Source organism: Bufo bufo, chromosome 3, assembly GCF_905171765.1.
Source record: "Bufo bufo chromosome 3, aBufBuf1.1, whole genome shotgun sequence".
NCBI lineage: Eukaryota > Metazoa > Chordata > Amphibia > Anura > Bufonidae > Bufo > Bufo bufo.
Genome location: NC_053391.1, coordinates 20,077,972 through 20,222,150, shown reverse-complemented (window position 1 = coordinate 20,222,150; position 144,179 = coordinate 20,077,972). Strand labels below are relative to the sequence as shown.

At 43.5% G+C, this 144,179-nt stretch overlaps 1 protein-coding gene and 1 pseudogene across 1 annotated transcript; both read right to left on the bottom strand.

Moving 5' to 3' along the window:
• Positions 1-28,826: 28,826 nt before the first annotated feature.
• Positions 28,827-52,859, bottom strand: LOC120993570 (zinc finger protein 605-like; the record flags this gene model as incomplete). Its single annotated transcript, XM_040422045.1, has 4 exons — positions 52,749-52,859; positions 44,182-44,322; positions 43,689-43,993; positions 28,827-29,559 (listed from the first exon to the last, which is right to left on the bottom strand). Coding segments are annotated over exons 1-4 (1,290 nt in total), but the record flags the coding sequence as incomplete, so codon positions are not given.
• Positions 52,860-55,302: 2,443 nt separating this feature from the next.
• On the bottom strand, positions 55,303-128,762 carry LOC120993569 (annotated as a pseudogene).
• Between the last annotated feature and the right edge of the window lie 15,417 nt (positions 128,763-144,179).

The following is a 144,179-nucleotide window of genomic DNA, read 5'->3' as shown; positions in this document are numbered from 1 at the left end:
AGACTGATTCTGTGCTGACATGAAGCCAGATTCTCTGTTACGGGACCTCTCTCCTCTGTCTGGGTGCCAGGGCCTAAATGTGTGACAGTGGCCTGTTCCAGTGGTGGGTGACGTGAAGCCTGATTCTCTGCTATGACATGAAGACTGATTCTCTGCTGACATGAAGCCTGAATCTCTGTTATGGGACCTCTCTCCTCTGCCTGGGTGCCTGGGCCTAAATATGTGACAGTGGCCTGTTCCAGTGGTGAGTGACGTGAAGCCTGATTCTCTGCTATGACATGAAGACTGATTCTGTGCTGACATGAAGCCAGATTCTCTGCTACGGGACCTCTCTCCTCTGTCTGGGTGCCGGGGCCTAAATATGTCACAGTGGCCTGTTCCAGTGGTGGGTGACGTGAAGCCTGATTCTCTGCTATGACATGAAGACTGATTCTCTGCTGACATGAAGCCTGAATCTCTGTTATGGGACCTCTCTCCTCTGCCTGGGTGCCTCGGCCTAAATATGTGACAGTGGCCTGTTCCAGTGGTGGGTGACGTGAAGCCTGATTCTCTGCTATGACATGAAGACTGATTCTGTGCTGACATGAAGCCAGATTCTCTGTTACGGGACCTCTCTCCTCTGTCTGGGTGCCTGGGCCTAAATATGTGACAGTGGCCTTTTCCAGTGGTGGGTGACGTGAAGCCTGATTCTCTGCTATGACATGAAGACTGATTCTCTGCTGACATGAAGCCTGAATCTCTGTTATGGGACCTCTCTCCTCTGCCTGGGTGCCTGGGCCTAAATATGTGACAGTGGCCTGTTCCAGTGGTGGGTGACGTGAAGCCTGATTCTCTGCTATGACATGAAGACTGATTCTCTGCTGACATGAAGCCTGAATCTCTATTATGGGACCTCTCTCCTCTGCCTGGGTGCCTGGGCCTAAATATGTGACAATGGACTGCTCCAGTGTTGGGTGACGTAAAGCCTGATTCTCTGCTATGACATGCAGACTGATTCTCTGTTGACATGAAGCCAGATTCTCTGTTACGGGACCTCTCTCCTCTGCCTGGGTGCCGGGGCCTAAATATATTACAATGGACTGTTACAGTGGTGGGTGACGTGAAGCCAGATTCTCTGCTATGGCATGAAGACTGATTCTCTGCTGACGTGAAGCCAGATTCTCTGCTATGGGACCTCTGTCCAATTGATATTGGTTAATTTTTATTTTTTTTATTTTAATTCATTTCCTTATCCACATTTGTTTGCAGGGGATTTACCTACATGTTGCTGCCTTTTGCAGCCCTCTAATTCTTTCCTGTGCTGTTTTACAGCCTTTTTAGTGCCGAAAAGTTTGGGTCCCTATTGACTTCAATGGGGTTCGGGTTCGGGACGAAGTTCGGGTCGGGTTCGGATCCTGAACACGAACATTTCCGGGAAGTTCGGCCGAACTTCTCGAACCCGAACATCCAGGTGTTCGCTCAACTCTACCTGTGGATCTTCAATGTGGGGTGGCAGGGTTCTGTCCAAGTATGCCACGACCTGCTGGTTTAGGTTCTGCTCCAGGTCTAGCTGCTGCTACTAGTGAGTAGTAGTGATGAGCGGGAGGTGCCATATTCGATTTTGCGATATTTCGCGAATATTCGATTGAATATTCGTCCTATATTCGTCGAAATCGAATATTCGTCATTATTCCATTTATCGCGAATAATATGCGATTTAATTAATCGCGTATTACGATTGTTCTTTTGACAGTACAAGGCAACATTCGACTAATTGACTATGGCTAGGCTAATGTGTATTTTACGAAAATTCTTAATTTTGCTCTAACTTTGTCTTTTAGAATATTCGTAATATTCTAAAAGACGAAGTTAGAGCAATATTACGAATATTCGTAAAATACACATATAGATTGTAATTTAGCTAATAGTGCTATAATCCTTTTTTTTTTGTCTAATTTTTTTTTCCTCTTCTGAACAGTTTTAGAAAATATTTACACTATTAAAAAAATTACTATAGCAGTATATTAGCTAAATTACAATCTATATGTGTATTTTACGAATATTCTTAATATTGCTCTAACTTCGTCTTTTAGAATATTTGTAATATTCTAAAAGACGAAGTTAGAGTAATATTACGAATATTCTAAAAGACAAAGTTAGAGCAATAATATTCCACTTTGGCATACTGCTCCCCGACAAGCGTCCCCATAACCATGGGAACGCCTGTGGGTTAGAATATACCATCGGATCTGAGTTTTCACGATCTCAGGGAAAACTCAGATCCGATGGTATTTTCTAACCCAGAGGCAATCCCATGGTGACGGGGATGTTTGTCGGGGAGGTGTATCCCGAGGTTGATTAAATAACGAATATATATTCACTATATTGCTATGTATACTTACAACATGATGCTGTCAGAGGTGTCTTGGTTTATTTCCTGGTCTGGTAGGGGCCCATCCCTGGGAATAAATTCCCGCTGCACACTTCGAACCTGCTGCTGGCTGTCGTGCTGAGTTAGGCGGAGCTATGTGTAGGCCTTATACTGGACCCTTAACATCTACCTGCTGCTGATGCTGAAGTCTGTCCTGACCCTGATTACCTATGTGTGGGCCTTATACTCCACCATTACCGATAATTGCTGTTGTAGGTCCTGACACTGCTGAGTTATGTGTGGGGCGTATACTACAGTGTTACCATGTACCTAACGCTGTCTGTTCTGCTGTCTGTCCTGACCCTGGAATAAAGGGGCCTTACAACAATTGTCTAAAATTACACCGTAACATTACATTAAAAAAACAACAACAACACACATTATCAAACTGTAAAAAAATGTATTTATTATAACAAAAATAATAAAACAAGCCTCTATGGCAACTTTTTCAGCTCCAATAATATTTTGTTAAGTTTTCGGAGCTGGTGAAGGTTTTTTTCCTCCATTTGCCGCATCCTCTTATTAAAGCGATGCTGCATTTTCTTAAGCTCCGCAACATCTTTACTGAATTCCTTTTTGGTAGCCTCCAATTCCCTTATAGCCATGTTCACTACTGAAAAAAAAAATATTATAATTAAAATTAGGGTTACTTATAAGACAAATAGTGTATTTTATTTTAATTTTAATACAGTACATAGGTTTAATGTACAGCACCTCAACCAACCTATGTTCATATTTAAAATGTGATAGATTATTTATTATACTTGAATGTATTTGTACGGTTGGCCCCCAAAAATAAATTTTACTGGTGGGCCCTAAGTACCCCAGTCCGACACTGCTCAGATGCCCATAGCCCATCCATTTTCCTGCCACAAAATACCACACACTAAATACCACACACTAAATACCGCACACTATATACCATACCATACCATACACACACAACATATATATATATTATATATTTTTTTCTGTCCATGAGCTTTCTTTGTCTCACTGTAAGTATCTGCTTGTTCATTTAACGTTACCCAGGGTGCACCACAGGGAGGTGAATCTGCTGTACACCCAATACCGTCCCGTCACTTCATTAGTTCAAATAGAGAAAAGGAATATCCTACGGCGCAAAAAACACCCAGTGGTTGGATTAGAATGAGGGTTCTTTTTATTGAGCAAGCGGTACCAATAAATAAAAAGAACCCTCATTCTAATCCAACCACTGGGTGGTTTTTGCGCCGTGGGATATTCCTTTTCTCTATTTGAACTACTGGCTTTCTGAGGGTTTCCAGGCATCCCTGAACAGAAGTATTCATCCCGGGCTGCATACCATCCGTTGTGAGGGGCTTGTGCCAACCTGATACATGTCTACATTAGAGTTGTGCCTAATATAGCACAACTCTACCAGGTGAGCCTCCATTTATTGGAGATACTACTTTTTACCTATTTAAGACGTTATTACCCCATGGTGCGCCATTTTTTTGTTCTACAGTGGAACGAAGCCTGCTTTTATTACCGTCACTTCATTAGACAGGTACAGCACAGCTCAGCTGGGCAATATCTGATAGCTCAGACCCCACACACGTATAATCTCAATAGAATCTGATCTTAAATTATCAATGTAACATTAAATATAATATTTCCCCTTCAAAAACGTATCTACTATTTGCTGTTTTGTTGAGGACCTTTTTGGTGAAAACTTGTATTTGAAATAATTGGGATTATATGCTTGCATCTTTATTCTTCAGCGCATGTTGGAAAAGGGCTACCATCGGACTAGGAAACATGCGACGAAGGACGCCATTATCACGGAGCTGATAGAGGAGATGGCAGAAACATTTCTTTTTAAAATCTGTTTATTGATTTTAAAAAATTGATTGCAAAAACTTGTTGTAAAAAATCCCCTGTATCTTTGATATATGATTTTCCAGCTGTCAAAAAATCCCTAAGCATCTTGTCAAGGAAAATAGCTATCCTGCTGAATACAGAGCTGGAAAATCATATATCAAAGATACAGGGGATTTTTTACAACAATTGATAGCAGTTGATATTGGTGGTGTACGGTCTCTGACTCTTGTATCTTTTGATGTGGTATCTCTATACACATCAATAGGACATGAGAAAGGTATTGCTGCAGTCAACAAATATCTGGATAGCTCACATATAACTCTGGACACAAAACATTTTATTAATTCTCTTTTGAAACTGATACTTGAGGACAATAATTTTTTGTTCCAGGACACTTTCTTTAATCAAAAACACGGTGTTGCGATGGGGTCAAATGTGGCCCCAACGTACGCAAATATATATATGCGCCACATGGAGGAGGACTTTATGTATCCCACCACTTTCAACATGTTTTGAGGTGGTGGAGATACATAGATGACGTCTTCCTCCTGTGGACGGGTACTGAGACACAATTAAGTGAATTTCATGAATACCTCAATAGTGTGGATCCGGATCTTCAGTACACATTGTCTCATTGTAAAACAAACCTGTCATTTTTAGACACTAATGTTAAACTGGTGGATGGTTCAATCTGTATGGGTCTGTTTGACAGATAGAAATACGATTTTACGGTTTGAAAGCAACCATCCACGCAGTTTGATTAAACATCTCCCTCACTCACAATTTTTAAGGGCAAAGCGCATTGTATCCAATAGGGCTGAGTTGTCCGCAACATTGGATATGATGGAAGGCAAATTTAAAGAATGTGGTCACCCTTGTAAATTGTTAAATGAACAAAAGAGTAAAATCCTTTATACAAACACAGAAAGGGTAGAACCTATTCCTAAAAAAATTCAAAGGATACCGTTCATGTCAACATACTCTGATTGCAGTTTAGATATAGGACAGATTCTGAAAAGCAATTGGAGTATACTCAGTAGATGCATTAAAGATGTTCCTGAATTTAAAATCCCTCCCCTCGTATCATATCGAAAGAATAAAAACATCAGAGACCATTTGGTCAGAGCAGATGTGGGTCCCAAAAGAAGTAGTGTACAGCGAACATTGATGCAGTCGGGGCTAGGATGCTTCCCGTGCCTCAACTGCGTCAACTGTCGCTATATCTGTAAATCTAAATCCTTTACACACCCATCCACAGGAAAGGAATACCCTATTAAATTCCATCTTACTTGTTCTTCATCATATGTGATTTATGTGTTGGCATGTCCCTGCAATCTAATATACGTTGGAGAAACGTCAACAGAATTGAAACTAAGGTTAAACAATCATAGAAATTCAATAAGGAAAAAGCGCACTGATTTACCAGTATCTAGACATTTTGGATCCCTTCAGCATACTGAACGGGATCTAAGATGCTGGATTATCGATCATATTGCGCTACCCAGAAGAGGAGGCGATCGTTTAGCAATATAACAAAAAAAGAGAATTACGATGGATATATGCCCTGGACAGTCTGTATCCTAGAGGGCTTAATGCTGAATGTAGGTGAGGGACCATTGATTTGGGGTTGATCCTGATTTTCCTTGTATTTGCGGTTTCCCTGTCTCAACTATGTATGATAGTGCAAAGGAATGGTGAAAGTACAATTTGTAATTGACATGATACATATTACCCAATTTGAAACTAATGTGTAAATTTCTTTTTGCCTTTTAGAAATTTTAACCTCACATGATCGGATGTGGATCCCTGAACCAAACCTCTTTGAAAGTGGTGTCGCCCAGCAATAGTACCGGTGTTCTCCTTCTTTTGCGCAATTCCAGACATGTAATTTTTGTGTAGTGCTCTCCTAAGAAGTTTTTGAGGGAGAATCCCCCTTATGGCCTCGTTATTGCCAGCAACTGGGTTGACATTGCCAGCGGGGTTCATTGAGGTGTCCCCTTCTGGCATAGGCGACCCATTGGGTTGGGGTCCATCTCGGTGGAGTTGGAGCTCTCCCCATATGCTGGACATCGTAGGAGTTACCTACCGCGGCCGGATACTTTGTTGAGGAGGCATTTTTCACTATCAATATATCTGTAATAAACACTAATGGAACCGTAGGGCAGTCTGCCTTCAAGTAAAATGGCGGTTTCAGTATAACTGTGAAGAGCGCATGCGTCACATTGAAGCGCTATGACACACATGATGACGGTCGTCTGGATATGCGCAATGTATTGCTGGAGACGCTCAATGGAACGCAATGGTCTCTGCGGGCGCCATGACTTTTAGAGGTGGAATTTCTATGATCCTCATCCGTCACATTAAGTCACTTTTCTTATAATTGCACTCAAGATGTAATTTATATGTATTTGATGTTTTGTAATATCTTATGGTTACTTGATCCACATACAGGGATATAGCTCTCGCATTGTGGATCTCATGGCACATGTCACTTCATGCACATGCACTTTGTTTTTAACACGTGATGTATTTATCAGATGTACTTAATTTAACTATGATTGTAATCACATTGTGATTGGTTGGTCACTCTCGATATGTCTTTATATGCCCTCACTTTCACTGTCTTTATGCTTGAGGAAGGCTCTTGTGAGCCGAAACGTCGCAGGTTTGCCATACAATGGGTGAATAAAAGTCTTTTATTTCACTACAACTCAGGAGTGCAGTCCCACTTTTTCGCTTTATATATATATATATATATATATATATATATATATATATATATATAGATCCAGAAAATGGACGGCACTCCGACTGGATGTGAGTGAATGTTCCTTTATTCAACCATACGGTGCAACGTTTCGGCTCCAAAAATGAGCCTTATGGTTGAATAAAGGAACATTCACTCACATCCAGTCGGAGTGCCGTCCATTTTCTGTATCCATTGGTTGTACATGAACCCCTATGAGCATGCGCACTGGAGAGTGGATAGACTAGATCGATCTTGCTGCGTCCGATTGGTGGGGTAAGAAGTCGATTCCCCTGGAAGTCGATTCCCCTGGAACGTGCACCCATTTTTCTGATAGTAGTCAGTGCCGCCATTTTTCTTCTATATATATATATATAGATCCAGAAAAATGGGCGGCACTCCAAAAGATAAAAGTAAGTGAACCTTTATTCACCCAGGTGGTGCAACGTTTCGGCTCTACACTTGAGCCTTTTTCAAGCAAAGATACAACTCAAATCACAGCATTATATACAGGTGAAATAATTAGCATATTAACATGTGATCACACTCCACCCAGTGGGTGTGTTACAAATCATAACAATCATGTATGAAAACAAATGTGAACATCGCAAAAAGACAGTAAATAAAGTGCAGATCAGGTCGAAACTACATGTAACATACATGTCATATATAAAGTGACTAGAGGCATATGCCACAAATCTCTGGAAAGATTGATCTGACCGATCAGTGCATTGTAGTGTGATATACTATTATACAGGAGGGAAAAAACAGAGAGGAGGGGCGATCGAGCAGACATACCAGGAAGGCGAGGTGATTCCTGTCATGCCGCTGTTCGGTGTTGTTTACCATTCAGTGCGCAGACGTAGCGCAGCACCAATCAGGGATGTAGATGCCGAAAACGTCCAATGTCATCAGACCAGGCTGCAGCATCATCTTCCTGAGTCAGGTCGTCTAACCCCAGGCGCATGCTCAGTGGAGAGAAACCTGCTGACGGCGCCATCTTGCTTTAGGGAAAAAGACCACTATATCAAAGCACTCAGTGTAGCGCATCAAACCCACATAGTAACGGGTATAGGCAACTCAGAAAGACAGGGGTCATCTGGTTACCAGGGTGTCCATCTGTATTGTCCAAGTGAGGCCATGTCATGACCACGGGACCCGCGGTCCATGTAAGGACATCACCAGCCATCCTACCCTTAGAGGGATCTCCTCTTGTGGGCACCCAGATGCCACAGAATGCATATAGCATAAATATATCTCTTGTCGCCCAGGCTTCCTATCTAGATCGGCCAATCCCATGGTGCTGGTGAAATCAAAAAACGTACAGTGTAGACAGAAATATAATACAACCATCAAAGATCAATAAGGGGACAAAGCGTCCAAAATAACTCTCTCCTAGACGGTATGCTGCGATCACCCCAACCGAATCTGTCACTCCTCCTGTAGTGATGTGTAAGTGATCTGTGTAAAAAACAGAAAAAAACATTATTATCTTATTAAAACAAGAGAAAAATGATAATGAAGCAAGAAAAACATATTCTTTGAGTTATATAACTCTCTTAGTGTATACATGTAACACCTAATGGCATCCGTCATGACACAGGAGGCAAGCCATCCCTACAAAACATCCCCAAAATTATACTCTACATTTAAACCATAGGGTTTCAAACTGCCCAACCTGTGAATACAGTTTAGCTCCCTACGTCTCAATGCCCTCGATCTGTCCCTACCTCGTCTGGGTTGGAGAATATGGTCCACTATCCAGCATCTCAGGTCGCTTTCCCTATGCTTGAATTCCGTAAAGTGCTTGGATACTGGTAGATCCAGACGTTTTTTCCGGATGCTCAAGCGATGGTTATTTAGGCGAGTCTTAAGTTCAGTAGTCGTCTCGCCCACATATATTAGGTTGCATGGACAGGATAGTACATAGACAACATGACTGGAGTCACAGGTTAGGTGAAATAAAATTTGAAAAGATACCCCAGTACCAGGATATATAAAATTCTTCCCTTTGCGAATGTATTTGCAGTTAACGCAATTGAGGCAGGGATAACAGCCCAAACCCGATTGCGTTAACGTGGTCTGTCTCAAGGATCCTTTTGAGCCAATATCCGCCTTGACTAACTGATCTTTTAAATTTCTGGATCGACGGTATGAGAGAAGAGGTGGACGCTGAAATTCTGGGATATCACTGAAGCATGAGCCTAATAGGCCCCAATGCTTCTTCAGGATCCTGTTGACCGAGGGGCTATGCTCACCATATACAGAGATGAACGGAATCCTGTCTGCGTTGCGGACAGTTTTTCGTTTTGTCAGTAGATCCGCTCTTTCCAAATTATGCACTCTGTTGATATGTTCTTTTAGCAACCGTTTGGGATAACCCCTATCCTGAAATTTCTGGGCCATAGAGCCCAAGGTCTCATCTAATTTGGTCTCATCCGACACTACTCGCTTGACCCTGAGGAACTGGGAGAAAGGCAATGATTGAATCATTTTCCTTGGATGGGAACTGTTGAAGCAAAGCAAGGTGTTAGTATCGGTGGGTTTCGTATACAATTCAGTATATAGCACTCCTTCCTTGAGCACCACTTTGGTGTCCAAAAACTGGATCTCAGTCGTGAAGTGCATAAGGGTGAACTGCAGATCCGGATCATGGCTGTTAAGAAAGCCATGGAAATCGACCAATTCAGCCTCAGAGCCTGTCCATATGAGGAAGATGTCGTCGATGTATCGCCACCACCTCAGCACATGTCTGAAGTGGTGGGATAAATAGACGACATCCTCCTCATAACAACTCATAAAGATATTTGCGTAGGTGGGGGCCACGTGAGACCCCATTGCCACACCACGCTGCTGCAAATAAAATGTATCTCTGAACAGAAAGTAATTGTATTGCAATACAATCTTGAGCAAATCAATGATAAAATCAGAGGCCTGTGGGGTATATGTGGACCCCGTTAGCATTTTCTCTACTGCCTGGATCCCCCTCTCATGCACTATCGAGGTGTATAGTGACGTAACATCGAATGATGCAAGTAGTACTGAAGGTACCTGTGTTAGATCAACGCCCTGAAGCTTGACAAGAAAATCGGATGTGTCTTGTATGTAAGAAGACAATTCACAGTATTGGTTTAAGATAAATATGTTGTAGGAACAATTAAACTGTATCACTGATTTGTTATCCTACGTGGTTCCAAGTGATGTTAGATTGCTAAGTTGCTTGAGGCAGTAGGTCAGACAGGTAGGAGAATGTCCCTGATGAGCTATTATTCTCCTGCCTAAAAGCGGAGAGGCCTCCCGCCTATATGCGGGAGAATCACCCCCTGCGGAGCGACCCCACTTCTCGGTGGCTGTCCCTGTTATTCTGGCCCTGTTGTTGTCTCCTAGTGCTGGCCTGTTGAGGTGTTTCTTTCAAAAGTCGTTCCCGACGCGTTTCCTCTGACAGGTGATGCTGTCAGATTCATCAGGGGTAGAGTGGATGATGTAGATACGGTATAATAACCGTCAGCTCAATCGCTTTTTTGGTGGTGTCCCAGCTAGATTGCAGTCCAGACTGATGTCTGAAACTGCCCCCTTATATATACCGTCATATAGGGTGTAATTAGTATGTTAATTGCTCACTTACTCTTTTTTCGCGGCGTGCGTTCCATTGGATTGGGAACGGATCCGGAACTACGTCACTCTGCACATGCGCATTGATTAACAAAGAGCCCCGTGGAACGCATCGCGTCAGCATCGTGCGTCTAGTCACCTGGTCCTTTTACCTAGGACGCCGCGCGTTAGTGTGGAACGCATCGGCGTCATTAGCCGCACTTAGTGATGACCCGTGCTGCTGTGGAACGCTTAGACATCATATTCATGCGTCAAGGTGATCGGAATGGAATGCTATGTATATTCCTTCTTTTATCAAGTATACAGAGAGGCAGGCAAAACGTATTTATTTATTCATGTACATTAGTACAGTATTATAGGAAGTCCAGATACAGATGGTCTGGTCTATTATGATATTGGTTATATATCACACAGTTGTCCTGCATCTCAATCCAATTGCATTCCTTAGTATCGTCTTTTTTCTATATATATATATATATATATGACCTCAGGTATATTATTTTAGGGGTATACTGGTGCATAATTGGGGGACTATTTTGGAGTGGGAGGGAAGTTAGTCCTAGAATTTATACATTATATAAAAATTCATGATATACCCAGGACCTTTGTTGACTCCCAACCCCTCCTGCCTTTTTGATAATTATGACTATAACCTATCTCGGTAGATGTAGTATGATCCTATTCCGTCCATATATTTTTGTTATTATCTTTACACTTGTCAAGTGGGTTCGAGTATTCTGGACGCATCGGGCCTAAATGAAACACCCAAAAGATAGTATCTCATTTAGGCCGAGTGGGCTCACTGTCTTTAACCTATGGGTCCACTCTGCCTCTTTCTGTAGTATTTTTCTATTGAGGTCACCGCCTCTGGGGGATGGACGTATCACTTCGATAACGCAGAATTTCAGTAACCTAAAGTCTCCATCGTGACAGATCTGTATGTGTCTTGCAATTGGGGTTGGTGTCTGATGTCTCCCAAATGATCTCCAATCCTCCTCCTGAGTTCTCTTTTGGTCTTGCCCACGTATTGAAGATTACAGGTACATGTGCATAGGTATACAACCCCTGTGGTTTTGCAGTTTGCAAAATCCCTAATGGTATATATTTTATTGGTGACGTTACTAGTAAAGGTTTTTGTCTTGATGATATGTGGACAGGCTATGCATGTACCACATTTGTACATACCTAGGGGTTTCCTATCCAGCCAAGTTCCAGGTTTTTTAATCGGTAGATAATGGCTGTGTACGAATCTATCCCCCAGTGATCTTCCTCTACGGTATGTAATTGCCGGATAAGGGGGAAGGGTGTCCTGTATATCAGGGTCAGTGAGCAGCAGATCCCAGTACTTTTGAAGGATATCCCTGACTTGTCTATTATAGTTATCATAAGTACCTATATAAAGGAAGGTGTGATCTACTGTGGATTTTGTCAGTTGTTTAGGAGACAGTAGTTCTGTTCTTTTTACATTTAATGCTGATTTAAAGGCTTTTTGTAATGGTCGATCCGGATATCCCCTCTGACTGAACCTGATTCTCAGGTCACTGGCTTCATTATAGAAATCTACCTTCCGGGTACTTCTGTGGAACACATAGGGATATCCTTTAAAAGTACTGGGATCTGCTGCTCACTGACCCTGATATACAGGACACCCTTCCCCCATATCCGGCAATTACATACCGTAGAGGAAGATCACTGGGGGATAGATTCGTACACAGCCATTATCTACCGATTAAAAAACCTGGAACTTGGCTGGATAGGAAACCCCTAGGTATGTACAAATGTGGTACATGCATAGCCTGTCCACACATCATCAAGACAAAAACCTTTACTAGTAACGTCACCAATAAAATATATACCATTAGGGATTTTGCAAACTGCAAAACCACAGGGGTTGTATACCTATGCACATGTACCTGTAATCTTCAATACGTGGGAAAGACCAAAAGAGAACTCAGGAGGAGGATTGGAGATCATTTGGGAGACATCAGACACCAACGAGATACCCCAATTGCAAGACACATACAGATCTGTCACGATGGAGACTTTAGGTTACTGAAATTCTGCGTTATCGAAGTGATACGTCCATCCCCCAGAGGCGGTGACCTCAATAGAAAAATACTACAGAAAGAGGCAGAGTGGACCCATAGGTTAAAGACAGTGAGCCCACTCGGCCTAAATGAGATACTATCTTTTGGGTGTTTCATTTAGGCCCGATGCGTCCAGAATACTCGAACCCACTTGACAAGTGTAAAGATAATAACAAAAATATATGGACGGAATAGGATCATACTACATCTACCGAGATAGGTTATAGTCATAATTATCAAAAAGGCAGGAGGGGTTGGGAGTCAACAAAGGTCCTAGGTATATCATGAATTTTTATATAATGTATAAATTCTAGGACTAACTTCCCTCCCACTCCAAAATAGTCCCCCATTTATGCACCAGTATACCCCTAAAATAATATACCTGAGGTCATATATATATAGAAAAAAGACGATACTAAGGAATGCAATTGGATTGAGATGCAGGACAACTGTGTGATATATAACCAATATCATAATAGACCAGACCATCTGTATCTGGACTTCCTATAATACTGTACTAATGTACATGAATAAATAAATACGTTTTGCCTGCCTCTCTGTATACTTGATAAAAGAAGGAATATAAATAGCATTCCATTCCGATCACCTTGACGCATGAATATGACGTCTATGCGTTCCACAGCAGCACGGGTCATCACTAAGTGCGGCTAATGACGCCGATGCGTTCCACACTAACGCGCAGCGTCCTAGGTAAAAGGACCAGGTGACTAGACGCACGATGCTGACGCGATGCGTTCCACGGGGCTCTTTGTTAATCAATGCGCATGCGCAGAGTGACGTAGTTCCGGATCCGTTCCCAATCCAATGGAACGCACGCCGCGAAAAAAGGAGAAAAAAGGAGTAAGTGAGCAATTAACATACTAATTACACCCTATATGACGGTATATATAAGGGGGCAGTTTCAGACATCAGTCTGGACTGCAATCTAGCTGGGACACCACCAAAAAAGCGATTGAGCTGACGGTTATTATACCGTATCTACATCATCCACTCTACCCCTGATGAATCTGACAGCATCACCTGTCAGAGGAAACGCGTCGGGAACGACTTTTGAAAGAAACACCTCAACAGGCCAGCACTAGGAGACAACAACAGGGCCAGAATAACAGGGACAGCCACCGAGAAGTGGGGTGGCTCCGCAGGGGGTGATTCTCCCGCATATAGGCGGGAGACCTCTCCGCTTTTAGGCAGGAGAATAATAGCTCATCAGGGACATTCTCCTACCTGTCTGACCTACTGCCTCAAGCAACTTAGCAATCTAACATCACTTGGAACCACATCTGTTTCAGCAGACCAAGGGGACCACTACGGATCCAATTGATCACCCAAGCTGCCTGAATACCGTGATCACGTATCTTCCATGCAACAAACCGTGAGTGGTGATCATAATAAGTGGTCCAACCATAGTGTTATTATCTATGCTACAGGACTACGTATGTGTATGTGTAATTTGATGTGGTATATACATATACGTAGTGCCTAGTAATTTTTGCCTATCTATATGCCTGAGCAAGGTTTGTGTTTTTTTTCTCCATGCAGTCATCACTACTATTATTGTGGGACATATTTTTTATATATATTATCTGATAAAAGTTAAGTTTTAAGTAGGATAACAAATCAGTGATACACTATGTAAGAAGACCCACCTGTTGAGAAATCTCGCAGGACTTTGTCCAAAAAGATAGCAATGCCGCTGAAGATGGAGTCGCTGCCCGAGACAATCGGACGTCCCGGTGGATCGATGAGGATCTTGTGTATCTTGGGCAGCACATATATCACCGGAGTGACGGATGTGCTACCTAAAGATAATCACAAAGACCCCCATCAATAATGCCAGCGGCCATGGCTTCCCTCAGACATCTGCGTATGATGTCAATGATCTTAAATTTGGGATCCGAATCAAGGGCCCTATACACATGCGGGTCCCCCAGTTGTCGCATAATCTCACATACATACTTCTCAGTGTCCATCAATACGACCGCACCCCCCTTGTCCGCAGGTTTCAAGGTAAGGGTGCGATCGGATCTGAGGGACTTGAGAGCCTCAATCTCAGAAGTGGTCAGATTGAGGTATCTGAAGTCCAGGTCACTGTTAGAAGATAACCGGAGCTCAGAAATCCCCCGTCGGACAACACTGATGTAGGCATCCACTGCTGGTTCATTGATAACTGGTACAAAATTGCTCTTTTGGAATAAGTTGAGAGACCCCATGGTGACCCCCTACCAGTATCCAAGCACTTTACGGAATTCAAGCATAGGGAAAGCGACCTGAGATGCTGTATAGTGGACCATATTCCCCAACCCAGACGAGGTGGGGACAGATCGAGGGCATTGAGACGTAGGGAGCTCAACTGTATTCACAGGTTGGGCAGTTTGAAACCCTATGGTTTAAATGTAGAGTATAATTTTGGGGATGTTTTGTAGGGATGGCTTGCCTCCTGTGTCATGACGGATGCCATTAGGTGTTACATGTATACACTAAGAGAGTTATATAACTCAAAGAATATGTTTTTCTTGCTTCATTATCATTTTTCTCTTGTTTTAATAAGATAATAATGTTTTTTTCTGTTTTTTACACAGATCACTTACACATCACTACAGGAGGAGTGACAGATTCGGTTGGGGTGATCGCAGCATACCGTCTAGGAGAGAGTTATTTTGGACGCTTTGTCCCCTTATTGATCTTTGATGGTTGTATTATATTTCTGTCTACACTGTACGTTTTTTGATTTCACCAGCACCATGGGATTGGCCGATCTAGATAGGAAGCCTGGGCGACAAGAGATATATATATGCTATCTGCATTCTGTGGCATCTGGGTGCCCACAAGAGGAGATCCCTCTCGGGTAGGATGGCTCTCAGTAATCCTGGTGATGTCCTTACATGGACCGCGGGTCCCGTGGTCATGACATGGCCTCACTTGGACAATACAGATCGACACCCTGGTAACCAGGTGACCCCTGTCTTTCTGAGTTACCTATACCCGTTACTATGTGGGTTTGATGCGCTACACTGAGTGCTTTGATATAGTGGTCTTTTTCCCTAAAGCAAGATGGCGCCGTCAGCAGGTTTCTCTCCACTGAGCATGCGCCTGGGGTTAGACGACCTGACTCAGGAAGATGATGCTGCAGCCTGGTCTGATGACATCGGACGTTTTCGGCATCTACATCCCTGATTGGTGCTGCGCTACGTCTGCGCACTGAATGGTAAACAACGCCGAACAGCGGCATGACAGGAATCACCTCGCCTTCCTGGTATGTCTGCTCGATCGCCCCTCCTCTATGTTTTTTCCCTCCGGTATAATAATATATCACACTACAATGCACTGATCGGTCAGATCAATCTTTTTTCAGAGATTTGTTGCATATGCCTCTAGTCACTTTATATATGACATGTATGTTACATGTAGTTTCGACCTGAACTGCACTTTATTTACTGTCTTTTTGCGATGTTCACATTTGTTTTCATACATGATTGTTATGATTTGTAACACACCCACTGGGTGGAGTGTGATCACATGTTGATATGCTAATTATTTCACCTGTATATAATGCTGTGATTTGAGTTGTATCTTTGCTTGAAAGAGGCTCAAGTGTAGAGCCGAAACGTTGCACCACCTGGGTGAATAAAGGTTCACTTACTTTTATCTTTTGGAGTGCCGCCCGTTTTTCTGGATCTATACATTGGGGTAAGAAGCCTATTCCCCCTGGGACGTGCACCCTAACTTCAACTGATTCTGGACCAGTGCCGCCTTTTTTCCTTGATATATATATATATATATATAGATGGAAACGGACAGCACATCCAGTAGAAAAAATAATAATAATTTATTGGACCACAGTGGCACAGTGAGGCGACGTTTCGGCTCAAAACACAGAGCCTTTCTCAAGCAACAAACACAAGTGAAATACATAGTATAAATAGATGTGCAAAATTAGGGGGTGGAGAAATCAATGAATACAAGCAATTAAGTAAAAATGAATATAACAATCAATATACAGTGATTATTAAGTGAAAACAATACAGGAAATTCTTATAATAAAGATTGTGATACATGATTGTGTATATCAATTACAAAAATACAATATAATATAACATAATCAGAATACAGGTACAAATGGCGCCAATGTGAATCAGCTGCTTTACATAAATTTAATTACATTAATTGAAAAAACAGGAGGAGCCAGAGATACAGTTGGTGACATACCATATAAAGGCAGCGTACTCCCACATGTCGGCAATGGCCAAAGTTGCGCAGGCGTCAGGGTACGTCTCAGCAAAATCGCGTCATGCTACGTCTAAGGTAGGCGTCTCACGTCACACCCCACCAATCAGACGCAGCAAGATCGATCTAGTCTATCCACTCTCCACTCTCCAGTGCGCATGCTCATAGGGGTTCATGTACAGACGCGCCATCTTAGATGCTGGAAAGGTTACCCATAGTTGCTTAATTCATATATATATACATGGCTCACGGGAGGCAACAAGAGGAAACCAAACATCCCTGTCAAGGGAGCATAGCATCCACATACTGGGCATGCAATATGAGCTCCTCCTGTTTTTTTAATTAATGTAATGAAATTTATGTAAAGCAGCTGATTGCCAAATATGTGATGTGTGGTCGCATGATTACTCATCATGCCAGTACACTGTTCTATCTGTCACCTTTTACATAGCCCCCTATTCAAGCAGCACTACCATCTTGTACTGCTTTAGGGGGATTTATACAATTTAAGGAACACCACTTTGGGAGGATGCTTATATGCCATTCATTTGCATTAGGTGTGTATACACGTTCCAACACACAATGCAATTGTCCCTGTGTATATTTGTGCTAAATATACAGGGGGCCTGGACTGGCGATCTATGTGCTAATGGGACGATGGGATCTGTTTTCCTCATTGGACCAATGTAGACATCTTCCTGTCATTATAGCTTTAAAGATGATCCCCTCCGGCGGGTCCCTAGTGTTGGACCACATCGGTGCCAGGCTGATGATTCTCGCCACGGATTGGATTCCCTCTTACATGGAGCATGCGCTAACTCCCGGGAGTTCTACAGCTCATCTGTGCGCTCGCCAAGTCAGACGGTGTGATCATAGACACGCCTCCAATTCTGATTGGTGTTTGAATCGGCGCACACCCCCGGGAGATGGGGCCTCTGTGATATCTACTCGACGTGTTTTCAGCCGCGTTAGGCCATTACAGCGCTGGAGCCTGTGCACGCAACAGTGCAGGGCATTTTCTCCTTACAGGTTATCATAATAAGCTCCTGGCGACACGAGGCACATCCATGTCACATAGAAACGTGCTGAGCCATTGTTAATTATTGTAGGACACGGTTCTTTAGACAGGGTGTGAGTGTGAATGGGCAGCTTACCTTTGCAAGGGATATTACTGGCAACGAGTGTATATGTGGTTTAAACGCCTCAGGACCGCCGTACGCAGGATTGCGTCCTGGCGGCGGCCCTGTTATTCTGGGTGGACGCGCCGGCGCATCTTCTTGCGAGACGCAAGATTTCCTGTGAACGCGTGCACACTGGAGCGCGCGTTCACAGGAACCAGAGGTAAACTAGCTGATCTACAGCGTGCCAACGGCAATCGTTTGCTGGCAGGCTGTAGATGCGATTTTTTTAACCCCTAAAAGGTATATTAGTCTATATGGGGTGATCACCCTCCTGTCATTGATCACCCCCTGTAAGGCTCCATTCAGACGTCCGTATGTGTTTTGCAGATCCGATCCATGGATCTGAATGGAGCCAGCCTTACAAGGGGGTGATCAGGGTGTCTATATGGGGTGATCACCCCCCTGTAAGGCTTCATTCAGATGTCCGCCCCCTTCATTCAGATGTCTTAACTGTACAGAGGAGTTATTTGCTACCCCTCTCTGTATAGGTTGGAGACTGGTTGCCTGATGGTCACAGACTGTGACATATAGGCCTTTTGCCCCCTTTTAAACAGACTTTTAATAAAGGTTTTTATTTTTTTATTTTAACGTTCATCAGGCTGTGATAGTATTAGTATTTAGAAACGTCTACCCACTTATCTCTTTACAGTGTGAATTAAGTTTTTATTTTTTGTCACAAGTTAGTGGAATATGAGACTTTGTAAGAAAAATAAAATAAAAAATCATCATTTTCCGCTAACTTGTGACAAAAAATAAAAGGTTCTATGAAATCACTATGCCCATCAGCGAATACCTTAGGGTGTCTACTTTCCAAAATGCGGTAATTTGTGGGGTGTTTGTACTGTCTGGCCATTGTAGAACCTCAGGAAACATGACAGGTGCTCAGAAAGTCAGAGCTGCTTCAAAAAGCGGAAATTCACATTTTTGTACCATAGTTTGTAAACACTATAACTTTTACCCAAACCATTTTTTTTTTACCCCAATTTTTTTTTTATCAAAGACATGTAGAACAATAAATTTATAGAAAAATTTATATAGAAATGTAGTTTTTTTTAGAAAAATTTTACAACTGAAAGTGAAAAATGTCATTTAAAAAAAAAAAATTCGTTAAATTTCGATTAATAACAAAAAAAGTAAAAATGTCAGCAGCAATGAAATACCACCAAATGAAAGCTCTATTAGTGAGAAGAAAAGGAGGTAAAATTATTTGGGTGGTAAGTTGTATGACCGAGCAATAAACTGTGAAAGTAGTGTAGTGCAGAATTGTAAAAAGTGGTCTGGTCATGAAGGGTGTTTAAGCTAGGGGGGCTGAGGTGGTTAAAGCAGAAGCCCCACAGTGCTAATGCGGGAGTGTGGATGTTGATTAGGCTGGCTTACTGAAAACGTAGTACGCAACAACTGCTGACGCCGTATGCTGTATGGATGATTGGTTACAAATTACAGATCAGACCCATATACTGCTTACTACAGGCAGTGCTGTTATATACAGAGTACTATAGATAGGCGAGGTGCCACCACTATGCTCGTAGTTGCCAGGCTGTAGTGACAGACAGAGGATTGCTGCTGTTATACCCTAGCCAATACAAAATTAAGGACTGTGCCCTCATCCCTGACCTTGCATACAAGTAGCACTACATTGCTAGCAAGATTTAGGGTTTTCTCCAGACTTCATCAGGTGTAGTTGGTTATACGCTATCCCTCTCTACACCAGATAAGTTTGGTTGTCTGATATTTACAGAAAGTAATAAACAGAATTTTCCTCTTTTTTAAACAATTTGTAATAAAACTTTATTATTTTCTTTTAATACGTTCTTCAGGCTGTGTGATGATATAACATCATTGGACGTACACCACCATATTTATTTATTGTGAAATAGTTGGATGAGTGCACGCTTCGGTGTTCAATTGCTCACAGAATGACTGACGAGAAGTAGGAGGGCGAGGAGCAGGAGCATCAGGACCAGTAGATGATGGGAAGGACAGACGGCTCCCTTCGGCTGAGGTGGTGGAGCCTTCACTGCCTGAAATTGAGTGCAAGCCACAGGGTGATGCAGATGAAGGGGAGCTATACAAATGTGATATCTTTGTAATCATGCTGACCAGTAGAATAAGGAGAACAGTTCAGTTTTACCATATAGACAAACTTATGGCATATTTTTTTTCCAGTTTCCCACTTTGGAGGCAATAATAAATGGTGCCATTAGAAAGTAGAACTTGTCCTGAAAAAATCAAGCCCCCATACGGCTTTGTGATTTAAGAATAAGCATGGTATGGCTTCAGAAAAGCAGGAAGGAAAAAACTAGAATGGAACATCACCCAGTCCTAAAGGGGTTAAACTTGCTATAAAAGTTATGAGCATAATAATATATTACATTGTATTGTACAAACCCAACTGGTTTTGGTACAAATGAATGAGTTAAAGGGTGTTTCCCACAATGCTCTTTTGAAATTCAATCTTGTAGTTTATATTTCTCCCTGGGAACATTACAAGAAAGAACACATCATGAGCGCTCCACAGCTGCCAAATGTCATACCATCTAAACGTTATAATTAGAGTTGAGCGAACACCTGGATGTTCGGGTTCGAGAAGTTCGGCCGAACTTCCCGGAAATGTTCGGGTTCAGGATCCGAACCCGACCCGAACTTCGTCCCGAACCCCATTGGAGTCAATGAGGACCCGAACTTTTCGGCACTAAAAAGGCTGTAAAACAGCCCAGGAAAGAGCTAGAGGGCTGCAAAAGGCAGCAACATGTAGGTAAATCCCCTGCAAACAAATGTGGATAGGGAAATGAATTAAAATAAAAATAAAATAAATAAAAATTAACCAATATCAATTGGAGAGAGGTCCCATAGCAGAGAATCTGGCTTCACGTCAGCAGAGAATCAGTCTTCATTTCATAGCAGAGAATCTGGCTTCACGTCACCCACCACTGTAACAGTCCATTGTCATATATTTAGGCCCCGGCACCCAGGCAGAGGAGAGAGGTCCCGTAACAGAGAATCTGGCTTCATGTCAGCAGAGAATCAGTCTGCATGTCATAGCAGAGAATCATGCTTTACGTCACCCAACACTGGAACAGGCCACTGTCACATATTTAGGCCCTGGCAACCAGGCAGAGGAGAGAGGTCCCGTAACAGAGATTCAGGCTTCAAGTCAGCAGAGAATCAGTCTTCATGTCATAGCAGAGAATCAGGCTTTACGTCACCCAACACTGGAACAGTCCATTGTCAGATATTTAGGCCCAGGCACCCAGGCAGAGGAGAGAGGTCCCGTAACCGAGAATGTGGCTTCATGTCAGCAGAGAATCAGTCTTCATGTCATAGCAGAGAATCAGGCTTCACGTCACCCACCACTGGAACAGGCCACTGTCACATATTTAGGCCCAGGCACCCAGGCAGAGGAGAGAGGTCCCATAACAGAGATTCAGGCTTCATGTCAGCAGAGAATCAGTCTTCATGTCATAGCAGAGAATCAGGCTTCACGTCACCCACCACTGGAACAGGCCAATGTCCCATATTTAGGCCCAGGCACCCAGGCAGAGGAGAGAGGTCCCATAACAGAGATTCAGGCTTCATGTCAGCAGAGAATCAGTCTTCATGTCATAGCAGAGAATCAGGCTTCACGTCACCCACCACTGGAACAGGCCAATGTCACATATTTAGGCCCAGGCACCCAGGCAGAGGAGAGAGGTCCCGTAACAGAGATTCAGGCTTCATGTCAGCAGAGAATCAGTCTTCATGTTATAGCAGAGAATCAGGCTTCACGTCATCCACCACTGGAACAGGCTACTGTCATATATTTAGGCCCAGGTACCCAGGCAGAGGAGAGAGGTCCCGTAACAGAGATTCAGGCTTCATGTCAGCAGAGAATCAGTCTTCATGTCATAGCAGAGAATCAGGCTTCACGTCACCCACCACGGTAACAGTCCATTGTCATATATTTAGGCCCCGGCACCCAGGCAGAGGAGAGAGGTCCCGTAACAGAGATTCAGGCTTCATGTCAGCAGAGAATCAGTCTTCATGTCATAGCAGAGAATCAGGCTTCACGTCACCCACCACGGTAACAGTCCATTGTCATATATTTAGGCCCCGGCACCCAGGCAGAGGAGAGAGGTCCCGTAACAGAGAATCTGGCTTCATGTCAGCAGAGAATCAGTCTGCATGTCCTAGCAGAGAATCATGCTTTACGTCACCCAACACTGGAACAGTCCATTGTCAGATATTCAGGCCCAGGCACCCAGGCAGAGGAGAGAGGTCCCGTAACAGAGAATCTGGCTTCATGTCATAGCAGAGAATCAGTCTGCATGTCCTAGCAGAGAATCATGCTTTACGTCACCCAACACTGGAACAGTCCATTGTCAGATATTTAGGCCCAGGCACCCAGGCAGAGGAGAGAGGTCCCGTAACAGAGAATGTGGCTTCATGTCAGCAGAGAATCAGTCTTCATGTCATAGCAGAGAATCAGGCTTTTACGTCACCCAACACTGGAACAGGCCACTGTCACATATTTAGGCCCTGGCAACCAGGCAGAGGAGAGAGGTCCCGTAACAGAGATTCAGGCTTCATGTCAGCAGAGAATCAGTCTTTATGTCATAGCAGAGAATCAGGCTTTACGTCACCCAACACTGGAACAGTCCATTGTCAGATATTTAGGCCCAGGCAGAGGAGAGAGGTCCCGTAACAGAGAATGTGGCTTCATGTCAGCAGAGAATCAGTCTTCATGTCATAGCAGAGAATCAGGCTTTACGTCACCCAACACTGGAACAGGCCACTGTCACATATTTAGGCCCTGGCAACCAGGCAGAGGAGAGAGGTCCCGTAACAGAGATTCAGGCTTCATGTCAGCAGAGAATCAGTCTTCATGTCATAGCAGAGAATCAGGCTTCACGTCACCCACCACTGGAACAGGCCAATGTCACATATTTAGGCCCACGCACCCAGGCAGTGGAGAGAGGTCCCATAACAGAGATTCAGGCTTCATGTCAGCAGAGAATCAGTCTACATGTCATAGCAGAAAATCAGGCTTCGCGTCACCCACCACTGGAACAGGCCAATGTCACATATTTAGGCCCAGGCACCCAGGCAGAGGAGAGAGGTCCCATAACAGAGATTCAGGCTTCATGTCAGCAGAGAATCAGTCTTCATGTTATAGCAGAGAATCAGGCTTCACGTCACCCACCACTGGAACAGGCCAATGTCACATATTTAGGCCCAGGCACACAGGCAGAGGAGAGAGGTCCCATAACAGAGATTCAGGCTACATGTCAGCAGAGAATCAGTCTTCATGTCATAGCAGAGAATCAGGCTTCACGTCACCCACCACTGGAACAGGCCACTGTCAGAAATTTTTAGGCCCCGGCACCCAGACAGAGGAGAGGTTCATTCAACTTTGGGTTGCCTCGCAATATAATGGTAAAATGAAAATAAAAATAGGATTGAATGAGGAAGTGCCCTGGAGTAAAATAATATATTGTAAAGGGGAGGTAGTTAATGTCTAATCTGCACAAGGGATGGACAGGTCCTGTGGGATCCATGCCTGGTTCATTTTTATGAACGTCAGCTTGTCCACATTGGCTGCAGACAGGCGGCTGCGTTTGTCTGTAATGACGCCCCCTGCCGTGCTGAATACACGTTCAGACAAAACGCTGGCCGCCGGGCAGGCCAGCACCTCCAAGGCTTAAAAGGCTAGCTCTGGCCACGTGGACAATTTGGAGACCCAGAAGTTAAATGGGGCCGAACCACCAGTCAGTACGTGGAGGGGTGTGCACAGGTACTGTTCCACCATGTTATTGAAATGTTGCCTCCTGCTAACACGTTCCGTATCAGGTGGTGGTACAGTTAGCTGTGGCGTGGTGACAAAACTTTTCCACATCTCTGCCATGCTAACCCTGCCCTCAGAGGAGCTGGCCGTGACACAGCTGCGTTGGCGACCTCTTGCTCCTGCTCTGCCTTCGCCTTGGGCTTCCACTTGTTCCCTTGTGACATTTGGGAATGCTCTCAGTAGCGCGTCTACCAACGTGCGCTTGTACTCGCGCATCTTCCTATCACGCTCCAGTGTAGGAAGTAAGGTGGGCACATTGTCTTTGTACCGGGGATCCAGCAGGGTGGCAACCCAGTAGTCTGCACACGTTAAAATGTGGGCAACTCTGCTGTCGTTGCGCAGGCACTGCAGCATGTAGCCGCTCATGTGTGCCAGGCTGCCCAGAGGTAAGGACAAGCTGTCCTCTGTGGGAGGCGTATCGTCATCGTCCTGTGTTTCCCCCCAGCCACGCACCAGTGATGGGCCCGAGCTGCGTTGGGTGCCAGCCCGCTGTGAACCTGCTTCATCCTCATCCTCCTCCACCTCCTCCTCATCCTCGTCCTCCTCGTCCTCCAGTAGTGGGCCCTGTCTGGCCACATTTGTACCTGGCCTCTGCTGTTGAAAAAAACCTCTGAGTCACTTCGAAGAGACTGGCCTGAAAGTGCTAAAAATGACCCCTCTTCCTCCTCTTCCTCCTGGGCCACCTCCTCTTCCATCATCGCCCTAAGTGTTTTCTCAAGGAGACATAGAAGTGGCATTGTAACGCTGATAATGGCGTCATCGCCACTGGACATGTTGGTGGAGTACTTGAAACAGCTCAACAGGGCACACAGGTCTCGCATGGAGGCCCAGTCATTGGTGGTGAAGTGGGGCTGATCCGAAGTGCGACTGACCCGTGCGTGCTGCAGCTGAAACTCCACTATGGCCTGCTGCTGCTCGCACAGTCTGTCCAGCATATGCAAGGTGGAGTTCCACCTGGTGGGTACGTCGCATATGAGGCGGTGAGCGGGAAGGCCGAAGTTACTCTGTAGCGCAGACAGGCGAGCAGCAGCAGGGTGTGAACGCCGGAAGCGCGAACAGACGGCCGCACTTTATGCAGCAGCTCTGACATGTCGGGGTAGTTGTAAATGAACTTCTGCACCACCAAATTCAGCACATGCGCCAGGCAAGGGATGTGCGTCAAACCGGCTAGTCCCAGAGCTGCAATGAGATTCGCCCATTATCGCACACCACCAGGCCAGGCTTGAGGCTCACCAGCAGCAACCACTCGTCGGTCTGTTGTTCTATACCCCGCCACAACTCCTGTGCTGTGTGAGGCCTGTCCCCCAAACATATGAGTTTCAGAACGGCCTGCTGACGTTTACCCCGGGCTGTGCTGAAGTTGGTGGTGAAGGTGTGTGGCTGACTGGATGAGCAGGTGGAAGAAGAGGAGGAGGAAGCTGAGTAGGAGGAGGAGGAGACAGGAGGCAAAGAATGTTGCCCTGCGATCCTTGGCGGCGGAAGGACGTGCGCCAAACAGCTCTCCGCCTGGGGCCCAGCCGCCACTACATTTACCCAGTGTGCAGTTAGGGAGATATAGCGTCCCTGGCCGTGCTTACTGGTCCACGTATCTGTGGTTAGGTGGACCTTGCCACAGATGGCGTTGCGCAGTGCACACTTGATTTTATCGGATACTTGGTTGTGCAGGGAAGGCACGGCTCTCTTGGAGAAGTAGTGCCGGCTCGGAACAACATACTGTGGGATAGCAAGCGACATGAGCTGTTTGAAGCTGTCTGTGTCCACCAGCCTAAATGACAGCATTTCATAGGCCAGTAGTTTAGAAATGCTGGCATTCAGGGCCAGGGATCGAGGGTGGCTAAGTGGGAATTTACGCTTTCTCTCAAATGTTTGTGAGATGGAGAGCTGAACGCTGCCGTGTGACATGGTTGAGATGCTTGGTGACGCAGGTGGTGGTGTTGGTGGTACATCCCATGTTTGCTGGGCGGCAAGTGCCAACGTTCCTCCAAAGGCGGAGGAAGAGGCCGAGGCGGCGGCAGCAGCAGAAGAGGCCGAGGCGGCAGCAGCAGAAGAGGTAGCAGGGGGAGCCTGAGTGACTTACTTGTTTTTAAGGTGTTTACTCCACTGCAGTTCATGCTTTGCATGCAGGTGCCTGGTCATGCAGGTTGTGCTAAGGTTCAGAACGTTAATGCCTCGCTTCAGGCTCTGATGGCACAGCGTGCAAACCACTCGGGTCTTGTCGTCAGCACATTGTTTGAAGAAGTGCCATGCCAGGGAACTCCTTGAAGCTGCCTTTGGGGTGCTCGGTCCCAGATGGCGGCGGTCAGTAGCAGGCGGAGTCTCTTGGCGGCGGGTGTTCTGATTTTGCCCACTGCTCCCTCTTTTGCTACGCTGTTGGCTCGGTCTCACCACTGCCTCTTGCTCTGAACTGTGAAAGTCAGTGGCACGACCTTATTCCATGTGGGGTCTAGGACCTCATCGTCCCCTGCATCGTCTTCCACCCAGTCTTGATCCCTGACCTCCTGTTCAGTCTGCACACTGCAGAAAGACGCAGCAGTTGGCAACTGTGTTTCGTCATCATCAGAGACGTGCTGAGGTGGTATTCCCATGTCCTCATCATCAGGAAACATAAGTGGTTGTGCGTTAGTGCATTCTATCTCTTCCATCCCTGGGGAAGGGCTAGGTGGATGCCCTTGGGAAACCCTGGCAGCAGAGTCTTCAAACAGCATAAGAGACTGCTGCATAACTTGAGGCTCAGACAGTTTCCCTGATATGCATGGGGGTGATGTGACAGACTGATGGGCTTGGTTTTCATGCGCCATCTGTGCGCTTTCTGCAGAATACTGGGTGGGAGATAATGTGAACGTGCTGGATGCACTGTCGGCCACCCAATTGACTAATGCCTGTACCTGCTCAGGCCTTACCATCCTTAGAACGGCATTGGGCCCCACCAAATATGGCTGTAAATTCTGGCGGCTACCGGGACCTGAGGTAGTTGGTTCACTAGGACGTGTGGCTGTGGCAGAACGGCCACGTCCTCTCCCAGCAACAGAGGGTCCACTAACACCACCACGACCATGTCCGCGTCTGCGTCCGCGTCCCTTACTAGATGTTTTCCTCATTGTTACCGTTCACCACAATAAGAAAAATATTATTCGGGCCAATGTTTTGAATTCAAATTTAAGCCTTTTTTTACAGACACCTAACACTAAGTCTATCTGGCTATCTATTTAGGTACCGTATTACACTAATACACGCACACCAGTAATGACAGATTTAGCTGAATATAAATGTCAGGCCTATTTATTAGGCGCTGGGTGATAGGTATACGTTTAATGACAGAATTAGACTTGGATATGCACAGTAGCGTGTGTGTTAAGTTTTTGAGAATGACCCTATCAGCACCTTGAATCTAATATACCCTTTTAGGGATAGATTTAAAGTAGGCCTGATACAGCAGAAACCACTAATTTTGAGAATTGCAAATATGGGAATTGTTTTTCAACCCAGAACAACAACTGTGCTTTGACGGTCACAAAAAATAACTTGACCAGCTAAAACAGTACAGATTTGGATGAATATAAATGTGAGGCCTATTTTTTAGGCGCTGGGTGACAGGTATACGTTTAGTCACAGAATTAGACTTGGATTTGCACTGTAGCGTGTGTGTTAAGTTTTTGAGAATTACCCTATCAGCACCTTGAATCTAATATACCCTTTTAGGGATAGATTTAAAGTAGGCCTGATACAGCAGAAACCACTAATTTTGAGAATTGCAAATTTGGGAATTGTTTTTCAACCCAGAACAACAACTGTGCTTTGACGGTCACTAAAAATAACTTGACCAGCTAAAACAGTACAGATTTGGATGAATATAAATGTGAGGCCTATTTTTTAGGCGCTGGGTGACAGGCTCAACTTGCCCCTGATGTAGTATATGGCCAAAAAATAACCACACTATTGATGCTTAAATGCACTTGATGAAAGCTTGACCCTGATGTAGTATATGGCCAAAAAATAACCACACTATTGATGGTTAAATGCACTTGGGTGACACAAGCTCAGCTTGCCCCTGATGTAGTATATGGCCAAAAAATAACCACACTATTGATGGTTAAATGCACTTGATGAAAGCTTGACCCTGATGTAGGATATAGCAAAAAATAACCACACTATTGATGGTTAAATGTACTTGGTGGTAGCTTGTGCTGGCGCACCACAAGCCACAAAATGGCCGCCGATCACCCCAGAAAAAAGTGACTGAAAAACGCTCTGGGCAGCCTAAAAACAGTGAGCAATTGAATATCAGCAGTTCAATGATCAACAGCTGTAGATCGATCACTGAATGAAGTCTTTTGGAGGAGTTAATCTGCCTAATCTCGCCCTAACGTCGCAGCTGCAACCTCTCCCTACGCTTGTATCAGCAGAGTGACGTGCAGCGCTACGTGACCCAAGCTTATATAGAGGCTAGGTCACATGCTGCACTGGCCAATCACAGCCATGCCAATAGTAGGCAAGGCTGTGATGGCCTCTTGCTGCAAGTAGTATGACGCTTGTTGATTGGCTGCTTTGCAGCCTTTCAAAAAGCGCCAAGAAAGCGCCGAACACCGAACCCGAACCCGGACTTTTACGAAAATGTTCGGGTTTGGGTCCGTGTCACGGACACCCCAAAATTCGGTACGAACCCGAACTATACAGTTCGGGTTCGCTCATCCCTAGTTATAATGACTTCTGACTTGTCAGCTCTTTGATATGCCAGAAGAACCAATTTTATGCTACTGCTTCCTCATACTATACATTCACATGGCTACTTCCTCGTGTGAATGTTTAAATGTTGCAAAAGACTTGATTTACAAGTAAAACATTTCCCACATTCTGTACATGTAAAAGGCTTCTCTCCAGTGTGAGTTCTCTCATGTTGAACAAGATTTGATTTCTTACTAAAACACTTTTCACATTCCTGACATGAATATGGCTTTTCTCCTGTGTGAGTTCTCTGATGTCGAACAAGATTTGGTTTCCAACTAAAGCATTTCTTACATTCAACACATGAAAATGGCTTCTCTCCTGTGTGAAATCTCTGATGTTTAACAAGACTTGATTTATCACTAAAAGAATTCTCACATTCAGGACATATATATGGCTTCTCTCCTGTGTGAGTTCTCTGATGTCGAACAAGATGTGATTTCTGATTAAAACACTTATCACATTCTGAGCATGAAAATGGCTTCTCTCCTGTGTGAGTTCTATGATGATCTACAAGATTTGTTTTCAGAGTAAAACTCTTCTCACATTCAGGACAAATAAACGGCCTTTCCCCTGTGTGAGTTCTCTGATGAATAACAAGATCTGATTTTCGACTAAAACTCTTCTTACATTCCGAGCATGAATATAGCCGCTCTCCTGTGTGAATTCTTAGATGATCAAGAAGATATGATTTCTTAATAAAACACTTTTCACATTCAGGACATGAATATGGCTTCTCTCCTGTGTGAGTTCTCAGATGTTGAACAAGACTTGATTTCTCACTAAAACACTTTTCACATTCAGAACATGAATAAGGCTTCTCTCCTGTGTGAGTTCTTTGATGTGCATCAAGGTGTCCTTTTCTGACAAAAGATTTCTCACATTCTGAACATGTAAATGATTTTTCCCCTTGGTAATTTTTCTTAGATTTCTTTTCAAAAGGTTTACTACATTCAGATCTTGTCGACATTTCATCCAGTCTATGTTCAGTTCAATTATTGACAAGTCGTACTTGATTATGTTCTACTTCATAAGAGGAAGAGAAAATATATGTCTAGTAGCCTCTTATTCTGTCCTCACTTGGAGAAAGAAGAACATATAAGATAAAAGGTACTTATATTTTTTCCTACCAATTAATTAATGCTATAAACATATGTAACCTGCTCCCCCACACTTATCACTGCTGACATCCCCCAACAAGGCTACACATTTTATCAGTCATACATATGGATAAGAGCTCCATGCTACACCGGGTCAATACACACCTCTTCTTGATTGGTCTTGTATGGAGATTTTTTTCTCCTTGGATGTCACAATTAAGGGCTTATGTTTCTTTATTTATTTGTTGCACTTTACTTCTTTAGCACTTTGCTTTATTATTAACCCAGCAGACCAGTCAATACCATGATGATCACATAAAGTTTTTTTGGACTGTATAATTTCTTTATGAACTTTACACTTGAGCCCATGTGCTATGTAGCATGATTCAGGAATAGTACCATGATACAGACCTTGATTAGATTTTATCATTCCCTTGTGAGTTTATTTTTGAATGTTTTTTAATGAGATTACTTCTTAAATATAAAACATTACAATATTGTTTTATCTATACTCATGAAATTTTTCTTGAAATATCTCCTGCCAAGAGTCTAAATGCCCCTGTAATATTATATTACCCAGCACTGTATTAATTTGCTTATAGAGAACAGTGTCATCTGCAAATGTTAAAATTCTGCTTAATAAGCTCCCTACAAAATCATTACTTAATATAAAAAAATTAAAAAAAACTTAAACCTGACCTCTATAGCCTCCTATATGTATCTAAGACACAATCAGTCACAATGTGCTGTCAAGGGTATGATGATGTGCTGTGGTGTGGTTTGAATACACATGATGTAGACAATGAAAAAATTCTGGAAAAAACTGACATGTGGACTCCCAATCCCATTAAAGTTTTGAATAATCCTTAACTGGTGCAAACACCGCAATAACCCACTGGGGACTGAAACATGGACCACATCATGACTTAAGGACTGGAATCTCCCTAATTCCATTAATAGAAGCTGATTCCTGTGTGTATTTAGATCAGTACAGAATTTTATACACATTTTATAATTCATATTGTACAAGTCCCAAGGGATCTGATGGAAACTAATTGAAATCTTAAAAATCAGTCAACATATGGACGTCAACTGATCAAATTGACTAGAAAACAAAATCAGCAAAAAATAGCATTCATGTAATATACATAAGTAACAGCCTTTTTTTATGTTTATTTATACTGTATACGCTTCTAGTGATGGACGAACATCCGCCGGGACGGTTCGCGAACGCTATCAAATGTTCGCGATCCGCAAGTTCGCGGCAGGCTCCATTCAATTTAATGGCAGGAGAACCTGAAAAACCTTCAGCTCATATATTTGCAGCCACCAAATACTTAGTAGAAGTGCACAAATAGTTCCACAACATGGACAGTGACATATTAGAGGGGGATCAATGACAAAAATTTCAACAAAAAATATGTGTCTTAATCAGGGAACATTTTTATGCATCTTAACTTAACCCCTTAAGGACTTAGGACGCATCGGTACGGCATGGGTCCCGAGTCCTTAAGGACCCATGACGTACCGGTACGTCATGTGTTGTTCTGATCACTGCCGCCCGGCCGGCTGTGATCGGAACAAGGTGCCTGCTCAAATCATTGAGCAGGCACCTCGGCTAAATGCACGGGGGGGTCCCGTGACCCCCCCATGTCTGCAATCGCAACAAACCGCAGGTCAATTCAGACCTGTGGTTTGTTGCGATTTCTGCAGTTTCTGATCCCCGCGGTCCCTGACCGCGGCGATCAGAAACTTTAGTGTGGCAAAAATATATATTTATCACCCCCCTGCACCTCTGAATGATTTTAGCCCGGTGGGAGGTGCAGGGGGGGTTGCGGGCGGTGTGGGCGGTGCGGGAGGCGGGCGGCAGGCGGGATCGTGATCCCCCGCCCGCCTCCCATTGAATAATCGTTGGTGTACAGTGGGTATACCAGGGTGCCAGCACATTGCTGGCACCCTGGTATAAACGGCTGACATCGGTGATGCGATGTCAGCCGTTTAACCCTTTCCATACCGCGGTCCGTACGGACCGCTGTATGGAAAAAGTTAACAGTAAGAGGGAGCTCCCTCCCTCTCCGATCGGGGGGCTGCTGTGCTGAGAGAGCCCCCAGACAGCCCTCCGCAGCCCCCTGCTCACTCTTCCCCGTCTGCGAAGTTCTAAGCAGACAGGGAAGGTTCCCATGGCAACAGGACGCCTGCTCAGGCGTCCTGCTGTCCATGGTGCTGAACAGATCTGTGCTAAAAGCATAGATCTGTTCAGTGTAAGTAAAATACAGTGCAGTACCCTATTTTAGAGTACTGTACTGTATTATACAGACATCAGACCCACTGGATCTTCAAGAACCAAGTGGGTCTGGGTAAAAAAAAAGTAAAAAAAAGTGAAAAAAAAGTAAAAATCAAAAAACATATTTATCACTGATTAGAAATGAAAAAAATAAAATTCCCTACACATGTTTGGTATCGCCGCGTCCGTAACGACCTGATCTATAAAATGGTCATGTTACTTTACCCGAACGGTGAACGCCATAAAAATAAAAAATAAAAAACAATGATGAAATTGAAATTTTGCCCACCTTACTTCCAAAAAAAGGTAATAAAAGTGATCAAAAAAGTCGCATGTACGTCAAAATTGTAACAATCCAACCATCATCTCATCCCGCAAAAAATGAGACGCTACTTAAGATAATCGCCCAAAAACTGAAAAAACTATGGCTCTTAGACTATGGAAACACTAAAACATCATTTTTTTTGTTTCAAAAATGAAATCATTGTGTAGAACTTACATAAATTTAAAAAAGTATACATATTAGGTATCGCCGCGTCCGTATCGACCGACTCTATAAAAATATCACATGACCTAACCCCTCAGGTGACCACCGTAAAAAAATAAAAATAAAAACGGTGTAAAAAAAGCCATTTTTTGTCATCTTACGTCTCAAAAAGAGTAATAGAAAGCGATCAAAAAGTCATATGCACCCCAAAATAGCTTAAATCAAACCATCATCTCATCCCACAAAAAATGAGACCCTACTTAAGATTATCGCCCAAAAACTGAAAAAAATTATGGCTCTTAGACTATGGAGACACTAAAACTTTTTTTTGTTTTAAAAATGAAATCATTGGGTAAAACTTACATAAATTAAAAGAATTGTATACATATTAGGTATCGCCGCGTCCGTGACAACCTGCTCTATGAAATTACCACATGATCTAACCTGTCAGATGAATGTTATAAATAACAAAAAAAAAAAACTGTGCCAAAAAAGCTATTTCTTGTTACCTTGCCGCACAAAAAGTGTAATATAGAGCAACCAAAAATCATATGTACCCTAAACTAGTACCAACAAAACTGCCACCCTATCCCGTAGTTTCTAAAATGGGGTCACTTTTTGGAGTTTCTACTCTAGGGGTGCATCAGGGGGGCTTCAAATGGGACATGGTGTAAAAAAAACAGTCCAGCAAAACCTGCCTTCCAAAAACCGTATGGCATTCCTTTCCTTCTGCGCCCTGCCGTGTGCCCGTACAGCAGTTTATGACCACATATGGGGTGTTTCTGTAAACTACAGAATCAGGGCCATAAATAATGAGTTTTGTTTGGCTGTTAACCCTTGCTTTGTAACTGGAAAAAAAATATTAAAATGGAAAATCTGCCAAAAAAGTGAAATTTTGAAATTGTATCTCTATTTTCCATTAAATCTTGTGCAACACCTAAAGGGTTAACAAAGTTTCTAAAATCAGTTTTGAATACCTTGAGGGGTGTAGTTTCTTAGATGGGGTCATTTTTATGGAGTTTCTACTCTAGGGGTACATCGAGGGGCTTCAAATGGGACATGGTGTCAAAAAAACAGTCCAGCAAAATCTGTCTTCAAAAAACCAAACGGCGCACCTTTCACTCTACGCCCTGCTGTGTGCACATATGGGGTGTTTCTGTGAACGGCAGAGTCAGGGCAATAAAGATACAGTCTTGTTTGGCTGTTAACCCTTGCTTTGTTAGTGGAAAAAATGGGTTAAAATGGAAAATTAGGCAAAAGAATGAAATTCTCAAATTTCATCCCCATTTGCCAATAACTCTTGTGCAACACCTAAAGGGTTAACAAAGTTTGTAAAATCAGTTTTGAATACCTTGAGGGGTGTAGTTTATAGAATGGGGTCATTTTTGGGCGGTTTCTATTATGTAAGCCTCGCAAAGTGACTTCAGACTTGTAGTGGTCCCTAAAAATTGGGTTTTTGTAAATTTCTGAAAAATTTCAAGATTTGCTTCTAAACTTCTAAGCCTTGTAACATCCCCCAAAAAAAATATATCATTCCCAAAATGCTACAAACATGAAGTAGACATATGGGGAATGTAAAGTCATCACAATTTTTTGGGGTATTACTATGTATTACAGAAGTAGAGAAACTGAAACTTTGAAATTTGATAATTTTTCAAAATTTTTGGTAAATATGGTATTTTTTTATGCAAAAAAAAAAAACTTTTTTGACCCAATTTTAGCAGTGTCATGGAGTACAATATGTGACGAAAAAACAATCTCAGAACGGCCTGGATAAGTCAAAGCGTTTTAAAGTTATCAGCACTTAAAGTGACACTGGTCAGATTTGAAAAAAATGGCCAAGTCCTTAAGGTGAAATAGGGCTGAGTCCTTAAGGGGTTAAAGGGAAATACTCTTAAATATGCCTTGTTGTGCTACCTAAATGCACTATATAGAAAGAATATTATTGGTATATTCCACCCCTGCTTCAATCACTTTTTGGGGGGGGCAACTGGTATATCACACCAGTAGAAATTATTTGTTCCAGTAACGCTTGTCCCTCTATATACCTGCAGTACCGCAGCAGAACCGCACACAACTGCCGCACAATACAAATGCACTATCATATACGAACTTTCTATGTTAAAAAGTATATTATAACATTGTACAAGGAAGGCAATCTATTAGAATATACATGAAGATAAAACGTAACCTTTAATAATGTTACTATTATGGGCTCATTCAGACAGCCATATGCTATCCGCAAAAATGCGGATCCGTTTTTTTGTTCATTAGATGCTGACCTATTCACTTCTATGGGGCCCTTTTTTATACCACGGTTCGGCAAAACAAATAAAACATGTCCTATACTTGTCCGTGAAAATCAGGACATGGCCCCATTGAAGTCTATGGGTCCGCAAAAATACTGAATGCTATCCGTTCTTTTGCTGACTTGCTTAACTGTTTGTAAAAAAACTGATCCACATTTTTGTGGACAGAATACGGCCGTCTGAATGAGCCCTAAAAGATATCCCTCAAAATGAAAATAAATTAAATTATTAAAGTTAAGCAAAAAACATAGATGAGCTAGGCAATAACAAGTGCTCGGCGGCACCAAATCAGAAACCATATGTCCTACCACAATCCAGGGGGTTCCAGTGCACATCAATGAATCGATTGAGCGAAAGCAAAAAACATATATCCCTGGTCTAGATGATGATGTGGTATTGAAGGACAGGGTGGGCAAAGAACTGTCCCTGATATTGCCCAACAGGGGGGTGCTATTCTGGCCCTGATAGCCTAACCACAGAGAACCCGCCCTGATAAGAGCGACCCATTCCGGAACCTTACACTATATAAAAATGGCCCTAGTAAGCCCCTAGCCTCTGACTTCCAGGTGATCACTATATAGATCTATCTATGTGTTTTTCACTCATTATAAAAGTATATTATAAGTATATCGAACCCCTCTGTGTAAAGCAACCTATCCCTACACTGGCAAAAGACTGAATGTAAAATGGCGGCCAGATCAGGTTTATTTATAAGGTAAGGGACATGTCCATGTGCTGAAAGTCTCAAATGGCTGTCCTGTACCACCTGATGGATGTGTCATGGGTCAAATTTCTTCACAGTGTAAAAGAATATGGTGGGCACGAATATCGCCATATGTTCGCATGTTTGGCGAATCGCGAACACGCAAACGACCGCCGGGCGAACCGCAAGGCCATCTCTATACACTTCACCTCCTTTTTATAAAAGTACACATTAGAAGACAGCACCCAAATTGGACATGATCTGAAGAACTCATTTATGGAAGTCTTGAGGGCACAAAATAACATAAAAGGCAATGTTTTGTGCTCCACCATCCTCTACACTATGTACTGTCTACAATATGTGTTATGTGTACAGACCTGAATTATATAACTGTAGATACACAGATATCTCTAGTTAGGGGAGCAGATAACATTATCTACAAAAAAAAAATATCTCTGAGAGTTAATTACAGATTAGTCCTGTCAATAAATCTCTTTCACTAAATTATTGGTACGGTCCAGTGATGGCGGTCAGGATCGGTGGTTGTCCGTGTTCCCTGCACAGTTACAGGTATGTACTATCACATGTATGGACACTGCGTGTACAATTACTTACACACTACTGTGCGGACAATCACCAGTCACTGCTGCCATCGCTGAACCTCCAGGAAAGAGTTATTCCCATTGTAAGAATTTCCTCCCTCTTACTGGGTCTGATTCTAAGACCTCATGCACACAAACGTATTTTCTTTACATGTCAGTTATGTTTTTTTTAATGGACTGTATGTGTAACCATTAAATTCAATGGGTCCGCAAAAAATACAGAAGTTACTCAGTGTGCATTCCATTTCTGTTTTGCAAAAAAATAGAACATGTCCTATTATTGTCTGCATTACGGACATGGATAGGACTGCTCTATTAGGGGCCAGCTTTTCCATTTCGCAAAATACATAATGCACATGGATATCATCCGTATTTTTTGTGGATCTATGTTTTCCAGACCACAAAATACATACGGTCGTGTGCATGAGCCATAAGGTTCCATGTAAGAAATGAAATACAAGAAGTGTAGAAAATGTGTATTCTAAAAGGTGGAAAATCAGTGTTTAATTATGGTGAGAGTTATATGGAGATCTACATGGAGACATACACAAGAGACATTACAGACAGAGACACATTGTCCTTATACACAGCACAGATTACAATATTTTATAATTTCTTCCACTTACAGTCAGTTCAGTGACACTTACCAGACATGGACCCTTCACACACTCAGAACTTGATCTCCATTCAGTGTCTTTTCCTCAGCGATCAGTGATCCAAGTAAATTCCCTTGATGAATACTAGCTTTCTGAGCCATGCTTGGGTCTTTTATACCCCTTTGGTGGCTATAGCTATCTGCTCCTCCTCTTCTCCCAGGAGACGCCCAATTCCACCTTCATAATCATGAAACTTTGTTCATCGGATCTGACTTCCCTCATTACCATATACAATTGAAGAATAATGGTGCCACATCCTTTTCAGCAATTTTGCATTTTCTGGCCTCCTGAGATGGTCCTTCATTTACACATTGTATTTGCAGGGTAAAGACCTATTGTTCGCACTCCTATTTAGCATCTGTAAGAGATTCCTGGGATACTCCGAGACCTTTTCATGTGAGAATCAGTGTAAACAATGAGCATTTTACATCCTGATGAGATACATTCCATCCAAACATACACCCACATGACTCTCCATCTATAATTCACATATATGAAATACTCCATATTATATCCAGTAGAACAGATTATAAAACATTCATTATAAACCCTCTAGGACAACTTTATATCATTATTTATTATTTTCATATATCAGGCCGATACGATTCAGTTATAAATTATGCAAGTTACTGGTCAGATTTAATCAACCACACACATTTCATGTTCAGATACATCAGATTTTTTTTATACATGACAAAATCTCTACAAGGCCCACACTATCTGCTCTGTAATTCACTTGTGGCCATCACAATGATACACGTTTAGCTTATCCTCATTGGGTTCTCAGATAGCTTTGGCTTCATCTTCAGTTCTGAGAAGGTAGACTTTTTATGGTCATCTGCTTGGATTTCTCCTGACTATGCTTATTCCTTCATTAGATGCCACTTACACCATCAAGTCCATTTCACAATCTTTAGTCCATAGAATGTATGAGGCTTCATAACAATTGATCAGCTTAGAGAAGAAAGTCACTTGCTCTTTTGTAAACTATGGATTTATTGAGACTGAATATAGAAGAAGGAAAAACATGAAAATCTAAAATAAAAATCCAAACTGGATGCTGTTTGTTACACTATTACTTCATCAGAGATATTTCTGGTGCTTAGTGAGAAACAATCTGATAAATAAAAAATTAAAGTGGTTATTCGGGTAAATATAAAGATGACCTATCCTTAGCTGTTATAGGGAGCCACCGCACTGACCGGAGCTCTGGTAAGCACAGCTGGCTCCTAGCAGCTTTCAAATAATAATGCCTTACATCTTATAGTGGCTTTGCTTGGTATTGTAGTTCAGCCCCATTCACTTCTATGGAGCTGAGCTGCAATTAGGCCATGTGACCGATTCACGGTGACATGCTTTTTACATTATTTTAGGTTAAATCTATTCCTACTGCAAAGTATATGTGATTTTTGCTTCGCTACTCCACTTTGTGGACTTTGATTTGCCTATCTCTAAATATCATCCTAGTAAATCACTGGAAAACCTTTCATACTTTTCTCTCCACTTGATATTATTAAAAATCTTTTTGTTTATGTTCAGCTTTTTGATAGAACAGAATTAGTCTTATATTGTCGACAGCTTATTGGATATTAACTGAACTAAAGAACATTTTTAGTGAAACAATACTGTAAGTCAATATGACATGCAGATGACAGGCGTCACTCTTAGAATCACTGCACACTTTACTTATTTGGGAAGATATGTGGCCAAAACTGACCAAATAGCTCAAGTGTGAACTCAGCCTTACAGGTCGATGTTACCACCAGGTAAAAAGAACCGTGCAGAAGCCCAAGATCCTACTGTATCGTGAAAGAGCAAACTCCTTTTCCACCGTGGTAAGCTGATTCCACATAGATGTCTACAGAACCTGTTCTATTAATCACTTATACAAGTAGAACCCCCAACAGGGTGGAGAGGGTGTCAGCAGTAAGTTTGTGTTAACTTCACTGATTATTTTGCCCTTCCTCTTATCCGTCAAATCAATAACCCCCAAAAAAGGATCCTGTCTGTGGAGCATCCGCCTTTACTCGGTCAGCATTTGGTCAATAATCCATCAGTACTGCTAAAGCCCAAAAAACAGGAGTGGATCCAAAACAAGAGATGACACGTGAATAGAATATTTGCATGTCTTCTGTGTTTTGTACCCACTCCTGCTTTTGGCTACCAAATCATAAGCCAATTCTGACGAGACCATACAGGCCTTACAGCTACTACACAGACAGGATCCGTTGTGCATCTTATTTTTTCTTCCTTCTGACAGATTTTCTTCCTTGTGACAGAAAAAGGGTCAAATAAATGATGATGTCAACAAGGACAAAAAGGCAAAATAGTGACCCAGTCATGGAGTGGGGAGGGTGGGAGAACAGCTTAAGAATTCCACAGAGTGGCCCAGTGACATAGTGTTGAGTTAGCAGCAGCATGAGGATGCCACAGACTGGCAAGGTGACATAGTGTGGATGTGGCAGCAGCAACATAATGAGGAGGCCACAGAGTGGCCAAGTGATATAGTGTTGATTTAGCAGCAGCATGATGAGACCACAGAGTGGCAAGGTGACATATTGTGAAGGTGGCAGCAGCATGAGGAGGCCACAGAGTGGCAAGGTGAAATAGCATGCAGGTGGCAGCAGCAAGATTAGGAGGCCACAGAGTGGCCTGGTGACATAGTGTTGTTTTAGCAGCAGCATGAGGAGGCCACAGAGTGGCACAATAACAGAGTGTGCAGGTGGCAGCAGCTTGAGGAGACCACAGAGTGGTGCAGAGACAGAGTTGTGAGTTGGCAGAAGCATGCTGAATCCATAGAGTGGCAAGGTGACATAGTGTGGAGGTGGCAGCAGCAACATAATGAGGAGGCCACAGAGTGGCCCAGTGGCAAAGTGTTGAGTTAGCAGCAGTATGAGGAATCCATAGAGTGGCCCAGTGGCAAAGTGTTGAGTTAGCAGCAGTATGAGGAATCCATAGAGTGGCAAGGTGACATAGTGTGGAGGTGGCAGCATCATTAAGAGGCCACAGAGTGGCCCAGTGGCATAGTGTTGAGATAGCAGCAGCATGTGGAGACCACAGAGTGGCAAGGTGACATAGTGTTGATTTAGAAGCAGCACGAGGAGACCACATAGTGGCACAATGGCAGAGGGTGATAGTGGCAGCAGCAGCATAAGGTGACCTGAGTGGTGAGGTGGCAGCAGCATCAGGAGACCACAGAGGGACCCAGTGACAGAGTGGGAGGTGGGTGGCAATAACAGTGCCCGCTGACGATGGTGGGTGTAAGAAGGAGCACTTGGCATCAGATGTTTGCTATCAGGCGTGTGGCAGCATCAGAATATTAGCTGAGGCAGGTAGCCAGAAGAAATCGGTCTCTTTTGTCATTGTTTGGGTGAGGCAGCATGGATGAACTAATCTGATGATTCAGGCATTGGTGGGTCGAAATCCTGGCTGATCCACGTCTGATTCATCTTGACAAAGGTCAGTCTCGCCACATTTTGGGTGGATAGGTGAGTTCTCCTTGGGGTAACTATGGCCCTTTTCCAGGGCAAACTCGGCCAGTTGCGGCCACAAATCCAGTTTGGCTGCCCAGTAGTCCTGTGGATCTTCAATGTGGGGTGGCAGGGTTCTGTCCAAGTATGCCACGACCTGCTGGTTTAGGTTCTGCTCCAGGTCTTGCTGCTGCTTCTAGTGAGTAGTTCCTTCAATAGGCGAGTTTTGAAATCTGCTTATCATCAACTCTAGACTAAAGCTGCTGCTGATGGAGCTGGTACTGCTCCGACCCTCCCACCCCGCCACAGCAGCCATGGCAGTAAAACGAGAGCGCAGAGGTCCCCCAGTCAGACATACGAAAGGATGGATGATGGCGCAGATAGGCGCCGGCCATTTGACTAGACGTTTTACATAACCCCTATTCCAGTTATCAGCTGCAACTTGAGTCTAGAGTCACTGATGAGCAGCTTTCTTCATCTGCATAGTGAGCAAACTGCTCAAATGGCCTTACCTACTGGCACTGAGAAGAGGTATCCCGAAAGGACAATACCTCAGGGCTAGGAGAAATTGTTCCGAACTTGGTGAATTTAAGGCAGCTGAATCTGATCTGAGGTCTCGGTTTGTGAACCGTGGGTATCCACAGCACACATTGAAAAGGGCAATTCATCATTCTATGAGTGCTAACCTTAGTCAACTTCTTGTCCCCAAAATTAGGACTAAAGCTGACTCTACCCCTAGAATTATAGCTACTTATGACAAAGCTCACCAACATATGCGTCATATTCTGCAGCGCCATTTGTCAGTTTTACAGTCCGATCCAGAAATCGGCAATTGATACCAGACCGTCCCTCCATCACCTATCGTCGTAGTTCCAACTTTCGCGATGGTTTAGTACACAGTTTAAACACACGCCCTATGCATTAACATGGCTCAAACAAGAAACTTTCCTTGTGGCTCCTGTATAATATGTGGTAATATCATGAAATGAGCCTTTTTTACGAGCCATAATACAAGAGACAGGTATAGCATTTGTTCCTTTATCAGGTGTACAGTATGTAGGAAAAACTAAACGTGAGTTGAGTAGGAGAATTGGTGCACATCTCTCGGACGTCCGTGGCATGTCATGTTTGTGTTGTTCATGATGGCAATTCTGATGTATTGAGAGTGCAGGGGGATTGAACAGATCAGTGTTTCCATCCAAGGTGGTGATGTTGATATACCTTTGCTCCGCAAGGAAGTGATGTGGACCTTTAAACTGCAGACTGTCCACCCGAAAGGATTAAATGAGGCTATCTTATATGCTTGTTTCATATAAGTAACGGTATTTAATGTATGCCAAATATGTGATGTGTGGTCGCATGATTACTCATCATGCCAGTACACTGTTCTATCTGTCACCTTTTACATAGCCCCCTATTCAAGCAGCACTACCATCTTGTACTGGTTTAGGGGGATTTATACAATTTAAGGAACACCACTTTGGGAGGATGCTTATATGCCATTCATTTGCATTAGGTGTGTATACACGTTCCAACACACAATGCAATTGTCCCTGTGTATATTTGTGCTAAATATACAGGGGATCTGTTTTCCTCAATGGATCAATGTAGACATCTTCCTGTCATTATAGCTTCAAAGATGATCCCCTCCGGCGGGTCCCTAGTGTTGTACCACATCGGTGCCAGGCTGATGATTCTCGCCACAGATTGGATTCCCCCTTACATGGTGCATGCGCTAACTCCCGGGAGTGCTACAGCTCATCTGTGCGCTCGCCAAGTCAGACGGTGTGATCATAGACACGCCTCCAATTCTGATTGGTGTTTGCATAGGCGCACACCCCCGGGAGGTGGGGCCTCTGTGATATATACTCGACGTGTTTTCAGCCACGTATGGCCATCACAGCGCTGGAGCCTGTGCACGCAACATTGCAGAGTATTTTCTCCTTACAGGTTATAATAATAAGCTCCTGGCGACACGTGGCACATCCATGTCACATAGAAACACGCTAAGCCGTTATCAATTATTGTAGGACACAGTTTTTTAGACAGGGTGTGAGTGTGAATGGGCAGCTTACCTTTGCAAGGGATATTACTGGCAACGAGTGTATATGTGGTTTAAAGCAGAAGCCCCACAGTGCTAAAATTAAGGACTGTGCCCTCATCCCTGACCTTGCATACAAGAAGCACTATATTGCTAGCAAGATATAGGGTTTTCTCCAGACTTCATCAGGTGTAGTTGGTTATACGCTATCCCTGTCTACACCAGATAAGTCTGGTTGCCTGATATTTACAGAAAGTGATACACAGAATTTTCCTCTTTTTTAAACAATTTGTAATAAAACTTTATTATTTTCTTTTAATACGTTCTTCAGGCTGTGTGATGATATAACTTTATTGGACGTACACCACCATATCTATTGAAATAGTTGGATGAGTGCACGCTTCGGTGTTCAATTGCTCACAGAATGACTGACGAGAAGTAGGAGGGCGAGGAGCAGGAGCATCAGAACCGGTAGATGATGGGAAGGACAGACGGCTCCCTTCGGCTGAGGTGGTGGAGCCTTCACTGCCTGAAATTGAGTGCGTGCCACAGGGTGATGCAGATAAAGGGGAGCTATACAAATGTGATATCTTTGTAATAATGCTGACCAGTAGAATAAGGAGAACAGTTCAGTTTTACCATATAGGCAAACTTATGGCATTTTTTTTTTTTCAGTTTCCCACTTTGGAGGCAATAATAAATGGTGCCATTAGAAAGTAGAACTTGTCCTGAAAAAAATCAAGGACCCATACTGCTTTGTGATTTAAGAATAAACATGGTATGGCTTCAGAAAAGCAGGAAGGAAAAAACTAGAATGGAACATCACCCAGTCCTAAAAGGGTTAAACTTGTATAATAATATATTACATTGTATTGTACAAACCCAACTGGTTTTGGTACAAATGAATGAGTTAAAGGGTGTTTCCCACAATGCTCTTTTGAAATTCAATCTTGTAGTTTATATTTCTCCCTGGGAACATTACAAGAAAGAACACATCATGAGCGCTCCACAGCTGCCAAATGTCATACCATATAAACGTTATAATGATTTCTGACTTGTCAGCTCTTTGATATGCCAGAAGAACCAATTTTATGCTACTGCTTCCTCATACTATACATTCACGTGGCTACTTCCTTGTGTGAATGTTTAAATGTTGCAAAAGACTTGATTTATAAGTAAAACATTTCCCACATTCTGTACATGTAAGCGGCTTCTCTCCTGTGTGAGTTCTCTCATGTTGAACAAGATTTGATTTCTTACTAAAACACTTTTCACATTCCTGACATAATTATGGCTTTTCTCCTGTGTGAGTTCTCTGATGTCGAACAAGATTTGGTTTCCAACTAAAGCATTTCTTACATTCAACCCATGAAAATGGCTTCTCTCCTGTGTGAGTTCTCTGATGTTTAACAAGACTTGATTTATCACTAAAAGACTTCTCACATTCAGGACATATATATGGCTTCTCTCCTGTGTGAATTCTCTCATGTCGAACAAGATGTGATTTCTGATTAAAACACTTATCACATTCTGAGCATGAAAATGGCTTCTCTCCTGTGTGAGTTCTCTGATGAATAACAAGATCTGATTTCCGACTAAAACTCTTCTTACATTCCGAGCATGAATATAGCTGCTCTCCTGTGTGAATTCTTTGATGATCAAGAAGATATGATTTCTTAATAAAACACTTTTAACATTCAGGACATGAATATGGCTTCTCTCCTGTGTGAGTTCTCAGATGTTGAACAAGAATTGATTTCACACTAAAACACTTCTCACATTCAGAACATGAATAAGGCTTCTCTCCTGTGTGAGTTCTTTGATGTGCATTAAGGTGTCCTTTTTTGACAAAAGATTTCTCACATTCTGAACATGTAAATGATCTTTCCCCTTGGTAAATTTTCTTAGATTTATTTTCAAAAGGTTTACTACATTCAGATCTTGTCGACATTTCATCCAGTCTATGTTCAGTTCAAATATTGACAAGTCGTACTTGATTATGTTCTACTTCATAAGAGGAAGAGAAAATATATGTCTAGTAGCCTCTTATTCTGTCCTCACCTGGAGAAAGAAGAACATATAAGATAAAAGGTACTTATATTTTTTCCTACCAATTAATTAATGCTATAAACATATGTAACCTGCTCCCCCACACTTATCACTGCTGACATCCCCCGACGAGGCTACACATTTTATCAGTCATACATATGGATAAGAGCTCCATGCTACACCGGGTCAATACACACCTCTTCTTGAATGGTCTTGTATGGAGATTTTTTTTCTCCTTGGATGTCACAATTAAGGGCTTATGTTTCTTTATTTATTTGTTGCACTTTACTTCTTTAGCACTTTGCTTTATTATTAACCCTGCAGACCAGTCAATACCATTATGATCACATAAAGTTTTTTTGGGCTGTATAATTTCTTTATGAACTTTACACTTGAGCCCATGTGTTATGTAGCATGATTCAGGAATAGTACCATGATACAGACCTTGATTAGATTTTATCATTCCCCTGTGAGATTATTTTTGAATGCTTTCTAATGAGATTACTCTTTAAATATAAAACATTACAATATTGTTTAATCTATACTCATGAAATTTTTCTTGAAATATCTCCTGCCAAGAGTCTAAATGCCCCTGTAATATTATATTTCCCACCACTGTATTAATTCGCTTATAGAGAACAGTGTCATCTGCAAATGTTAAAAATTCTGCTTTATAAGCTCCCTACAAAATCATTACTTAATATAAAAAAATAAAATAAAACTTAAACCTGACCTCTATAGCCTCCTATATGTATCTAAGACACAATCAGTCACAATGAGCTTTCAAGGGTATGATGATGTGCTGTGGTGTGGTTTGAATACACATGATGTAGACAATGCAAAAATTCAGGAAAAAACTGACATGTGGACTCCCAATCTCATTAAAGTTTTGAATAATCCCCAACTGGTGCAAACACCCCAATAACCCACTGGGGACTGAAACATGGACCACATCATGACTTAAGGACTGGAATCTCCCTAATTCCATTAATAGAAGCTGATTCCTGTGTGTAATTAGATCAGTACAGAATTGTATACACATTTTATATCATATTGTACAAGTCCCAAGGGATCTGATGGAAACTAATTGAAATCTTTAAAATCAGTCAACATATGGACGTCTACTGATCCAATTCACTAGAAAACAAAATCAGCAAAAATAGCAGCCATGTAATATACATGAGTAACAGCCTTTTTTTATGTTTATTTATACTGTATACGCTTCTAGTGATGGACGAACATCCGCCGGGACGGTTTGCGAACGCTATCAAATGTTCGCGAACCGCAAGTTTGCGGCGGGCCCCATTCACTTTAATGGCAGGCGAACCTGAAAAACATTCAGCTCATATATTTGCAGCCACCAAATACTTAGTAGAAGTGCACAAATAGTCCCACAACATGGACAGTGACCTACCAGAGGGGGATCAATGCCAAGAATTTCAACAAAAAATATGTGTCTTAATCATTGGACATTTTTATGCATCTTAAAGGGAAATTCTCTTAAATATGCCTTGTTAAGCTACCTAAATGCAATATATAGAAAGAATATTATTGGTATATTCCACCCCTGCTTCAATCACTTTTTTGGGGGGGCAACTGGTATATCACACCAGTAGAAATTATTTGTTCCAGTAACTCTTGTCCCTCTATATACCTGCAGTACCGCACACAACTGCCGCACAATACAAATGCACTATCATATACAAACTTTCTATGTTAGAAAGTATATTATAACATTGTACAAGGAAGGCAATCCATTAGAATATACATAAAGATAAAACGTAACCTTTAATAATGTTACTATTAAGGGCTCATTCAGACGGCCATATGCTTTCTGCAATAATGCGGATTCGTTTTTTTGCTCATTAGATGCTGACCCATTCACTTCTATGGGTCCCTTTTCTATTCCACGGTTCCGCAAAACAAATGAAACGTGTCCTATACTTGTCCGTGAAAATCAGGACATGGCCCCATTGAAGTCTATGGGTCCGCAAAAATACTGAATGCTATCCGTTCTTTTGCTGACTTGCTGAACTGTCTGTAAAAAAAATGGATCCGCATTTTTGTGGACAGAATACGGCCGTCTGAATGAGCCCTAAAAGATATCCCTCAAAATGAAAATAAATTAAATTCTTAGCAAAAAGCATAGATGTGGTAGGCAATAACAAGTGTCGGCACTAACTCAGGTGCCCGGCGGCACCAAATCAGAAACCATATGTCCTACCACAATCCGGGGGGTTCCAGTGCACATCGATGAATCGATTGAGGGAAAGCAAAAAACATCTATCCCTGGGCTAGATGATGATGTGGTATTGAAGGACAGGGTGGGCAAAGAACTGTCCCTGATATTGCCCAACAGGGGGTGCTATTCTGGCCCTGATAGCCTAACCACAGACCACCCGCCCTGATAAGAGCGACCCGTTCGGAACCTTAACCTATATAAAAATGGCCCTAGTAAGCCCCTAGCCCCTGACTTCCAGGTGATCACTATATAGATCTATCTATGTGTTTTTCACTCATTATAAAAGTATATTATAAGTATATCGAACCCCTCTGTGTAAAGGACTTTTGTGGCCCTATTATCTAGCATTTGGTGTCCCTAACAGCCTGTCCCTGCTCCACACAGCAACCTATCCCTACACTGGCAAAAGACTGAATGTAAAATGGCGGCCAGATTGGGTTTATTTATAAGGTAGGTGGTATCTCCATGTGCTGAAACGTCTCAAATGGCTGTCCTGTACAACCTGATGGATGTGTCATGGGTCAAATTTACTCACAATGTAAAAGAATATGGTGGGCGCGAATATCACCATATGTTCGCATGTTTGGCGAATCGCGAACACGCAAACGACCGTCGGGCGAACCGCAAGGCCATCTCTATACACTTTACCTCCTTTTTATAAAAGTACACATTAGAAGACCGCACCCAAATTGGACATGATCTGAAGAAATCATTTATGGTAGTCTTGAGGGCACAAAATAACATAAAAAGTAACGTTTTGTGCTCCACCATCCTCTACACTATGTACTGTCTACAATATGTGTTATGTGTACAGACCTGTATTATATAACTGTGGATACACAGATATCTCTAGTTAGGGGAGCAGAAAACATTATCTACAGAAAAAAATGATCTCTGAGAGTTAATTACAGATTAGTCCTGTCAATAAATCTCTTTCACAAAATTATTGTTACGGTCCAGTGATGGCGGTCAGGATCGGTGGTTGTCCGTGTTCCCTGCACAGTTACAGGTATGTACTATCACATGTATGGACACTGCGTGTACAATTACTTACACACTACTGTGCGGACAATCACCAGTCACTGCTGCCATCACTGAACCTCCAGGAAAGAGTTATTCCCATTGTAAGATTCCCATTGTTCCTCCCTCTTACTGGGTCTGATTCTAAGACCTCATGCACACAAACGTATTTTCTTTACATGTCAGTTATGTTTTTTTTTATGGACTGTATGTGTAACCATTAAATTCAATGGGTCCGCAAAAAATACAGAAGTTACTCGATGTGCATTCCATTTCTGTTTCACAAAAAAAATAGAACATGTCCTATTATTGTCTGCATTACAGACATGGATAGGACTGCTCTATCAGGGGCCAGCTTTTCCATTTCGCAAAATACATAATGCACATGGATATCATCCGTATTTTTTGTGGATCTATGTTTTCCAGACCACAAAATACATACGGTCGTGTGCATGAGCCATAAGGTTCCATGTAAGAAATGAAATACAAGAAGTGTAGAAAATGTGTATTCTAAAAGGTGGAAAATCAGTGTTTAGTTATGGTGAGAGTTATATGGAGATCTACATGGAGACATACACAAGAGACATTACAGACAGAGACACATTGTCCTTATACACAGCACAGATTACAATATTTTATAATTCCTTCCACTTACAGTCAGTTCAGTGACACTCACCAGACATGGACCCTTCACACACTCAGGACTTGATCTCCATTCAGTGTCTTTCACTCAAGTAAAATTCCCTTGATGAATTCTAGCTCTCTGAGCCATGCTTGGGTCTTTTATACTACTTTGGTGGCTATAGCTATCTGCTCCTCCTCTTCTCCCAGGAGACGCCCAGTCCCACCTTCATAATCATGAAACTTTGTTCATCGGATCTAACTTCCCTCATTACCATACACAATGGAAGAATAATGGTGCCACATCCTTTTCAGCAATTTTGCATTTTCTGGCCTCCTGAGATGGTCCTTCATTTACACATTGTATTTGGAATGTAGAGACCTATTGTTCACACTCCTATTTAGCATCTGTAAGAGATTCCTGGGATACTCCGAGACCTTTTCATGTGAGAATCAGTGTAAACAATGATTATTTTACATCTTGATGAGATACATTCCATCCAAACATACAACCACATGATTCTCCATCTATAATTCCCATATATGAAATACTCCATATTATATCCAGTAGAACAGATTATAAAACATTCATTATAAACCCTCTAGGACAACTTTATATCATTATTTATTATTTTCAGATATCAGGCCGATACGATTCAGTTATAAATTATGCAAGTTACTGTTTAGATTTAATCAACCACACATATTTCATGTTCAGATACATCAGATTTTTTTTATATATGACAAAATATCTACAAGGCCCACACTATCTGCTCTGTAATTCACTTGTGGCCATCACAATGATACACGTTTAGCTTATCCTTATTGGGTTCTCAGATAGCTGTGGCTTCATCTTCAGTTCTGAGAAGGTAGACTTTTTATGGTCATCTGTTGGATTTCTCCTAACTATGGTTATTCCTTCATTAGATGCCACTTACACCATCAAGTCCATTTCACAATCTTTAGTCCATAGAATGTATGAGGCTTCATAACAATTGATCAGCTTAGAGAAGAAAGTCACTTGCTCTTTTGTAAACTATGGATTTATTGAGACTGAATATAGAAGAAGGAAAAACATGAAAAACTAAAATAGAAATCCAAACGGGATGCTGTTTGTTACACTATTACTTCTTCAGAGATATTTCTAGGGCTTAGTAAGAAACAATCTGATAAATTAAAAGTTAAAGGGGTTGTTTAGTTAAATATAAAGATGACCTATCCTTAGCTGTTATAGGGAGCCACCGCACTGACCGGAGCTCTGGTAAGCACAGCTGGCTCCTAGCAGCTTTCGAATAATAGTGCCTTACATTTTATAGTGGCTTTGCTTGGTATTGTAGTTCAGCCCCATTCACTTCTATGGTGCTGAGCTGCAATTTGGCCATGTGACCGATTCAAGGTGACATGGCTTTTTACAATATTTTAGGTTTAATCGATTCCTACCGCAAAGCATATGGGATTTCTGCTTCGCTACTCCACTTTGTGGACTTTGATTTGCCTATCACTAAATATCATCCTATTTAATCACTGGAAAACCTTTCATACTTTTCTCTCCACTTGATGTTATTAAAAATCTTTATGTTTATGTTCAGCTTTTTGATAGAACAGAATTAGTCTTATATTGACAACAGCTTATAGGATATTAACTGAAATAAAGAACATTTTTCAAAAAATTTGAGAGTAATGGTTGATGGTTATATATATTAGTATAGCTGAACCTTAATTTTGTTCTATTTGTATCCTTTATGAACTTTATCATCTATTCCACTGTTACACAGCATCTTGGCCCTAGAATACATTTTGAAGATAATTTGTAGAAATGAGCGAATCTCTTGAAAAATTCGATTCGGCCGATTCGCCAAATTTACTGAAAAGATTGAATACGATCCAAATGTATTTGCGGCGAATCACGTTAAAAAACAGCTATTTCCGGGCTGCAGACAACCTGTATAGTGGCGTGAAACACTGTGCCTTGCAGTAACACGCATATGTAGTCTGTTGTGGTAGTGAAACAATACTGTAAGTCAGTATGACATGCAGATGACAGGCGTCGTTCTTAGAATCACTGCACACTTTACTTATTTGGGAAGATATGTGGCCAAAACTGACCAAATTGCTCAAGTGTGAACTCAGCCTTACAGGTTGATGTTACCACCAGGTAAAAAGAACCGTGCAGAAGCCCAAGATCCTACTGTATCGTGAAAGAGCACACTTCTTTTCCACCGTGGTAAGCTGATTCCACATAGATGTCTATAGAACCTGTTCTATTAATCACTTATACAAGTAGAACCCCCAACAGGGTGGAGAGGGTGTCAGCAGTAAGTTTGTGTTGACTTCACTGATTATTTTGCCCTTCCTCTGATCGGTCAAATCAATAACCCCCAAAAAACGGATCCTGTCAGTGGAGCATCCACCTTTACTCGGTCAGCATTTGGTCAATAATCCATCAATACTGCTAAAGCCAAAAAAACAGGAGTGGATCCAAAACAAGAGATGACACGTGAATAGAATATTTGCATGTCTTCTGTGTTTTGTACCCACTCCTGCTTTTGGCTACCAAATCATAAGCCAATTCTGATGAGACCATACAGGCCTTACAGCTACTACACAGACTGGATCCATTGTGCGTCTTATTTTTTCTTTCTTCTGACAGATTTTCTTCCTACTGACTGAAGAAGGGTCAAATAAATGAAGATGTCAACCAGGACAAAAAGGCAAAATAGTAACCCAGTCATGGAGTGGGGAGGGTGGGAGAACAGCTTAAGAATTCCACAGAGTGACCCAGTGACATAGTGTTGAGTTAGCAACAGCATGAGGATGCCACAGACTGGCAAGGTGACAAAGTGTGGATGTGGCAGCAGCAACATAATGAGGAGGCCACAGAGTGGCCAAGTGATATAGTGTTGATTTAGCAGCAGCATGATGAGACCACAGAGTGGCAAGGTGACATATTGTGAAGGTGGCAGCAGCATGAGGAGGTCACAGAGTGGCAAGGTGAAATAGCATGCAGGTGGCAGCAGCAAGATTAGGAGGCCACAGAGTGGCCTGGTGACATAGTGTTGTTTTAGCAGCAGCATGAGGAGGCCACAGAGTGGCACAATAACAGAGTGTGCAGGTGGCAGCAGCATGAGGAGACCACAGAGTGGTGTAGAGACAGAGTTGTGAGTTGGCAGAAGCATGCTGAATCTATAGAGTGGCAAGGTGACATAGTGTGGAGGTGGCAGCAGCAACATAATGAGGAGGCCACAGAGTGGCCCAGTGGCAAAGTGTTGAGTTAGCAGCAGTATGAGGAATCCATAGAGTGGCAAGGTGACATAGTGTGGAGGTGGCAGCATCATTAAGAGGCCACAGAGTGGCCCAGTGGCATAGTGTTGAGTTAGCAGCAGCATCAGCAGACCACAGAGTGGCAAGGTGACATAGGGTTGATTTAGAAGCAGCACGAGGAGACCACATAGTGGCACAATGACAGAGGGTGATAGTGGCAGCAGCAGCATAAGGTGACCTGAGTGGTGAGGTGGCAGCAGCATCAGGAGACCACAGAGGGACCCAGTGACAGAGTGGGGAGGTGGGTGGCAATAACAGTGCCCGCTGACGATGGTGGGTGTAAGAAGGAGCACTTGGCATCAGATGTTTGCCATCAGGCGAGTGGCAGCATCAGAATATTAGCTGAGGCAGGTAGCCAGAAAAAATCGGTCTCTTTTGTCATTGTTTGGGTGAGGCAGCATGGATGAACTAATCTGATGATTCAGGCATTGGTGGGTCGAAATCCTGGCTGATCCACGTCTGATTCATCTTGACAAAGGTCAGTCTCGCCACATTTTGGGTGAATAGGTGAGTTCTCCTTGGGGTAACTATGGCCCTTTTCCAGGGCAAACTCGGCTAGTTGCGGCCACAAATCCAGTTTGGCTGCCCAGTAGTCCTGTGGATCTTCAATGTGGGGTGGCAGGGTTCTGTCCAAGTATGCCACGACCTGCTGGTTTAGGTTCTGCTCCAGGTCTAGCTGCTGCTTCTAGTGAGTAGTTCCTTCAATAGGCGAGTTTTGAAAGCTGCTTATCATCAACTCTAGACTAAAGCTGCTGCTGATGGAGCTGGTACTGCTCCTACCCTCCCACCCCGCCACAGCAGCCATGGCAGTAAAGCGAGAGCGCAGAGGTCCCCCCAGTCAGACATACGAAAGGATGGATGATGGCGCAGATAGTCGCCGGCCATTTGACTAGACGTTTTACATAACCCCTATTCCAGTTATCAGCAGCAACTTGAGTCTAGAGTCACTGATGAGCAGCTTTCTTCATCTGCATAGTGAGCAAACTACTCAAATTTCCTTACCTACTGGCACTGAGAAGAGGTATCCCGAAAGGACAATACCTCAGGGCTAGGAGAAATTGTTCCGAACTTGGTGAATTTAAGGTAGCTTAGTTCTGATCTGAGGTCTCGGTTTGTGAACCGTGGGTATCCACAGCACACATTGAAAAGGGCAATTCATCATTCTATGAGTGCTAACCTTAGTCAACTTCTTGTCCCCAAAATTAGGACTAAAGCTGACTCTACCCCTAGAATTATAGCTACTTATGACAAAGCTCACCAACATATGCGTCATATTCTGCAGCGCCATTTGTCCGTTTTACAGTCCGATCCAGAAATCGGCAATTGATACCAGACCGTCCCTCCATCACCTATCGTCGTAGTTCCAACTTTCGCGATGGTTTAGTACACAGTTTAAACACACGCCCTATGCATTAACATGGCTCAAAAATACGCTCAAGGGAAACTTTCCTTGTGGCTCCTGTATAATATGTGGTAATATCATGAAATGAGCCTTTTTTACGAGCCATAATACAAGAGACAGGTATAGCATTTGTTCCTTTATCAGGTGTACATCAACAGGCGTTGAGTACCAAATCAACTGTCGGTGCGGCATACAGTATGTAGGAAAGACTAAACGTGAATTGAGTAGGAGAATTGGTGCACATCTCTCGGACGTCCGTGGCATGTCATGTTTGTGTTGTTCATGATGGCAATTCTGATGTATTGAGAGTGCAGGGCATTGAACAGATCAGTGTTTCCATCCAAGGTGGTGATGTTGATATACCTTTGCTCTGCAAGGAAGTGATGTGGACCTTTAAACTGCAGACTGTCCACCCGAAAGGATTAAATGAGGCTATCTTATATGCTTGTTTCATATAAGTAACGGTATTTAATGTATTATGCTTTAGGGGGATTTATACAATTTAAGGAACACCACTTTGGGAGGATGCTTATATGCCATTCATTTGCATTAGGTGTGTATACACGTTCCAACACACAATGCAATTGTCCCTGTGTATATTTGTGCTAAATATACAGGGGGCCTGGACTGGCGATCTATGTGCTAATGGGACGATGGGATCTGTTTTCCTCAATGGATCAATGTAGACATCTTCCTGTCATTATAGCTTCAAAGATGATCCCCTCCGGCGGGTCCCTAGTGTTGTACCACATCGGTGCCAGGCTGATGATTCTCGCCACAGATTGGATTCCCCCTTACATGGTGCATGCGCTAACTCCCGGGAGTGCTACAGCTCATCTGTGCGCTCGCCAAGTCAGACGGTGTGATCATAGACACGCCTCCAATTCTGATTGGTGTTTGCATCGGCGCACACCCCCGGGAGGTGGGGCCTCTGTGATATATACTCGACGTGTTTTCAGCTTCGTATGGCCATCACAGCGCTGGAGCCTGTGCACGCAACAGTGCAGGGTATTTTCTCCTTACAGGTTATAATAATAAGCTCCTGGCGACACGTGGCACATCCATGTCACATAGAAACACGCTAAGCCGTTGTCAATTATTGTAGGACACGGTTCTTTAGACAGGGTGTGAGTGTGAATGGGCAGCTTACCTTTGCAAGGGATATTACTGGCAACGAGTGTATATGTGGTTTAAAGCAGAAGCCCCACAGTGCTAAAATTAAGGACTGTGCCCTCATCCCTGACCTTGCATACAAGTAGCACTATATTGCTAGCAAGATATAGGGTTTTCTCCAGACTTCATCAGGTGTAGTTGGTTATACGCTATCCCTGTCTACACCAGATAAGTCTGGTTGCCTGATATTTACAGAAAGTGATACACAGAATTTTCCTCTTTTTTAAACAATTTGTAATAAAACTTTATTATTTTCTTTTAATACGTTCTTCAGGCTGTGTGATGATATAACTTTATTGGACGTACACCACCATATCTATTGAAATAGTTGGATGAGTGCACGCTTCGGTGTTCAATTGCTCACAGAATGACTGACGAGAAGTAGGAGGGCGAGGAGCAGGAGCATCAGAACCGGTAGATGATGGGAAGGACAGACGGCTCCCTTCGGCTGAGGTGGTGGAGCCTTCACTGCCTGAAATTGAGTGCGTGCCACAGGGTGATGCAGATAAAGGGGAGCTATACAAATGTGATATCTTTGTAATAATGCTGACCAGTAGAATAAGGAGAACAGTTCAGTTTTACCATATAGGCAAACTTATGGCATTTTTTTTTTTTCAGTTTCCCACTTTGGAGGCAATAATAAATGGTGCCATTAGAAAGTAGAACTTGTCCTGAAAAAAATCAAGGACCCATACTGCTTTGTGATTTAAGAATAAACATGGTATGGCTTCAGAAAAGCAGGAAGGAAAAAACTAGAATGGAACATCACCCAGTCCTAAAAGGGTTAAACTTGTATAATAATATATTACATTGTATTGTACAAACCCAACTGGTTTTGGTACAAATGAATGAGTTAAAGGGTGTTTCCCACAATGCTCTTTTGAAATTCAATCTTGTAGTTTATATTTCTCCCTGGGAACATTACAAGAAAGAACACATCATGAGCGCTCCACAGCTGCCAAATGTCATACCATATAAACGTTATAATGATTTCTGACTTGTCAGCTCTTTGATATGCCAGAAGAACCAATTTTATGCTACTGCTTCCTCATACTATACATTCACGTGGCTACTTCCTCGTGTGAATGTTTAAATGTTGCAAAAGACTTGATTTACAAGTAAAACATTTCCCACATTCTGTACATGTAAGCGGCTTCTCTCCTGTGTGAGTTCTCTCATGTTGAACAAGATTTGATTTCTTACTAAAACACTTTTCACATTCCTGACATAATTATGGCTTTTCTCCTGTGTGAGTTCTCTGATGTCGAACAAGATTTGGTTTCCAACTAAAGCATTTCTTACATTCAACACATGAAAATGGCTTCTCTCCTGTGTGAGTTCTCTGATGTTTAACAAGACTTGATTTATCACTAAAAGACTTCTCGCATTCAGGACATATATATGGCTTCTCTCCTGTGTGAATTCTCTGATGTCGAACAAGATGTGATTTCTGATTAAAACACTTATCACATTCTGAGCATGAAAATGGCTTCTCTCCTGTGTGAGTTCTCTGATGATCTACAAGATTTGTTTTCAGAGTAAAACTCTTCTCACATTCAGGACAAATAAACGGCCTTTCCCCTGTGTGAGTTCTCTGATGAATAGCAAGATCTGATTTCCGACTAAAACTCTTCTTACATTCCGAGCATGAATATAGCTGCTCTCCTGTGTGAATTCTTTGATGATCAAGAAGATATGATTTCTTAATAAAACACTTTTCACATTCAGGACATGAATATGGCTTCTCTCCTGTGTGAGTTCTCAGATGTTGAACAAGAATTGATTTCACACTAAAACACTTCTCACATTCAGAACATGAATAAGGCTTCTCTCCTGTGTGAGTTCTTTGATGTGCATTAAGGTGTCCTTTTTTGACAAAAGATTTCTCACATTCTGAACATGTAAATGATCTTTCCCCTTGGTAAATTTTCTTAGATTTATTTTCAAAAGGTTTACTACATTCAGATCTTGTCGACATTTCATCCAGTCTATGTTCAGTTCAAATATTGACAAGTCGTACTTGATTATGTTCTACTTCATAAGAGGAAGAGAAAATATATGTCTAGTAGCCTCTTATTCTGTCCTCACCTGGAGAAAGAAGAACATATAAGATAAAAGGTACTTATATTTTTTCCTACCAATTAATTAATGCTATAAACATATGTAACCTGCTCCCCCACACTTATCACTGCTGACATCCCCCGACGAGGCTACACATTTTATCAGTCATACATATGAATAAGAGCTCCATGCTACACCGGGTCAATACACACCTCTTCTTGAATGGTCTTGTATGGAGATTTTTTTTCTCCTTGGATGTCACAATTAAGGGCTTATGTTTCTTTATTTATTTGTTGCACTTTACTTCTTTAGCACTTTGCTTTATTATTAACCCTGCAGACCAGTCAATACCATTATGATCACATAAAGTTTTTTTGGGCTGTATAATTTCTTTATGAACTTTACACTTGAGCCCATGTGCTATGTAGCATGATTCAGGAATAGTACCATGATACAGACCTTGATTAGATTTTATCATTCCCCTGTGAGATTATTTTTGAATGTTTTCTAATGAGATTACTTTTTAAATATAAAACATTACAATATTGTTTAATCTATACTCATGAAATTTTTCTTGAAATATCTCCTGCCAAGAGTCTAAATGCCCCTGTAATATTATATTTCCCACCACTGTATTAATTCGCTTATAGAGAACAGTGTCATCTGCAAATGTTAAAAATTCTGCTTTATAAGCTCCCTACAAAATCATTACGTAATATAAAAAATAAAATAAAACTTAAACCTGACCTCTATAGCCTCCTATATGTATCTAAGACACAATCAGTCACAATGAGCTTTCAAGGGTATGATGATGTGCTGTGGTGTGGTTTGAATACACATGATGTAGACAATGCAAAAATTCAGGAAAAAACTGACATGTGGACTCCCAATCTCATTAAAGTTTTGAATAATCCCTAACTGGTGCAAACACCCCAATAACCCACTGGGACTGAAACATGGACCACATCATGACTTAAGGACTGGAATCTCCCTAATTCCATTAATAGAAGCTGATTCCTGTGTGTAATTAGATCAGTACAGAATTGTATACACATTTTATATCATATTGTACAAGTCCCAAGAGATCTAATGGAAACTAATTGAAATCTTTAAAATCAGTCAACATATGGACGTCTACTGATCCAATTCACTAGAAAACAAAATCAGCAAAAATAGCAGCAATGTAATATACATGAGTAACAGCCTTTTTTTCTGTTTATTTATACTGTATACGCTTCTAGTGATGGACGAACATCCGCCGGGACGGTTTGCGAACGCTATCAAATGTTCGCGAACCGCAAGTTCGCGGGGGGCCCCATTCACTTTAATGGCAGGCGAACCTGAAAAACATTCAGCTCATATATTTGCAGCCACCAAATACTTAGTAGAAGTGCACAAATAGTCCCACAACATGGACAGTGACCTACCAGAGGGGGATCAATGACAAGAATTTCAACAAAAAATATGTGTCTTAATCATTGGACATTTTTATGCATCTTAAAGGGAAATTCTCTTAAATATGCCTTGTTGCGCTACCTAAATGCAATATATAGAAAGAATATTATTGGTATATTCCACCCCTGCTTCAATCACTTTTTTGGGGGGGCAACTGGTACATCACACCAGTAGAAATTATTTGTTCCAGTAACTCTTGTCCCTCTATATACCTGCAGTACCGCAGCAGAACAGCACACAACTGCCGCACAATACAAATGCACTATCATATACGAACTTTCTATGTTAGAAAGTATATTATAACATTGTACAAGGAAGGCAATCCATTAGAATATACATAAAGATAAAACGTAACCTTTAATAATGTTACTATTAAGGGCTCATTCAGACGGCCATATGCTTTCTGCAATAATGCGGATTCGTTTTTTTGCTCATTAGATGCTGACCCATTCACTTCTATGGGTCCCTTTTCTATTCCACGGTTCCGCAAAACAAATGAAACGTGTCCTATACTTGTCCGTGAAAATCAGGACATGGCCCCATTGAAGTCTATGGGTCCGCAAAAATACTGAATGCTATCCGTTCTTTTGCTGACTTGCTGAACTGTCTGTAAAAAAAATGGATCCGCATTTTTGTGGACAGAATACGGCCGTCTGAATGAGCCCTAAAAGATATCCCTCAAAATGAAAATAAATGAAATTATTAAAGTCAAGCAAAAAGCATAGATGTGGTAGGCAATAACAAGTGTCGGCACTAACTCAGGTGCCCGGCGGCACCAAATCAGAAACCATATGTCCTACCACAATCCGGGGGGTTCCAGTGCACATCGATGAATCGATTGAGGGAAAGCAAAAAACATCTATCCCTGGGCTAGATGATGATGTGGTATTGAAGGACAGGGTGGGCAAAGAACTGTCCCTGATATTGCCCAACAGGGGGTGCTATTCTGGCCCTGATAGCCTAACCACAGACCACCCGCCCTGATAAGAGCGACCCGTTCGGAACCTTAACCTATATAAAAATGGCCCTAGTAAGCCCCTAGCCCCTGACTTCCAGGTGATCACTATATAGATCTATCTATGTGTTTTTCACTCATTATAAAAGTATATTATAAGTATATCGAACCCCTCTGTGTAAAGGACTTTTGTGGCCCTATTATCTAGCATTTGGTGTCCCTAACAGCCTGTCCCTGCTCCACACAGCAACCTATCCCTACACTGGCAAAAGACTGAATGTAAAATGGCGGCCAGATTGGGTTTATTTATAAGGTAGGTGGTATCTCCATGTGCTGAAACGTCTCAAATGGCTGTCCTGTACAACCTGATGGATGTGTCATGGGTCAAATTTCTTCACAATGTAAAAGAATATGGTGGGCGCGAATATCACCATATGTTCGCATGTTTGGCGAATCGCGAGCACGCAAACGACCGTCGGGCGAACCGCAAGGCCATGTCTATACACTTTACCTCCTTTTTATAAAAGTACACATTAGAAGACCGCACCCAAATTGGACATGATCTGAAGAAATCATTTATGGTAGTCTTGAGGGCACAAAATAACATAAAAAGTAACGTTTTGTGCTCCACCATCCTCTACACTATGTACTGTCTACAATATGTGTTATGTGTACAGACCTGTATTATATAACTGTGGATACACAGATATCTCTAGTTAGGGGAGCAGAAAACATTATCTACAGAAAAAAATGATCTCTGAGAGCTAATTACAGATTAGTCCTGTCAATAAATCTCTTTCACAAAATTATTGTTACAGTCCAGTGATGGCGGTCAGGATCGGTGGTTGTCCGTGTTCCCTGCACAGTTACAGGTATGTACTATCACATGTACGGACACTGCGTGTACAATTACTTACACACTACTGTGCGGACAATCACCAGTCACTGCTGCCATCGCTGATCCTCCAGGAAAGAGTTATTCCCATTGTAAGATTCCCATTGTTCCTCCCTCTTACTGGGTCTGATTCTAAGACCTCATGCACACAAACGTATTTTCTTTACATGTCAGATATGTTTTTTTTTATGGACTGTATGTGTAACCATTCAATTCAATGGGTCCGCAAAAAATACAGAAGTTACTCGATGTGCATTCCATTTTTGTTTCACAAAAAAAATAGAACATGTCCTATTATTGTCTGCATTACGGACATGGATAGGACTGCTCTATCAGGGGCCAGCTTTTCCATTTCGCAAAATACATAATGCACATGGATATCATCCGTATTTTTTGTGGATCTATGTTTTCCAGACCACAAAATACATACGGTCGTGTGCATGAGCCATAAGGTTCCATGTAAGAAATGAAATACAAGAAGTGTAGAAAATGTGTATTCTAAAAGGTGGAAAATCAGTGTTAAATTATGGTGAGAGTTATATGGAGATCTACATGGAGACATACACAAGAGACATTACAGACAGAGACACATTGTCCTTATACACAGCACAGATTACAATATTTTGTAATTCCTTCCACTTACAGTCAGTTCAGTGACACTCACCAGACATGGACCCTTCACACACTCAGGACTTGATCTCCATTCAGTGTCTTTCCCTCAAGTAAAATTCCCTTGATGAATTCTAGCTCTCTGAGCCATGCTTGGGTCTTTTATACTACTTTGGTGGCTATAGCTATCTGCTCCTCCTCTTCTCCCAGGAGACGCCCAGTCCCACCTTCATAATCATGAAACTTTGTTCATCGGATCTAACTTCCCTCATTACCATACACAATGGAAGAATAATGGTGCCACATCCTTTTCATCAATTTTGCATTTTCTGGCCTCCTGAGATGGTCCTTCATTTACACATTGTATTTGGAATGTAGAGACCTATTGTTCACACTCCTATTTAACATCTGTGAGAGATTCCTGGGATACTCCGAGACCTTATTATGTGAGAATCAGTGTAAACAATGAGCATTTTACATCCTGATGAGATACATTCCATCCAAACATACAACCACATGACTTAAGTCACATATATGAAATACTCCATATTATATCCAGTAGAACAGATTATAAAACATTCATTATAAACCCTTTAGGACAACTTTATATAATTATTTATTATTTTCAGATATCAGGCCGATACGATTCAGTTATAAATTATGCAAGTTACTGTTTAGATTTAATCAACCACACATATTTCATGTTCAGATACATCAGATTTTTTATATATGACACAATCTCTACAAGGCCCACACTATCTGCTCTGTAATTCACTCATGGCCATCACAATGATGCATATTTAGCTTATCCTCGTTGGGTTCTCAGATAGCTGTGGCTTCATCTTCAGTTCTGAGAAGGTAGACTTTTTATGGTCATCTGCTTGGATTTCTCCTAACTATGGTTATTCCTTCATTAGATGCCATTTACACCATCAAGTCCATTTCACAATCTTTAGTCCATAGAATGTATGAGGCTTCATAACAATTGATCAGCTTAGAGAAGAAAGTCACTTGCTCTTTTGTAAACTATTGATTTATTGAGACTGAATATAGAAGAAGGAAAAACATGAAAAACTAAAATAAAAATCCAAACTGGATGCTGTTTGTTACACTATTACTTCTTCAGAGATATTTCTAGGGCTTAGTAAGAAACAATCTGATAACTAAAAAATTAAAGGGGTTGTTTAGGTAAATATAAAGATGACCTATCCTTAGCTGTTATAGGGAGCCATCGCACTGACCGGAGCTCTGGTAAGCACAGCTGGCTCCTAGCAGCTTTCAAATAATAGTGCCTTACATTTTATAGTGGCTTTGCTTGGTATTGTAGTTCAGCCCCATTCACTTCTATGGAGCTGAGCTGCAATTAGGCCATGTGACCGATTCAAGGTGACATGCCTTTTTACATTATTTTAGGTTAAATCGATTCCTACCGCAAAGCATATGGGATTTCTGCTTCGCTACTCCACTTTGTGGACTTTGATTTGCCTATCACTAAATATCATCCTAATTAATCACTGGAAAACCTTTCATACTTTTCTCTCTACTTGATGTTATTAAAAATCTTTATGTTTATGTTCAGCTTTTTGATAGAATAGAATCAGTCTTATATTGTCGACAGCTTATAGGATATTAACTGAACTAAAGAACATTTTTCAAAAATTGTGAGAGTAATGGTTGATGGTTATGTATATTAGTATAGCTGAACCTTAATTTTGTTCTATTTGTATCCTTTAGGAACTTTATCATCTATTCTACTGTTACACAGCATCTTGGCCCTAGAATATATTTTGAAGATAATTTGTAGAAATGAGCGAATCTCTCGAAAAATTTGATTCGGCCGATTCGCTGAATTTTCTGAAAAGATTTATTTAGATCCAAATTTATTTGCGGCGAATCGCGTAAAAAATAAGCTGTTTCCTGGATGCAGAGAACCTGTATAGTTGCGTGGAACACTGTGCCTTGCAGTAACACGCATATGTAGTATGTAGTGGTATTGAAACAATACTGTAAGTCAGTATGACATGCAGATGACAGGCGTCACTCTTAGAATCACTGTGCACGTTACTTATTTGAAAAGTTAAATGGCCAAAACAGACCAAATAGCTCAAGTGTAAACTCAGCCTTACAGGTCGATGTTACTTCCAGGTAATAAGAACCGTGCAGAAGTCCAAGATCCTACTGTATCGTGAAAGAGCGCACTCCTTTTCCACCGTGGTCAGCTGATTCCACATAGATGTCTACAGAACCTGTTCTATTAATCACTTATACAAGTAGAGCCCCCCGACAGGGTGGAGAGGGTGTCAGCAGTAAGTTTGTGTTGACTTCACTGATTATTTTGCCCTTCCTCTGATCCGTCAAATCAATAACCCCTAAAAAATGGATCCTGTCTGTGGAGCATCCACCTTTACTAGGTCAGCATTTGGTCAATAATCCATCAGTACTGCTAAAGCCAAAAAACTGGAGTGGATCCAAAACAAGAGATGACACATGAATAGAATATTTGCATGTCTTCTGTGTTATGTAACCACTCCTGCTTTTGGCTACCAAATCATAAGCCAATTCTGATGAGACCATACAGGCCTTACAGCTTCTACACAGACAGGATCCGTTGTGCATCTTATTATTTCTTCCTTCTGACAGATTTTCTTCCTTGTGACAGAAGAAGGGTCAAATAAATGATGATGTCAACAAGGACAAAAAGGCAAAATAGTGACCCAGTCATGGAGTGGGGAGGGTGGGAGAACAGCTTAAGAATTCCACAGAGTGGCCCAGTGACATAGTGTTGAGTTAGCAGCAGCATGAGGAGGCCACAGACTGGCAAGGTGACATAGTGTGGATGTGGCAGCAGCAACATAATGAGGAGGCCACAGAGTGGCCCAGTGATATAGTGTTGATTTAGCAACAGCATGAGGAGACCACAAAGTGGCAAGGTGACATATTGTGGAGGTGGCAGCAGCAGCATGAGCAGGCCACAGAGTGGCAAGGTGAAATAACATGCAGGTGGCCGCAGCAGCAAGATAAGGAGGCCACAGAGTGGCCTGGTGACATAGTGTTGATTTAGCAGCAGCATTAGGAGGCCACAGAGTGGCACAATAACAGAGTGTGCAGGTGGCAGCAGCATGAGGAGACCACAGAGTGGTGCAGAGACAGAGTTGTGAGTTGGCAGAAGCATGAGGAATCCATAGAGTGGCAAGGTGACATAGTGTGTAGGTGGCAGCAGCAACATAATGAGGAGGCCACAGAGTGGCCCAGTGGCAAAGTGTTGAGTTAGCAGCAGTATGAGGAATCCATAGAGTAGCAAGGTGACATAGTGTGCAGGTGGCAGCATCATTAAGAGGCCACAGAGTGGCCCAGTGGCATAGTGTTGAGATAGCAGCAGCATGTGGAGACCACAGAGTGGCAAGGTGACATAGTGTTGATTTAGAAGCAGCACAAGGAGACCACATAGTGGCACAATGGCAGAGGGTGATAGTGGCAGCAGCAGCATAAGGTGACCTGAGTGGTGAGGTGGCAGCAGCATCAGGAGACCACAGAGTGACCCAGTAACAGAGTGGGGAGGTGGGTGGCAATAACAGTGCCCGCTGACGATGGTGTTGTAAGAAGGAGCACTTGGCATCAGAATTTTGCCATCAGGCGAATGGCAGCATCAGAATAGTAGCTGAGGCAGGTAGCCAGAAGAAATCGGTCTCTTTTGTCATTGTTTGGGTGAGGCAGCATGGATGAACTAATCTGATTATTAAGGCATTGGTGGGTCGTAATCCTGGCTGATCCACGTCTGATTCATCTTGACAAACGTCAGTCTCACCACATTTTGGGTGGATAGGTGAGTTATCCTCCAGTGCAAACTCGGCCAGTTGCGGCCACAAATCCAGTTTGGCTGCCCAGTACTCCTGTGGATCTTCAATGTGGGGTGGCAGGGTTCTGTCCAAGTTTGCATGACCTGCTGGTTTAGATTCTGCTCCAGGTCTAGCTGCTGCTTCTAGTGAGTAGTTTCTTTAATAGGCGAGTTTAGAAAGCTGCTCATCATCAACTCTAGACTAAAGCTGCTACTGATGGAGCTGGTACTTCTCCTACCCTCTCACCCCGCCACATCAGCCATGGCAGTAAAACTAGATCGCAGAGGTCCCCCCAGTCAGACCTACGGGAGGATGGACGATAGCGCAGATAGGCGCCGGCCATTTGACTAGACGTTTTATAGCCCCCTATTCCAGTTATCAGCAGAAACTTGAGTCTAGAATCACTGATGAACAGCTTTCTTCACCCGCATAGTGAGCAAACTACTCAAATGGCCTTACCCACTGGCACTAAGAAGAGGTATCCTGAAAGGACAATACCTCAGGGCTAGGAGAAATTGCTCCGAACTTGGTGAATTTACGGCAGCTGCATCTGATCTGAGGTCTCGGTTTGTGAACCGTGGGTATCCACAGCACACATTGAAAAGGGCATTTCATCATTCTATGAGTGCTAACCTTAGTCAACTTCTTGTCCCCAAAATTAGGACTAAAGCTGACTCTACCCCTAGAATTATGGCTACTTATGACAAAGCTCACCAACATATACGTGATATTCTGCAGCGCCATTGGTCCATTTTACAGTCCGATCCAGATATCTGCAATTGATACCAGACCGTCCCTCCATCACCTATCGCCGTAGTTCCAACTTACGTGATCGTTTAGTACACAGTTTAAACACACGCCCTATGCATTAACATGGCTCAAAAATATGCTCAAGGGAAACTTTCCTTGTGGCTCCTGTATAATATGTGGTAATATAATGAGATAACCATTAGCGAATACAAAAGGGGGGGCATGGTGTCAGGGAACAACCACCCCCTTTTGGTATGTGCAAGGGTTTATGTTGAAGTGAAAGGGTTAAGTTTATTTACTTACCTGTAATGTGTGCTGGGCTTAACCTGTCCTCGTGGGCACGTGAAGATCTTGATTGGTCTGCTGGTAACGGTCAGCACGAGTTACCTGTAAGAGAAGAAGATTTTAGTTACTTGCTGCGCATCCAGAAGTTGACAGCGAAGAATCCGGACCAGTCTGCGATGGAGGACCTCATGAGGCAGCTTGTGGAGAGAGCAGCGTCCCAGGGTGGAGAAGAATGGCTTCGATCCTGCCTTTTGCTGGACACAAGCATAGTTAATCCTTCTCTGCAATCTACTAATGAAGGCTGAGCTGCTTTTCACACTGAGAGCGCAGAGCCAGTGAGGAATGCAGAGGTCATCAATGTCGATCCTCCTGCTTTATCGCAGCCACATTCCTCTCCACGGAGGAAGAGGATTCGCAAAGAAAAACATAATTTCTCTCCAGTCCGGCACTCAAAAGGATCAAAGCAGAAGAAAACTGCTGCGCCACCTGGCGCGAGTAGATCGTACAGCAACCGCAAACAACAAATTCATTCATCAGCTGTTGGTTTAACAGCATCTGCTCGTGCCCCCTGCTCTATTCTTTCGCAGCACGATTTACATTTAGAGGATTCATCTCCTTCTACAAGAAAATCCTCTCAAGGTAACACTTTATCCACAGCCATCCCTGTATCTGTTTCTGGGGATCAGTCTACACTTTCCTCTATTCCTAATATTCAGTTGTTCAAGGAATTTTTATCTTTTTTAGAGCAGAGGGATAATGTACGGGGGTCAACATAGAATGGCTGGGAATGACAAATGTTTTTTCCCTTGTACTGACGGAAATAGTGGAGTTAAAGGGGTATTCCCATCTTGCTAAATCAGCCAGAGTTGCAGTTACTGCATAAATCACTTCCTGGTTTGAAGCTTCTAAAGCTGGACGGGCTTAGGCGGCTAGAGTGAAGGCCGGCCACGCCTCCTTATGACATCACACTGAGAGCTCAGTCCTGCGTGCTCGTTCATGTGAAAAGTATGACTCACCAGGCTGGCAGGCACCAGGAAGTGTCTGTGAAGCTCATCTCTCCTGCTGTGGACTCCGATCACTCAGTGAGCAATGGGAAGTGATTTTAGAGACTACCATTTGGATGTCCTGAATACTAACTACACATAAAACTTTTCATATCTATTCCAAACCCTATCTGTGCAGAAACTGTAATTCACTGCAGCCCCAATGCATGTCTGCTAGTATCCACTCCTACACTTGTACTGTCTCACCACCATTCTATATGTCATATATAGATAATTCCCTCCACACCAATCACTGAGGATGTACTAGCGCATACCTGGCTCTGCTACATATCAGTGTTTTTCACTCCTACACTTGTACTGTCTCACCATCATTCTATATATTCACAAAATTGTTGTGGATAGCTCACCACCTTCCTCTGTGTGGCAAAGGTGCTCTAGCCAGAAAACTGATCACCCAATCAGTCAAAGGCAAGATAAAATGAATAAAAAAAAAGTGGCTGGCACTCGCTATATGGTTCACATCAACAGCAATTTATTTGCCTCCCACTCAGTAATGGAGTGTGGACAGCATGGCTAAAACAATATAAAATCAACACAATACAATTGAAATAGTAAAAATATAAAATATACAGTACACTGATAAAGAAGTTGTCCTCGAGCCACCTGATAATCAATCTGATGCTTGGATATAGTGGCCAGAGTTTAAATCAAGTAATATAGGTATCTCCAACCCAACAGATGTAAATCCAGATCTCTGATTAGAAAATGCTGGCTCTTTATATCAAGCTGAATGTAAGCGTAGGAACCTCCAAATTTCCACGGTGAATGCACGGTGGACTATATGCTTATTCCTGATGGTAAATGATGTCAGTATCCTAACAGTACAGCATGTAAGTCCAGATATGTTGTTGGAAGTACTGGCTCTTTAAATGACAATCAGTGTTGTCATAGGGGCCTCTAGCTGCCCATAGATATAAACGCTGGGACTTTTGCTTATGCTGGAAAGTCTCCGGTCCCTCCGGTATTAAGTGCTGTGGGGAATGGGTGTGCTTACCGGTAAAGTTGAAAGTCCCCGGCAGTCCCTTCTCACAGCTTACCGCACCGCTCCGAAATACTTCCGGCGTCCGCGCTGCTTGGTATCTATCACGTGTTTGATCCAAGATATCGCGGGACTTGATTACTTAGTTCCGGGTTCCTGTGAGAGGTACTCACGTTAAGTTAGAAGAAATGGAGCGCTCCAATTTTTGAAAACTTCTTATAAGGTCTTGATCATGTCAATGTCCTTATGGTAAGCAGAGGTATGACGTCATACCTCTGCTTACCATAAGGACATTGACATGATCAAGACCTTATAAGAAGTTTTCAAAAATTGGAGCGCTCCATTTCTTCTAACTTAACGTGAGTACCTCTCACAGGAACCCGGAACTAAGTAATCAAGTCCCGCGATATCTTGGATCAAACACGTGATAGATACCAAGCAGCGCGGACGCCGGAAGTATTTCGGAGCGGTGCGGTAAGCTGTGAGAAGGGACTGCCGGGGACTTTCAACTTTACCGGTAAGCACACCCATTCCCCACAGCACTTAATACCGGAGGGACCGGAGACTTTCCAGCATAAGCAAAAGTCCCAGCGTTTATATCTATGGGCAGCTAGAGGCCCCTATGACAACACTGATTGTCATTTAAAGAGCCAGTACTTCCAACAACATATCTGGACTTACATGCTGTACTGTTAGGATACTGACATCATTTACCATCAGGAATAAGCATATAGTCCACCGTGCATTCACCGTGGAAATTTGGAGGTTCCTACGCTTACATTCAGCTTGATATAAAGAGCCAGCATTTTCTAATCAGAGATCTGGATTTACATCTGTTGGGTTGGAGATACCTATATTACTTGATTTAAACTCTGGCCACTATATCCAAGCATCAGATTGATTATCAGGTGGCTCGAGGACAACTTCTTTATCAGTGTACTGTATATTTTATATTTTTACTATTTCAATTGTATTGTGTTGATTTTATATTGTTTTAGCCATGCTGTCCACACTCCATTACTGAGTGGGAGGCAAATAAATTGCTGTTGATGTGAACCATATAGCGAGTGCCAGCCACTTTTTTTTTTATTCTTTTTAATCATTCTATATATGACATATTTATTGATAATCCCCTCCACATTAATCACTGAGGATGTACCAGCGCATACCTGGCTCTGCTACATATCAGTGTTTTTCACTCCTACACTTGTACTATTGCACCACCATTCTATATATGTCATATATAGATAATCCCCTCCACACCAATCACTGAGGATGTACCACCGCATACCTGGCTCTGCTACATATATCAGTGTTTTAATGGTGAAAATAGTCTGCAATTTAGATAAATGCATATTTTATTAGATTTTTATTTTTTTATTTCTTTTACAGTTGTCTACGAGTTCCAGTATATCTTCAATTTACAACCTGGATCTATAGATTTCTTGGCAAACATGACCAATTCCCTCATGTGTAAATTTAAACAATGGAGCCTTTTCCTGACCCTGAAGGACGATATACCGGTTTCCAATACTATTCTGATGTTTCCCTGTTTTTTGCTCATTTAGATTAAAAAAAAATAGTATTTTTTGCTAAACTAAATATTATATTTAGGTATTTTCTTTTTTTAAAGTTTTTTTATATCAATATTATTTATTAAATTGCAATTGTTGCATTATATTAATTTTTTTATATAAAATTTTAAATACATTTTTTGTAAAAAAAAATTCTTTGTAAGTTTTTAATTATTTTCAGTATTGCAATTTATTTTATTTACTAAATTTATAATACAGAAATCCAGTGGATTCCACCTTGAACAACTTGAAAAAATTGTATAAAAATTCTGCCAAATATTTGAACATTTTTTTTTAATAACAATAACTCTACAACATGTACATGTAAAACGATAAGTTATAATTTCAATAAACGAAACAACATTTTACAACATTTACAATAAGGATAACCATAATATGCATTAGTAAAGTAAATGTAAATAAAAAATATAATGACAAAATTTAGTAATATCATTGTAGAAAATTTATTTTCTAAAGAGATGTCTTCGCACCAGATCTTCTTTAGATGGCCTTTCAATTGGTGCTATGTTTCGGGGTAAACTGGGCAAGGCAGATTCCCATGTGGATTCTAATTTTCCCTCAGCAAGTTCAATAATTCTAATGACTATTGGCTTCAAAAATTCTTGAGACCGTGGTTCGTAAAGTAACTTGACCACCCAGGCTTTTCGTGCTTTACTGTACTCAAATCTATATTTTTTAGCTTGTTCCTGACCCTCAGCATCAGTCCTTTCTTGGAAAACTGCCTGTACTCTGCCAACATTTGTATTGTGATCCAAAACAGCGAGTGTTGTATGAGCAACCATGGCATAGAAATAAAAATGCACCCGTTTAGGTCGGTAATTTAGTACGCAGGAGTGGAAAACCTCTAAATCTCCTGTATGACAAAAAAAACTAAGATGTTCAATGTCCTTTATAAGTATTTGACTTTCAACAATACTTTTCAGCTTTTCATATGCGGCAGAGTGATCAAGGAGCCACTTTTTATCTTCTATTTCTGTGTGATGATGGCACCGTGAGTATTCATCTTCTGTTTCCCATTTGTGTATATTTAATACATGTTTTAGAACGGACTTCCATCTTATCACAAATTTTGTAGGGTTACAATTTCTAGCGCACCACCAAAGATGTTTTTTTATGGACGATATCCACGGTGAGAGGGCAGAACAAGTTTTGTTTTTTGAGGCAGTTAGAACTTTTTGGCCAACTGACTTTGCCAGATGCCAAACATCAAATTGATGGATTATCCGTGGATATTCATCTTTTATTAGTCTCCGTATTGAAACATGGCGATCGGTTACAACTATTCTAACATTTATATTATTTTCTATAATTCGGTCGATTGTTTCTTTAAAAGCCTTTTTGTCTAGGCTAACTGAAGATGCCAGAGGAATTATTTGTACCACACTAAAGTCGACTATTTTTCCTTGGTCAGACTCCATCATTGTATATATACAATATTTCGCTGAAAAACCAGGGCTGTCAGATTGACCGTCACCCGCCAAGCATACCGCTGATCTTCCTAGTTCAGAGACAATTTTTGAACTTTCTTGTTGCCATTCTTCGTGTATGCTTGGAAAAATTTATTTTGGCTGGTAACGGTAATGGGTTGAACGAGATATCATAAAAATATTTATTATATAAAAAAAAAAATTATTTTGAGGAAGTGGTTCCCACTAATCACTAATGCACTAGACAAGAGTAGGTTGCCGGCGGAAATGCGATTTACTCGCGCCTGGCTGGTCCATAGTAGTTGAATGTGACCCCGGACACATTTCACATCCAAGTTAATCGCAGATCCTATCTGTCTAATTTTCTTATGAGTTAGTTGACTCCCACATGACTTCCTATATTGGCATGGAATCATACTGATCAGACTATCCAGGCAACTTTCGAAAACTATAAAAAAAAAATCAATAACAGTGTCTTTGATATCACCTCCAATTATATCCATTTGGTTCCCAACGATTGTAACTTGATCTAGTGGCTCTATCTCATCCTCAAAGTCTTCTAGGAATGTAGATAAATCTTCGTCTTTCTCTTCATCAGATTCAATAATTACCCCATGTGATAAATCAGGTTCTTCTTCTATAGCATCATTTTCATCTTCCACAAAATTTCTACTTGTAAGTTGAATTGTTTGACAATCTCTAATGTTTGTTTTCTTCAAAGGTGACAGTTCTTTTATTTCTAATCTGCTGCACAGTTTGGCAGCACTCAATGGTGTCGAATAGAATTGTATATTATCATAGTCAGAATGCTTGGATGGTTCAATTTCTTCTTCTAACAGGTCTATTTGGCCATTATCTGAACTTTCATCTTCGTTCAGCTGTCCTTTACCACTTGCGAGTGATGTTTTTTCACAGGTTTTTCTTTTTTAATTTTTTTTTCCAGAAAAAGATCCTTTGGCACTTTTTACACGGTCCTTCAATAGACAACACTGTGTTCCTCGTTGACGAAATCTTATTTTTTTGGTCTGGATACCAATATTGACTTTTGAAACATAACTAGTATCAAGGACAAATGTCTTATGATCCTTAGACCAATATAAGTCAGTATTTGTTGACTTATCAACCATGGTTGGCAAGCTATAATTAGGAAATAAAACTGTAATGACCGACGTCACGCACAGGGAGGAAAAAAAAGAAAGCCCTGCCCAAGGGAGAGGGAAAGGTGGTGACCCCTAACTCACCTTGCGCCTGGCACCTGACTGCCCTGACGTCCCTAGACGGGTTCCTCACCCGTGCGGCGATCACGTGCCTAAACCTTGGCTTTCCCTAAAATGAGCCCTAGATAGTGAACGGGCCGGTGGGATCGCAAGTCCGCACCACTATCACTAAGAGGGAAACAACAGGGAGAGGACAGACAAAACAGACAAACACATACACCCAGGTGGGCGATCACAATAGACCACAAAGGTCCAACAGGGATCCGGAGGGTAGCGTTCTGGACCAACTACCAGAGAACGCAGCAACACAGCTCCAGAATGTCAGAATAGATGTCCAGGCAGGAAGTTCTATCTCTGGCAACCAGAGAAGTGTGAGAGAGGTATATATGGAGATTTGGGAGTGCTGGACAAGGAACAGCTGAGGAGAAGGAGCTACGGATCCCTGAGTGAGCCAAAAGGGTTTGCAAAGCAAACCCAGAAAGCTATATAACAAAACAATAACAAACACAGGTGCACTCTGCAGTCTCACTAAATCCTCAAACTGATTTTAAAATTGAGAGATTAGTCAACATGTCCTACGGTGTAGAACATGTCTAAGCCCGGACACCACGACAAGGTTTCTCAAGTAGCCCGGGACCCTACACTCTCCTACCTGAGCCGTATGGGCGATACCAGGAGCCAGTGGGCAAATTACAGGAGCATAAGGCCGACTCACAAACAACTCACCAGTTACCTCCAGCATGTGGCCATGCTTGCAATGGGAGGAGGGAGGAGTCTGTGAGTCCCACTCAAGACTTGCTGATATGTCCCAGGCCTCACAGGTGCACCTAAATGTGACCTGTAGATGGAAAACAGGCACATTTAAATAGGAGTTTATACACCTTCAGGAATCTATATATACAAACTAAGAAGACAGGTTGGCATTAGCAGGAGGTGCTCAAACCCACATGCAGTTGTGCATATATATAGGGGAGAAAATCCTGCACTTGTGGCCCGTTGCTAATGGCAATCCCCAGCAATATGCATACAATGGAGGATGCCCGCGGCGAACCACAAGTACCACAATAGACATCCTACACAAGGTAACAAGTGCGGATGTGATAATTAATATAACAATATAACAAAACAATAACAAACACAGGTGCACTCTGCAGTCTCACTAAATCCTCAAACTGATTTTAAAATTGAGAGATTAGTCAACATGTCCTACGGTGTAGAACATGTCTAAGCCCGGACACCACGACAAGGTTTCTCAAGTAGCCCGGGACCCTACACTCTCCTACCTGAGCCGTATGGGCGATACCAGGAGCCAGTGGGCAAATTACAGGAGCATAAGGCCGACTCACAAACAACTCACCAGTTACCTCCAGCATGTGGCCATGCTTGCAATGGGAGGAGGGAGGAGTCTGTGAGTCCCACTCAAGACTTGCTGATATGTCCCAGGCCTCACAGGTGCACCTAAATGTGACCTGTAGATGGAAAACAGGCACATTTAAATAGGAGTTTATACACCTCCAGGAATCTATATATACAAACTAAGAAGACAGGTTGGCATTAGAAGGAGGTGCTCAAACGCACATGCAGTTGTGCATATATATAGGGGAGCAAATCCTGCACTTGTGGCCCCGGGCTACTTGAGAAACCTTGTCGTGGTGTCCGGGCTTAGACATGTTCTACACCGTAGGACATGTTGACTAATCTCTCAATTTTAAAATCAGTTTGAGGATTTAGTGAGACTGCAGAGTGCACCTGTGTTTGTTATTGTTTTGTTATATTGTTATATTAATTATCACATCCGCACTTGTTACCTTGTGTAGGATGTCTATTGTGGTACTTGTGGTTCGCCGCGGGCATCCTCCATTGTATGCATATTGCTGGGGATTGCCATTAGCAACGGGCCACAAGTGCAGTATTTGCTCCCCTATATATATGCACAACTGCATGTGGGTTTGAGCACCTCCTGCTAATGCCAACCTGTCTTCTTAGTTTGTATATATAGATTCCTGGAGGTGTATAAACTCCTATTTAAATGTGCCTGTTTTCCATCTACAGGTCACATTTAGGTGCACCTGTGAGGCCTGGGACATATCAGCAAGTCTTGAGTGGGACTCACAGACTCCTCCCTCCTCCCATTGCAAGCATGGCCACATGCTGGAGGTAACTGGTTAGTTGTTTGTGAGTCGGCCTTATGCTCCTGTAATTTGCCCACTGGCTCCTGGTATCGCCCATACGGCTCAGGTAGGAGAGTGTAGGGTCCCGGGCTACTTGAGAAACCTTGTCGTGGTGTCCTGGCTTAGACATGTTCTACACCGTAGGACATGTTGACTAATCTCTCAATTTTAAAATCAGTTTGAGGATTTAGTGAGACTGCAGAGTGCACCTGTGTTTGTTATTGTTTTGTTATATTGTTATATTAATTATCACATCCGCACTTGTTACCTTGTGTAGGATGTCTATTGTGGTACTTGTGGTTCGCCACGGGCATCCTCCATTGTATGCATATTGCTGGGGATTGCCATTAGCAACTGGCCACAAGTGCAGGATTTGCTCCCCTATATATATGCACAACTGCATGTGGGTTTGAGCACCTCCTGCTAATGCCAACCTGTCTTCTTAGTTTGTATATATAGATTCCTGGAGGTGTATAAACTCCTATTTAAATGTGCCTGTTTTCCATCTACAGGTCACATTTAGGTGCACCTGTGAGGCCTGGGACATATCAGCAAGTCTTGAGTGGGACTCACAGACTCCTCCCTCCTCCCATTGCAAGCATGGCCACATGCTGGAGGTAACTGGTGAGTTGTTTGTGAGTCGGCCTTATGCTCCTGTAATTTGCCCACTGGCTCCTGGTATCACCCATACGGCTCAGGTAGGAGAGTGTAGGGTCCCGGGCTACTTGAGAAACCTTGTCGTGGTGTCCGGGCTTAGACATGTTCTACACCGTAGGACATGTTGACTAATCTCTCAATTTTAAAATCAGTTTGAGGATTTAGTGAGACTGCAGAGTGCACCTGTGTTTGTTATTGTTTTGTTATATTGTTATATTAATTATCACATCCGCACTTGTTACCTTATGTAGGATGTCTATTGTGGTACTTGTGGTTCGCCGCGGGCATCCTCCATTGTATGCATATTGCTGGGGATTGCCATTAGCAACGGGCCACAAGTGCAGGATTTGCTCCCCTATATATATGCACAACTGCATGTGGGTTTGAGCACCTCCTGCTAATGCCAACCTGTCTTCTTAAACCCAGAAAGCTACCATAAGGAAAACAACCCTATCTTAAATAGAGCGTGCAGCCAACCGCTGCGACTTCCTGACCCGGGGTATAACAGAGTCAGGCGTGGTTCTCGATACCCTCGTGACAGTACCCCCCTCTCTACGAGGGGCCTCCGGACACTCAGGACCAGGTCTCTCAGGATGCGAGGCATGAAAAACCCGAACTAGCCTGTCGGCGTTTACCTCAGACGCAGGAACCCACATTCTTTCCTCGGGACCGTAACCTCTCCAATGCACCAGATATTGAAGAGAGCGGCGGACCCGACAAGAATTAACAATTTTGGAAATCTGAAATTCTAGAATACCATCCACGACAACAGGAGGGGGTGGCAGCGGTGACGGTTCTAGAGGTGGAACATATTTTTTGAGTAACGACTTATGAAAAACATTATGAATTTTAAAAGTCTGAGGTAACTCCAGGCGAAAAGCCACGGGGTTGATGATGGCTACAATTTTGTAAGGGCCAATGAACCTAGGACCCAGTTTCCAAGAGGGAACCTTCAATTTAATATTCCTAGTAGACAACCACACATAGTCATTCACTCCTAGGTCCGGACCTGGCGACCGTCTCTTATCAGCCATGCATTTGTATTTACCTCCCATATTTTTCAAGTTAGCTTGCACCTTCTGCCATACCGATGAAAGAGATGACGAAAACCGTTTCTCTTCGGGAACCCCAGAAGACCCCCCCTCTTTGAAAGTACAGAATTGGGGATGAAAACCATATGCACCAAGAAATGGTGACTTGCCAGTGGATTCCTGACGACGATTATTTATGGCAAACTCAGCTAACGGTAAATATGATGACCACAACTCTTGGTTTTCAGACACAAAACATCTTAGATATGTCTCAAGGTTTTGGTTGGTACGCTCAGTCTGTCCATTCGACTGAGGATGGAAAGCTGAGGAAAAGGACAAGTGTACCCCCAAACGGGAACAAAAAGCTTTCCAAAATTTAGAAATAAACTGGGTACCCCGATCCGAAACAACATCGGAAGCTTCACGATTTCACTGACGAATACCTGAGCAAGAGTCTTAGCATTAGGTAGTGCGGGTAATGCAATGAAGTGTACCATTTTGCTAAACCTGTCCACTACTACCAAAATAACTGTTTTACCCGCAGACAAAGGTAAGTCAGTGATAAAATCCATTGACAGATGTGTCCATGGTCTATTGGGAATGACGAGTGGTAATAGAGACCCTGCAGGATGTGTATGTGAAACTTTTGCGCGCGCACAGGTAGAACAAGAAGACACAAAATCCAATACATCCTGACGCAACCTTGGCCACCAAAAACGACGAGACAATAGCTCCAAGGTTGCTTTACTACGCGGGTGCCCAGCAAGTGCCGAATTATGATGTTCCTTTAATAATTTGAAACGTAGGTTCAACGGTACAAACAATTTCTCTGAGGGGCAAGAGACCGGGGCGTCCCCCTGGGCCTCAAACACCTTCCCCTCCAAAACAGAGTGTACCGCAGAAACAACCACTCCTCTTTGAAGAATGGGCACCGGATCACTCACATTACCCCCTCCAGGGAAACAACGAGATAGTGCATCAGCCTTGGTGTTCTTTGCCCCAGGACGATAGGTAATCACAAAGTTAAACCTGGTAAAAAATAGCAACCACCTAGCCTGTCTAGGGGTGAGACGCTTAGCTGATTCGAGGTACAGAAGATTTTTGTGGTCCGTAATCACAGTGACGGGGTGGACTGCCCCCTCTAAGAAGTGACGCCACTCCTCAAATGCAAGTTTAATAGCTAATAGTTCCCTATTGCCAATATCGTAGTTCTTTTCTGCTGCAGATATTTTTTTAGAAAAGAAAGCACAAGGACGCCATTTGCCAGGAGACGGACCCTGAGACAGCACCGCCCCCACTCCCACCTCTGATGCATCGACTTCAACAATAAAAGGCTGAGAGACATCAGGTTGGACTAGTACAGGTGCTGAGGTAAACCTCTCTTTTAGAGAGGAAAAAGCAACTTTAGCGGCGTCAGACCATTTAGAAAAATCTGTCCCCTTCCTAGTCATGTCAGTAAGCGGTTTTACAATAAGTGAATAATTTTTAATGAATTTCCTATAGAAATTTGCGAAGCCCAAGAACCATTGTAGTGCTTTGAGGTTCTCAGGAAGATCCCAATCTAAAATTGCCTGGACCTTCCTAGGATCCATACGGAAACCTGAAGCAGATAATAAATAACCTAGGAACTGTATTTCCTGAACGGCGAAGACACATTTTTCAATTTTAGCATATCATTCATTCGTCCGTAGGACCTGCAGTACCTGTCTGACATGCACCTCATGTGTTTTCAGATCCGACGAATAAATTAAAATATCATCTAGGTATATTACCACAAACCTGCCGATTAGATGACTAAAAATGTCATTAACGAAATGTTGAAAGACGGCAGGAGCATTGGTCAGACCGAAAGGCATAACTAGATTTTCATAATGCCCCTCGGGGGTGTTAAACGCTGTCTTCCACTCATCCCCCTCCTTAATACGAATCAGATTGTAGGCCCCCCTAAGATCAAGTTTGGAGAACCACCTAGCACCCACAATCTGGTTAAACAGGTCAGGAATGAGAGGAAGAGGGTATGGGTCTCGGATGGTTATCCGATTTAATTCGCGAAAATCTAAGCAAGGACGCAGGCCCCCATCTTTCTTTTTAACGAAGAAAAACCCTGCAGCCACGGGTGAAGAAGAGGGTCTGATGTGTCCCTTAGCCAAGCTCTCGGAGATATAATCTTTCATGGCTTGTCTCTCTGGACCCGAAAGATTATATAACCTGGTCTTGGGTAATTTTGCGCCTGGAATAAGGTTAACCGGGCAATCATAAGGACGAAGAGGTGGTAATTTCTGACAACCCTTTTCAGAAAAAACATCCTCAAAATCCGAAATAAATGTAGGTAGGGTAGTTATGGAGGCGACTAAGCATTTGCTATTTAAGCAATTTTCTCTGCACTGCTCACTCCACTCCAATATCTCCCTGGCCTGCCAATCCACTACTGGATTGTGCGCTACCAACCAGGGAAGACCCAGCACTACCGGAGTGGGAAGCCCCTCCAGAACATAACCTGAAAGCATCTCGTTATGGTGGTCCCCTACCCGAAGTTGTAAATTATGAACAATGTGGGTGAGGTTTCTCTGAGACAGGGGAGCAGAATCAATAGCGAATATGGGAATGGGTTTCTGTAACGTACAGAGAGACAAACCCAAAGTGCGGGCAAAATGGGCATCTATCAAATTTACCCCTGCTCCACTGTCTAGAAAGAAAGAAATAGTCTCCGTCTTATCACCAAAAATAATAACCGCTGAGAACACAAATTGCGATGTACGTATGGAGGAAACGTATACTGACATCCTCCACACAGCCTGGGGTTAGTTTTTCCGACGGTCTTTTGTTTCTGAGGAAAGAAGGACAGACATGAATGAAATGACCCCTCTCCCCACAAAAAAAACAAACCCCACGCCTACGGCGAGCCTCAGGAGGACGGACCTGACGAGTAGTTCCTCCTAGCTGCATAGGCTCGTCTAAGTCCGTACAGATTAACTGCTGCTTGGGAGGGGTTACCAATTGCTCCGGTTTTTTCAACCTGCCCCTAAGGCGTCTCTCTATACGGATAGAAAGAGACATAACCGTATCAAGGGAAAAGGGGGTCTCATATAATGCAAGCGCATCCTTAACCCTTTCGGATAACCCAGAGCAGAACTGACTCCTGAGAGCCGGGTCGTTCCATTGGGTATCCATAGCCCACCTACGGAATTCAGAGCAATACTCCTCTACCGGCCGCTCTCCTTGTAAGAGTCTCCGTAATCTTGATTCAGCCAGTGCGACTCGGTCAGGGTCGTCATATATGAGACCCAAGGCCCCCGAAAAACTCATCCACTGACCGAAGAGCCTGGGAATCAGTGGGTAAAGAGAACGTCCAGGACTGCGGGTCCCCCTGCAGCAGGGAAATAACAACCCCCACCCGCTGATCTTCATTACCAGAGGAGTAAGGGCGCAGTTTAAAATATAACTTACAGGCCTCACGGAATGTCAAAAACTTGTCCCTTCCCCCAGAAAATCTGTCAGGGAGAGGGACCTTGGGTTCCGCAACAACCTGGTTACCAGTAGCAACCGCTGGGCTTGCGGTCAGTTGCAATCGCTGCTGTTGCTGGAGGACCGACGCCTTCAATCCTGCCACCTCAAAAGACAGGGCATGAAATTGTTTGGACAGAGCAGCAATTTGATCCATACTGGATTCTAAGTAGGTAAAAATATATATATTTTTTTTACCTACACAAAATAAGGGCCAGAGATAATGTAATGACCGACGTCACGCACAGGGAGGAAAAAAGGGAAAGCCCTGCCCACGGGAGAGGGAAAGGTGGTGACCCCTAACTCACCTTGCGGCTGGCACCTGACTGCCCTGACGTCCCTAGACGGGTTCCTCACCCGTGCGGCGATCACGTGCCTAAACCTTGGCTTTCCCTAAAATGAGCCCTAGATAGTGAACGGGCCGGTGGGATCGCTAGTCCGCACCACTATCACTAAGAGGTAAACACCAGGGAGAGGACAGACAAAACAGACAAACACATACACCCAGGTGGGCAATCACAATAGACCACAAAGGTCCAACAGGGATCCGGAGGGTAGCGTTCTGGACCAACTACCAGAGAACGCAGCAACACAGCTCCAGAAGGTCAGAATAGATGTCCAGGCAGGAAGTTCTATCTCTGGCAACCAGAGAAGTGTGAGAGAGGAATATAAGGAGATTTGGGAGTGCTGGACAAGGAACAGCTGAGGAGAAGGAGCTACGGATCCCTGAGTGAGCCAAAAGGGTTTGCAAAGCAAACCCAGAAAGCTACCATAAGGAAAACAGCCCTATCTTAAATAGAGCGTGCAGCCAACCGCTGCGACTTCCTGACCCCGGGTATAACGGAGTCAGGCTTGGTTCTCGATACCCTCGTGACAAAAACATTGGTGTCTGTAACAGTTGCAGTAATTGGCAGGTGAAGTTGGATCGTGCTTCCCAGGAGATTCATTTCACCGTGTAGAACGACATTCCCACCGACCGGATGTGACACAACTTGTGTGTTTGGACGTTCTGATACCCTTCTTCTTTTTTGTTTTCTTTTGACACATGGGGTAGCTGCTATTGTTGGCAATGTTCCATCGGAAGTTTTAGTTTGTCCAACTAGTTCTCCCGAAATATCTCCTAAAGGAGTAGCAGAGCGTGATTCTGAACTAACAAATGATTCGGAAGTTGTCTGACTTTCCGTCTCAGTAGTTGCATCCGATGAATACAGGGTTCTGCTAATTTTTGGTGGGAAAATGGTGGGCACAGCATCACGACATAATTTTCTACGCAATCCTCCTTCTTCATATGAAAAATAGTCAAAGTGCTTTGAGCACAATCGATAATTATCTTCTTTTTTTTTGTGTTTCCAAGATTTTTTTAAGCCATTCGTCCACGTTTGGAAAATGGTCAGGAGCCTGCTCAAGCCATTTCCGGACTATTTTGGGATCTTTTGGAAAGACATGCATTATGATATTTTTTTCTTTGTTTTTCCAGGTGTGGGTACATCCCTTTATAATGCACGAGGACATGTTGGAAATTCCAAATTTAGTGATCTGTAAAAGTTGATAAAATAGGCTTCATTAGAATTTATATCAAATTCTAAATACCACAAACAATAAAAAAAATAAAAAAAATTGTGATCTAGATTAGCTTTTTCTCAGAGTAGATTAGATCATAATTATGGTTTGCGGACCAATTGATCCGCTTATCAATCATATCGGTAGTAAAAGTTGTTAGATTTGAGGAACACCTCATCTCCGTAGACCGAAACTAAATACACGTTGTTGGCCTCTACCAAACCAATCGAAAATACAACAATCAACAAATGGGGTTAGATTAATATTTTGAATATAGTATCTCTCTCTCTCTCTCTCTCTATATATATATATATATATATATATATATATATAGAGATATATGTAAAATAAAACAAAACATGCTCTCTTACCGTTGAAATCAGTCAACATGTGTACTATTTCCTGGAATAGATGTTAGTAAATTGGATTTCAAGAGTCGAGATAATAACACGCTGTAATGCAAGCAGGAATTTCCAGAATCGTATACTGGAAAAAAATAAATATATATATAGATTAAATTATTATTTTTTAAATCTTCAAGTGGCCTTTGCTTTGTCCCTATAAAATCCTTGTTGTACAACATATATACCTGTGAATCATATTCCATCCCATCCCATAAAGGCCTCTCCATTCTCCAACAAATCCTTTCTGTCCACCATATATCCCAGTAACTAAAATTACATCCCATAATGGCCGTTCCTTTGTCACTATAATTTCATATTATACATTAGCTCAAAAGTTTGACCAACACCCACCCACCAGCACTGATGCAGATTTGTTTCAATTACAGCTGTACTCCAGTTGTGTATAAACGATACACTATGTATCTTTATAGATGCATATACAGCTCAGCTACATGTGTATTCTCCAGTCCCCTAACATCACTTTGGCTGAATGGTTTCCTATACAGCCCTGCTACATCTTTAATCTACTCCCCTACTAGCATTGTGTCTGAAAAGCTTCATATACAGCTCTGCTACATCTGTCCGTTTATCTCTTCAACCAGCACGGTGTTCGAACAGCAGCATATTTGCCCCTACTACATCGGTTTCTCTATAACACCAGCATTGATGCTGACCCGCCACATATACAGCTCTGCTACATCTGTCTATTCCCTTCCCCACTATAACTATGGCAGAACATCAGCATATTCTGCTCTGCAACATCCATCAGCCCCCATATGCCCCATCATCTTCAAATAGCCCCCCATATGAGTCATATAGCCCCCATATGCATCAAAGCCCCCATCAGCCTCATATAGCCCCCATCAGCCTCATATAGCCCCCATCAGCCTCATATAGCCACCATGAGCCTCATATAGCCCCCATCAGCCTCATATGTCCCCCATCAGCCTCATATAGCCACCATCAGCCTCATATAGCCCCCAACAGCCTCATATACCCCCATCAGCCTCATATAGACCCCATCAGCCTCATATAGCCCCCATCAGCCTCATATAGCCCCCATCAGCCTCATATAGCCACCATCAGCCTTATATAGCCACCATAAGCCTCATATAGCCCCCCTCAGCCTCATATAGCCCCCATCAGCCTCATATAGCCCCCATCAGCCTCATATTGCCCCCATCATCCTCATATAGCCCCCATCATCCTCATATAGCCCCCATCAGCCTCATATAGCCCCCCATCAGCCTCATATAGCCCCCATCAGCCTCATATAGCCCCCTCAGCCTCATATAGCCCACATCAGCCTCATATAGACCCCCCATCAGCCTCATATAGCGCCCCCATTAGCCTTATTTAGCCCCCCCATTAGCCTCATTTAGCCCCCCATTAGCCTCATTTAGCCCAGCCACATTAGCCTCATTTACCCCCCATTAGCCTCATTTAGCCCCCCCATCAGCCTCATATAGCCCCGCTCAGCCTCATATAGCCCCCATCAGCCTCATATAGACCCCATCAGCCTCATATAGCCCCCATCAGCCTCATATAGCCACCATCAGCCTCATATAGCCACCATCAGCCTCATATAGCCACCATGAGCCTCATATAGCCCCCAACAGCCTCATATGTACCCCATCAGCCTCATATAGCCCCCATCATCCTCATATAGCCACCATCAGCCTCATATAGCCCCCATCAGCCTCATATAGACCCCATCAGCCTCATATAGCCCCCATCAGCCTAATATAGCCACCATCAGCCTCATATAGCCACCATTAGCCTCATATAGCCCCCAACAGCCTCATATGTACCCCATCAGCCTCATATGTCCCCCATCAGCCTCATATAGCCCCCATTATCCTCATATAGCCCCCATCAGCCTCATATAGCCACCATGAGCCTCATATAGCCCCCATCAGCCTCATATGTCCCCCATCAGCCTCATATAGCCACCATCAGCCTCATATAGCCCCCAACAGCCTCATATACCCCCATCAGCCTCATATAGACCCCATCAGCCTCATATAGCCCCCATCAGCCTCATATAGCCCCCATCAGCCTCATATAGCCACCATCAGCCTTATATAGCCACCATAAGCCTCATATAGCCCCCCTCAGCCTCATATAACCCCCATCAGCCTCATATAGCCCCCATCAGCCTCATATTGCCCCCATCATCCTCATATAGCCCCCATCATCCTCATATAGCCCCCATCAGCCTCATATAGCCCCCCATCAGCCTCATATAGCCCCCATCAGCCTCATATAGCCCCCTCAGCCTCATATAGCCCACATCAGCCTCATATAGACCCCCCATCAGCCTCATATAGCGCCCCCATTAGCCTTATTTAGCCCCCCCATTAGCCTCATTTAGCCCCCCATTAGCCTCATTTAGCCCAGCCACATTAGCCTCATTTACCCCCCATTAGCCTCATTTAGCCCCCCCATCAGCCTCATATAGCCCCGCTCAGCCTCATATAGCCCCCATCAGCCTCATATAGACCCCATCAGCCTCATATAGCCCCCATCAGCCTCATATAGCCACCATCAGCCTCATATAGCCACCATCAGCCTCATATAGCCACCATGAGCCTCATATAGCCCCCAACAGCCTCATATGTACCCCATCAGCCTCATATAGCCCCCATCATCCTCATATAGCCACCATCAGCCTCATATAGCCCCCATCAGCCTCATATAGACCCCATCAGCCTCATATAGCCCCCATCAGCCTAATATAGCCACCATCAGCCTCATATAGCCACCATTAGCCTCATATAGCCCCCAACAGCCTCATATGTACCCCATCAGCCTCATATGTCCCCCATCAGCCTCATATAGCCCCCATTATCCTCATATAGCCCCCATCAGCCTCATATGTCCCCCATCAGCCTCATATAGCCACCATCAGCCTCATATAGTCACCATCAGCCTCTTATAGCCACCATCAGCCTCATATAGCCACCATCAGCCTCATATAGCCACCATAAGCCTCATATAGCCCCCCTCAGCCTCATATAGCCCCCATCAGCCTCATATAGCCCCATCAGCCTCATATAGCCCCCATCAGCCTCATATAGCCCCCCTCAGCCTCATATAGCCCCCATCAGCCTCATATAGACCCCCCATCAGCCTCATATAGCGCCCCAATTAGCCTCATTTAGCCCCCCCCATTAGCCTCATTTAGCCCCCCCATTAGCCTCATTTAGCCCAGCCCCATTAGCCTCATTTACCCCCCCATTAGCCTCATTTAGCCCCCCATCAGCCTCATATAGCCCCACATCATCATCCATCCGCCCCAAAAGTCACTCCGTCTGCCCCCTCAAGTGCCTTCATCAGCCCCCAATCTTATATATAACAAATACTCACCCCGCTGTCTCTCCCACGCCGTCCGCTCTCTGAGTCCTCTCTTCCTTCCACAAACTAATCGGCCGGTCACGCATGCGCTGCTCAAAGGAAAATAGATCTGTGCATGCGCGGACGGCCCGGAGACGTGCGCGATCTTGATAAGAATTGCAGCCGCCACTAGATCACCAGGGAAGGAGTGCGCAAGCGCGGCCAATGGATGCGGCCAGCGAGCGGCGGCCGTATCCATGGGCAGCGCTGATAAACTAGTGATTTAGGATTTTGAATTTCTAAAAGAATAGTAGTTTTTTTTTAATTAGTTGTATTTAGTAAAAAGTTTATTGGGGGGGGTGTAATTGAATGAGGCTTGATTATAAAGATGGGAATACCCCTTTAACCCTGCTTTCACACCTGAGCGTTTCTGAGACGCGCGTTTTGTCGCGCGTTTTCCGCGCGTTTTCTATGCGCGTTTTTTGCAATAGTAAACGCGCGTTTGACGCGCGTTTGTGTGATTGACTGCAGTGTCCTATAGCCACAAACGCGCGTCAAAACGCCCCAAAGAAGCTCAAGAACTTGTTTGAGCGTAGGGCGTTTTTCAGTGCGTTCAAACGCGCTGTAAAACGCTCAAGTGAAAACCAGGGCCATAGGGAAGCATTGGTTTTCATGTGTTGAGCGTTTTACAGCGCGTTTGAACGCGCTGTAAAACGCTCAGGTGTGAACTTAGGGTAAGGATATTTCTTTCAAATAAACTTTACCTTGTGAAATGTCTCCACTAGGTTTTCATTTATCCGCAAGTACAAAGGAAAAAATTTGGAACTGTGAATACATAGATTTATTAACTCTTTTACCATCTGTCAAAGATAGAAAGGAAGAAGATGATAAAAAGAAAGGGAGCACTCAGAAGAGCATTTTTGCCTGGATTCAGGCTTTTTCTATTTTCGCCGCAGTTTTAGGTGAGAAACACTCGTCTCTTTGTAGTGTTTTTTTCCATCATTTAGAATCTGTTTTGGAGGCTTATAGGAGTTTTGGAGGTTCCGCTTGGTTTAACTATGACGAGTCTTTCAGACAAAAACTAGCGGTTTACCCTGACCTTCGTTGGGGCTTCAAAGACGTTGGATTATGGCTTAATCTTATGCTGCCTTGGGGTGTCTTCTTTCCAAAATGGGGTCACTTGTGGGGTAGTGGGGCCCAAATGCGTGCAAAGTAGTTTGAAATCAAATTCTGTAAAAAATGACCGGTGAAATCCGAAAGGTGCTCTTTGGAATGTGGGACCCTTTGCCCACCTAGGCTGCAAAAAAGTGTCACACATGTGGTATTGCCATACTCAGGAGAAGTTGGGCAATGTGTTTTGGGGTGTCATTTTACATATACCCATGCTGGGTGAGATAAATATCTTGGCAAAAGACAACTTTTCCCATTTTTTTATACAAAGTTGGCATTTGACCAAGATATTCATCTCACCCAGCATGGGTATATGTAAAATGACACCCCAAAACACATTGCCCAACTTCTCCTGAGTACGGCGATACCACATGTGTGACACTTTTTTGCAGCCTAGGTGGGCAAAGGGGCCCACATTCCAAAGAGCACCTTTAGGATTTCACCGGCCATTTTTTAAGGATTCTGATTTCAAACTACTTACCACACATTAGGGCCCCTAGAATGCCAGGACAGTATAACTACCCCACAAGTGACCCCATTTTGGAAAGAAGACACCCCAAGGTATTCCGTGAGGGGCATGGCGAGGTCCTAGAATTTTTTATTTTTTGTCACAAGTTAGCGGAAAATGATGATTTTTTTTATTTTTATTTTTCTTACAAAGTCTCATATTCCACTAACTTGTGACAAAAAATAAAAACTTCCATGAACTCACTATGCCCATCACGAAATACCTGGGGGTGTCTTCTTTCCAAAATGGGGTCACTTGTGGGGTAGTTATACTGCCCTGGCATTCTAGGGGCCCTAATGTGTGGTAAGTAGGTAAATGACCTGTGAAATCCTAAAGGTGCTCTTTGGAATGTGGGCCCCTTTGCCCACCTAGGCTGCAAAAAAGTGTCACACATGTGGTATCGCCGTACTTCAGGAGAAGTTGGGAAATGTGTTTTAGGGTGTCTTTTTACATATACTCATGCTGGGTGAGAGAAATATCTCGGCAAAAGACAACCTTTCCCATTTTTTATACAAAGTTGGCATTTGACCAAGATATTTATCTCACCCAGCATGGGTATATGTAAAATGACACCCCAAAACACATTGCTTAACTTCTCCTGAGTACGGCGATACCAGATGTGTGACACTTTTTTGCAGCCTAGATGCGCAAAGGGGCCCACATTCCTTTTATGAGGGCATTTTTAGACATTTGGATCCCAGACTTCTTCTCGTGCTTTAGGGCCCCTAAAATGCCAGGGCAGTATAAATACCCCACATGTGACCCCATTTTGGAAAGAAGACACCCCAAGGTATTCAATGAGGGGCATGGCGAGTTCATCGAATTTTTTTTTTTTGGCACAAGTTAGCGGAAATAGATTTTTTATTTTTTTTTCTCACAAAGTCTCCCTTTCCGCTAACTTGGGACAAAAATTTCAATCTTTCATGGACTCAATATGCCCCTCACGGAATACCTTGGGGTGTCTTCTTTCCAAAATGGGGTCACATGTGGGGTATTTATACTGCCCTGGCATTCTAGGGGCCCTAAAGCGTGAGAAGAAGTCTGGAATATAAACGTCTAAAAATTTTTACGCATTTGGATTCCGTGAGGGGTATGGTGAGTTCATGTGAGATTTTATTTTTTGACACAAGTTAGTGTAATATGAGACTTTGTAAGAAAAAAAATATATATTTCCGCTAACTTGGGCCAAAAAAATGTCTGAATGGAGCCTTACAGGGGGGTGATCAATGACAGGGGGGTGACCAATGACAGGGGGGTGATCAGGGAGTCTATATGGGGTGATCACCCCCCTGTCATTGATCACCCCCCTATAAGGCTCCATTCAGATGCCCGTATGTGTTTTGCGGATCCGAACCATGTATCCGTGGATCCGTAAAAAACATACGGACATCTGAATGCAGCCTTACAGGGGGGTGATCAATGACAGGGGTGTGATCAATGACAGGGGGGTGATCAGGGAGTCTATATGGGGTGATCACCCCCCTGTCATTGATCACCCCCCTATAAGGCTCCATTCAGATGTCCGTATGTGTTTTGCGGATCCGATCCATGTATCCGTGGATCCGTATAAAACATACGAACATCTGAATGCAGCCTTACAGGGGGGTGATCAATGACAGGGGGGTTAACAGGGAGTCTATATGGGGTGATCACCCCCCTGTCATTGATCACCCCCCTATAAGGCTCCATTCAGATGTCCGTAGGTGTTTTGTGGATCCGATCCATGTATCCGTGGATCCGTAAAAAACATACGGACATCTGAATGCAGCCTTACAGGGGGGTGATCAATGACAGGGGGGTGATCAATGACAGGGGGTGATCAGGAAGTCTATATGGGGTGATCACCCCCCTGTCATTGATCACCCCCCTATAAGGCTCCATTCAGATGTCCGCATGTGTTTTGCGGATCCGATCCATGTATCCGTGGATCCGTAAAAAACATACGGATATCTGAATGCAGCCTTACAGGGGTGTGATCAATGACAGGGGGGTGATCAGGGAGTCTATATGGGGTGATCACCCCCCTGTAAGGCTCCATTCAGACATCTGTATGTGTTTTGCGGATCCGATCTATGTATCCGTGGATCCGTAAAAAACATACGGACGTCTGAATGGAGCCTTATAGGGGAGTGATCAATGACAGGGGGGTGATCAATGACAGGGGGGTGATCAGGGAGTCTATATGGGGTGATCACCTCCGTCATTGATCACCCCCCTGTAAGGCTCCATTCAGATGTCCGTACGTGTTTTGCGGATCCGATCCATGTATCAGTGGATCCGTAAAAATCATACGGACCTCTGAATGGAGCCTTACAGGGGGTGATCAATGACAGGGGGGTGATCAGGGAGTCTATATGGGGTGATCAAGGGTGATCAGTGGTTCATAAGGGGTTAATAAGTGACAGGGGGGTGTAGTGTAGTGGTGTTTGGTGCTACTTATTACTGAGCTGCCTGTGTCCTCTGGTGGTCGATCCAAACAAAAGGGACCACCAGCGGACCAGGTAGCAGGTATATTAGACGCTGTTATCATAACAGCGTCTAATATACCTGTTAGGGGTTAAAAAAATCACATCTCCAGCTTGCCAGCGAACGATCGCCGCTGGCAGGCTGGAGATCCACTCACTTACCTTCCGTTCCTGTGAACGCGCGCGCCTGTGTGCGCGCGTTCACAGGAAATCTAGCGTCTCGTGAGATGACGCACGGATGCATCCAGGAGGAATGAATCAACCACCTTTCGGACGCATCCGAACTTTTTATTTTTTGTCACAAGTTAGCGGAAAATGATGATTTTTTTTATTACAAAGTCTCATATTCCACTAACTTGTGACAAAAAATAAAAAGTTCTATGAACTCACTATGCCCATCAGCGAATACCTTGGGGTGTCTTCTTTCCAAAATGCGGTCACTTGTGGGGTAGTTATACTGCCCTGGCATTCTAGGGGCCCTAATGTGTGGTAAGTAGTTTGAAATCCAAATCTGTAAAAAATGGCTGGTGAAATCCGAAAGGTGCTCTTTGGAATGTGGGCCCCTTTGCCCACCTAGGCTGCAAAAAAGTGTCACACATGTGGTATTGCCATACTCAGGAGAAGTTGGGCAATGTGTTTTGGGGTGTCATTTTACTTATACCTATGCTGGGTGAGATAAATATCTTGGTCAAATGCCAACTTTGTATAAAAAAATGGGAAAAGTTGTCTTTTGCCAAGATATTTCTCTCACCCAGCATGGGTATATGTAAAATGACACCCCAAAACACATTGCCCAACTTCTCCTGAAGTACGGAGATACCACATGTGTGACACTTTTTTGCAGCCTAGGTGGGCAAAGGGGCCCAAATTCCAATGAGTACCTTTAGGATTTCACAGGTCATTTATTACAGATTTGGATTTCAAACTACTTACCACACATTAGGGCCCCTAGAATGCCAGGGCAGTATAACTACCCCACAAGTGACCCCATTTTGGAAAGAAGACACCCCAAGGTATTTTGTGAGGGGCATGGCGAGTTCCTAGAATTTTTCTAGGAACATCAGTGCTGCAGCTAGTCGATCGGTTGGTCCACCTGGAAGGTAAAAAAAAAAAAAACCAGGCCGCAACGCAATAAATTTATTAACTTTATATTAACTTTTGAACAGAACATATAAACTTTTGAACTGAACAGTAACTTTTTTGCTTACCGGTGATTTTTTTTTTTTTTTTTTACCTTTATAGGACAAACCTCTCCTTCCCCATGGGACAATGTGCAAAGCGCAAATCGCCCAAACATTATGCACTTTATCCCAGGTGAAAGGAGAGGTTTGCAGTAGCTGTGAGTGTAAGGGCCCTAATAGCCCTGTGTGCTTGTCCTGTGAGATGCAATCCCTATGCTAAGTGTACCTGTGTGTGTTACTTCCGGAAACACTCTCCAAAGCATAGGGCAGGGTGGTCAGGGAAGTCAGGACAGAAATAGCGGGTGTCACGCCTTATTCAAATGCAAAATTCTTCAAGGGTCTCTAGGACCATCTGTGGCCCTTCTTCCTCTCTGACTGATTAGTAAAACTTGTATTTTATTAGATTTAAGTAAAAAAATATCCTGTTATTATCAGGAGAACACACACCATTAAAATTCCTCAAGATCTGGAGTGGGGTTCTGTGTTTTATACTTTAATACATTCACTTCCGCCACTTTACATCCTGTTCTGGAGGTACCTGATACGCCTCAGGTATCCCGCCTACATCTGCTCTCTGTCTACCTTGGCTTGTGCTTTGTCTCAGCTGTATTTTTGGCTGTGTGCGTCTCTAGTCTATTCCTTGTCTCACAGATCTTGAACTAAAATCTACCTACTGCTTCCCTACATGTTTCGCCGTTCCACGGCGTCTTCAGGAGAATTGCAGTTGTCTGGACTAGGGGGCGGGTCCCGGCCCTTTAAACCCTCTGTTTGTATGGGCGGAAATAACGCCTTATTCCACTCCTGCTACAGACACAACATCTTTTTCGGGTGATGGTTGGGTTGAGGTACCAGGAACGACATTGGGGAAATGTCGCTCGTGTAGACGGCTCACTACACTGGTGATTGGGGCCACGGAACCTCCTGGATACAGGAGGTACGTGATGATCTCTTCCTGAAATTTGAGGAAGGATCCCGTTCTCCCAGCCTTACTGTAGAGAACAAAACTATTGTACATCGCCAATTGAATCAAATATACAGACACCTTCTTATACCAGCGTCTGGTGCGTCGGGAAACTAAATAGGGAGCCAACATCTGGTCATTGAAGTCCACCCCTCCCATGAGCGCATTATAGTCGTGGACTGAGAGGGGCTTTTCAATGACACGGGTTGCCCTTTCAATTTGTATTGTCGTGACTGCGTGAATGGAGGAGAGCATGTAAACATCACGCTTGTCTCTCCATTTCACCGCGAGCAGTTCTTGGTTACACAAGGCAGCCCTCTCCCCCCTTGCAAGACGGGTGGTAACGAGCCATTGGGGAAAGCCCCGGCGACTAGGTCGCACGGTGCCACAGCAGCCAATCTGTTCTAGGAACAAATGCCTGAAGAGGGGCACACTTGTGTAAAAATTGTCCACATAAAGATGGTACCCCTTGCCAAATAAGGGTGACACCAAGTCCCAGACTGTCTTCCCACTGCTCCCCAGGTAGTCAGGGCAACCGACCGGCTCCAGGGTCTGATCTTTTCCCTCATAGATCCGAAATTTTTGGGTATAGCCTGTGGCCCTTTCACAGAGCTTATACAATTTGACCCCATACCGGGCGCGTTTGCTTGGGATGTATTGTTTTAAGCCAAGGCGCCCGGTAAAATGTATAAGGGACTCGTCTACGCAGATGTTTTGCTCAGGGGTATACAAATCTGCAAATTTCTGGTTGAAGTTGTCTATGAGAGGCCGAATTTTGTGGAGCCGGTCAAAAGCTGGGTGGCATCTGGGACGGGAGGTGCTGTTGTCGCTAAAGTGCAGGAAACGCAGGATAGTCTCAAAACGTGCCCTGGACGTAGCAGAGAACATGGGCATGTGATGAATCGGGTTCGTGGACCAATATGACGCAATTCATGCTTTTTGGTTAGACCCATGTTGAGGAGAAGGCCCAGAAAAATTTTAATTTCGGAAACTTGGACTGGTTTCCACCGGAAAGGCTGGGCATAATAGCTTCCCGGGTTGGCGGCTATAAATTGAGTGGCATACCGATTTGTTTCTGCCACGACTAAGTCCAAGAGCTCCGCAGTCAAGCGGAGCTCAAAAAATCCCAGGGCCGAACGGCACCGGACGGGGTTAAAAGCAGAGTGTGCTTGGCGTGCATGCTGCACCTGCATTCCCTGGATTTTGTGTGGCTGTCATGGCCCATAAACAGGTAGGAACTAGTGTTAGGGACCACTCCATAGAGGCGACCTTGACGTGGTGAGTGGCTTATTACACTTTGGCCAAAATGTACACCAATGCCTCATCCAGCATAGAGGCAGGGCAGAATGCTGGTTGCAGAGTGCTATTGCATTTGTATTTTGCGTTTGTATATGTATTTCGCCATAGCGATGTGCACCTGCATACAGGGTTGTGCTGACTCAATCACCCACATTTTTTCTTTGTAGTATATATTGGAGGCGTGGCGATCTCCATGCAGTCATGCACACCTGACCAGTCAATCTGTCCTGGAGGCTGGTTTTAAAGTCAGTATAAAACTGAGTCTGCTTAGATAGCACCTACCAGTAGCCATTTGGCTCCAGGAGAAGTATATAGTGGGCTCAGCATGCATGTTGGTACTTGCATCCCTGGATCCGATAAAAGCTGTAATGACACCGGACAAGGTTAAAAGCAGTGTGTGCTTGGCTTGCATGCTGCACCTGCATTCCCTGGATTTTGTGTGGCTGTCATGGCCCATAAACAGGTAGGAACTAGTGTTAGAGACCACTCCATAGAGGCGACCTTGACGTGGTGAGTGGCTTATTACGCTTTGGCCAAAATGTACACCAATGCCTCATCCAGCATAGAGGCAGGGCAGAATGCTGGTTGCAGAGATCTATTGCATTTGTATTTTGCATTTGTATATGTATTTCGCCATAGCGATGTGCACCTGCATACACGGTTGTGCTGACTCAATCACCCACATATTAGATTCTTTGCTTGGATACAAAGTTTTTGATTGATTTCAATTACAAAACGGATTTATTGTACATTCATTATATTTAGGATCTTACTTATAAGTTATTGATTTTTATGATGTATGAGCAAAATTATGTTATAGTATCACTCACTTTGAATTCCACCAAGCTTTTGAATATGTCTCTGCTGCAAGATGGGGATTAGAGATGAGCAAATTTTCCAAAAAAATTAGCTTCGATCCGAATTTATTTGCGGTGAATTGTGTTAAAAAATGGGTATTTCCGGGCTGCATTGAGCCTTTATATGGATGTAGAACACTGTGCCTTGCAGTAACACGCATAGGTAGTGTGTTGGGTTAGTGAAATAATACTGTCAGTGAGGATGACATGCAGATGATAGGCGTCGCTATTAGAATCACTGCACACTTCACTTATTTGGCAGTCACGGGGCCAAAACTGACCAAATAACTCAAGTATGAGCTCAGTCTTACAGGTCCATGTTAGCGTCAAGAAGGCTACAGAGTGGCAAAATGACAGAGTCTGGAGGTGACGGCAACATGAGGAGGCCACAGAGTGGCACAATGACACAGTGTGAAGTCTGCAGCAGTATGAGAAGGCCACAGAGTGGCACAATGACAGAGTCTGGAGGTGGTGACAGCATCAGGAGGTTACAGAGTGGCTCAATGACAGATTCTGGAGGTGGCGGCAGCATGAGGAGGCCACAGAGTGGCACAATAACAGAGTCTGTAGGTGGCGGCAGCATGACGAGGCCACATAGTGGCACAATGACAGAGTCTGGACAAAAGACTGAGGGCACAGATTGTTGAGAAAGATGCAAATGGAAAGTTATCAGTACACCTGTACGCTGGTAACCTGCAGATTAATGAAGCCCTCAAAAGCAATTTGGGTTTGTCGGTTCCAAAACCTAAATTAAATCGTGGGGCGGGTGTTCAGTCCAAGACCTTCAAGCAGTAGCAGCAGCAGCATGATCATAAAAATGAGTGGCAAGGTGACATAGTGTGGAGATGGCAGCATGAGTCTGAATAAAAGACTGAAGGCACAGATTGTTGAGAAACATGCAAATGGAAAGTTATCTGTAGAGCTGTACGACGGTAACATGCAGATTAGCAATGATCGAGCACCAAAGTATTCGGGTGTTCGTGTGTTCAGGCCGAACACATAGCTATATTTGTGTGCTCGACCAAGCACCCGAGTATAATGTAAGTCAATGGGAGACAACCAGGCACCCCCTGCTCTGGAGGGGAGGGTGCCTGGTCCATTGGATAAGGTCAGAAAGTGACAGAAACACCACCTAAATGGATCGGAAACAGCATGGGGATGATTTCTGGATGCATCTTGGACTCCCATGTCGCTGCTAGGAACCATGTTGTCCAAGCTGTAAGCCACTTTTAAAGACAAAACCCCCCCAAAAAAATCAATTTCACAGGAAAAATTGTTAGGAAACATTCTTTCCTGTATATTCAATTGTATATAAAGTGCATTGCTGCCAAAAATTACAAGGAAGAGGCACTCCGAAACAGCCTGTATATCACATAAAGGAGGGCCTCATTCACATTGTGGTACAATTGTTCAGGTAGTTGGACTCCTACACTCATAAAGCCTATGCACGAAGTGAAAGGGCTGCCAAACATTACAAGGAATCAGCACTCAAAAACAACCTTTGTTACACATAAAGGAGGGCATCATACACACCCTTGAAAAATTATGATTGGTTATGAGGGGCGACTGCCTGCTGCTGAGCTGACGCTCTAAAACATTATATGCGAGTGCATGCTGTTTAAATGACGCTCTAAAACATTATATGCGAGTGCCTGCCGGTGAGCTGACGCTCTAAAACATTATATACGAATGCATGCTGTTCAGCTGACGTTCTAGCACATTATATGCTAGTGCCTGCAGGTGAGCTGACACTCTAAAACATTATATGCGAGTGCTTGTCGGTGATCTGATGCTCTAAGACATTATATGATAGTGCATGCTGTTCAGCTGTTGATCTAAAACATTATATGCTAGTGCCTGCCGATGAGCTGACGCTCTAATACATTATATGGGAGTGCCTGCTGTTCAGCGTTGAGGGCCTGCAGTTGAGCTGACTCTCTAAAAAAAATTGAGCGTAAGGAATATATGCAATCTGGAAGAGAAGGAGGAGGAGAAAACAAGATTCATCCATGCACACTTTTGTTGTGGTGGAAAAGGTGCATGGGAATACACTACAGTAGATTGAGTACATTTTAAACAATACATTGAAATTGCCTTTATGTTAATCTTCAGCTCAGCTCTCCTCTGGTGGAGTTGAGAAGTCAGGGGCAATCCAGACCTTGTTCATTTTTATCTGAGTCAACCTGTCAGCATTGCCAGTGGACAAGCGGATACGCTTATCTGTTATAATGCCACCAGCAGCACTAAATACACGCTCAGAAAAAACTCTGGCGGCGGGGCAGGCCAGCACCTCTAAGGCGTAGAGCGCAAGTGCGTGCCACATGTCCAGCTTGGACACCCAGTAGTTGTAAAGCACTGAGGGATCATTTAGGACGCTGACACGGTCTGCTATGTATTCCTTCACCATCTTCCAAAATTTTTCCCTCCTTGTGCCACTAGGCCGGGCTTCAGGGTGAGGATGCTGGCTGGGTGTCATGAAACTGTCCCATGCCTTGGAGAGTGTTGCCCTGCCTTTGTTGGAACTGCTGTGTGTTCCCCTTGTCTCCCTTCCTCGGTTGCCTATGGAAGTACGGACTCTGCCGCCAGCGTTGTCAGATGGAATATTTTGGAGCAGTCTCTCAACAAGTACCTTCTGGTATTGCACCATTTTACTCGTCCTCTCCACCACAGGAATGTCAGATAAAAAGTTCTCTTTGTAGCCGGGGTCAAAAAGGGGGAACACCCAGTAATCTGTATTATCTAAAATGCGTATTCAATATACTGTGCGGTCTGTTAGACCAGAAAATCCCTTTAGGGGGTCTCTAACTGGTGATAAAAAATATTCCTTTATTTAATCCATTTAAAATCTACACACAATAAGGAAACTCTAAATATTAAAATTATCAGGGTACAGTGAGATATCAGATTTATTAGACTCTTGTCTGCTGATAGTTGCTGATAGCAACTCAGGGAGCTTGTCCCATTCAGCACTTATTTCATATATATGTGCCAATCATGTGCATTAACTGTGAGCGTGCTGGGAGCAGGGAACTAATAGGTGTATAATTTGCACCACTTTTCCAACGGTGGGGAACAGTTATGATCAACCAATATATAGTGTTGGTAAGATATAGATTTGTAGTTTTTATTTGTGGTGAATTTTATATACCAATCGAACCAGCTGATTGTACATAGCTGCTAGCACACAGTATCCAAGTGTCTCAGCTTTATCAGGGCACTCAATACATCTTGTCATGTCTCAGTTTAGAGGTTGTTGCAACTTTGGCAACAAATTTGCAATCCTTTTGCTCCTTGTATGTTAAATTCACACTCTATAAGCTGATACACAGTGCTGCTAAATGTGATAATCACCGCTGCCTTCTAATAGCTCTGTCCTCTATCAGAGGTTAATGCTTGACTTGGTATTGGGTAAACTAACTGCTTGTCCACTACCGTTCACATTTTCCTTAACTGGCTCTCAGCCGCTCCTAATGCTCCTGGGTATCTCTCACTGACCACTGTCTAAAACTTAGCGCTAGACTAATGCACCCCTCCCGACATGTTTCGCCACTTTCGTGGCTTCGTCAGGGGAAGTGGGGTTTACCACTATATATAGAGGACAGAGCTATTAATAGGCAGCGGTGATTATCACATTTAGCAGCACTGTGTATCAGCATATAGAGTGTGAATTTAACATATGAGGAGCAAAAGGATTGCAAATTTGTTGCCAAAGTTGCAACAACCTCTAAACTGAGACATGACAAGATGTATTGAGTGCCCTGATAAAGCTGAGACACTTGGATACTGTGTGCTAGCAGCTATGTACAATCAGCTGGTTCGATTTGTATAAAAAATTTACCACAAATAAAAACTACAAATCTATATCTTACCAACACTATATATTGGTTGATCATAACTGTTCCCCACCGTTGGAAAAGTGGTGAAAATTATACACCTATTAGTTCCCTGCTCCCAGCACGCTCACAGATGGAATTAAAGTTCCATGGGTACTACCCTCTGTAGCAGAGGCAACTGTCTCCAGCTCCTACTCCTCCTCCTCATCATGGTCCAATTTGTGCTGAGAAGACGAACTGTGTGTGGTCTGGGTATCACCCTGTGTAATGCCCTCCCCCATTTCCTCGTCTGCCACAAACAGAGCGTCGTCCTTAATTGTGAGCAGCGATCGTTTGAGTAGACAAAGCAGTGGGATGGTTACGCTGATAATAGCGTTATCGCCACTAACCATCTGTGTGGATTCATCAAAGTTTTTTAAAACCTCACAGATTCCTGACATCCATACCCACTTCTCGCTTGTGAATAGTTGCAGTTGACTCGAAAGGCAACGACAATGTTGCAGCTGGTATTCCACAACTGCCCTCTGCTGCTCACAAAGCCTGGCCAACATGTCAAGATATGTAGAAGCATGAGGCGGCACTGCAGGTCCGTCCGGCAGACTCAGAGACGGGAACTGTGCAGCTCAGTCTAACGACATCGTTCAGTGGTGCTCTGCTATCAACAGGAGGTTCACAGTAATGATACGGTAAGTAGAGGGAATAACGACAGCGGCACTCACCCAGATGTTGCAAGTAGTATCTTTATTCTTTGAAGTCAAATACAAAGTTCGGCAGGCTGGGGCGGACAGGAGCGTATGTTTGCTGAGTGATCAGCTGGCGACGGCCGTTGACGGCCGTTTCGCGCACCTTGCGCTTCCTCTGGTCTCTGACCTCATCACGCTACCTGTGCGCTCCCTTATAACATGTCTCGAGTTGCCTAGGCAACCTCCGACGCTGAAGCATATCAGTGATCAACTTCCTGAACATTAACTGAACCATGTACACCGGTATCGGATATAAAACCATCCCTGACATCTACTATTTTTACTTGCAAAGGCTAATCTAGATGCGTGCCTGCTTCATAAATAAACGCTTAAATCATTGCGGTCGTTTAACTCTAGCGGTCATGTAACGGACCGTTTCAGCATACAAGGGGTTAAAATCTGTTTAGGCGATATGCCCCTTTCTGAGAGACAGGCACAGCTACTGCAGAACACCAACCTCCCGAACTGGATACAAAATAGCACTCCAAACTGGAACCTCACGAATAGCTGCTAGCAGACGAACAGGGATCAGCTTACACTCCTGGCAATCAGTCTCTAACAGCATACAGTGGATCCCCCCAATAACGAGACAAGGCTCCGTGTTGAGGGTCAATCAGTGGTCTGACTGTACTTCACGTACAGCCTCTTTTATTCACAAAAAAACAACATAGTACCGCCCACAGGGTTTTGAAATACAACCAATCAGTATATTACAACACATACAATGTAAGTACAGCAACCAATCGTTCACGCCCCCAGAGGACCAGAAGGGAGACTGCGACACAGGACAGATACAACATATCCCCACAATGCATCATGGTTTCCTCCTCTCTGTCCCGGAGACAACCGAGGAGCAATCCAATTATCTCTCAGGACAAAGGGAAATCGCCAATACACATGTGGGAACAACAGAACAGACATCACCATTTTAAACACACAATGGCACAATGGGACAATAGCAGGTCCCATCGCACCTGTGCGAATAATCCAATCTGCCTCCCTCTGCATGAGGAGACGGTCTCTATTCCCCCCCGCAGGTGGTGCAGGAACATGCTCCAGGGCCACAAATTTTAAGCATTTTACATTGCCATCATGCAGTACATGGCCAACATGTAGTACGTAGAGTTCCAGCTCGTGCTCACATCGCACCACAGTCAGTGAGCTGGAAGCCACAAGCTCTGCTGCAGCATTGAAAGACCGGCTGAGGCTGTGGCCGACTTGCGGAAATGGACACACATGCGGCGCGCCTTCACTAGTAGCTAATTGAGGTAGGTTTTGATAAACTGCTGAACCACTAAGTTTAAGATGCGTGCTAGGCATGGGATGTGTGTCAGGTTGCCGAGTTCCAAAGCCGCCACCAAGTTACAGCCATTGTCAAACATAACCATGCCTGGTTGTAGGTTGAGTGACGAGAGCCACAGGTCGGTCTGGTCCATTATACCCTGCCACAGCTCTGCAATGGTGTGCTGTTTGTCCACTAAGCAGATCAGCTTCAGCACGGCCTGTTGACGCTTCCCCACACACTGCTACACTGCTTTCAGCTACCGACTGATGGTTGACTGGTGCTGGAGGTGGAAGTGGAGGAGGAGGCGGCAGAGGAGGAGGAGAAGTAGGGGTTGGAGCCAGTAACATAGCTGCTGGCAGAGACCCTGATGGACATAGGGCCCGCAATCCGGGGCGTGGGTAGCACCTGTGCCATCCCAGGGTAAGACTCACTCCTGGCCTCCATAACATTTACCCAGTGTGCAGTCAGGAAAATGGCCGAATGCACTTGTCCATGTGTCCATGGTCAAGTAGACCTTCCCAGTAAATGCATTGGTCAGGGCACGGGTGATGTTCTGGGACACATGCTGGTGTAAGGCGGGCACGGCACACCGTGAAAAAGAGTGGCGGCTGGGGACTGCGTACCGAGGTACGGCCAACGACATCAGGCTGCGGAAGGCCTCAGTTTCCACAAGCCAAAATGGCAACATTTCAAGGGCCAGTTATTTTAAAAGTTGCGCATTCGGTGCTATGGTCTGTGATGGGTGGGTGGGTATTTGCGCTTGTGTTCAAATGCCTGGACATTTGGACACTGCGCTGGGACAAGGAAGTGGATGTTGTTGCTAATGGTTCATGCAAAGGTCCAGGTTCAGGGCGAGGGGCATCCGGGCCTGCACCTTTGACAGGGGATTGGCCAGCAGTGCGTAACACAGGGGAAGAGGAGGCAGTAGTGTGACCCGCAGACCCAGATTGTGGACCCAGGCGTTCGGCCCACTTATTAGGGTGCTTGGATGCCATGTGCCTAATCATGCTGGTGGTGGTGAGGTTGCTAGTGTTCAAGCCCCGGCTCATTTTGGTACGGCACAGGTTGCAAACTACCACTCTTTTGTTGTCTGCACTTTCCTCAAAAAAGCACCATACTGCGGAACACCTACCCCTTGGCAAGGTAGATTTACGCATGGGGGTGCTCGGTGTAACGGTTGCGGGCCTGTTTGTTGTGGGCCAACTTCTCTCTTTTGCAACCCCACTGCCTCTTCCAGCCTGTTGCGGTGCTGCAGATCCCTCCCCCTCTGTTCTGCTGTCCTAGCTCGGCTTTTCACCTTCCCATGTTGGGTCAGTGACCTCATCATCCACAACCTTCTCTTTCACTTCCTCACTCTGCTCATTCTCCTGACTTGACCTAACCACAACCCCAGTGATTGACAACTGTGTCTCATCATCATCCACCTGGTAAACGAATGATTGCCGCTCCTCACTGTCATCTTCTTGTGACTGTGGATGCTCAATAGGTTTGGAATCAGGGCACAAGATCTTATGTTATTCTTCAAGCGTGCTTGGCGAGAGAGCCAAACAAAGTACTGGCGCTGAAAAGAGGTCCTGTAAATATACGAGTGTGGGAATACTTGTTGGCCAGACTCTCCATGGTGGGAGGAAGGATAATCAGAGTGAGGAATTGGTTGACCAGACTCTTGGCTACAGAGACTGAACTTAGTGGAAGAGAGGGTGGTGCTTAACTGACTGGAAGCATTATCTTCAGCAATCCAACCGACCACCTGTTCGCACTGGTCCGACTTGGACAGTGTTGTTCTGCGCCGTCCAGTTAAGATGGACATGAAGCGGGGTACAGGGGATGTTTTTTGTGGTGCACTGGCAGCAAGCACAGTAGCATTGCGCCCAGGGCCACGGCCTCTGCGTGCACCATCAGCATCACGCCCACTTCCCCGTCCCACAGTGATCGCCTTCTTCATATTAATGGTTTTGTCACTAGATGTGGCGCAGATTGTTTTACTACTTGCTAAGGACACAGTTTTCAGATGCGGGACAGAATAAGTCGCAGAAAACCACACAATATGGACACTAGATTAGGCCCGGATAATTTAAATTTGAGCTAAAGAAACAGTTTTCCGATGGAGTACTGTATATTTTATACAAACCCACAGAATATGGACACTAGATTAGCCCAGATTATTGGAATTTGCGCTAAAGAAACAGTTTTCGGATGGATTACTGTATATGTAACAGAACAACACAGATTATGGACACTAGATTAGGCCCAGATTAGTTACATTTGACCTAAAGAAACAGTTTTTGGATGGAGTGATGGATATGTCACAGATGTGTATTAAACGCACACACTATAGACATCGAATGTGGCGTTGATTATTAGAATTTATGCAAAAAGACACAGTCTGCGGATGATGTACAGTATATGTCACTAATAGGTATTAAAGAAAAATATCTTGCTGCTGTCAAGCACGCACAGTAGTCCTTAAAATGACTTTGGGGTCTTTGAAAAGCTTTTGGTATTTTGCCCAATATCTGGGCCTGACAAACACACAAGGTATTGCAGCGCAGATGTGACAGCAGACACCGTTTACAGCAAAAATGTGGATAGATTATGGAAAAAAAAAAATTGGGTTTTCACTAATATTCTTCCTATCTCTGCCCCTGAAACACAGAAGGTATTGCACAAAAGTCACAAGTCACTGCAGACACCCTCTATAGAAAAAAAATCGCTATTTTGCAAAGTATGTAAAAAAAAGAAAGCGAGAACTACTTTGCTAAATTAAATTGCTGCCAACCACACACAATAGTCCTTAAAAGGACTTTTGGGTCTTTGAAACGTTACTCACTTGAATAAAATGCGATCACAAACTCCCTACACTATCTGTCCCTTCCTAAGCGCAGCTCTCCCTGACTCGCAATGAGCAGAACCCGCGTCATCGGGTGCTATATAACCTCTGATGACGCTTACCGGCCAGCCAATCACTGTAATGCCAGTAGCTGTGTTTGAGGGGCACTCAAATATCTGGAAGCTCTGGACAACAATGTATGTCATAAAATCAATATTTATTGTACACCACTAAAAATGCCATAGAACAAGGTAAAATATAAAATAAAATGTACATAAGTGGGTAGCTAGATAGCGAATAGCACAAAATAGCGAATTAAGTCCGCTGATAATACTTCATTAAGAAACCGTTGAAAAGTGCTCTATGATAGAAGCAATAGCTGACATATAAGATACACCTCATTATTGCATCCACAATTATTTAATATGCCGTGAGATGTCTCAATGGAGCAAACTAATGCCCAGTAGAAAACGACAAGTCGTGCCACCTGTTAAAAGGACGCTACTTGGAAATGTCCCGTATAAGAGTGGATCCTTAGTTATAAGCAGGGTTGAGCAAACCCGAACGGTAAAGTTCAGATTCGTACCGAACCTTAGGATTTTTGGACCCCGGACCTTTCCGTAAAGTTCGGGTTCGGTGTTCGGCTCTTTCTTGGCGCTTTTTGAAAGGCTGCACAGCAGCCAATCAACAGGCGGTTAACTGTCTGACCTTAGAAGCCATCACAGCCATGTCTACTAATGGCATGGCTGTGATTGGCTAGTGCAGCATGTGACCCAGCCTCTATATAAGCTGGAGTCACGTAGCGCTGCACGTCACTCTGCTGTTTTTAGTGTAGGGAGAGGATGAAGCTGGACTTGTGATTTCAGGGAGAGAATAGGAGAGAATCTAACTCAGCGATCTACAGAGAAATAGTTGTGTGGGTGCAGGGCACAATCGTTTTACCCTGCCCTGAGGCCAATGACCCATAGCTGCTTCTGACTTCACTCACTACTCTGTGATGTGGAGTCTCAACTGACCTGAATCACTTCACTAGCAACCACAACAGCAACAACAACCCCTCACACTAGGCCTGACTAAGGTATTTATATAAACTAAGTGCTACCCCCATCTAGTGTTGGGATGTATAAAGTGCACCTAACCAGCCTATGAACAGGGATACAACAGATGTAATCCAAAATGACATGCAACACCGTAATGTAGATTCACAGTAATTTTGCAGTTCCCATGTGTCCTGAGTGGGACGCTGCACTGGGGCTTTCGAAAGTGTGCAGACCGACAAGGAAGTCAGGGGTGAAGACTGGGTGGAAGATGATGTGGAGGACGATGAGGTCCTCGACCCCACATGGAATCAAGGTCATGCGAGTGACCTATGTAGTTCGGAGGAAGAGGCGGTGGTCGCACAGAGCCACCAGCACAGCAGAAGAGCGAGCAGTGTGCAAAAGTGGAGCGGGCGTCCTCTAGACAGTACGCCTCCTATTGCCCACCGCAGCAAGGGACCAAGTACACCAAAGCCAGCCCCCTGGCGTGGCAGTTCTTCAGACAATGTGCTGACGACAAGACACGAGTGGTTTGCACGCTGTGCAATCAGAGCCTGAAGCGAGGCATAAACGTTCTCAACCTGAGCACAACCTGCATGACCAGGCATTTAAGTGCTAAGCACGAGGTGCAGTGGAGTAGACACCTCAAAAACCAAGAAAGGTCTCTGCCTCCTCCTGCTTCCTGTTCTGCTGCAGTCTCTGCCTCTTCATACACCTCTGGAGGGACAGTGGCACCTGTCACCCTGCAAACAGAGGATCTGCCAGCAACACCACCACCTGGGTCACCAAGCATCTCCACAATGTCCCCACTAAAACGTTCAGCTCTCCAACTCCCAAACACTGGAGAGGAAGAGGAAGTACCCCCTTACCCACCCGCGAGCCCTAGCCCTGAATGCCAGCATTTCTAAATTGCTGGCACCAGCATTTCTAAATTACTGGCCTTTGAAATGCTGTCATTCCGTCTGGTGGAGACAGATAGTTTTAAAGGCCTTATGGCGGTGGCTGTCCCACAGTACGTCGTGCCCAGCCGCCTCTACTTTTCCAGGTGAGCCATCCCTTCCCTGCACAACCAAGTAGGGGACAAAATCAGGTGTGCACTGCGCAATGCCATCTGTGGCAAGGTGCACCTCACTACGGATACGTGGACCAGTAAGCACGGTCAGGGACTTTATATCTCCATAACAGCACACTGGGTAAATGCAGTGGCGGATGGGCCTGAGGCGGATAGTAGTTTGGCGCATGTCCTTCCACCACCGAGGATTGCAGGGTGCTTCAGTTTGCCTCCTGTTGCTTCCTCCTCCTACTCTGCTTCTTCATCCTCTACCAGCTCCTAGTCAGCCTATGGGGCAGACAGGCTGGTCAGGGGTGCAAGACTAACAGGAGTCACCTCCAGCTGAGTACAGCTGCAAAAAAAGGGGCTCATGTCTTTTAATATATCATGCTCAAGATTAGAGTGGCAGCTCTTAATTCAGTTTGAACTTCTCAAAAAGTTCAGATTCAGATGAAACCAAGTCTTACTTATTTGTTTTGGGCAAAGAGAGGGAGAGAGGGTCAAATTTTGATAAATTTCTGTGCAGACTTTGAACTGTTTTAATTGAAACAAACAAAATGTCTCTTTTTTTGGTTAAAATTCTTGTGACAGTGTTTAAATCAAGCAATCAAGTGTGGAACAGTCTAAAGTCCAAGCTTGGGACAAAGCATAGCCCTTTCACCAAGATCCTTATCTGCTCCATAATTAGAACTGTAGGTGTTATTACAAGAACACTATCCATCGCTTCTTGCAGATCTACTGCTTCTTCTTCTGGGATGGATATCTTCTTTTCTCCTTTCCTCTTAATAATTTCTTTTATGTTCAGTTTCTTGAGAGGACACAATGCCAGGGCAGTATAAATACCCCACAAGTGACCCCATTTTGGAAAGAAGACACCCCAAGGTATTTCGTGAGTTCATGTGAAATGTTATTTTTTTGTCACAAGTTAGTGGAATATGAGACTTTGTGAAAAAAAAATAATAATAAAAAATTTCCGCTAACTTGTGCCAAAAAAAAAAAAATCTTCTATGAATTCGCCATGCCCCTCACGGAATACCTTGGGGTGTCTTCTTTCCAAAATGGGATCACATGTGGGGTATTTATACTGCCCTGGCATTTTAGGGGCCCTAAAGCGTGAGAAGTAGTCTGGAATCCAAATGTCTAAAAATGCTCTCCTAAAGGTAATCATTGGAATTTGGGCCCCTTTGCGCACCTAGGCTAAAAAAAATGTCACACATGTGGTATCACCGTACTCATGTGAAGTTGGGCAATGTGTTTTGGGGTGTATTTTTACATATACCCATGCTGGGTGAGAGAAATATCTCTGTAAAATGACAACTTTGTATAAAAAAATGGGAAAAATTGTCTTTTACAGAGATATTTCTCTCACCCAGCATGGATATATGTAAAAATACACCCCAAAACACATTGCCCTACTTCTCCTGAGTACGGCGATACCACGTGTGTGACACTTTTTTGCAGCCTAGGTGCGCAAAGGGGCCCTAATTCAAATCTGTATCTTTACGATTTCACAGGGCATTTTTTACGCATTTGGATTCAAAACTACTTCTCACGCTTTAGGTCCCTTAAAATGCCAGGGCAGTATAAATACCCCACAAGTGACCCCATTTTAGAAAGAAGACACCCCAAGGTATTCCGTGAGGGGAATGGCGAGTTCCTAGAATTTTTTTTTTTTTGCACAAGTTAGCGGAAAATTATTATATATTTTTTTTTCTTACAAAGTCTCATATTCCACTAACTTGTGACAAAAAAATAACATTTCACATGAACTCGCCATGCCCCTCACGAAATACCTTGGGGTGTCTTCTTTCCAAAATGGGGTCACTTGTGGGGTATTTATACTGCCCTGGCATTTTAAGGGACCTAAAGCGTGAGAAGTAGTTTTGAATCCAAATGCGTAAAAAATGCCCTGTGAAATCGTAAAGATACAGATTTGAATTTGGGCCCCTTTGCGCACCTAGGCTGCAAAAAAGTGTCACACACGTGGTATCGCCGTACTCAGGAGAAGTAGGGCAATGTGTTTTGGGGTGTATTTTTACATATATCCATGCTGGGTGAGAGAAATATCTCTGTAAAATACAACTTTTCCCATTTTTTTATACAAAGTTGTCATTTTACAGAGAAAATTTCTCTCACCCAGCATGGGTATATGTAAAAATACACCCCAAAACACATTGCCCAACTTCACATGAGTACGGTGATACCACATGTGTGACATTTTTTTTTAGCCTAGGTGCGCAAAGGGGCCCAAATTCCAATGTCTACCTTTTAGGAGAGCATTTTTAGACATTTGGATTCCAGACTACTTCTCACGCTTTAGGGCCCCTAAAATGCCAGGGCAGTATAAATACCCCACATGTGATCCCATTTTGGAAAGAAGACACCCCAAGGTATTCCGTGAGGGGCATGGCAAATTCATAGAAGATTTTTTTTTTTTTGGCACAAGTTAGCGGAAATTTTTTATTTTTATTTTTTTCACAAAGTCTCCCTTTCCGCTAACTTGGGACAAAAAGTTCAATCTTTCATGGACTCAATATGCCCCTCAGCGAATATCTTGGGGTGTCTTCTTTTCCAAAATGGGGTCATTTGTGGGGTGTTTGTACTGCCCTGGCATTTGAGGGTCTCCGCAATCATTACATGTATGGCCAGCATTAGAGATGTCCCAAATAGTTCGCGGGCGAATAGTTCCCGGCGAACATAGCTTGTTCGCATTCGCCGCGGCGGGCGAACATATGCGATGTTCGGTCCGCCCCCTATTCGTCATCATTGAGTAAACTTTGACCCTGTAGCTCACAGTCAGCAGACACATTCCAGCCAATCAGCAGCAGACCCTCCCTCCCAGACCCTCCCACCTCCTGGACAGCATCCATTTTAGATTCATTCGGAAGCTGCATTCTTAGTGAGAGGAGGGACAGTGCAGCTGCTGATTTAATAGGGAAATCGATAGCTAGGAAAGTGTATTCAGTGTCCACTACATTCCTGAAGGACTCAACTGATCTCTGCTGTAAGGACAGCACCCCAAAAAGCCCTTTTTAGGGCTAGAACATCAGTCTGCTTTTTTTTTTTTTTCCTGTGTAATGTAATTGCAGTTGCCTGCCAGTGTGTGTGTCAGGCTCACAGCGTATACTGTGCCCATGTAACAATAGAAAAATGAGCGAGCACTCATACACTTGGCAACCAGATTGACATATGCAGAAAATATTTATTAAATCCCCATAAAATACAAGTAATAAAATTTATAAGAACAATGTAGCAATAATATACAACATTATAGTCACATATATTGTGGTAGATATGATCGACACTATATTTATATGACTCAATAGTGTCGATAAATTCAATAGTATATATCTCACCAAAAAACTTCAAGTATATGCTGTTATTTGGGAAAGAGGGGGTATTATCTTCCAGCGCTCCATACCAATTTGGGAAACTGAATGTCACTGAAAATGTTGTAGGTGTATTCACTGGGAGCTCAATATGTTCATAAAGTGTCCACAGGAATCCTGATAATGTGAAAAGTCTCTTATAGCATATCCTTTTAAGCTCGATATGAGCTTTGGATTGAAGAAAACTTTAAATCGATATTTGGCTTACCGTCTAGCGTCTGCTTTCTCCCTATTGCTTCAATGGAGCTTTAAATATTTGCCGGCTTATTCAGTCGCTCCATACAGCAAGCTGGTTTAAATTTCGCGGGAGTTCCAAAGATCGCGGGAGTTACCACTCTGTTCCGCAATTTCCTTTGGTGCAGCTTTCAACGATAAGAATAGTTAATCCTTTACTGTAGAGATTTTCTTCTGTATGGCCAATTTAAACCAGCTTGCTGTATGGAGCGACTGAATAAGCCGGCAAATATTTAAAGCTCCATTGAAGCAATAGGGAGACAGCAGACGCTAGACGGTAAGCCAAATATCGATTTAAAGTTTTCTTCAATCCAAAGCTCATATCGAGCTTAAAAGGATATGCTATAAGAGACTTTTCACAATATCAGGATTCCTGCGGACACTTTATGAACATATTGCGCTCCCAGTGAATACACCTACAACATTTTCAGTGACATTCAGTTTCCCAAATAGGGATAGAGCTCTAGAAGATAATACCCCCTCTTTCCCAAATAACAGCATATACTTGAAGTTTTTTGGTGAGATATATACTATTGAATTTATCGACACTATTGAGTCATATAAATATAGTGTCGATCATATCTACCACAATATATGTGACTGTAATGTTGTATATTATTGCTACATTGTTCTTATAAATTTTATTACTTGTATTTTATGGGGATTTAATAAATATTTTCTGCACATGTCAATCTGGTTGCCAAGTGTATGAGTGCTCGCTCATTACTCTATTACTACATTTGCCTTTAAGAAAGGGTGGGGTGATTCCCTCTATATGAGCTTGCAGCACCATACCTTAACTACTTGCTAGTGAGCCACCACAACCTACCACTATTTTTTGTATACTGTGCCCACTTGCCCAGTGCCACCACTCATATCTGGTGTCACAATAGCTTGCATTTAAAAAAAAAAAAATAAATCTTTTTTGACTGTAATATAATAGCATTCAGTTGCCAGCACGCGTGTGCATTTCAGGGCCTGCCAGGGTACAGTGTCACACCAGTGCAACTCATATCTGGTGTAACAGTGGTGCACATTTAAAAAAAAACAACAACACTTTTTTGACTTTGAAATAATATCAGTCAGTTTCCTTCACACGTGTGCATTTCAGGGCCTGCCAGGGCACAGTGTCACACCAGTGCAACTCATATCTGGTGTAACAGTAGTGCACATAAAAAAAAAAATATACAATTTTGACTGTAATAGATTGAATAGCAGTTAGTTGTCTGCAAGCGTGTGTGTCAGGCCTACAGCGTCTACTCTGCCAACTTCTGCCAGTGCACAGTGCCACTCATATCTGGTGTCACAGTAGCTTGCACGCATAGTACCACTAATCTAAAAAAAATTAAAGGCAGAGGCAGGCCACCCCGCAGGGGCCGTCATGGTCATGGTGCTGTGATTCCCTTTGGCCCTAGAATAATGCCCAGTGTTCAGAGGCCACGTACCCTGAACTCGAAAAGTTCTGAGGACATAGCTAACACAGGACACCCAAATTTCTACAGCTTCCGCTCGGAACCTTGATACACCATCCTCCTCCAGCTTATCTTCGGGCACCTCTCAAGTTACCACTCCCCCGCCTGTCGCCACCACCAACAATAGCACCACAGCCGCTTCACTTGATCTGTCAGAGGAGTTATTTACACATCAGTTGGAAGAAATGAGTGATGCGCAACCATTATTGACAGAGGATGTAGATAACAGGGATATGTCTTAGTCAGGCAGCATTACACACATGGAAGTACAGTGTGATGATGATGATGTTGTACCCGCTGCTGCTTCCTTTGCTGAGTTGTCAGATACAAGTGAAGCGGTTCATGATGACGATGTGTCCGTGGATGTCACGTGGGTGCCCGCTAGAAGAGAAGAAGAACAGGGGGAAAGTTCAGACGGGGAGACAGAGAGGAGGAGGAGACGAGTTGGAAGCAGGGGGAGGTCGTTGCAGGGAGCTAGTGGCACAGTCAGACAGCATGCATCGGCACCCGGGGTCAGCCAGACAGCACGCCAATCAACGCATGCTGTTGCCACCACCAGAATGCCGTCATTGCAGACCTCAGCAGTGTGGCATTTTTTTTGTGTTTCTGCCTCTGACAACAGCGATGCCATTTGCAACCTGTGCCAAAAGAAACTGAGTCGTGGGAAGTCCAACACCCACCTAGGTACAACTGCTTTGCGAAGGCACATGATTTCACATCACAAACGCCTATGGGATCAACACATGAGTACAAGCAGCACACAAACTCAAAGCCGCCATCCTCCTCCTGGTCCAGCATCTTCAGCCACGTCAACCACTACTGTCCTCCTTGCCCCCTCCCAACCATCCGCCACTCCGTCTCTCGCCTTGAGCAGTTCCTGCTCATCTGCCCACAATCAGGTGTCTGTCAAGGAAATGTTTGAGCGTAAGAAGCCAATGTCCCAAAAATTTTTAGCTATTGGGACACCGCAGTGGAAGGTACCCGGCCAAAATTTCTTTGCACAAAAGGCAATCCCCAACCTGTACTCGATTGTGCAAAAGGAAGTAATGGCATGTCTGGCACACAGTGTTGGGGCAAGGGTCCATCTGACCACTGATACCTGGTCTGCAAAGCACGGTCAGGGCAGGTATATCACCTACACTGCGCATTGGGTAAACCTGCTGACGGCTGCCAAGCATGGAATGCGTGGCTCTGCAGAGGAGTTGGTGACACCGCCACGACTTGCAGGCAGGCCTGCTGCCACCTCCTCTACTCCTCCTACTCCATCCTCTTCCATAACCTCCTTGGCTGAGTCCTCTTCTGCTGCTGCGTCTTGCTCCACATCAACGGCACCCCCCCAGCTCCCCAGGGGCTATTCCACATCCCGGATACGACAGTGTCACGCCGTCTTGGGGTTGACTTGCCTGAAAGCAGAGAGTCACACCGGACCAGCACTCCTGTCCGCCCTGAACGCACAGGTGGATCAGTGGCAGACTCCGCACCAACTGGAGATCGGCAAAGTGGTGTGTGACAACGGAAGCAATTTGTTGGAGGCATTGAATTTGGGCAAGTTGACACATGTGCCGTGCATGGCACATGTGTGTAATCTGATCGTACAACGCTTTGTGCATAAGTACCCAGGCTTACAGGATGTCCTGAAGCAGGCCAGGAAGGTGTGTGGCCATTTCAGGCGTTCCTACGCGGCCATGGCGCACTTTTCAGATATCCAGCGGTGAAACAACATGCCAGTAAGGCGCTTGATTTGCGACAGGCCGACACGTTGGAATTCAACACTCCTAATGTTCGACCGCCTGCTCCAACAGGTAAAAGCCGTTAACGAGTATTTGTATGACCGGGATGCTAGGACATCCTCTGCGAAGCTGGGAATCTTTTTTGCCACGTTACTGGACTCTCATGCGCAATGCCTGTAGGCTCATGCATCCTTTTGAGTAGGTGACAAACCTAGTCAGTCGCACCGAAGGCACCATCAGCGACATCATACCATTTGTTTTCTTCCTGGAGCGTGCCCTGCGAAGAGTGCTGGATCAGGCCGTAGTTGATCGTGAAGAGTAAGAGGAAGAGTTGTGGTCACCATCACCACCAGAAACAGCCTTATCAGCATTGATTGCTGGACCTGCGGCAACACTGGAAGAGGATTGTGAGGAAGAGGAGTCAGAGGAGGAATGTGGCTTTGAGGAGGAGGAGGAAGACCATCCACAACAGGCATCCCATGGTGCTCGTTGTCACCTATCTGGTACCCGTGGTGTTGTACGTGGCTGGGGGGAATAACAAACCTTGAGTGAGATCACTGAAGACGAGGAACGGGACATGAGTAGCTCGGCATCCAACCTTGTGGAAATGGGGTCTTTCATGCTGTCGTGCCTGTTGAGGAACCCTCATATAAAAAGGCTGAAGGAGAACGACCTGTACTGGGTGTCCACGCTACTAGACCCCCGGTATAAGCAGAAAGTGCCTGAAATGTTACCGAATTACCGCAAGGATGCAGCAGTTCCAAAATAAATTAAAAAGTATGCTTTGCACAGCATATAAGGGTGATGTCACAGCACAACGGGAATCTAACAGGGGAAGAGGTGTAAGTAATCCTCCTCCTCCCACGACCACGCTGGCAAAGACAGGACGCTTTACAGACGTGTTGTTGATGGAGGACATGCAGAGCTTTTTAAGTCCTACGAATCGCCACAGCCCTTCGGGGTCCACCCTCAGAGAACGACTCGACCGACAGGTAGCAGACTACCTCGCCTTAACTGCAGATATCGACACTCTGAGTAGCGATGAACCCCTTGACTACTGGGTGTGCAGGCTTGACCTGTGGCCTGAGCTATCCCAATTTGCGATAGAACTTCTGGCCTGCCCCGCTTCAAGTGTCCTGTCAGAAAGGACCTTCAGTGCAGTAAGAGGTATTGTCACTGAGAAGAGACGTCGCCTAGGTCAAAAAAGTCTAGATTACCTCACCTTTATTAAGATGAATGAGGGATGGATCCCGAAGGGACTGACAGTGGGCGATACATTCGACTAAAAAAGGCCTGATGAGATGAGCTGCCTTGGGCTAAAAATGGTCCACACGCTGCTGTATTTTATCTCTGAATGCCGGGTGACTTGTGTGACTTAACCGCCACTAACTAGGGTTCAAGCCGCAATGTTTTAGTGCACTTTCTGCCTGGGAAACAAACATCAATTTTTTCTGGCCGCTGCTTACAGCAGCGGCTGCAACAATACTAAATTTTTCAGGCATGTGTACATGCCTAATTTTCTGGCCTCTGGTGCTGCACTGTGGCTTCAAAAACCAAACAAAAAAAAGGCACATACATGTGTCAATTCCCCTTCGTGATCGTTACCTTGTTGTGGTGAAGGTGCTTGCATATCACAATGAAGCGACCACCTCTATAAGTGTGTTGGCAATGGCAATGTTGGCACACCCCAGATGATAAGGTCGTTGCTTCATTGTGAACAGACCAAAAGCGATCGGCTGGATAATTTTGCATAGAAAAAACATAAATTTTCTTTGTGATCATCTAAGGTGATCATTAAAGCCTACTAGGCCAACAATGGGCCCACACTGCAGAATCATTGTTTTCTGGGTCACTTAACTGTCACTGAACTACCTCAGCACGACCATAGGCTTTGTAAAACCCCCATCGCCTGCAATCTCCCAAACGTGCACACGAGCACAGTCATCACTACACCAAGATTGACGCATAGAGGTATAAAATTTATGTCATGAGTGTGTCAACTATTGACAACTCTTTGCGGTTGTCTAAAATCTATTCCATACACGTCCCCTGATAGGGGATTTACCAGGGATTAAACTGATAGGAATAGTACTACTTAACACACCACTCATATCTGGCGGCACATTAGATTGCACGTGCAGTGCCCCAAATTTGAAGTAGGAGGACCGACCAAGCATCTTTTTCCATCTCCCCGTTCCTAAAATCGATGCCATATACAAGTCCCCTGATAGGGGACGTAACAGGGATTAAACTGATAAGAATAGAACAACATAACACACCACAACTATCTGGTGGCACATTAGATTGCACGTGCAGTGCCCCAAATTTGAAGTAGGAGGACCGACCAAGCATCTTTTTCCATCTCCCTGTTCCTAAAATCGATGCCATATACACGTCCCCTGATAGGGGACTTAACAGGGATTAAACTGATAGGAATAGTACTACTTAACACACCTTATAATAACGCAGAGAGAGGCAACACAGAGAGAGGAGTCTGAAGAAGAGGAGTCAGAGGAGGAAGGTGGCTTTGAGGAGGTGGAAGACCAACCACAGCAGGTGTCCCAGGGGGCTTGTTGTCACCTTTCGGGGACCCTTGGTGTTGTACGTGGCTGGGTGGAGGAAGAGACCTTCAATGACATCAGTGAGGACAAGGAACGGGACATGGCTAGCTTGGTATCCAACCTTGTGCAAATGGGGAGTTTGCGGATGTGCAAATGGACTGTTTGGGGTTGTTTGCGGTGCGTTAAACGGGGAGTTTGGTCTGTCACTGTAGAGCGGGCGTAACCCTTACACTACCTGATCGATACAACATCATACCTGATGTTTTTAAGCACGTTATTCCAAACAATTTAGGAATGTTAGGTGATTTATGCCCTTTATGGATTAAAACCAGACTCTGCGTCAACTACATAATTTTCCATGGGAGTTTTGCCATGGATCCCCCTCCGGCATGCCACAGTCCAGGTGTTAGTCCCCTTGAAACAACTTTTCCATCACTATCGTTGCCAGAAAGAGTCCCTGTGGGTTTCAAAATTCGCCTGCCTATTGAAGTCTATGGCGGTTCGCCCGGTTTGCCCGTTCGCGAACATTTGCGAAAATTTGCGTTTGCCGTTCGCGAACGGAAAATTTAATGTTTGCGACATCTCTAGCCAGCATTTGGAGTTTCTGCTATTCTCCTTATATTGAGCATACGGGTAATGAGATTTTTTTTTTTCGTTCAGCCTCTGGGCTGAAAGAAAAAAATGAACGGCACAGATTTCTTCATTCGCATCGATCAATGTGGATGAAAAAATCTCTGCCAAAAAATGTGGGGGAAAAAAAGGAGGGGAAAGGCGTCTGCCAGGACATAGGAGCTCCGCCCAACATCCAAACTCACTCAGCTCGTATGCCCTGGCAAACCCGATTTCTCCATTCACATCAATCGATGTGGATGAATAAATCATTGCCGGAATTTTTAATATTATTATTTTTTATATACAAAGTGTTTGCCAAAGCATATGAACACCGCCCCTCAGCTCATAAACCTCGGCAAACATATCTTTTTTACTGCAGAGGAGTAATCTCGTCTTGCAGCGCTGCATACACCGACTTTTGTGTAATCTGACAGCAGCGCAATGCTTCTGTCAGAATACACATCAGTGCTGCAGCTGGTTCATCGGTTGGTCCACCTAGAAGGTAAAAAAAAAAAAAAAACAGGCCGCAACGCAATAAATTTATTAACATTAACTTTATGTAACATTTGAAACAGAACATTAACTTTTATAAACTTTATTGAACTTTTGAAACATTAACTTTTTTGCTTACCTGTGATTTTATTTTATTTTTTTAACTTTATAGGACTAGTGATGAGCGACAGAGGTCATATTCGAATTCGCGATATTTCGCGAATATTTTGTAGAATATTCGTCGAATATTTGCAAATATTTTTTTTACTCGAAAAATCGGAAAGGTAATGATTAGGGATGAGCGAACCCGAACTGTATAGTTCGGGTTCGTACCGAATTTTGGGGTGTCCGTGACACGGACCCGAACCCGAACATTTTAGTAAAAGTCCAGGTTCGGGTTCGGTGTTCGGCGCTTTCTTGGCGCTTTTTGAAAGGCTGCAAAGCAGACAATCAACAAGCGTCATACTACTTGCCCCAAGAGGCCATCACAGCCATGCCTACTGTTGGCATGGCTGTGATTGGCCAGTGCAGCATGTGACCCAGCCACTATATAAGCTTGGGTCACGTAGCGCTGCACGTCACTCTGCTATGATCAGTGTAGGGAGAGGATGCAGCTGCTGCTGTTAGGGCGAGATTAGGCAGATTAACTCCTCCAAAAGACTTCATTCTGTGATCGATCTCCAGCTGTGGATCATTGAACTGACGCTATTCAATTGCTCACTGTTTTTAAGCTGCCCAGAGCGTTATTCAGTCACTTTTTTCTGGGGTGATCGGCGGCCATTTTGTGGCTTGTGGTGCGCCAGCACAAGCTGCCACCAAGTCCATTTAACCATCAATAGTGTGGTTATTTTTTGCTATATCCTACATCAGGGGCAAGCTGCCACCAAGTCCATTTAACCATCAATAGTGTGGTTATTTAAATCTATCCCTAAAAGTGTATATTAGATTCAAGGTGCTGATAGGGTCATTCTCAATAACTTCACACACACGCTACTGTGCATATCCAAGTCTAATTCTGTCCGTAAACGTATACCTGTCACCCAGCGCCTAAATAATAGGCCTCAAATTCATATTCAGCTAAATCTGTGGCTATTGCTGTAGCTGGTTAAGTTATATTGTGTCCGTCAAAGCACAGTTTTTGTTCTGGTTTGAAATACAATTCCCAACCTAGCAATTTCCTAAATTAGTGGTTTCTGCTGTATCAGGCCTACTTTAAATCTATCCCTAAAAGGGTATATTAGATTCAAGGTGCTGATAGGGTCATTCTCAATAACTTCACACACACGCTACTGTGCAGATCCAAGTCTAATTCTGTCCGTAAACGTATACCTGTCACCCAGCGCCTAAATAATAGGCCTCAAATTTATATTCAGCTAAATCTCTGGCTATTGCTGTAGCTGGTTAAGTTATATTGTGTCCGTCAAAGCACAGTTTTTGTTCTGGTTTGAAATACAATTCCCAACCTAGCAATTTCCTAAATTAGTGATTTCGGCTGCATCAGGCCTACTTTAAATCTATCACTAAAAGGGTATATTAGATTCAAGGTGCTGATAGGTTCATTCTCAATAACTTCACACACACGCTACTGTGCATATCCAAGTCTAATTCTGTCCGTAAACGTATACCTGTCACACAGCGCCTAAATAATAGGCCTCAAATTCATATTCAGCTAAATCTGTGGCTATTGCTGTAGCTGGTTAAGTTATATTGTGTCCGTCAAAGCACAGTTTTTGTTCTGGTTTGAAATACAATTCCCAACCTAGCAATTTCCTAAATTAGTGGTTTCTGCTGTATCAGGCCTACTTTAAATCTATCCCTAAAAGGGTATATTAGATTCAAGGTGCTGATAGGTTCATTCTCAATAACTTCACACACACGCTACTGTGCATATCCAAGTCTAATTCTGTCTGTAAACGTATACCTGTCACCCAGCGCCTAAATAATAGGCCTCAAATTTATATTCAGCTAAATCTGTCATTACTGCTGTGCCTGTATTAGTGTAATACGGTACCTAAATAGATAGCCAGATAGTGTTAGGTGTCTGTAAAAAAAGGCCTGAATTTGAATTCAATACATTGGGCCAAATAATATTTTTCTTATTGTGGTGAACGGGAACAATGAGGAAAACATCTAGTAAGGGACGCGGACGCGGACCTGGTCGTGGTGGTGTTAGTGGACCCTCTGGTGCTGGAAGAGGACGTGGCCGTTCTGCCACAGCCACACGTCCTAGTGAACCAACTACCTCGGGTCCCAGTAGCCAGCAGAATTTACAGCGATATTTGGTGGGGCCCAATGCCATTCTAGGGATGTTAAGGCCTGAGCAGGTACAGGCATTAGTCAATTGGGTGGCCGACAGTGGATCCAGCACGTTCACATTATCCCCCAACCTTGTCTTCTGCAGAAAGCGCACAGATGGCGCATGAAAACCAAGCCCATCAGTCTGTCACATCACCCCCATGCATATCAGGGAAACTGTCTGAGCCTCAAGTTATGCAGCAGTCTCTTATGCTGTTTGAAGACTCTGCTGGCAGGGTTTCCCAAGGGCATCCACCTAGCCCTTCCCCAGGGTTGGAAGAGATAGAATGTACTAACGCACAACCACTTATGTTTTCTGATGATGAGGACATGGGAATACCACCTCAGCACGTCTCTGATGATGACGAAACACAGGTGTCAACTGCTGCGTCTTTCTGCAGTGTGCAGACTGAACAGGAGGTCAGGGATCAAGACTGGGTGGAAGACGATGCAGGGGACGATGAGGTCCTAGACCCCACATGGAATGAAGGTCGTGCCACTGACTTTCACAGTTCGGAGTAAGAGGCAGTGGTGAGACCGAGCCAACAGCGTAGCAAAAGAGGGAGCAGTGGGCAAAATCAGAACACCCGCCGCCAAGAGACTCCCTCTGCTACTGACCGCCGCCATCTGGGACCGAGCACCCCAAAGGCAGCTTCAAGGAGTTCCCTGGCATGGCACTTCTTCAAACAATGTGCTGACGACAAGACCCGAGTGGTTTGCATGCTGTGCCATCAGAGCCTGAAGCGAGGCATTAACGTTCTGAACCTTAGCACAACCTGCATGACCAGGCACCTGCATGCAAAGCATGAACTGCAGTGGAGTAAACACCTTAAAAACAAGGAACTCACTCAGGCTCCGCCTGCAACCTCTTCTGCTGCTGCCGCCTCGGCCTCTTCTGCTGCTGCCGCCTCGGCCTCTTCCTCCGCCTCTGGAGGAACGTTGGCACCTGCCGCCCAGCAAACATGGGATGTACCACCAACACCACCACCTGCGTCACCAAGCATCTCAACCATGTCACACGGCAGCGTTCAGCTCTCTATCTCACAAACATTTGAGAGAAAGCGTAAATTCCCACCTAACCACCCTCGATCCCTGGCCCTGAATGCCAGCATTTCTAAACTACTGGCCTATGAAATGCTGTCATTTAGGCTAGTGGACACAGACAGCTTCAAACAGCTCATGTCGCTTGCTGTCCCACAGTATGTTGTTTCCAGCCGGCACTACTTCTCCAAGAGAGCCGTGCCTTCCCTGAACAACCAAGTATCCGATAAAATCAAGTGTGCACTGCGCAACGCCATCTGTGGCAAGGTCCACCTAACCACAGATACGTGGACCAGTAAGCACGGCCAGGGACGCTATAGCTCCCTAACTGCACACTGGGTAAATGTAGTGGCGGCTGGGCCCCAGGCGAAGAGCTGTTTGGCGCACGTCCTTCCGCCGCCAAGGATCGCAGGGCAACATTCTTTGCCTCCTGTCTCCTCCTACTCAGCTTCCTCCTCCTCTTCTTCCACCTGCTCATCCAGTCAGCCACACACCTTCACCACCAACTTCAGCACAGCCCGGGGTAAACGTCAGCAGGCCATTCTGAAACTTATATGTTTGGGGGACAGGCCCCACACCGCACAGGAGTTGTGGTGAGGTATAGAACAACAGACCGACGAGTGGTTGCTGCTGGTGAGCCTCAAGCCCGGCCTGGTGGTGTGCAATAATGGGCGAAATCTCGTTGCAGCTCTGGGACTAGCTGGTTTGACGCACATCCCTTGCCTGGCGCATGTGCTGAATTTGGTGGTGCAGAAGTTCATTCACAACTACCCCGACATGTCAGAGCTGCTGCATAAAGTGCGGGCCGTCTGTTCGCGCTTCCGGCGTTCACATCCTGCCGCTACTCGCCTGTCTGCGCTACAGCGTAACTTCGGCCTTCCCGCTCACCGCCTCACATGCGACGTGCCCACCAGGTGGAACTCCACCTTGCACATGCTGGACAGACTGTGCGAGCAGCAGCAGGCCATAGTGGAGTTTCAACTGCAGCACGCACGGGTCAATCGCACTGCGGAACAGCACCACTTCACCACCAATGACTGGGCCTCCATGCGAGACCTGTGTGCCCTGTTGCGCTGTTTCGAGTACTCCACCAACATGGCCAGTGGCGATGACGCCGTTATCAGCGTTACAATACCACTTCTATGTCTCCTTGAGAAAACACTTAGGGCGATGATGGAAGAGGAGGTGGCCCAGGAGGAAGAGGGGTCATTTTTAGCACTTTTAGGCCAGTCTCTTCGTAGTGACTCAGAGGGAGGTTTTTTGCAACAGCAGAGGCCAGGTATAAATGTGGCCAGACAGGGCCCACTACTGGAGGACGAGGAGGATGAGGAGAAGGTGGAGGAGGATGAGGATGAAGCATGTTCACAGCGGGGTGACACCAAACGCAGCTCGGGCCCATCACTGGTGCTTGGCTGGGGGGAAACGCAGGACGATGACGATACGCCTCCCACAGAGGACAGCTTGTCCTTACCTCTGGGCAGCCTGGAACACATGAGCGACTACATGCTGCAGTGCCTGCGCAACGGCAGCAGAGTTGCCCACATTTTAACGTGTGCGGACTACTGGGTTGCCACCCTGCTGGATCCCCAGTACAAAGACAATGTGCCCACCTTACTTCCTACACTGGAGCGTGATAGGAAGATGCGCGAGTATAAGCGCACGTTGGTAGACGCGCTACTGAGAGCATTCCCAAATGTCACAGGGGAACAAGTGGAAGCCCAAGGCGAAGGCAGAGGAGGAGCAAGAGGTCGCCAACGCAGCTGTGTCACGGCCAGCTCCTCTGAGGGCAGGGTTAGCAATTTTTTTTTCTGTCATGCCCCCCCTAGGAAGAAGAAAACATTTTGCGCCCCCCGCGCGACTGTAAATAGTATCATTTGTCTATAAAATTGTTATAAGTACACCTCTGCATAACACTGTATCCTTATTAACGTATAAGAGAATAAAAAAAGAAAGAAATGTGGATCGGACACACACTTATGTGGGGATCTGTGGATGACGGACACTTATGGGGGGATCTGTGGATGACGGACACTTATGGGGGGATCTGTGGATGACGGACACTTATGGGGGGATCTGTGGATGACGGACACTTATGGGGGTATCTGTGGATGACGGACACTTATGGGGGGATCTGTGGATGACGGACACTTATGGGGGGATCTGTGGATGACGGATACTTATGGGGGGATCTGTGGATGACGGACACTTATGGGGGGAATCTGTGGATGACGGACACTTATGGGGGGGATCTGTGGATGACGGACACTTATGGGGGGATCTGTGGATGACGGACACTTATGGGGGGGATCTGTGGATGACGGACACTTATGGGGGGATCTGTGGATGACGGACACTTATGGGGGGATCTGTGGATGACGGACACTTAAGGGGGGATCTGTGGATGACGGACACTTATGGGGGGATCTGTGGATGACGGACACTTATGGGGGGATCTGTGGCTGACACTGTTACAGGGGGATCTGTGGCTGGCACTGTTATATATGTGCCATCCACAGACCCCCCACCCCATAACAGTGCCATCCACAGTGCCCCCCCCAGCCCATAACAGTGCCATCCACAGACCCCCACCCCTTAACTGTGCCATCCACAGATACCTTGTGCCCGCCGCGGCCGTTTAAAGTTATTAAACATGCCCCCCTCACTCCTAATAGTACCGTATATCTGAATTTCTTCTGTATAATGCCGGCAGGCGGGCCGGGCGGCCGGCGCGTCCCTCAGTGACGTCAGTTGTCTGCGCCGCCTGCTTCATTCATAAAGCAGGCGGCGCAGGCACGTGACATCACTGAGGGACGCGCCGGCCGCCCGGCCTGCCGGCATTATACAGAAGAAATTCGCACACCCCAAAGGCCGGCCCTGAACGAGCCCCCCTTTATGGAGCCTGGCGCCCCCCGTGGGGGGCGCGCCCCACTATTTGAGAAGCACTGCCTTAACCATATATTATTGTACTCCAGGGCACTTCCTCATTCAATCCTATTTTTATTTTCATTTTACCATTATATTGCGGGGCAACCCAAAGTGAACCTCTCCTCTGTCTGGGTGCCGGTGCCTAAAAATATCTGACAGTGGCCTGTTCCAGTGGTGGGTGATATGAAGCCTGATTCTCTGCTATGATATGAAGACTGATTCTCTGCTGAGTCGCTGACATGAAGCCAGATTCTATATTATGGGACCTCTCTCCTCTGTCTGGGTGCCGAGGCCTAAATTATATGACAATGGACTGTTCCAATGTTGGGTGACGTGAAGCATGATTCTCTGCTATGACATGAAGACTGATTCTCTGCTGACATGAAGCCTGAATCTCTGTTATGGGACCTCTCTCCTCTGCCTGGGTGCCGGGGCCTAAATATCTGACAATAAACTGTTCCAGTGGTGGGTGACGTGAAGCCTGATTCTCTGCTATGACATGAAGACTGATTCTCTGCTGACATGAAGCCAGATTCTCTGCTATGGGACCTCTCTCCTCTGCCTGGGTGCCTGGGCCTAAATATCTAACAATGGACTGTTCCAGTGGTGGGTGACGTGAAGCATGATTCTCTGCTATGACATGAAGACTGATTCTCTGCTGACATGAAGCCAGATTCTCTGCTATGGGACCTCTCTCCTCTGCCTGGGTGCCTGGGCCTAAATATGTGACAATGGACTGTTCCAGTGGTGGGTGACGTGAAGCCTGATTCTCTGCTGACATGAAGCCAGATTCTATGTTATGAGACCTCTCTCCTCTGCCTGGGTGCTGGGGCCTAAATATCTGACAATGGACTGCTCCAGTGGTGGGTGACGTGAAGCCTGATTCTCTGCTATGACATGAAGCCAGATTCTCTGCTGACATGAAGCCAGATTCTCTGCTATGGGACCTGTCTCCTCTGCCTGGGTGCCTGGGCCTAGATATCTGACAATGGACTGTTCCAGTGGTTGGTGACGTGAAGCATGATTCTCTGCTATGACATGAAGACTGATTCTCTGCTGACATGAAGCCAGATTCTCTGCTATGGGACCTCTCTCCAATTGATATTGGTTAATTTTTATTTATTTTATTTTTATTTGTATTCATTTCCCTATCCACATTTGTTTGCATAGAATGTGTCGGCAGATAAGAACCATTTGGCCCATCTAGTCTGCCCAATATACTGAATACTATGGATAGCCCCCGGCCCTATCTTATATGAAGGATGGCCTTGTGCCTATCCCATGCATGCTTAAACCCCTTCACTGTATTTGCAGCTACCACTTCTGCAGGAAGGCTATTCCATTCATCCACTACTCTCTCAGTAAAGTAATACTTCCTTATATTACTTTTAAACCTTTGCCCCTCTAATTTAAAACTGTGTCCTCTTGTGGTAGTTTTTCTTCTTTTAAATATGCTCTCTTCCTTTACCGAGTTGATTCCCTTTATGTATTTAAAAGTTTCTATCATATCCCCTCTGTCTCTTCTTTCTTCCAAGCTATACATATTAAGGTCCTTTAACCTTTCCTGGTAAGTTTTATCCTGCAATCCATGTACTAGTTTAGTAGCTCTTCTCTGAACTCTCTCTAGAGTATCTATATCCTTCTGGAGATATGGCCTCCAGTACTGCGCACAATACTCCAAGTGAGGTCTCACCAGTGTTCTGTACAGCGGCATAAGCACTTCACTCTTTCTACTGCTTATACCTCTCCCTATACATCCAAGCATTCTGCTGGCATTTCGTGCTGCTCTATTACATTGTCTTCCCACCTTTAAGTCTTCTGAAATAATTACTCCTAAATCCCTTTCCTCAGATACTGAGGTCAGGACTGTGTCAAATATTCTATATTCTGCCCTTGGGTTTTTACGCCCCAGGTGCATTATCTTGCACTTATCCACATTAAATTTCAGTTTCCAGAGTTCTGACCATTCTTCTAGTTTTCCTAAATCCTTTTCCATTTGGCGTTTCCCTCCAGGAACATCAACCCTGTTACCTATCTTTGTGTCATCAGCAAAAAGACAAACCTTACCAGCGAGGCCTTTTGCAATATCACTTATGAAGATATTAAACAAAATCGGTCCCAGTACAGATCCCTGTGGAACCCCACTGGTAACATGACCTTGTTTTGAATGTTCTCCATTGACTACCACCCTCTGTTGTCTGTCACTCAGCCACTGCCTAATCCACTCAACAATATGGGAGTCCATGCTCAATGACTGCAGTTTATTGATAAGTCTTCTATGTGGGACAGTGTCAAAAGCCTTACTAAAATCTAGATATGCGATGTCTACTGCACCTCCACCGTCTATTATTTTATTCACCCAGTCAAAAAAATCTATAAGATTTGTTTGACATGATCTCCCTGAAGTAAACCCATGTTGTTTTTCATCTTGCAATCCATGGGATTTTAGATGTTCCACAATCCTATCCTTTAATAGGGTTTCCATTAATTTGCCTACTATTGATGTCAGACTCACTGGTCTATAGTTGCTCGATTCCTCCCTACTACCTTTCTTGTGAATGGGCACGACATTAGCCAATTTCCAATCTTCCGGGACGACTCCTGTTACTAATGATTGGTTAAATAAATCTGTTAACGGTTTTGCCAGCTCACCACTAAGCTCTTTTAATAATTTTGGGTGTATCTCATCAGGCCCCTGTGACTTATTTGTCTTCACCTTAGACAGCAAACTTAGAACATCTTCCTCTGTAAAGATACATGCATCAAACGATTTATTAGTCATTCTTTCTAGTGGAGGGGATTTGCAGGGGATTTAACTACATTTTGCTGCCTTTTTCAGCCCTCTAGCCCTTTCCTAGGCTGTTTTACAGCCTTTTTAGTGCCGAAAAGTTCGGGTCCCCATTGACTTCAATGGGGTTCGGGACGAAGTTCGGGTCGGGTTCGGATCCCGAACCCGAACATTTCCGGGAAGTTCGGCTGAACTTCTCGAACCCGAACATCCAGGTGTTCGCTTAACTCTAGTAATGATTGTGTAATATGCGAATTTTTGGAATTCAAATTTTCGGATTCAAATTTTTTATTGCGAATTTTTCAACTTACAACTATTAGACAAAGAAGATTATAGCACTTATATTAGCTAAATTGCTCTATATTCGATTTTTTTTTCAAATATTCTCTATATTGCTATAACTTAGTTTTTTCGAATATTCGTAATATTCTAAAACAAGAATATATAGCAATATAGCGAATATTCAAAAAAAACGAATATAGAGCAAAATTCGCAAACTCTACTACTCCTAAAGTCAAGTATTTTGCAGCCTTCTTATTGGCCCACAAGCTAGAAGCAGTGAGGGATCATGTGTACTGATAAAAAAAAAAATAATAATTTAAAAAAAATCTGAAAAATAAATTCGAATATTCAAAATTACGAATATATATAACTATTTGAAATATTCTCGAATTTTCGAAGTTCCTATATTCGCAATAAAAATTCGAAATTCGAATATTCGTGATCAACACTATATAGGACAAACCTCTCCTTCCCCATGGGACAATGTGCAAAGCGCAAATCGCCCAGAGATGTGGCGAAGTACATTATGCACTTTGTCCCAGGTGAAAGGATTGCAGCAGCTCTGTGTAAAAGGGCCCTAAGACTCCTGTGTGCCTGTCCTGTGCCACGCAATCCCTATACTAATAGTGTACCTGTGTGTGGTACTTCCGGAAACACTCCCCTAAGCATAGGGCAGGGTGGTCAGGGCAGTCAGGACAGAAATAGTGGGTGTCACGCCTTATTCCACTCCTGCTACAGACACAACATTTTTTCGGGGTGGCGCTTGGTTTGAGGTACCAGCAACGACATTGGGGAAATGTCGCTCATGTAGACGGCTCACTACACTGGTGGTTGGGGCCATGGAACCTCCTGGATACAGGAGGTTCTCGATGATCTCTTCCTGAAATTTGAGGAAGGATCCTGTTCTCCCAGCCTTACTGTAGAGAACAAAACTATTATAGACAGCCAATTGAATTAAATATACAGACACCTTCTTATACCAGCGTCTGGTGCGGCGGGACACTAAATAAGGAGCCAACATCTGGTCATTGAAGTCCACCCCTCCCATGAGCGAATTATAGTCATGGACCGACAGGGGCTTTTCAATGACACTGGTTGCTCATTCAATTTGGATTGTCGTGTCTGCGTGAATGGAGGAGAGCATGTAAACATCACGCTTGTCTATCCATTTCACCGCAAGCAGTTCTTCGTTACACAAGGCAGCCCTCTCCCCCCTTGCAAGACGGGTGGTAACGAGCCATTGGGGGAAGCCCAGGCGACTAGGTCGCGCGGTGCCACAGCAGCCAATCTGTTCTAGAAACAAATGCCTGAAGAGGGGCACACTTGTGTAGAAATTGTCCACATAAAGATGGTACCCCTTGCCAAATAAGGGTGACACCAAGTCCCAGACTGTCTTCCCACTGCTCCCCAGGTAGTCAGGGCAACCGACCGGCTCCAGGGTCTGATCTTTACCCTCATAGACACTAAATTTGTGCGTATAGCCTGTGGCCCTTTCACAGAGCTTATACAATTTGACCCCATACCGGGGGCGCTTGCTTGGGATGTATTGTTTGAAGCCAAGGCGCCGGTAAAATTTATCAGGGAATCGTCTATGCAGCTGTTTTGCTCAGGGGTATACAAATCTGCAAATTTGGTGTTAAGGTGGTCTATGAGGGGCCGAATTTTGTGGAGCCGGTCAAAAGCTGGGTGGCCTCTGGGACGAGAGGTGCTGTTGTCACTAAAGTGCAGTAAACGCACGATGGTCTCAAATCGTGTCCTGGACACGGCAGCAGGGAACATGGGCATGTGATGAATTGGGTTCAGCAGTTCATGCTTTTTTGTCAGGCCCATGTTGAGGAGAAGGCCCAGAAAAGTTTTAAATTCGGAAACTTGGACTGGTTTCCACCGGAAAGACTGGGCATAAAAGCTTCCCGGGTTGGCGGCTATAAATTGAGTGGCATACCGGTTTGTTTCTGCCACGACTAAGTCCAAGAGCTCTGCAGTCAAGAACAGCTCAAAAAACCCCAGTGCCGATCCGATCTGAGCTGTCTTAGCCCGAACTCCAGACTGGGCGGTGAAAGGGGGAACTACTGGTGCGGCTGAAGTTGGGGGCTGCCAATCAGGGTTTGCCAGCACCTCAGGGACTCTAGGGGCTCTACGGGCCTGTCTGTGCGGTGGCTGCGACGGGGGAACTACTGCACGTGCCACCGTACCAGCTTCAACTGTCCTTCTGGTGCTCGCCACTTCACCATGTTCTACGGCAGTGCTGGTACTAGTTCCAGGATGGGCTGCGCTGCTGGTGTATGGGTCACCACATAATCTGACAGCGTCAGCCTCACTCTGCTGCCCTTGGAGCGGATCCTGCGCAACCTGTGGTCTAGCAACACGGGGCCGGGTACGCCTGGTGGTATCAGGGACCTCAACCTCATCATCTGAACTTTGGGTCAGACTGCCACTGCTTTCTACAGGTTCGTATTCTGACCCGCTGGATTCGTCAGATGAGGGTTCCCATTCCTCATCCGACTGGGTCAGAATCCTGTAGGCCTCCTCAGAAGAATACCCCTTACTTGCCATTTGGTCAACTAGATTTAGGGGGTATTCCCTGAGACTACCCAAGAAAAAAAGCAAGCCTGTCTTACAAATGGGAGGCTAGCGAAGTACAGGAAGCCGCTGTGATTGATAAAAAATATCAAAACTGATTTTTTTTATCGCCGCAGCGCTTGTGATGTGATTGTGCAGTGATAAAAAAATAAATAAAAATTTTGTCACTGCGGCGGGGCGGGCATGGGTGAACGCACCTGTGGACGATCGATCAGGCCTGATCGGGAAAACACTGCATTTTGGGTGGAGGGCGAGCTAAGGTGACACTAATACTATTATAGATCTGGCTGTGATCAGTTCTGATCACTTACAGATACTATAAAAGTACCAATGCTGATTAGAGATACGCTAATCAGCGAATCAGTGACTGCGGTGCGGTGGGCTGGGCACTAACTGAAGCTAACTACCAAAGGGGCCTAAACTAATCTAAACCTAACAGTCAATACTGGTGGGGAAAAAAAAGTGACAGTTTACACTGATCACTTTTTTCCCTTTCACTAGTGATTGACAGGGGTGATCAAGGGGTTAATTGGGGTGATGGGGGGGTGATTTGGGGCTAAATGTGTTGTGCTTGGTGTACTCACAGTGATGTGTGCTCTCTGCTGGGACCAACCGACGAAAAGGAACCAGCAGAGAGCACAGAAGCCATTTAACACATTATATTTATAAATATAATGTGTTAAATGGCTTGTGATTCGATTTTTTTAAAATCACCAACCTGCCAGCGATGATCATTGGCTGGCAGGCTGGTGACGAACTCCTCCTGTAACTTTTTCCGGGCCGCACTGCGCATGCGCGGGCCGGCTATGCGCGTAATCTCGCGTCTCGCGATATGACGCGCCGATGCATGAAGGAGAAAAAATCGACCGCCGCCAGAACGCAATACTGCGTTAGGCGGTCCTGAGGTGGTTAAATTACAAAACTGCTTTATTGTATATTATATTTAGGATCTTACTTATAAGTAATGGATTATCTGATTTATGACCAAAATCATATTATAGTATCACTCACTTCGAATTCCACCAAACTTTTGAATATTTCTCTGCTGCAAGATGGGGATGTGGGCAGTAAGGCTGGTATGGTGATAGGTCTACGTTGGTTTCAAAAGTGAAATGTAAGCTCTGCATGATCTTAAAACTCGCAATCGGGAAAGACTGGCTTATTTTATTTTTCTGAATGTAACTAATAAGTAATTTTATTAAGCGCTGGAGAATCTGTTTCTTTAAAATATTTTTACAGCTGGTCAACAGACTCTATATGATAGATTTTTACAGGTGTCTTAAAATGAAGTGGAAGTATACAAATTTGGTATCTCTGTAACAGTGCTCACCTATAGAATAAGAGAACAGGTTAATTTCACCATATAGTCAAACTTATATATTTTTTCCAGCTTCCCACTTTGTGTGAAGTTATAAATGGTGCCATTAGAAAGTACAACTTGTCCTGTAGAAAACAAGCCCTCATATGATCATGTGAATGGAAAAATACAAATATCATGGCTGTGGTAAAACAGAAAGCAAAAAACAAAAAAACAAAAATGGAAAATTAACCGGTACTAAAAGAGTTAAACTTACAATGAAAATGATGAGAATAATCTCATATTGCATTGTCTTGTAAACGCCTTACTATTGTTTTACTATAAGTAAATCAGTTAAAGGGAGTTTCCCACAGAGCTCTTTTGAAATTCAGTCGTTGGTTTATATCGCTCTCTGGACATCACAGCCAAGGGGAGACTCTCTGAGTTTAAAGAGACAATACTCTGTCAGTATTCACTCATTGTAAAATTTATTATAAAAGAAGTTTGGCAGAAAAAATAAAGAACACATCATAAGGTAGTAAGTACTACAGTGGAGCTCCACACCTCACATATTTCATACAGTCAAAAATTACAGTGGCTTCTGACTTGTCAGCTCTTTTATTTGCCACAAGACCTGATTTTATACTACTGTTTCCTCATATTATACATAAACACGGTTACTTCTTTGTGTGAATTTTTAAATGTTTTTCTAGTAAATCCTTTCCCACAATCTGTACATGTAAATGGCTTCTCTCCTGTGTGAATTCTCTGATGTTGAGCAAGAATTGACACTCTGACTAAAACACTTCTCACATTCAGGACATGAAAATGGCTTCTCTTCTGTGTGTTTTATGATGTCGAACAAGATTTGATTTCTGTCTAAAACATTTCATACATTCAGTACATGAAAATGGCTTCTCTCCTGTGTGAATTCTCTGATGTCTATTAAGATGTGATTTATGAATAAAGCACTTCTCACATTCAGGACAAGAAAATGGCTTCTCTCCTGTGTGAATTCTTTGATGTCCATCAAGATGTGATTTTTGACTAAAGCACTTCTCACATTCAGGACAAGAAAATGGTTTCTCTCCTGTGTGAATTCTTTGATGTTTAACAAGACCTAATTTATGACTAAAACACTTCTCACATTCAAGACAAGAAAATAGCTTCTCTCCTGTGTGAATTTTCTGATGTTGAACAAGACCTGATTTATGACTAAAACACTTCTCACATTCAGAACATGAAAATGGCATCTCTCCTGTGTGAATTCTTTGATGTTTAACAAGACCTGATTTATGACTAAAACACTTCTCACATTCAGGACAAGAAAATGACTTCTCTCCTGTGTGAATTTTCTGATGTTGAACAAGACCTGATTTATGACTAAAACACTTCTCACATTCAGAACATGAAAATGGCATCTCTCCTGTGTGAATTCTTTGATGTTTAACAAGACCTGATTTATGACTAAAACACTTCTCACATTCAGGACAAGAAAATGACTTCTCTCCTGTGTGAATTTTCTGATGTTGAACAAGACCTGATTTATGACAAAAACACTTATCACATTCTAGGCATGAAAATGGCTTACCTCCTATGTGAATTTTCTGATGATTTACAAGATATGCTTTCAGACTAAAACTCTTCTCACATTCAGGACATGAATATGGCTTCTCTCCTATGTGAATACTCTGATGTCGAACAAGATGTGACTTCTTACTAAAACAATTATCACATTTTGTACATGTAAATGGCTTCTCTCCTGTGTGAATTCTTAGATGTTCAACAAGATTTTCTTTTCTAATAAATGATTTCTCACATTCTGGACATTTAAGCAACCTTTCACCTTGGTGAATTTTCTTACATCTCTTTTCAAAAAGTTTACTATATTCAGATCTTGTTGACATTTCACCCAGTCTATGTTCAGTACTATTACTGACAAGTTGTACTTGATTATCTTCTACTTTATAAGAGGAAGAGAAAAGACAAGTCCAGGAGCCTCATATCCCGTCCTCACCTGGAGAAAGAAGAACATATTTATAAGATAAAAGGTCCTTATTTTCTTTGCAAATAAAAAGATTAATGCTACCATTACATAAATATATGTAACCTGCTTCCCCACAGTTATCACTGCTGACATCCCCTGACAAGGCTCCATATTTTATCAGTCAAACACATGGATAAGAGCTCCATGCTACACCGGGTCATTACACACTTATGTTTGAATGGTCTTATATGGAGATTTTCTCTCCTTGGATGTCATATTCAGAGACTTATGTTCCTTTATATATTTTTGCACTTTACCTTTTTAGCACTTTGGTTGATTATTAATCCTGCAGACCAGTCTATACCAATGTGTTCACACAAAGGTTATTTTTGCACTTTAATATAAATTATTTATAAACTTTATACTTCGGCCCATGTGCTATGTAGCTAAACCTTTTTTTATTAGATTACTTATTAAATAAATAAAAAATATGACAATCATGTCTCTCTGTCTATTAGAGAGGTGCTGGTAGTTCATAAACTGGCAACAAGATTGATAATTGAAACTTCTGCACACTCTAAACTCATGTTTAATACATTTCTATTGGTTTTTCATGATTTAAGAGTCAAATCAGTTTATAGATGGAAAACATTTTCAGTCGACAGTAGTGATGAGAGAAAACAGAAAGAGTGTTGGCCTCTTCCTCCACCCCCTCTGCCTCTTCCACCTATACCACCACATCCACAGCTCCTCAACTTCCTATTGCACCCCCTGGTTGAAGATTTTTATTTTTTATTTGTATGTATTTTATGTTATTTCAAGTCATTTTTCTTTTCACATTTGTTTGCAGGACAATTGTACTGCTCTTACACCCATTTTGGAAGCTTTTGCAACCCTCTTGCCCTTTCGTTTACTTTTTTACAGCCATTTTTCAGCCCCAAATTTTGAGTCCCCATTGACTTCAATGGAATTTGTTGTTTGGGGTCAAGTTTGGAACCCGTACCAAACTTTGAATCAAAGTTTGGTCGAACCCTTTAAAATCGAACATCCACCGGTCCGCTCATCACTAGTCATGTCACCTGATAGTAAGATTTTAGGAAAGCATGGAGAGTCAATTGTGATCTACTTGATGTATCTGTTAATATTAACTGCATATAGGAAATACATGGATAGCATAGGTACACTAGAGCATGAGCAGCACTGGCAGCCGCCTCCTGGTATTGACCACTAATGATCAATTTACTGTCCACCAACATATCCAAGTTCATTTCAGTGACAATCTTATAATGTATTTGCTATATAATATACAATAGAAGAATTTGTTTCCTTGACCCAAGTGTTAATCTTTCCATTTATGTGCATAAAACTTTATTTGAAATTTTTAATTCCAAGAGTCCAAATCACCCTGTAATAATAAATTACCATCCACTGTGTTATAGAGAACAGTATTGTCTGCAAATTTTAAAATTCTTCGCTATAAGCTCACTGTAAAGTCCGTACTTATAATGTATAAACAAATATAACTTAAACCTGATCTTTATAGCATCCTACATGTACCTAAGACACAATCAGTCACCATGTGCTTTCAAGATTATGATGATGTGCTGTGGTGTGTTTTTTCAATTTACATCCAATGGACAATGCAAAAATCCTTAAAAAAATCTGGCAAATGGACCAAATCCCATTAAAGTTTTGAATAATCCCTATAAGGAGGCAACTTTCTACCTCCATATTATATAAGAATACATTAGAAGACTGCACACAACTAGGACATGACATTAAGAAATCATTTATAGAAGTCATGACGGCACAAAATAACATGAAAAGGTAATATTTTGTGATTCACCATCCTCTACACTATGTACTGTCTACAATATGTGTTATGTGTACAGACCTTTATTATATAACTGAAGATACACAGATATCTTTAGTTAGAGGAGCCTATAACGATATCTATAGAGAAAATGATGTGTGAGTTAATTACAGATTTGTCTTGTGAGTAAAACTCTTTCACAAACGTATTGGTATGGACCAGTGATGGCAGTCAGGATCAGTAATTGCCCGTGTTCCCTGCACATTTACAGGTATGTACTATGACATGTATTGACACTGCGTGTATAATTACATTACAGACAAAGACACATTGTCCTTATACACAGCACAGATTACAATATCTTCTAATTCCTTCCACTTACAGTCAGTACTTACCAGACATGGACCCTCTTCACACTCAGGACTTGATCTCCAGTCAGTGTCTTCTCCTTAGGAAGTCAGTGATCCAAGTGAATTCCCTTGGTGAATTCTAGCTTTCTGAGCCATGCTTGGGTCTTTTATACCTCTTTGGTGGCTATATCTATCTGCTCCTCCTCTTCCCCCCAGGAGGCACCCAGTCCCACCTTCGTAATCATGAAACTTTGTTCATCAGATCTGGCTTCCCTCATTACAATATACAATGGAAGAATAATGACCCCACCTTGTCATCAATAAGATTAGCATTTTCTGGCCTCCTGAGATGGTTCTTCATTTACACATTGTATTTGCAGGGTAGAGACCTATTGTTCACACTCCTATTTAGCATCTGTAAGAGATTCCTAGGCTACTCCGAGACCTTTGAAAGTTAGAATCAGTGTAAACAATCAGCATTTTACATCCTCATGAGATACATTCCATCCAGACCTACAACCATATGACGCTTCATTTTTATTTCATATATATGAAATACTCCATATTATATTCAGTAGAACAGATTATAAGACTTTCATTATAAACCCTCTATGACAACTTGTTATAGGAGTATTTTTTATTTTCAGATATCAGGCCGATACGATTCAGTTATAAATTATGCATTACTGGGTCAGCTTTAATCAACCACACACATTTCATGATCATATACATCTTTTTTTTTTTTTAGATATGACACAATCTCTACATCATCTCCTCTGTAGTTCACTTGTGGCCATCACCATGATGCAAGTTGAGACTGTTTTCACTGGGCTCCCAGATATCTGTGTCTTAATTTCCAGTTCTGAGAATGTAGACCTCTTCTGGTCATCTGCTTGGATTTCTCCTGACTATGATTATTCCTTCATTAGATACCACTTATACCATTGAGTCTATTTCACAATCTTTAGTCCATAGAACATATTATGCTTTATAACAATTGATCAGCTAAGAAAATAATGTTATTTGCTCTTTTTTGAACTCTGGATTTATTGAGATCCTGTCTTTGGACAGTTATGGAGAAGCCATCCTGCTTTGGTACAAATGGTAAATAGACCATCGTTTAATAATATATTTTTTCTTTTAGAATCAGAGAATTTGAGGCGCGGAATTTATAAGAATAGAGCCATAAATGTCATGCTTAGTAAATGTTGCACAATTTTAAAAACAGTGCCGGGTATTAAAGGATCTTTAATCTTTTACCCCTTGAGGACCCTGAGATTTTCCTCTTTTGCGTTTTCGTTTTTCATTCTCCGCATTCCCATTGACTTTTCTATTTTTTCATTCACATAGCCTTATGAGGGCTTATTTTTTTGCGGGACAAATTGTACTTTCTTTTCTTTTCAATTTTCTTTTTATTGATTTTATGAAATGAATAGGTGATACAGCGAAAAAAGTAAATCGTTTACAGAGTGGTGTGAAATGTCCAATATACAGCAACAGTAATTACAATGTACAGCTATATGACAAATAGTACAATAAGTCATTTTAAACTTTAGAGCTGTAAGAAAATATTAAAACAGTTTGGGGGGGGCAGAGGTATGAATTTCCTAATTATAGAATAAATAAGGGTGAGCACTCAGCAAATGGCATTTGGAAATTAAAAGTTTAATTAAACACTAAAATATTAAAAAGTATTAAAAAGTAATGTACTAGATGAAGGATAAATCGGTATACACAATTTGATATATAAACATATAAAATTTCAGATAAAATTTCATATATAAGCAATACGTATCTAATCACAATTCACATAGATGTGCACATTTGTGCTGGTGGCCCATTCAATATGCAATCTCTTGGTAATATATTAAGTTGGTATCTTAATATATGAATGTTCGAACAATGTCCTGAATAAATAGTCCTGTTCGATTTTCTCTTACAATGATTGATGCTGAATAGTTGATTAATGCATCTCCAGTGACATCATTCGATATCATAAAACGCTATGCGCTGGCTAGTCTCCAATTGTGTGATGCCGGTCGTACCGGTGTTAGGGCAGATTAGGGCAGATTGCAGAGGTAACTTGGTCTTACCTTCCTCGTCTCTGTCCCAAACTTACTTCTCATCTAGCGAGGGTGACGCAGGATACAATTGGCAAAGTTCTGCGTACTGCTTCGCAAACTCACCGACTTCTCGCGGGAGTTGAAGCTCTCTTCCGGGTTAGTCCGTTCACGTGACTTGTGTCCAGCGCAACAGGTACAACAAAGCGTCGGTCTTTTCCAAGTTATTGAATTTCTCGCATGGCCATGCAAGTTATTGCAGAGATGTTTGCTTCTTTATTACAGCGATCCAGTCCAGACGCGTTTCGGGAGCTCTGCTTCCCTTCATCAGTGGTATCGCATCTGTGACAATCTCCGCCTTTTATACCCACAGTCTAGATCAAAACTGTGGATACCTGGAATTCACTGGACCATAAATACTCTGTTGCGGTTAGCATGCGTTTTATGTGCGTTTTTATTGGCACTATGCGTTTTTTTATAATATAGATTCCTTTTCTCATTCTAAAGCTGTTGTGTAATGGAAAAGATAGTCCAAGATTGCATGAATGAGATATTCGCAATCTAGATTTTGTTTAACTTTTTTCTTTCCTTTTTTCTTTTCAATATGCAATATATTTGTGTGAAGAATGAAAATATAAATTCATATACAATATATCCTTTAGTATATAACATAGAGTGGATTCTTAAAATATAGAATATAAATATAAATAATCTGTTAATATTCAATAAGATCAAAAATATTGTTACGGATAGGACATATAATAGGTACTGTTTGATAACAGTAAGACCAAGTTACCTCTGCAATCTGCCCTAATCTGCCCTAACACCGGTACGACCGGCATCACCCAATTGGAGACTAGCCAGCGCATAGCGTTTTATGATATCGAATGATGTCACTGGAGATGCATTAATCAACTATTCAGCATCAATCATTGTAAGAGAAAATCGAACAGGACTATTTATTCAGGACATTGTTCGAACATTCATATATTAATATACCAACTTAATATATTACCAAGAGATTGCATATTGAATGGGCCACCAGCACAAATGTGCACATCTATGTGAATTGTGATTAGATACAAATTGCTTATATATGACATTTTATCTGAAATTTTATATGTTTATATATCAAATTGTTTATACCGATTTATCCTTCATCTAGTACATTACTTTTTAATACTTTTTAATATTTCAGTGTTTAATTAAACTTTTAATTTCCAAATGCCATTTGCTGAGTGCTCACCCTTATTTATTCTATAGCTATTGTTTTTGACCAGAGGGTGGGTGTCCCTCCTACGGGTTAGTAACACCAATTCTTTGATCACGTCTTGAGTGAGCCACCATCTTTAACCATTTGAATAAATATCCTAATCTAATGTTGAATATTCTTTGTAGCATCAGTATAGAAGAAGTGGGCGGGGGCGAGGGGAGGGGGGGAAGGGGAAGGGGAGGGGTGGGACCTCCAGTATATGGGAGGGCTATGATCACCCGGGGTATTGATTAAGCTGGATCTGTTAGCAGTTGTAAAGCAGGAGTTGAGGCACGGTATTTTACCCAGGCTTCCCAGATCTTGAGGAATTTAGCGTGGGTTCTTAATTCCCATGCTGAAAGTTCTTCCATGTGGAAAATATGATTAACTTTGTGTAACCATTGTGAAAGGGTGGGGGAGCTCGGTTGGTTCCAGTTCTGAGGTATTAATGGTTTTGCTGCAGCTGTAAGATGTTGGAAAAGTAATCTTTTCTCTGATGGCACGTTCTCTAGGCGGATATTAATTAAGATAGGGATCAAAGATGGGTCCTGTGTCAAGGTACATATCTCTTTGATTGAGTTAAGCACGTTATTCCAGAATGGTTTTATCACTGGGCACTCTTGAGCTTTTACATTTCCAGCAAGTGTCTGAGTTCAGACAGGTCGTCTATTTAAGTCTCACAGGTGTGCGGTACCACCTAGTGGCTATCATTTATGAGTTTTCTTTAAGTCGGGTACATCTGGATATACCATGAGATTTAAGGTAGATTTGTTTAATCTCTGTAGTGGACCAGGTGGTGTCAAGGTCTTTTTCCCATTCCCCCAGATACCCCTTAATGTGTGGGTGTTTAATTTGCTGTATAATATTATAAGTCTGCGACAGCAAGTGTTTGGGAGGGTTAGAGGAGGCCGCCAGTTTTTCAAATTGGGTTAATTCTCTAGAGCTTGTAGCTTGGGTGACATACGGTTTTATTAGTGAGCGGACATGTGCTTTGTGTAGAGTGTGTATTGAGGTGTGGCCCAGTGGGTCATCTGTTTGTTCTGGATTAAGAAAGGTATGTAGCATAACAGAGCTGAGATCTGTAATCTTGAGACCAGTATCTGTATATTTTTTCTGATACAATTCTGGGATGTCTGCTATCGTCATTAAGGGAGATACTGTGGGACTCAGAGAGTTTACATACTGGTGCCAGATTGATAGGATAGATTGAGTGATGACATTTAGCGTGAGTTGGGGGGTAGGTTTAGATTCTTTTTGCCAAAGCAGTGCTCTAAGAGGGACTGTAGCTAGTGAATCCTCTAGTGAGAGCCAAAGTTTATTTCTATCCGCTCTCATCCAGTGTACGATCCTGGAGATTTGGATAGCTTCATAGTATAATCTCCAGTCTAGGATCGACATACCCCCTCTTGATTTATGCTGGGTTAACAGGTTATAGTTTAATCTAGGTTTTTTACCATCCCATAAGTAGTTGCTGACAATTTTGCAGATATTATTAAAAAAAGTTACTGGGAGTGGTATCGGGAGGGTCTGGAACAGGTATATCAATTTAGGGAGTAGTATTGCCTTTATTAGGTTTTTTCTTCCCATCCAGGATAGGAAGGGTAGGGACCATGAGGATAGTATTTGATTAAAGGCGTTCGGAATCGGGGCGTAATTGAGAGAATATAGTTTGCTCCAATTGGAGCTAATTTTTATACCTAGGTATGTGATATGTGATTTTGGCCAGTGAAAGGGATGTTGGGAGCGCAAAGCTTCTATTTCTTCTCTACTAATGTTAATGCCCAGTGCTTCTGATTTGGAGGTGTTTATTTTAAAATTTGATATCACGCCATATTCCTGTAGGATGCAACGCAGCGCTGGCAAGGCGTAGAATGGATTCGACAGGATCAGTAAGATATCATCTGCATGCGCAGATGAGATATGTACGTTTTTGCCATCATCGAACCCTTTTATGTCTGGGTGGAGTCTGATAGAAGCTAACAATAGTTCTAGGGAGAGGACAAAAAGGATTGGGGATAATGGGCATCCCTGTTGCGTTCTATTGCGTAAATAAAAAGGCGCTGAGAGAGCTTGATTTATGCGTAGTCTCGCTGAAGGGGTGTCATACATCAGGAATATGGCATTGACGAATTCTTATGGAAAACCAAAATGCAGGAGTACCTGTCTCATGTAGGTCCAGTCCACCCTGTCGAAAGCTTTCTCTGCGTCTGTTCCTAGCAGGACCAGAGGTATCTTCTTCTGACTAGCTATTTGCAGAATGGAGAGAATTCTCAGCGTGTTGTCCTTCCCCTCCCTTCCGGACACAAACCCCACCTGCTCCGGAGATATCAATGAAGGAATCAGAGGTTTAAGCCTATTAGCTAGCAAGCTTGCGTAAAGTTTCAAGTCCGTATTTAACAGAGAGATGGGCCTGTAACTTCCACATTGGGTGGCATCTTTTCCTTCCTTGTGAATTAAAGTAATATAGGCTTCAAGGGCCTGTCTCGGTATGCTAGAGCCTGAGAGGAAAGCATTGAATGTGTCCGTCAGGTGAGGGAGAAGGATGTCTGAGAAGGATTCATAGTATGAGCAGGGGAGACCATCTGGACCTGGTGCTTTCTGATTAGGGCACCTTTGCAGGGTGGACCGGACCTCTTCCTGTGAGAAAGGTTTCATCAAATTTGTATGTGTACTAGGGTCTAGTTTGGGGAGGGGAGCTCGAGCTAGGAATTTGGATATTGCTGCAAGAGTATCCTGCGGGTTTACCTGCTGCTCTGAGGGTCGCAGTTGGTACAATGAGAAGTAAAAGGTAATGAATTATTTTTCAATCTTTTCGGGGTAGGTAGTGGTGGCTCCTGTGTTGTCTTTAATTTCTTTTATAAAAGTGTGGGATTTTCGTCTCTTAATAAGGGACATCATTAGTTTGGAGGCTTTATCGCCATGGGCATAAAAAGAATGCTTGACAGACATGTAGAGTTTAGCTGAGTTCTTGTTCAGTAGGTCTCTGAGTTGTAGGCGGATTTCTGTGAGTCTTTGTAGGATTGGAGCTATAAGGGATTGTTTATGGAGTTTTTCAAGGTGGGAGATCTCTGTCTGTAGGGATCTGATCTGTTGATCTCTTTGTTTTTTGCAATATGTGCCAATTGAGATAAATTCGCCCCTAATGGTTGCCTTATGTGCCTCCCACACTACCGGCATAGAGACTTCAGTATTGCTATTCAGCTTAAAGTACATGTTGAGTCGTTCCGATACTCTTTTATAAACCTCTGAAGTAGTGAGGAGAGTTTCATTGAGTCTCCATGGCGGCCGCGCAGAGGGGCGGTCGGACATTAGTATATATATTCCTAACGGAAAGTGATCCGAGTGTACTCCCGAACCTATTGTAGAAGATTGTATTTTAGGAAGAGATGACTGCTGAAGGAAAAAGTAATCAATTCTGTGGTAAGAATTGTGTGGTGCTGAGTACAGGGTGTAGTCCTTCACTGAAGGGTGGAGGAAGCGCCATGCATCAGTCAGGGACAGTATTTGCAATGATTTCTTGATATTACTTAGTGCCTTGTATGAGAGGGTGGATCGTCCAGAAGATGTGTCAAGGAGCGGGTCAAGGGCAACATTGAGATCACCACATACCACAAGTTCTCCCTTTGTCATGCTATGTATCAGTGTCGTGGAGTCCCTAATCCATTGGGGTTGCTGAACGTTGGGGGCATAAAAGTTTGCTAAGGTGACCTGTTTACCATTCAGTGACCCAATGAGGATGAGCAGTCTGCCCTCTTTATCTTTATATGAACTATCAAGTTCGAATGTGGTGTGCTTGGAGAAGGCTATGGTCACTCCTTTGGAGTTCTTTGTGGGGGTATGTGAGTGGTACCATTGGTTGTAAAAATGCTTTTGAAAAGAAGGAGTCTTTTCTGCGAGGAAGTGGGTTTCCTGTAAGAACAGGATGTCAGCTCGTGATTTTTTCAGGGTCTGGAGTAATTGGCTGTGCTTGATCGGTGAGTTCAGACCACTAACGTTATAAGTGATTAGATGTATAGTGGTCATGGAGGGGGGTAGTAAGGTGTCATTCGAGTGTCTATATTATACCCGGGTGTCGCAGGATAGCAAGGTGGGAGGTCCAGGGATCGTGGATTGAAGGGGGGCATGGGGGGTGGGAGGTAGCAAACAGTAGGAACTTGTATTTAAGGACAACAGTTGGAACATCCAAAATGAAAAGAACATATGAAAACACAGTAGAAAACTGAGTATATCTGACATATGTGTTGATAGAGAAAGGCTACAGCCGTGAGGGCCATATTCATTTTAACAGTGCTCTAAATAACAAGCCAAAAATATACACCGGTTCGGAGAGAAATATCCGAGCCATCCATCTAAGCATAAAGAGTGGTAAGGGGTGAGGGAAGGACCCGCAACAGCCTCCCAGCAGATGTGGGAGTACATATTGGACTAAAGTATAATTTTTATATAATTATATAAAGTCGTGGTTCCCTCCGTCATCCCGCTCCAAATAACAAAACAATAGAAATAGAGGTAAAATCAGCAAAAAACAACTGCAATAAACAGTGAATACAAACAATAGATATACGGAGGAGATTGTACCCAAGGGGTAGCAATGGGTAGATATCACCTAGATCAGGTCAATTCTCAGGTGGGGTCGACGTCGATCCGTCTCAGGGTCAGTTTTCCCTGACGTTTTCGGTTACGGATCTTCCTTTCTGCTCCAACGGTTTCCCATGGCGTGGGTGGGGGAATCGTCGGGAGGCTGGTGAGATCTACTATTGGAGACCAGTCCGGGATGTCAATATCTGTAATCTGGAGTGAGGATAGGATATCCGCCAGTTCAAAGTGGTCTCTCAAAATGTATTGTTTCCCTTCAACAGCAAAGGAGAGCCCAAATGGGAATAGCCATCTGTATGGAATGTTCCTATGGCGTAGTATTTCTGTTAAGGGACGAAGTATATATTTTTTAGATAGGGTGACTCTGGCTAGGTCTTGATATATTGATATTTCAGATCCCTCTACTTTGACCATGGGTTTGGCACGAGCGAATTTTAAGATGTCATCTCTCACTCTGGAGTGGAAGAGGCGACAGATTACATCTCTTGGTGGGTCTGACGCTTGTGGTTTGGCTCGTAGTGCCCTGTGTGCTCTTTCGATGGAGATCTCTAGGAGGTAGTTGTCTCCCAGTATGGATGAGAATATTTGTTTGACTGTGTCGGGTAAGGCCTCCGGAGAAATGGATTCTGGGATACCCTTGAGTCGCAGGTTGTTGCGCCTGGCTCTGTTCTTCTGGTCTTCCATCCAATTTACAATTTTGTTCATGTGTGTCTGACATGTTGAAAAATTTGCAGAAGTCACTTCTGTGTATGAGACTATTTGTGCTTGAGTGTTTTCCAATTGTTCAACTCTTCCTCCCATGTATTTAATTTCTTGTTTTATATCTTGAAGTTCTTTCACCACTGGTTCAAGTGCTCTTGAAAGGGCCTGTCCCAAGTACGCTCTGGATATGGGTAAGCTTGTATCGTCTTCCTGGTCGCTTTCCATCTCTGAAGGGTTATTGGAGGTGAGATCTTTGAGTGAAGAGCTAGCGGGTGTGGCTCTTTGGTAAGGAATACTTTTGCATATAAGAGTCTAATGAGCCCGAAAGACATTATTGGAGGGAGGCCTGGGTTTGCCTGGGCCGATTTTGACCATCACTGTTAAAACAGGTGTCTGAAATTGCCGGGTCTACGGGTGTAGAAGCGTTGAGAAGTACGGAACGATATAAGGATATTGTAAGTCCCTCTTATCTTGTGGTCCTTACTGTCCGCAGCCGCTGATTACATGTACAGTTGCATTATGGTGCCTCAATTATTCCTCTGGGAAAAGGCTGAAAAAATTGGGCCAGAGACCCCAAACTATGACTTGTAATGCCTCTTAGCGAGCCAAAGTAGCTTGTTACAGATCAGTCTTTTAGAGACCAGGCGAAATATTAGGGCAGTGCCCTCAGGTGGATCAGAATTGTAAGCGGTGTGTGGGACCTCTGAAACCGGTTGGTACCGCAGAGGTAAGCTGGTTCGCCCTTGGCAGTGGCGTCTGCAGCAGGAAACCAGGATATTTGATGTTGAGAACCCTGTCGCTGGGCCGGAGGGTTCCTAGTGCAGCACCAGGAAGGCGTATACTGTAGCTGCAAGTTTTGTCTGTCTGAGGCCCCTATATATCAGCGGTGATCTGGGGTCTAGCTGTGTTCAGTGGCAGGTATGCGCTTCCGGCTGCAGTGGGATAGTTTAGGCCGTGAGTTCAGACCAGCAACTAGGCCCGAGTAGGCCTCGTGGGATTTCACCTAGTCCCCAGTGAGTAAGGTGTCGGGAAGAGGCTCTGCCAGCCGCGGGTGGCTGCTGCGGTTGTCTGTATGTTATGTCGGGCCGACCCCTTCCGGACCTCGCCCTGCAAGGCGTTGTGATCACAGCCGTGCCCCTTAGATGTACCGGGACTTTGGGGTTTGTCTCTAGTGGTGACCAACCTTTGATCCGGGATGTCTATGTGGGTTCGGCGGACAAATTGTACTTTCTAATGGCACCATTTACGGTTGCATAACATGTAGTAGGAAGCGGAAAAACATTTCCAAATAGTGTAGAATTGGGAAAACACGCAATTCTGATAACTTTTTTTTTTTTTTTTTTTACACTGTACACTATGCAGTAAAATTGACCTGTTATCTTCATTCTCCAGGTCAATACGGTTACCTATTCCGGGCCCTACGTCCATCATGGTCTCCGCCAGCAGCTATGCTACTGGCTACAACCCCTTCTTCTCCTCCTCTGCCTCATCCTCCTCCACTTCCACCTCCAGCACCAGTCAGCCATCAGTCGCTAGCTGGAAGCAGTGTAGCACTGCTGTGGGGATGCGTCAACAGACCGTGCTAAAGCTGATCTGCTTAGGGGACAAACAGCACACCGCCACAGAGCTTTGGCAGGGTATAATGAACCAGTCCGAGCTGTGGCTCTCGCCACTCAACCTACAACCAGGCATGGTTATGTCTGACAATGGCCGTAACTTGGTGGCGGCTTTATAGCTCGGCAACCTGACATACATCCCATGCCTAGCCCACATCTTAAACTTAGTGGTTCAGCGGTTTACCAAAACCTACCCCAATTTGCCAGAGCTACTAATGAAGGCGCGGCACGTGTGTGCCCATTTTCGCAAGTAGTCCACAGCTTCAGCAGGTCTGTCAACGCTGCAGCAGCGCTTGCGGCTTTCAGCTCACCGACTGTTGTGCAACGTGAGCACGTGCTGGAACTCTACATTCTGCATGTTTGCCCAGCTTTGTGAGCAGCAGAGGGCAGTTGTGGAATACCAGCAGCAACATGGTCGTCGTCTTTCGAGTCAACTGTCACTATTCACAAGTGAGGAGTGGGCATTGATGTCAGACCTCTGTGAGGTTTTAAAAAACTTTGATGAATCCACACAGATGGTTAGTGGCGATAACGCTATTATCAGCGTAACCATCCCACTGCTGTGTCTACTCAAACGATCGCTGCTCACAATTAAGGACGATGCTCTGAATGTGGCAGACGAGGAACTGGGGGAGGACATTACACAGGGTGATACCCAGACCACCCACAGTTCGTCTTCTCATGCCGAATTGACCATAAAGAGGAGGAGGAGCTGGAGACAGTTGCCTCTGCTACAGAGGGTAGTACGAATGGAACTTTAATTCCATCTGTTTAGCGTGGATGGGCAGAAGAGGAGGAGGAGGAGGTGGAGGAAGATTAGATGAAGAGTCATCCTGGTGTCAACATCGACTTCTTCTCTGTTGGTACTCTGGCACACATGGCTGACTTCATGTTAGGCTGCCTTTCCCACGACCCTCGCGTTATAGGCATTTTAGATAACACGGATTACTGGGTGTTCACCCTTCTCGACCCTTACTTCTCAACTCCACCAGAGGAGAGCTGAGCTGATCATGAACATAAAGGCAATTTCAATGTATTGTTTATAATGTACTCAATCTACTGTAGTGTATTCCCATGCACCTTTTTCACCTAAAAAAAAGAGTATATGGTTGAATCTTGTTTTCTCCTCCTCATCCAGTTTGTATATATTCCCTCCACTCTAATTTTTTTTATAGGGTCTGCTCAACTGCAGGCCCTCAACTGAACAGCATGCACTTGCATATAATGTTTTAGAGCGTCAGCTGAACAGTATGCACTCGCATATAATGTTTTAGAGTGTCATCTCATCTTGTTAGGAGTTATACATGTTAACATGTTTACTGCCACCTGTAGGCTATATAGATATGACACTTTTTAACCTTTGTCATATTGTTTGTGTCTGAATAAAGTTTGTTGAATTACCTCACATCGCCTCAGGAAACATGGTGTCAGAAGTGGAGAGGGCTTTGGTGTTTTAGAAACCACTAAAGTCCTAATATCAGAACAAAAGATCAACAAGAATTGTTTCTCTGGTAATTCATTAATAAGAGACACACCGTGTTACAGAAAATGGCTGCAAACAACTTCCCTGTGCCGTCTCCCATGGACTGTAAAGGGGACCTGGCAGTTAACTGGACATATTTCAAATCCCAGTGGGAAGATTATGAGGTGGCAACTGAACTTGATAAGAAAGACCCCAAGGTAAGGATAGCGACACTGCGCTCAGTGATGGGGAGAGACTGTCTGCGTATTCATCAGCACCTCTCACTCTCTGATGCCGACAAGCAGGACATAGAGAAAACTCTGGATGCATTACAGAGCCATTTTATGCCTTCACGTAACATCATTTATGAGAGGTACATATTCAATACCACAAACCAAGGCCCATTGGAAACTATAGATCAGTATGTGACTAGGCTGAGGCAGCTCGCCACTACATGTGAGTTTGGAGTATTACATGATGAACTTATAAGAGACAGAATAGTTCTGGGATCAAAAGACATTAATGCTAGAAAGAGAATGCTCAGAGTACCAGACCTGAACCTACAGAGAGCCATTGATATGTGTAGAAGCCATGAACTTACAGAAATGCAAATACAAGCAATGCAAGAAAGCAAAAGTGAAACTGAAGCTGTACATTATACTGCTAAAACATATAAAAAGCCCATGAAAGAAAGCAAAGTAAAAACAATCAGATGTAGATACTGTGGAAACAACCACCCCTGGGGGAGAGACCACTGTCCTGCATATGGAGAAACCTGCAGTAAATGCAAAAAGCAAAACCATTTTTCTAGAGTATGCAGGCAGAAAGCAAATGCCAGAATACATATGGCTGCACAGATCAAGAGCAGCAGCTCAGAAGAATCAGTATTCACTATTATTCATCAAATAGGAGCAGTAAGCAGTCCGGGATCACAGTGGTTTGTACCACTAGAACTCAGCACTGACGGAGAAGCAGGGGAAAGGTTACACTGTCAGTCAGACTGTGGGGCCACCTGCAACCTTATGACATACAAAGACTATTGCAAAATTGTTAAAGAAGGAAAGCCAACATTACAGAAGAGTAATGTCAAATTAAAATGGTACAATGATACCTATATGATACCTATGGGCCAATGTAATCTAAATTGTACATATAAAGATAAAACATATCCACTGCAATTCCAAGTTGTCCAAGGTAAACACAAACCACTTCTCTCAGCAGAAACATGTCAGAAAATTGGCCTCCTTACACTGAATGTAGAACATAATGTATTATTACATGATGACCAACAAACAACTACAACTTCACCCTTTTCTTATGAAATGATCACAACTGAATATAGAGACATTTTCAAAGGACTAGGATGTCTACCTGGAGAGTATCACCTAGAAATAGATGAAGCAATACCTCCTGTTCAACACCAACCACGTAGAGTGCCGGCTCCACTTAAAGCAGACTTAAAGGCGAAAATAGAGAGAGATTAGAG